Source organism: Taudactylus pleione, unplaced genomic scaffold, assembly GCF_031769625.1.
Source record: "Taudactylus pleione unplaced genomic scaffold, aTauple2 ptg000244l, whole genome shotgun sequence".
Classification (NCBI taxonomy): Eukaryota; Metazoa; Chordata; class Amphibia; order Anura; family Myobatrachidae; genus Taudactylus; species Taudactylus pleione.
The window spans coordinates 2,453,754-2,597,932 of record NW_028284646.1 but is presented as its reverse complement, the minus strand read 5'-3'; the positions used below and the strand labels follow the sequence as shown (position 1 = coordinate 2,597,932).

The window sequence follows — 144,179 nt, the reverse complement described above, 5'->3', positions numbered from 1 at the left end:
AAGTATAGTGGGGTGGGTTAGGGGAGGGAGGGTTAGGTTTAGGCACCATCGGGTGGGTAGGTTTAGGCTGCGGGGGGGATGGTTAGGATTAGGCTGCGGGTGGGGGTGTAGGTTTAGGCACCACTGGGGGAGTTAGGGTTAGGCACCAATGGGGGAGGTTAAGATTTAGGCACCAAGGGGAGAGGGTTTGGTTTAGGCACTAGCGGGGAGGGTTAGGCTGCGGGCAGGTGGGGTTAAGTTTAGGCACCACCAGGGGGGGTTATGGTAGGCACCAAGGGGGGAGGGTTAGATTTAGGCACCAAGGGGAGAGGTTTGGTTTAGGCCCTAGTGGCAAGGGTTAGGGTTAGGCTGCAGAGGGTGGGAGGTTTAGGGTTACGAAGCAGTAAGGGAGGGTTAGGGTTAGGTAGTAAAGGGGGCAGGGTTAGGATACTTAATAAGCCCCTGTTGGGATGCTGAGCATCGAGATAGCTCTGCCGGTCTTCTGACTGCTGGCATCCTGACTGTCGATCTCCTGTATGTATTTCTCTTATTACATGCTATGCGCATTACAAAGAGTGCCAAACACATCTGAACCTCTCATTTCTTGCCACATGCTGTACAAACAGTGCCAATGCATCCGTGTGCCTACCAAAGTCCCACACATTGGAAACATGGCTTGTGCTTCCTGTGTTGATCACCTCATGGTATCTTGTGGCTACACCTCGCGGAGCATCGCAGCTATATCAGCTTTGGTGAGTTCTCCCATAGAAAATTCCAAAGTTTCACAATGCTAATGTTAGACGTGAGTAGTAAGCTGTTTATAGGAGACACATAAAACTCCGGTAAGCAGCATTCCTCTGATATTTCTCCCTTTTCCTCCTTGATAACCTCTATTACTCACTGATATATTTGATACATTTTTATTTGACACATTTCATCTTGTACACAGTGGTCTCCTTGTGTTCTTATTAATATTTTCAAACTGCAGTAACCTATGATAAGCAACTGATGGGGCCAGTGGTGGATTGAGCCAGGAGGGGGTCCGTACGGGCTGCCTCCTGTCTCCGTGGTACCGTGATAGAGTCTACTGTGTCTGCATCAGTCTCTGGGATATGGTGCCCGCTATCCTATTACCAGTGATTTCTGTACTGCGCATGCCCAAATCTCCAGGAAAACTGTGGCTATGCTATTTTCTTGGTGATATTTGGAGGTCCATCGTGGGACTCCGGAGAGGTACAGTAAGTATACTAAAATGGTACAGGGTGTGCACCTATTATAGACATGCCACTGGATCAGGGCTGGACTGGCCATCGGGCACTTCTGGCAAATGCCAGAAGGGCCGATGGCCACAAGGGCTGGTTTGACGTAGCACAGGCTTACCCAGGAGAACAACCTTCCGGGCATCGCCATGCTCTGAAATGCGCGGCCGCGTCATGGCGTAATGAAGTCATGACGCAGTCGCGTCATGACATGGCCGGCGCCAAGCCCCTCCTGGGCAGCGTCCACCCGGGCATGTGGATGTTAGTGAGAAAGCAGGGCTGTCAGCCCGGCAGCCCTGCTTCCTCTGTTGCTATGTGCGGCCACGTCAGGGCCGGATCATAGGCATGCCCCCTGGCTGGCTCCCACCTCCCGGCAGCAGGACCCAAATGATGATCGTGGCTCTTAGGAAGCCCCGCCCCCTTTGATTAACTAATGCCGTGATTCGTGGGTGAGTAGGGGGCGGGGCCTTGTGCCGCGAAGTGCCCGCCCCTATAGAAAGCTGGTATCTGAGGTAAGTGTGCTTCCTAGAGAGCGGGCACACACTCCTTTCCTCTCAATTCTCTCTGTTCCTCACTCCCTCCACTTCTCTCTCTGTCCACTACTCCTGTCCCCCTCCCTTCCCACACCCTCTCTCCTCCTTTATCTCACTCTGAGGAGAATTCAATTAAGAGCAAATACATTCGCCTGGTCGAATCTGTGCGGCAGCTGCAGCACTTTACGGCAGTGGGATTTTGCTCAAAAGTGTTCGCTACCCCATAGGGTAACGAGCACTTTCGGGCATTGGGTTGACCGTGCGAAGAGCGCGAGAAGAGCTGCCGTTGCCGACGTTTAAACGCCATGGCAATGGCAATTCACACCCTTCGCCTGCAATTGAATTCCCTCTCTGTCTCTCTCTCACTTTCTCCTCCCTTTCTTATGGTCCGTACACACGTAGCTATCTACCAGCGATACGATATCGCTGGCAGATCGTTCTGCACCCTCCCTGGTATGCTGGATGATCAGTATTGATCATCCAGCACACCACCAACTTACCGACTACTATAGCGATCTACCATCATCGATCGCTGGTTCCTATAGTAACTTGCTCTAAATCAAGCAAGTTGACCGCCATGAACGCCCGATGAACGATATCGCTATCGTCCATATGTGGCCGCGCATCGCTGGTTGACGGTAAGTTGGTAGGGACCATTTAAAAGAACAATTTTAAAGATTACGGTAACGATATCGTTATCGTTCAAATCGTTCATTTAAATCGCAACTTGTGTACGCACCATTACCCTGTCTCCCTCCCTGACCCTTCCTCCCTCTCTCTCTTCCCCTCCCTGTCTCTCTCTCCCTCACCCCTTTCCCTCTCTTAGAGGTCTATTTGATGTTAATTATCGGGGTCTGAATGGACCCTGATAATTAACATTCTAAAGCTACGTGAGCGTCGGAGCAACTCATCATTGCTCCAGCCGGAGACAGCTGATCCGAAAATCAGCTGTCTCCCCAAAGTGTTTCACTGTTCCTTTCAGAGGAGACAAGTGCGCATATGTGACCTACGGGTCACGCATGCGCACAAGAGTGTATGGGGACAGCGGGCCATTCTGAGAGAGGAAGGTAAACAGGAGATATCTGTGAAATCTACTGCTTTACCTTCTTGATGAATGGCCCAAAAACCTAATTTCTACAATTGCAGGTGAAAATGTTCATTTTCCTCTGCTTTTGTAAAAATTAAGTGACGATGAATAGGCCGCTATGTATCTCACTCCCTATCCATCTCTCTCTATTTCCCTGTCCCTCCTTCTCTCTCTCTCTCCTCTCCCTCACACTCTCTGTCTCTCTCCTTTCCCCCATTCTTCTCCCTGGCAATTTTATTGATGGGGCCCCCACAAGTCTTAATCCGGCCCTTGGCCACGTCATTACTTAGTGACGCGGCCGGGTATAAGATGCACAGCGGGGTCGGGCCCGAGAGTAACCTGGGAGGAATGGCTGGACGACATTTTGACAGCTCCTGTGAGCTGCCAGTAGGATTGCCCGGCGACACCATGCTGAGGACATGGTGGAGTCACTGGAGTGTCACGTGCGGCTGCAGTGGTGTCATGACATGGCTGGCCAATGGATGAAAAGCATGTCAAGGGTGGACGAGAAGCTGACTGGATGGACTGAATGCCATCTTCGGACACCTCATGATCTGCTGACAGACGCCATCTGCAGATGCCACGATATTGCTGTGAGTGGCATAATGTGTTATAAGAAGCATTATTGTGTGTGTCATAATGTATAAGGGGAATTACTGTGTAGCAAAATGTATAAGGGGCACTACCACTGCGTGGCACAATTTATAAGGGGCGCTACTACTGTGTGGCATAAAGTGAATGGGCTCTGGGTGGCATAATGTGAATGGGCTCTACTGTGTGGTGTAGTGTGAATAAGGGACACTACTGTGTGACGTAACATGAAAAAGGGACACTACTGTGTGACGTAATGTGAATAAGGGACACTACCATGTGGTGTAATGTGACTAAGGGACACCACTTTGACATAACGTGACTATTGGGCACTACTGTGTGACGTAACGTGAAAAAGGGACCCTACTGTGTGACGTAAAGTGAAAAAGGTACACTACTGTGTGACTTAATATGAATAAGGGACACTACTGTGCGGTATAATGTAATGAAGGGGCACTACTGTGTGGAGTAATTTCTTTAGATTGTAGGCTCTCACGAGCAGCGCCCTCTTCCCTCATGAGCTTCTCCTTATACTTTCTTTTACTTCTTACTCCTCAAAAGAGCTCTAACAATTGATTGCTAACTCCCTGATGCTTATTTTGAGCACTATGATCGCTAATGCAGCATATACTTGTCCTGTATTGTACTGTAAGTCACTGGTTTCTTGTTCACTTATTTGTTTATGTACTTTGTAAGGCACTGCGGAACACTAACGGCACCATAGAAATAGAGGATAATAATAATATGACTAAGAGTCACTACTGTGTGGCATAATTTTAATTGGGCATACTACTATGTGGTTACGCACCTTCCCAGCAAGACCACACCTGGATTTTTTTGCGTGTGCCTTCGGCACACCCTCTCCCTGGTTCACCTGTGGACAGGCTTGCCTACCCTCTGGATTTGGCCGGGAGCCTCCTGATTTTCGGGTGCCACTCCTGGCCCCCCGGAAAGGCTGGCAAGCCTCCCGATATTCCCCCAACCCTCCCGACCACCCCCCAGAATCAACTAGAAATCCCCACAGCGCGGGGGCCGGTGACACGATTCACGCTGATTCGCGTCATCGTGGCCCCGCCCCCTGCTTCACAGTGCCGAAAATAACGACATTGTGAAGAGGGGGCGGGGCCACGATGATGCGATTGTGTGGCCCCGCCCCCAACGTGTCACATCTGGCCGGACACGCACCCGCTGTTAGCCGACAATCAGCTCCCTCCCGGAAGGAGGGGGCTGATAGTCGGCATGTATGCCTGTGGATTGCGGCACAAACGCTCTTTTGTAGTTACAGCTCTGCTTTGGTGTGCACAGATGTGTCTTCTGCGTTCAGCAACTCTGCCCTAAACAATTCCTACAGTGAACACTATCTAATCCTGTACAACTACTAAGCTAGGTATTGGTCATTTACTAAAATGCCTACCCTTTTCTCTGTGTGTGACCTACACCAGTAACGTCTGACTATGGCACATGTTTGAATCCCCTGCCGGACGAGCTCTGTTGTAGGTATTACATTTTTAAAATAGAGAATGATGTGTACTTGTATGTTGTTCTAATATTAATTATATTTGTAAGAGCATAGACTAAGAAGTGGGAGGGGCCAGGAATAGTAAGGGGAGGAATCTATGCCAGGAGCCAGATGCTGTCGCGAGGTGGGCCTGTTTGCTCTTTAAATGCCAGGGCCTATTTTTAGTCCCAGTGTGGCCGTGCACTGGATGGTACACACTCAACAGCATTTCTTCGTGTGTTTTGGATTGCCAATAAGATAAATACAAACTTGCGTTAATTTGGGGAAAAGAATCGAGTCAAACTGAATCGCTCATCTCTAAATTATGAGTGTATTGCGGACACATTTGCAGGATTATTTTCAAAATAAATCTCTTTATTTTTTCCATTTTCATATTCACCTCCACATAAGTTGTGGATAAAACAATGTTGATGTACACATGCGACCAGTTAAATTGTGGCTGATCACACCACAAACGAGCGCATGAATCGCTCCATACGATTCCCTGCGTCTGCATATGCCACACTACGCTATGGTGTGCACTACGATTGCACCATGCATTCCTATGGAGGCACGGTCGCATAGGCAGTGTGCATATCCGCTCGTGGGCGCGCATCTCGCGATGTTGCCGATGGCATCGGCAACAATATAGCTGGGTATATCTGTGGCAATAGCAAAAAGGAAAAAGAATTGTCAAATGTGGTGTACAAATTAAGAATACATTAAAACATAACCTTTAATATTTCCAATTTAATATTTAGAAGCATATATTAAAACCAGTAATGTCAAACAAAGGAGGGAATTCAATTCAACGCGATGTTGAATAGCGACGGGAGAGAGCTCCCGAAGCTATTCAATACACCGTGCTGTTTGGGCGGGCTAAGGACTTCTTCTCGAACCCCCCTGGGGATGTGAGGAGAAATCCGACCAAAGTGCCGGGCGCGCAACTGTTTTTCTGAATAGTGCAACAGTGCTAGCAGCCGCGCGCCCGGCACTTTGGTCAGAGAATGCCGGTTACAGCTCCTTAACACCCTTGTTAAGCCGCGATAACCGATATTCTCCGTCCACACAGCGCACTAAATTGAATAGCTCTTGGAGCTCGCTCCCGGCGCTATTCAATTCGCGTTGAAATTAATTACCCCGAAAGATAGAAGAACATGTGGAAAAAGTTCAGAAATGTGATTAATATTTACTGCGCACTATGGGGCATATCCAATTGGGCGCGAGGTTTAGCGAGGAAAAAAACCTCGCTCCCCTCGCGCCCAATTTTGGAATACCGTGGGTATGCACGCTCCCAATACCCATGGTATCGAATTTTAAAAAAAGTGGTCATGTGGGTTTCAGCTCTGAAAATCCCATGCCGCATAAAAAAATGTAAAAATAAATTCTTCACTTACCTGCCCGGGGGTCTCAGGTGGTCACTGCGACTCCCAATGGCCTCCCCTCCATCTTCTTACTGGAGAGTGGGCTGCTGGGAGTCCCGGGGGCTGCAGGGAGGCACAAGGGCTGCTGGGAGTTGTAGTTTTCCCAGTGCCCATTCCGGGGGGGTGGCGTACTCACACTGGACACACACACACTGGGGGTCACACACATTCACTCATACACACTCACACACACACACACACACACTGACATACTCTGCTGCAGGAGACCAGGTCCCGACGCTGGATGCAGAAGACAGCACTTCGGAAGGTGACTATTACTGACTAATTAAGCTAATTGGAAACTTCCAATTGCTTAATTAGTCATAAGAAGGGGTGCCGCTGGGGTCCCAGAGCATTTCCCAACCTTTTTTTCTAAAACTGTGGATCTTAGAAAAAATTGGTTGTGTTCTGGAGGTGCGCAAAAAAATACCTCCCAGCGCTCACAAAAAAAAAAAAAACCCGCTCCTAATTGAATAGCAAAAATCCAGCACCTGCAGGAAAACCCTGCGGGTGCGGGATTTTTGCTATTCTCTCCCCCAATTGAATATGCCCCTATATGTCAACTTGAATGTTTCATTAATAACATTTTGCTTAAAAGAAAATGGTATTGTCCTGTGTATTTATAATGTTGGTAATTATTTTCAAAATGGCGTCTCCCAGATATATGTTATTCCAAAATGGTTTATAACCTACTAGTATGTATTAGTAAACAACTCACTCTCACTCCAGGTAATAACTTATCAAGCCCTGTTAATTAGTGTGACTATAGTTCAATATCTTAATAATTAAGGGGCCTCTTCATTAATACTTAAATATCCTTGGAGGTAATTAGGTTTAGAACTCGCATGGAGTTCTACCCAATCACCAGAGGAATTCATCATTCCTCCTCCCCATAACTATCTATTCCGAAAAGCTGTCATTTTTGCGATGACAGCTTTTCGGGATATAGATACTTTTCCCTGCCAAATCCTACCTTACCGCAGCTGTAATCAGTGCTGCTCATGCGCCGTTCTGTCCAGGAAAGTGGCGCATGCGCAGCACTGATTACAGCTGTGGTAATTGAATATAATAAAATCTTATGTCCCCACCCTCCCTCCTACCTGGCCAGCTGTCAAGCGCTGCAACCGCGGACCCCGACCTCCCAGTCTGCAGCGGTTACAAGGGGAAAGGACGGCCAGGCAGAGGGGACTGTAGATTTATTTATTTTAAACTTTACTATGTTCTCCCACACCGCAATGCTGCTGCTTCTGCCGAGAAGTGTATCCCCTCCATTCCCTGGTGGCACTTATAAGTGCAGTTAATTGAAGAAGCACTTACAAGTGTCACTGGGGAACAGAGGGGAGGCGCTACCCGACAGCAGCAGCAGAATTGCGGTGGGGAGAACATGCAGCAGATGGAGCCTGAGAAGGGACCAGTGAGCGATGGAGGGAGCCGAAGGAGGACCTGCCCAGCTGAAAGAAGGGAAATATATCACGCTGTACGCCACCTGAGAATGGCGTACAGTAACACCATCAAATTACATTATTTTCAGAATTTGATGAATATCCTAATTTCTACATCCCCATACTAATGTGTGGAAATTAACGCAGACACACTTAACCAGGATATATCAGTGATATCTCCTGTGCTAAGTGTGTTAATGATAACTAAGAAATGGTAATTAAGGAAAAATGTCCTTAAAACCTATTATTTTAGTGTTGATGAATAGGCTCCTAAATCTTTTAAACAGCTCACAAAAACATTTCTGACATAGGAGTGTTTATAGGTGATTCTAATTGATCTCCAATATAATCACAGTAAGTGTACAATTTTTTAGTGGGGGATTGATAAATTGGGGGTCTGTTATCTCAATCTACTGATAAGTAATATCCTGTTCGACTGACAACCTGATTTCTCATATCTGTAGCAAATAAGAAGTATTAACTTACTTTCTAATGTAATCCATTTTACCTAGAACACAATGCCCTGTTCTTTCTTCTTTCAAACTGCAAACACATGAGAGCAGGATAGCCAATAAGATGCCGTTTTTGAGATCCAAACATAACCGAGTAAAACTGAACCACTCATCTCTACTATATGGAAGCAGATACAAAGCCATCGCAGAGTGAGTGACGGGACGTCAGCGTTTGGGGGTGATGATGGGGGAGTGGTCAGAAAAATACAGGCGTGCCTGTCCGATTGAACGCCGTTTCCTGGGCGTGCATAAATTAGCCACTGCGACGGCATACACAGCTTGAATACTCACTGTGTGCGACAAGACTTGCAATTTCTGAGACAGGTTAGAGCTGCTGTAGTTCTGTGTGGGAGTCAGATGTTACCGATGTATACACAGGACTGCGCAGTATTATGGATGTGAGAAAGCGGTAGTGGGCGTCTCTATGCTGGCTGAGCAGTTGCAGACATTAGCATAGTTTCGCAGCAGAACTGTGTATGTAATCACAGCGTTGAGCACAATAGCGATCCGGAATGAATCGAGCCCTAAGACCACTATGGACAATTTAAAAGGGCAGACTAGATGGGTCAAGTGGTTCTTATCTGATGTCAAATTCTATGTTTCAATGTTAAGGCCATACTATTGATTATACGTATATTATGTACAAGTTGAATACATTTTGTTACCTTATTAATTGAACCACTCTTGTATATACAGCAAGTGTATGCTGTAGCAAGCTATTGAGATGGGAGGATTCCAAACTATACAGGGTGGAGGTACATTTGTTCCAGTGGAAAGTCATGCTCACCAAACACATTTTAGTTTCATGCCTTATAGATGAAATTTGATTTTCATATTGCATTAATAATTAGCTTTTGCTACTTGAAGAAAAAAAGCTGCTTACATGATAAAGTCTGTAAAACTTTGTACATTAATTTAAATTTCCTTTTATTTCTCCTGAATTTGGTAGGATATGGATTTATAAGTAAAAAGGTAACTGTAGAGATGAATCCAAAATTCCCGGCACTGAAAAAATAAACACTTTGGCTGAGGCTTAAATGTACAGTATCTCTAGATTCACTATACGTTTGAGACATTTACAAACAATAATTCCTCCTCTTTGGCATATACAGTATAAGTATATACTGTATCAGGGATACAAGCACATGCTGTGTTTTCTTAATTTACTTTATATTTATATATACAGTTATCCTTATTTTATTTTCAAGCAGTGAAAATTGTTCCCCTCACACAGGTCAGAGGAATGTTTTACTTATATACGGTTTCACAGAAATTATGAATATTATTTCAAGAGCCCAGCCAGATGGAGGTGTTATTTTCTCTCTCTGACACAGCTCTCCTCTCAACAACCCTAGAAGCTTGGAGATTAAATTTCATACATGTTTTTTAATCGAGTATTATTGAGGAGATGAAGGATTCAGATCATGAGTGCAGTTAAGTGAGCTGGCACATAAGAGGCCAATCAAGGATTGTGTTCAGTAGTGTACAAACAGATGTCCAGTGATTGGAGGAGGGGTGTCCACATACGTGCACACGCAGTTCTGTTAACATCTAGTTTCTGTAATGTAGGCTGTTAAGAGAAAGAATGCAAAGCATTCTGGGGCGCACAAAAAGCATGTGACCTCGGAAGTCAGTGACCGCCAACGTCAAAGCCTGGACTTCTCAGGAAGAGAACAGTATTTCCTCTTACAGGGCACCATAGAGCAGCAGAGCCTGCAGCCGCATAGGATGAGAATGCAACAGGGAAAACTCACCTAACTATTGTCACATCCCATGTGACGACGCCAGATGTGGTTAATATTGAATTGTGCCATGCCATTTATCTGTGTTAAACTGTAACAATGTTGATTTATGTAATAAGAATCATGTAGGTGATAAGGAACAGATGTATATAATTGAACCTGAGAGAAATTGTGGTGATCTTTCATGTGTGCAATGTTTTAAAAGATGGGAGTAGTGCTTATATAGCTGCTGACACTCCCAGTCAGGGGACTCATGTCTCAGATCTTAGTCTAAGGAGTGATTCGTTTGCTGATAGTTCAGAGGATGGCTATCTACTATTCATATCCTCCACGGCTGTCGGGACACACAGAAGGTACCACTGGGGAGCTTCCTGATGCTGGTATTGTAACTCTGCATTCGCCCATAGACACACATTCAGTCATTTCTAGACAGCACTACAAAGTGATGAGAGCCTTGTCAAGTTAAAATGTCTGGCACATGAGGACAAAATGTTTTGGAAGCGAGGACATTTGTACAGGAAACTGTTTCCATAAACTCCCAGCAAGACAGGTTAGGAGGGTGGCGTCTATTTGTACCCCGACAGTTTAGAGCACAGTTGCATAGAGTTGCCCATGAGATACCCTTTTCCGGGCATTTAAGGATATAGAAAACTAAAGCCAGGTTAGCCCAAAACTGTTATTGGAGTCACATGGGGACTGATGTGTCTAAAGCTGGGTACACATTAGACTATATTTTGAACAATTTGCCCAATTCCGACAGATTGGAACGACAAATTGTCAAGTGTGTATGCACTATGCGAGTTCCTGCGGCATTGTCCATCACATCTTCGGGGCGGCCCTACATGATGCTCAATCTGAAGACGTGATTGACGATGTCAAGCATGTGGATGCGACAGGAGAACGCCATATTGTGTGGTAGTTCACCAAATTGTGTGGTGTGTACAGATTGCACGATATGTCATTCATCGCACCTGCTGTCGGCTGGGTACACAAGTCGTCTTTTCAGCCATTCTTGTCTCGTATGCAAAGAGTGGAGAAATCCGATAATATGCGGAAAGCACCATTAATACCTTTGACCATGATTGAAGAACCCTTTCAGTGAATTGCTATGAATGTTATTGGGCTTTTGGCAAGACCCAGCAGCTTGGGGAAAAAGGAAGACTTACATACTGATGGTAGTAGATTACGCTATTCGGCACACCGAAGCCATTGCACTAACCTCCACTAAGGCTGATGAAGTGGGTTTCCGGACTGTAGATGGACAGTAATTAGATAGACACCAGATGTTAGACAGTCAATAGTTAGACATGGACAAAAGTTTGACAGGGACAAAAGTCAGACACACTAAAGATTGACATATAAGAAGGTCGACAGGGTCAAAAGTTCAACATGAAAATGGTCGATACAAAATTGGTCGACATTTTATTTTTTTAGGGTTAGGGTTAGGCACTTACTGAAGGGTTAGGGATAGGCACTTACTCAGATGGTTAGGGTTAGGCACCAGGAGGGAAGGTTAGGGTTAGGCACCAAGGGGAGGGTTAGGGTGAAGTTTAGGGCTAATAAAACAAAACAAAAAAATTGTCGACAATTTTTGTGTCTACCATTTTCATGTCGAATGTTTTACCCTGTCGACCTTTTGTACCTGTTGACCTTTTTACATGTCGAACTTTAGTGTGTCTAGCTTTGTCCCTGTCGACCTTTTTGTCCATGTCTAACTATTGACTTTCTAACATCTGGTGTCTATCTAGACATTGTCTATCTAAATACTGTCTATCTCTTATACCACACCAGATAAAGTAGCAGGCGTTCTTTTAACCATACTGCATCCTGATTTTATATATACATATAATACTGTGCAAAAATTTAGGCAGGTGTGGAAAAAATGCTGCAAAGTAAGAATGCTTTCAAAATAGAAGTGTTAATAGTTTATTTTTATCAATTGACAAAATGCAAAATTAATGAACAGAAGAGAAATCGAAAATCAAATCAATATTTGGTGTGACCACCCTTTGCCTTCAAAACCGCATCAATTCTTCTAGGTACACTTGCACACAATTTTTAAAGGACTCTGCAGGGAAGTTGTTCCAAACATCGGAGTACTAACCACAGATCTTCTGTAGATGTAAGCTTGCTCAAATCATTCTGTCTCTTCATGTAATCCCAGAAAGACTCGATGATGTTGAGATCAGGGCTATGTGGGGCCATATCATCACTTCTAGGACCGCCACCATTCCTGCCATTCTCACTTTTTCTAGAAAAGTTATTCCATGTTTTTAGGATGGATTGGCTGGAAGCTTCACTGAAAAAAATAAATAAATATTTATGGAACACTTTTTTGATACATGGGAGAGCTACATTGACACTCTGGGCCTGATTCAGACTCGGTCGCAATCGCTGAGCGCTCGCAACAGAGTCGATGATGGCCCAGGGCGCATGCGCATGATGGAGCTGTCTCCGTCATGCGCATGCGCGAGACCCGGATAGCGACGGGCAATCCGTCACTCCGGCTCTCGCACCAAAGGGGGCGTGCTGTCGATGTTGAGTGACAGCACGCCCCCTTTGGTGGGCGGGCCGGTGGGTGGCTGCCCAGACGGAGGCGTTCCCATGAGAACGCTCACCGTCTGGGGGCGGCCCCACTGACAGTGGGAGAGCTTTCGGCTCTGTTTGAGCCGAAAGCTCTCTGGGGCTTGCGGCCACGAGACCCTACCACAAGGGTCTCGTCGCCAGCCCGATGGTCGCAATGGTCTTGACCATCGCGACCATCATCATGGCTGCTCTATATAGCTGTGGGTGGTCACCCACAGCTATGCGAGCGGCCAGGAGGCCGTCCTTAAAAAAAAAAAAAAAAAGACCGGCCCTGATTCAGAGCAAGCACTCTGTCAGAGCGACCGGTTTTGAATCAGGGCCTCTATCCCTGCTACTTAGGGAACAACGCTGGAAATGTTTCCAAGGTACATTGTGGTACGAAAAATGTATGTACTCCCAAGACACCCCAATAACTATTGCTGCTGATCCCGCTCTGGGTGGCTGTGATATGCAGGTCTGAGCATAATAATTTTGTGTATTTACTAATACATAGATGTTACTTATTTTATATTGTTATTTGTCTATATGCGATATTGACACTTTTTGTACTTTGTACATTACTGCTGCCATATATGTCAAACTTGTTTTTGATATATTGTGTATTCATGCTTAAATAAAGAATAACTTTGGTTAAAACAATAAAAAAGCCGAGGTTGAATAAGATCTATGCAAACCAAAACCCTCCCTTATCATTGCTACATATTCACTTCTTGATGAAGCACTAGCATTGTGTAAACTACAAGAAAGGGGTGAGATAGAGGGCGAGATAAGCAGCTGAACACAAGCTGTAGTAGTGTAGAGGAAGAAAGTCATGCATTGGGAAGAAGGAAGGGGAGTTGGTGCTGATGGGCAAATAAGAGAATTGAAGGTGGTTAAGAGGCATCAAGAGTTTGAATATTTGAACAATAATAGAGAAGTGAAGTAGAGTTTAACTGTGCTGTGTGTATTGTTATAAAATAGGATTACTATATAGTGAAGTAACTTGCGGTTGGAATTTTTCTAGTGGTGTTCAGCAATGCATGATCTCTTTTGCAGATAGTAAGTCTTTTTGGTGTTTGGTTGAGGTTATGGCTGCAGAAGACTATATATGTTGGCTGGAGCTGCTGTGTCTAGAGCAGATGGTGAAGGTGTTGTTATTGAAAAATGGGTTTGGAGAAGGAGGATTGAAGGAAGGTGGGTTGCTGGAAAAGAAGTTGTGCTCAGAGAATAAGAAGACTGATTTAGAGAAACTAGAGATGGAGCACAAACAGGGGAAGATGAGGTCAAGAGTGTCCATCACAGTGGGTGAAAGATGTAGGCCATCGTGTCCGATACTGATACCTTGGCATGCTACGCACAGTAGTGCACTAGTGATCATAATCAGTATGACTCCACAGTAACTTTAACAGCTTAGCTAGCACTCATCCTCTTCTCCACATTATGCATCCACATGGCATCTTCATTATGTCACTACTCACAGGGCCTCCTCACTATATCGCCACTATGTGTGTCCTTGCATTGTCTTAAAATATCTCATATCATTCCACCACTGATAGTGCCCTCATATTTGTCAAACTTTAATCGTTCTTCATTATGCCACCACTAATACCCCTTTTCCACCAAACAAATAACCAAGGTCGACATTTGGTGTAAAAGATTGCTACCAGGGTCGAACCCGGGAAGGACCTGGGTAACAGTATGGTGTGAACAGCATCACCCGGGTCATGATGATCTGGGTCATGCCTCAAACAAGTGGATCGGCTGGCTTCAGTAGTGCTTGGAGATGGCATCATCTCCAAGCATCCATTGTAATGCCGGAAAATCCATATCACGGAAGACCTGGGTCCAGAGTGAACGAGAAAAACTCTGCTCCGACACGTGCTCAGTCTGTGCTCGGTGTCCTTCGTTGGAGCCGGGTTTATGGTGGTAAAGGGGTATAACTGTGCTTCTTATGTTATCACTGGACTCCCACATGTCAGCCCTTCACTGTACCTGAAGCATTACACATGGCAATCATTCTCTGTGCCAAGTGCCACCAACCAGCAATGAGTCCCCCATGTGACAACATATAGCTACCAAGTTGTCGTCAAATAATAGTGTGGTTCTAATCCAATGCATTGACACTTTTTTCTTATTATTTAAGTGTATGTTTGTATCCATGCAAGCAAAGGTGTTAAATTTAATTACCAGACTCGGTGGTCCAGGACAACTCAGAAAAGGAAACCACCTTAGTGAGACCTTAAAGAACACAGCATCCCCATTTGATAAATGGAAACATTACTGTATTAAAGTATGTTTTGTACTTTGCAAGCTAGAATGCCTTCTGCTGAACTGTACTGCTCTCTGGTGGTATAGTTTGGTTGTGCAATGAGCCAAGGTAGTTACATTTTAATGAAATGAAACTGAAACAAATTGCTTGCATAAAAAGATTGTCACTATAATAATAATAATAATAATAATAATAATAATAATAATAATAATAATAATAATAATACAGGTTGAGTCTCCCATATCCAAATATTCCGAAATACGGAATATTCCGAAATACTGATTTTTTTGGGCTTGACTGACATAATGAAACATTTGATTTTTGATGGTTCACTGTACACAAACTTTGTTTAAGGCACAAAATTATTAAAAATATTGTATTAAATCACTTTCAGGCTGTGTGTATAAGGTGTAGATGAAACATAATGAATTTCATTCCTGAACACAAACTTTGTTTGAGCCACAAAATTATTGAAAATATTGTATAAAATGACCTGCAGGCTGTGTGTATAAGGTGTATATAGAACATAAATGCTTTCTGTGTTTTATATTTGGGTCCCATTTCCAAGATATCTCATTATGGTATGCAAATATTCCAAAATATGGAATATTCTGATAGCCAAAATAACCCTGGTCCCAAGAATTTTGGATATGGGAGACTCAACTAATAATAATTCATTATTATTATTATTATACACATGTGACATATATGTATGAACTCCTGTAAATATCATCTGTATACATCTGTGATCTCTGATCAAATCACTTTTCATTAGGAAATGTGCATGTTGTCAGGAATAATACACCCTATACTTGCTGACCCTCCGTGAATTTTAATGGAGACTCTCTGAAATGGTGTTGAACTCCCTGAGTAGTTTATCAATCTCCCTGAGGCCAGGTCAGGTAGGGACAACACAGGGACGATTAATGAAACACTAGGGAGAAGGTGCTTTCCAGCACACTGATGGCTATATGAGTAACAGTGTGCCTAAGGATGTGTGATGAATACAGGAGCTGTGTGACGAATTGCATGAAATGGTTCAATGGAGAAAGTTAGGCCGGGTACACATCAGGCAATATGTTGGACAATATATCGCTCTGATGTGGATCAGAACGATATTTTGTCCATATGGCTTAGTGTGTAACCTCAATTGTGTGTTCACGTGTGTCAACAGCGACTTTGTCCCATCTGATGTGCTGCTTGTCAGTTGAGACAACGTCACTGATGACCACATGGAGGTGAATGCAGGATGGAAGTATATATCGTGCGATCATACACTGGATTGTGCAGTGTGTACGATATATCATTTCATCGGACATTGAGTTGGCTAGGATACATATCGTTCTGATGTGTACAGTAGAGAGGCCTGAGGGGATAATTTAAGCTACTATAAAATAGTACAGTACAGAATATTTTTAATGAACAATCATACCTATGGTAAAATCAACCTTGCTAATGAGACACCTTTTTATAGTCCATTTGGGACTCAACCAGCTTATATTAATTTGCACTGACAAGGGGCAGGATTGCTTTCTAATTACTGATAGATTTCAGCTGGTGTCATGGCTTTCCATGCCTTTTTGCATTCCCTTTCTTCATGTATTCTTGGTAAGAACTATTTCCATGAGCAACATCAAGTACTCAACATTAGGTCCTTCATAATGAGGACTGCTGGACACCAAACTCCTAACTGAATTCAAACCTTCCACATGTTCTATGTTAGTATAAATTCTAGTAATATCTAGTGTAACCAGTATGGATGATTCAGGAAGAGGTCCTAGTTTATCCAAATTATTAATTAAATCTGAGGTATCTTTTAAATAGTATGCTGTATTTTGTACCACAGGTTGAAGCTAAAATTCAATAAATTGAGAGAGAGGCTGACATAGGGAACCACAGGACGAAATATTGGCCTACCTGGAGGTTTTACCAGGGTTTTATGAACCTTGGGCAAAGCGTATATAATGGGGACCCTTGGATGTGATTGGGTCAAGAAAAAAGAGGTGGGTTCATCAATCCATTCATTACATAGGCCTAAATGTATTACAGCATCAATTTCCTTTTTATAAGTGTAAGTGGGGTCATAGGTAAGAGCTTTATAGCAAAGTGTATCACACAATTGCCTTTTGATCTCAGACACATAATCCTTTTTGTTTAAAAGCACTATACCCCCTCCTTTATCTGAAGGTTTTATCATAATCTCAGAATTATCTATTAATGATGTATTGGCTGTGTTTTGCATTTTAGTAAGATTAGAGTATAATATTTTCTGTTGGTCCATAAGCGGTAAAACGTTTTGTTAACCAAACGTGTAAAGGTCTCGATGGAAGAGATCATGCAAAGGGGGTCAAAAATACTCTTAGGCTTAAATTTAGGAGTTTCAGTCATGGGTAGGGGATGTTTAACAAAGTAATCCTTTAGTTTTAATATTCGTTGAAAACAATAAAGTTCTACCTCAAAGTCAAAAGACTGTTGTCTGTATGTTCTCACAAAGGAAAGACCCTTAGAAAGAACAGACAATTCAGCTATAGAGGGTGTGTAGTTGGATAAATTAAAGATTAGGACTTCCCTCTCCCCCCTCATCCCTTGGTTTCTGCTGTTTATGATGTCTCCTCCCACCCCTTCTGCACAGCCTCTTCCCCGTTGACCCTTGATTTTGGACAGAGTGGTACTGTATATAAGACTCCACAAGAAATGTTTTCCAACGTTACAATGCTCTATTGTTGTATTTTCGTCAGGGTGCAAGTAACAAATGAACAGTGATACATGCCTAAATACATGTGAGACAATCCCAGCCACCGCCCACTGCCACCCTCGGCGCCAAACAACTGATGTCAGAAGGGGGCGCTGTGCAGAGACTCGGAGAGAACCACACCACGTGACAAATAACAAACCAATGGGAAAAATGTAGTGTCCATGACAACCACCAAACAACAATCAAAAAAGTTAAAACAGCACAAGCAACACAGGTAAATATCGAACTTGGACACAATGCTTAACGCACAAGTACTGATCTTGTGGGAGTCCACTCCCACACACATGTGAAAACCACAATGGCGAATGGGCATTTAGAAGACGAGAGGGATGCTTTGACCACCAATTTTCCAATTACACCTCTATTGTATTCAATTCCAAGAGCCACAAGAATAATCCGCACCCTCCAGGTAGACCAATCATCTCGGCCAGAGGCTCACTATCAAGCCACAGCAATTTATCTTGATAATTTTCTCCAACCTTGTGTTCAATTTCAAGCGTGCTACCTGAAAGACACTAATATGCAAACAGATTCCTGCTGGCTGCCTTATATGCACCATTGACGTGAAGGATTTATACAAGTGTATTCCCCATGACAAAGGCCTAAGTGCTGTCCGCAAATTGATTACTGATAACCCCCTATATAAGTGTCCGCAAATAGATTTATTTTTGAATCTTCTGAACATTAACTCGCAATTATTTTTTCTTCAATGGCAAATGTTATTGCAGTGACGGGGCTGTGCGATGGGGTCCTGTGTGGCCCCATCCTTTGCAAATTGTTTTATGTTCAGTGTCAAACAAGATTTATTTTTCAATAGTTCCTCTATTAGTGCCAATATTCTCATCTATACGCGCTATATAGATTACCTGCCATTGTTTTGGACAGACACTTTGTTATCCTTCTCCAAATTAATTGAAGATCACAATTCCTCCACATCTCCGGCTAAAACTCCCCTTTTCTGCTGATACACAGAAAGCTCACTATTTGGATGTCTGCATCGAAATCAATAATGGACAGATTATCACTTCATTATACACCAAACCAATGGACAGAAACAATTTGTTACTTGCGTCAAGTCACCATCCGTGCCCTCTGAAATATGGACTGCCTTACTCGCAGATGCTTCCAGTACGCAGGATCACTAGTGATCCATCTAAAGTAGAGGAAGCATTATTAAACATGGTTAACAAATTCTATATGCGTGGTTATGACTGACAACATCTGTTATCCACTAAAAACAATGTGCTGGGTCTTACTAGACATGTTCTACTAAAGGGACAACCCAAACTAAAATATCCTGACAAATTTATTTGGGTAAATGCTTACAACAACAAAAGTTCCAACATTAACAAGATATCCATATCCCATTGGCCCATCATCAATTCCGATCCTTCCCTTCCATCTTTGCAAAGCAAAAAAATGATGACAGCTTACCAAAGAGGTCATAACTTAAAATACTATTTAGTCAGGAATGATGTCACCTTACCTGGATCCCACAAGAGCAAAAGCAATTTTCTGGGCTCTCAACGCCCAGGTTGCTTTAAGTGCATCAGTTGTGCTACATGTTCTTATATGGTTATATGGTTCTTTCACCCGTACTCAGGGAAACGATAAAAAATCCGGCAACGTGTAACTTGTACTACCAAGTACGTGGTGTACCTTTATTAGCTGCCCATGTGGACGCCACTATATTGGGAAGGCGGAAAGAGCATTCAAAGAGCGCATAGCTGCCAATCGGTCCTCCATCAAACTAGCCTTGTCATCTGGATTCAGCGATCAACCAGTCGCCAGACATTTTTTTGAGGCCAAACATAATTTGGCGACCTTGAGCTATCGCATCATTGAACACATCCCAGCACCGTCTAGAGGGGGTGATGGATCACTTATGCTGTTGAAAGCCGAATGCAGGTGGATTTTTCGTCTTGACACTTTGGCCCCTATGGGCCTTAATGAGAATTTAGGATTGTCATGTTTCCTCTAATGTTTTCCTTTCATGTTTATTTGTTTGTCCTGTTTATTTGATTTGTGTTTTTTTTTTTTTTTGCTTTTTTGTCAATGCATTTATAGCTTTCGTTCCAAGAGCTATGTTATTTCTCCATTAACAGAGTGTGCTTTATATGTGTTCTCTTACTTTGCCATTTCCATTTGTTTGCTTTTGCATATGTTATGGTTTCATCGGTTGCCTAGGTGACGTGTGGGTGTGGCAATGCGAGTCCGGTGCCTGTTGCCCATTCGCCATTGCGGTTTTCACGTGTGTGGGAGTGGACTCCCACAAGATCAGTACTTGTACGTTAAGCATTGTGTTCAAGTTCGATATTTACTTGTGTTACTTGTGCTGTTCTAACTTTTTTGATTGTTGTTTGGTGGTTGTCATGGCCACTACAATTTTCCCTTTGGTTTGTTATTGGTCACATGGTGTGGTTCTCTCCGAGCCTCTGCACTGTGCCCCCTTCTGACATCGGTTGTTTAGCGCCGAGGGTGCACAATAATACATAAATAATGGGGTTTTGGTTCATGGATTGATCAATGCATTTAAGCCTGCAGCCCACATCATGGGACCCCATTTATCTGCAGGTCCTGCACTATCTGTCATACTTATGGAAACCTGGTAGCTGCTATCACAGAGTTTAAACTGAAAAAATGGGAGACAATCTCCATTTAGCACCCCAGCTTTTGCCCAGATAGCTATTTGGTGCAACATGCACTTTTTTCAAGGGCTATCCCTTGAAAAAGGTGCATGTTGCACTGAAACAGCTGTCTGGGCAAAGCTGGGGTGCTAAATGGAGATTGTCTCTGATGGATATGAACATGTGTCATGCTGCTAAGTATCACCGTATTTGACTTTCATATGCTTGACTAGTATTTTTTATTTTGTGAATGATTGAGAGGGAAAACCAGCACTCCATTTTACATTCAAAAGGGTTCATTTAATCAGAGTTTTTCTATGGAGGATGGTATGAAATGTATAGTGTGTGTGTGTGTGTGTGTGTGTGTGTGTGTGTGTGTGTGTGTGTGTGTATATATATATATATATACACACACATACACACACACACACATATTTAGAGTAATAGGTGTTGTGTCACATTGTCTTTGTTGAGCTGACAAAGGTCCGATGAGTGCCACAGTGTTTGCTGTTGTTATTGAATGCTTTCTGGAGGCAATGAGCCATTATTGTATTGGAGTAACAGAGTGCCGGCTAGCTGTGTATGTATATTTATGTGTGTGTGTATGTACATATATATAATATATATTATAAGGGCACCGTCGTGCCCTTATATTAAGGCTGAATCGAAAAAAATGGAAATCTCTATACAGAATTCAGGAGGGGGAGGGCATGGTGTTTAAGGGACTACATCTCAAAAGCTATTGGCAGTACTGGGCTGAAATTTGGCATGGGCGGGTAGAACTGTGGCTTGGTGCTGCATGCCAAATTTCAGGGCAAAAAAATTAGAATTTGGGAACAATCTAAAATTTCAACTGCCAGTTTTTTCTGACTGTTCTCTATGGGGTATTTTTGGGAAGGCATAATTCAGGGTGGGGGGGGGGTGAATTTAGACTTGGGGTTTGTTTTATTAGGTATTGTTCCAGGGTAGGGACTTTTGGGGTTCAGGTAATTGAATGTTAGTTTTTAAACTATTACCTCACAATTGCGCCATTATAGAGATAGGAAGATTCAATTCCTTGCACAGCCTCAATAGGAGCCTCCAGCAGGTGTACTCACTGTGGCTTTAATTAGGTGCACCAAGATGGCTGGCCAGTGCGGGTGGTAAACACGGGGGAAGAAAGCAGTTGTTAGCTGCGGCTGGGACCCAGGGGGGGGGGGGGGGTAGCGGGCATTAGCTGCAGCAGGGATGGTAGTGGGTGTTAGCCGCGGCAGCAGTGCAGGTGGCAGCACCCGGGGAAGTAGCAGCAGACAGATGCAAACTCGGATCTGAAAGATCCATGACACCTGCATCTGTGTATGAATAAACAAACACAGAAGCAGGGACGGGATCAGTGAGACCCGCCGTATGTGCTTCTGTGTTTAAAAAAAAAAAAAAAAAAGTGTAGAAAAAAAAAAAAAAATAGCGTGCCCCCCCCCCCCCAAAACAGCCAGCACCGGGCTTTGGAAAGCCAGTACTGGTTGTGCTAAATACAGGGGACAAACAACGCACAACCAGCACTAGGATTTTCAGAACCAGTCCTGGTTGCCAAAATATGGGGGACAAACGACATAGGGGGTCCCCCGTATTTAGCGCAACCAGCACTGGGCTCTGATCCAGTCATGGAAACACAGGGGGGGGAAATTGCGGTATACAATTGGGAAGCCAGCTGCCTTAATACCGGCAGCCGGCTTCCCGACTGTCATATCCCGGCGAGGAAGAAATGCCGGGCGTCTATGTCTAGACGCCTGTCATTTCCCTGACACTGGGAGACAGGCGCCCGGCATCCCGATCGAAGGGATGCCGGGCGCCGTGAGTGGACAGCCGTGGGGGGGGTTAGGTTTAGGGCACCCGGGGGGGGGACTTAGGGTTAGGCACCCCCCCGGGAGGGTTAGGCTAGGTGTAGGGAGGGTTAGGCACCCCCGGGGGGGACTTAGGGTTAGGCACCCCCCCAGGTGAAGATGCTGTGGAAGTCCTGGGGGAAGCGGCAGCCATGAAAAAGAGCTTAGAGGCTGCTGCCCCCCAGGTGAAGGTGCAGAAAAATAACATTTTAAAACAATCGGTGTCCTTGTTTTATCTTAATATTTTAATTACAGGGGTACTATAGGTACCAGCGGGCCCTTAGTCACCCGCTTGCTAGTACTTGTGGTTCTCCAAGTACCAGCATGCGGGGGAGGCCTGCCCGGACCAGTAGTTCAACTGCAAAGGACAATATTTATACCTAAATATGCAATACACTACACTATCAACCCGGCAACCACCGGCCAGGGGTGCCGGGGTTAGCCCCGGGCTATCAGCCTAGGCTTGGAGTGCCCTGGAGAGGGGGATTCCAATAAAGGGGTCCCCAGCTCCCCAGGGATCCCCGACCTGGGCTTGCGGTCAGGGGTGATGCTTCGGCATGGGAGGCCGGGTGAAAGGGCTCCCCTGGCTGTGGCATTACCCTAGAAAGGGTCCGGTGCTGGTTCTGGTAAATACAGGGGGACCCTATGCATTTTTTACCCTGTATTTCCAGAACCAGGGCTGGATCAGAGCCCAGTGCTGGTTGCGCTGAATACGGGGAACCCCTACGTCATTGTCCCCTGTATTTTGGCAACCAAGACTGGTTCTGAAAAGCCCGGTGCTGGTTGTGCCTCATATGGGGAAGTCCTACATCTTTTGCCCCCTGTATATAGCACAACCAGTATAGTACTGTGTCTCCAGAGCCCAGGGCTGGTTGTTCCTGGGGTGGGGGGCACGCAGTTTTTTTTTTTTATATATATACTTTTAATCATTTTTTTTAACAGATGCATGGTCGGATCTCACTAATCCGTCCATGCATCTGTGTCTTATTGATTTTTTTTCAGATGCAAGCCACACGGATCGCACTGATCCGTGCCTGCATCTCGAATTATTTATTTTACAGATGCCAGCATCACGGATCTCACTGATTCGTGTATGCAATTAGCTATCTTCAGATCTTGCACGATAGTTCCCAAGTCAAAATGTGCACCATATCGTGTCTTGGAGTGCCAGGGAGTGTTCAAGGAAAATCTTTCATGATATCGCATCGTGAGCATATTGTCACAATTGGTGCTCGAGGGTTACCTGTATCAGGTGATGAACTGGAAACACTGGAGGCCGGCTGGACTGGAACCATGGGGGACATGAATAGCTCTTTTAATAAAAGAAGTGGGTAGCAGTGAGAACTGCCTTGGGTGATGAGTGACTGGAACCTTGAGAGGTTGGAATGAGACCAGAAGGAACTTGGAGGGACCGGACTGGGACCGGCAGGTAGGCAGACTGAGCTGGTCGGGGTGCCAGTAGATGAGCTTGCAGATGGATGGTAGCGTGGAAGCTACTTGTTGTGGCTTGGGAAGCCGTTGGTAGACGTGGTAGCGTGGAAGCTACTTGGAGTGGCCTGGGAGCCGTGGGCGAGAGGTGGTAGCGTGGAAGCTACTTGGTGCGGCCTGGGAGCTGTGTGGAGAAGCTGGTAGCTGGGTAGCCACTTGGAGAAGCTGATAGCGTGGAAGCTACTTGGAGCGGCCTGGGAGCCGTAGGCGAGAAGTGGTAGCGTGGAAGCTACTTGGTGCGGCCTGGGAGCCGTGTGGAGAAGCGGGTAGCGTGGATAGTCACTTGGAGAAGCTGGTAGCGTGGAAGCTACTTGGAGCGGCCAGGGAGCCGTAGGCGAGAAGTGGTAGCGTGAAAGCTACTTTGTGCGGCCTGGGAGCCGTGTGGAGAAGCGGGTAGCGTGAATAGTCACTTGGAGCGGCCTGGGAGCCGTAGGCGAGAAGTGGTAGCGTGGAAGCTACTTTGTGTGGCCTGGGAGCCGTGTGGAGAAGCGGGTAACGTGAATAGTCACTTGGAGCGGCCTGGGAGCCGTAGGCGAGAAGTGGTAGCGTGGAAGCTACTTTGTGCGGCCTGGGAGCCGTGTGGAGAAGCGGGTAGCATGGATAGTCACTTGGAGCGGCCTGGGAGCCGTGTGGATAACTGAACGTAGCAGGCTTTACAGATAGCACTGGTCTAGGAACCAGCAGGAGCCTGGGACACACTGGAACTCAGGTACAGCTACTGCACAAGTTGTACACCATGGAACGTAACGAGATGTTAGAGGAGGATCTATATACCAAGAGTCTGGCAGCGATTGGTGAATGCAGACAGGTGGTCTGGCAGTGGCATTCAGAGTGGAGCAAGACACAGCATGCAAAAGGAGTATTCACCTCTGCAGCTCTGAGAATCAGGACCACACCTGTGATTCCAATTAAGACTAGCAATGCTCACAGACAGAGGGTGATTAATCAGTTTGGCTAGGAGAGCAGTCTGCACACACAGATATCACAGCCAGCATGACTCAGCCAGAGCAGATGTCCCAGGAGAATTGCAAACACAGATCCATGGAGCAGCTGACAGAGGTAAGTCTCAAGGCAAAAAGGTGACAACTAGACAGGATCGTGACACATATCATTCAGTGTTTAGGGGTCTTAAGAAGCAGTTCAGAGCTGAGACAGCACCAGTGAGCCTTTCTGTTCACTGCTGCTGCCCCTGTGCACTTCCCCGCACACCTGCAGTCTGCCCCCTCAGCCGTCTTTCCCTCTGCACTCCCATAACGGGAAGCAGTCGGGAAGCCGACGGTCAAAATTCCGACCACCGGCTTCCCGACTGTCTAATCCCGGCAAGGTACTAATGACAGGCGTCGAAATCCCAACGCCTGTCATTAGACCAATGCCGGGAGCCCGACACCCGGCATACTGATCGTGGGGGGAGGGGGTTAGGTTAGGGGCTCCTGGGGGGGGACTTAGGCTGCAGGTAAAGGGGGTTAGGTTTAGGCACTTAGAGGGGGGTTAGGGTTAGGCACTTGGGGGGGAGGTTAGGGTTAGGGACCCCTAAAGGAGGGCTAGGGGGGGAATTAGATTAGCAATACTTACCAAAAACAACTATCAGGATTTTCACCTCTACCGGTCTGCCGTTGTCGGGATTAGAATCATACTGATTCCCCCATAACACCTCCTGAGTGCTGTCCCCTCCTCCACCACCAGCACTAGTGTACCATTTTGTTGCCCTTCTCCCCTGCAGGTGGCCCGGTTTGCTGCTCCCGTCCCTGATGGTTAATAAATTATAAAAAAGCAATGAAATTCCACATGTCCCCATTAAGATCTGAAATTTCACAAAACTTATAGAATTTCTGCCAATCAAACTTAAAAAGCAATGAAATTCCGATCATTAAGGCTGATGCCTTAATGGACGTGTTCCTTGCGCAATACAGATATGATATGACATCACACCCTGTGATTAACTGCAGATTCAGCACTCTCACAGAGTGAGATTTCTGTCACTCACAAGATGGTGGAGTTGCTAATTCACAGAATTGTGTGCTCATTGGAATACACACATGCAGTCTATGCAACTGAGGTCTTAGCAGTTATAAGGCTCCCACATGCCACTCAGTGCCCACAATCTTCCTGTTGGATCATCACAACAATCTCACTGGGTTTCAACATCCTTCTCACTCCATAAATCCATCTTATTCAAAATACACATTCAGCCCCCTAATTGCTAAAACTATCCTACTCTGTCTATGCATGTACACTATGCCTCCATGCTGCTATATCTTCCCCAATCACTACTGCTGTGTAGTCTCCCAACTGTGCTAGTCAGTGTTCCCTCATGCGCACCAATCTGTCTTTCCCCATCCGCACCACCCTGCATCCATGCCACTCTGTATGATGAATTGTTTCCAGCATGTCGAGGGAGACAAGTAGGTAGCCCGTCAAACTAGACACATCATGCTGCTTGGTTGCCTGTTGGTCATTGTTTTCTACAGAACTGCTTAGTAGGTCCTAAAGCTGGGTAGACACTGGAGTGATGGGCATTCGTTCTGACATTCGGAACAAATGCCAGGGATTGCCCATACATACTGCAAGAAGTTAATGAACAATGGAACAATCACTGTTCTGTTCTTCATTAATTTACTACAGGTTGCGAGCAACATCAAACCTAGCGACTGCGAGGGCACGCAATCGCCAGTACACACTGAGTGATGTAGGCGATTTGTCGTTACATAACTTATAAGTAGCACTGGACGTGCACAAGAAACCACGCCCTTTAACGCGTAGTTTATATCTATTGATTGAAAATCCTGCACCAAAAAAAGCAAACAATCATTACGAGCCATAAAAATTTTTTCATACAATTAGTCATGGTACGTGAAATAAATATTTCAGTATTTGCCTGACATTCTATTGACACAAGTCATATTAATGCTTCTCTTCACTAGACAGCTGATGCTTCTCACTTTAGTGCTCTTATAGATCAGGCAAAAATACAAATCTACAGGCATTTGAATGACTGTAATATAGGGCTTACTAATATGTATCAATCAACCCACAGCAAGTCTGCCATGTTGTCACGTAACATGGCAACCTGCTGCATAAAAGTGAAAAAGGCAGTGACTCACAGCGCTAGTCATGGGTTTGATATCTGTGAGGCGGGGGGGTGGGGAGAGCTCTGAGCTAATAACCTTTGTTAAATTATAGATACATATTTGTTCTCCTAAATATAAAGATTTGTTGGTACATTATGAAATCAAGGCATTATGCTTGGATTACATTTGTTGACATTTCAATTATATGACATATTGTTTCCCATAAACAAATCATTGTAGGTGCCGCAGGCTGCTCCCCATTGGAGTTTGAGCCAGTTAGTTAGGTTTTTGTTCTACTTGTGCGGTAAACCAATATGCAACTGTGCAAACACTCCCACTGGGAGTTTGCCCAGACGCCAGTGAATTTGCCATTCTCCTGGATGGCCTAACTGAGCAGGATGATGGGTAAGTAAAGAAAGCTTTCACACTGCTGTGTGATGATGCAATTCACATCCTTATTGTTAGTAGTATGACAATAATGGGCATAACAGAATGATAGTAATTGCACCATACTGGCCAGACCACCCTGATTTAATAGACCTGCCCTTTGCACCTCATACAGGGAAAACGTAAAAAGAAAATGTGGGGGGCGTGGCGGACTGGCATCCTGGACAGTCGCACTCTGCAGGAGCTCCCGGTTACCGTGCCTTGAACGGCGGATTGCCTCCGTTTTCCGCCTTTTAGACTGACTGTCCCTCCCCCCCTGGAGTGCCCACACTCTCCCAGACATGTCTCCTGGACTCTGGAGAAGATTTGCGGGACCCGGCGATTTGTGGCCTACTAAGCCTCCAGAAGCTGCGGCCTCGATTTTGGAGCTCTTCCGGTGGGCGGCGTGACGTCATCACCTCGGCCACCGCTATACTCCTAAAACACCACTGCTCTTGTTACTGGCCTGCTGGAACCCTGACCTCTTCTTCCCAGAAGTACCTCTCTCCAGGTTAAACCTGATTTTGCCTTGGGATAGACGAGGGCCGCCATTTGGGGACACAGCCTGCTCTTCACAGTGTTCCTGGGTGCTGCTTATTGAGCCTCTATCACCACCTGAAAGTTGCTATATGGCTCTCATATCTCCTGTTTACTCCTGTGCTCAGGTCGGTAACTGATTGTCTGTTTTCCATCTACAGGTTCCTGTAAGGCTGTAACTTCTTCCATCTTCATACTGTTCCAGTGATATTTCTCTACCCTCACCCATTAGACCTCTGCAGTTCATAGCTGTCTGTTGAGACCACTGCAGTTCATGCCTATTTGATATAAGAATCCAGCACTTCTAAAGCCATTTGTTTTCCTACTATTGCCTGAGCCTCCGACCGCTGGGGATCACCATGCCTGTCGGATGGGGCAAACTTTCTACCCTTGCACCTATTAAATTTATTTCACAAAAGAAAACATGACACTGGGTCTGCCGGAAAGCTCTCGGTGGTGTCCACCTCCATGACTACCTCTCCACTTGGCCTTGCAACTAGTCTGGACCCTCCTACTGATGCCCCGCTCACAGTCCGTATGCTCCACCAGATGGATATCACCGATTTCCAAGCCTCCGTTAAACAACTTTCCGCTGAGGTAACAAATGTGGGTGACAGCACTAATAATTTGGAAATTTAAAATGCAAGAATTGGTGTCCTCCCACAACGACCTCCTCACTTCCCATAACTCTGTTCTGATAGAACAGCTGTTAAGAACAAACTCGCTGACTTGGAGGATAGATCCAGGAGAAATAACGTCAAGATCAGGGGTGTTCCGGAATCCGGGTCTAATGATGATCTCCAGGACTTTGCTCTGACCCTTTTCAAAAAATTATTACCTTCTGTGGAGGTCCGAGACATGTTGATTGATCGCATTCATCGCCTTCCTAAACCCCGCTCAGCCCCTGGAAGCTCCCCCCGAGTCGTCCTACTACGCCTCCATTTCTTTCATATTAAGAATATTCTTAGAGCTGCAAGGCTGGTGGAAGATACGGAGGTTCTAAACAATCTCCAGTTATTCCCGGACCTCTCTATCCACACTATAAACAAACGCAGAACTTTCCAACCCATCACTAAAGCTCTCTGCGATAATGATATTCAATACCACTTGGGTTTCCCAGTGAAGCTTTTGTTGCGGGACGATGGCTCTACATTTGTTATATCGTCCTTAGAAGCAGGTGCCAAGCTACTGTCAGAGTGGAATATTCCTGTCTCTTTTGCCATGTCCTCTCAAAATCACCTTCTTCAATCAGAATGGTCCCAGGTAGCATGAAGATATTCCGGATCCTTTTCTAAATTTTTTGACTGGCTGAGACGAGAGCATCTTCTTGAACTGGGTCACTGTGTTACTTTATTATAGTGACATTACTTGTTGACGTATAGGCCCTTTCTTTGGGGCATTCTTCTCATCTATGTTTCTATTTGGGTGCTTCGCTCCAAGATGCTACATACTGACCTTCTCAGCCGCAAGTATTTACAGTTTATGGACCCTTGTGTCCTTACAGTTCTAACCTATTGCACTACATAGATTATGTGGGTATGCTATTTTCTACTCTTCTTGCCCTATTTGTCACTATAAATGTGGTGTTTATGTCTCCATATAGGTTTTGGGGGATAATGCAAATTCTAACACTGTGATGTTTACATTTTTTCCTTTTTCTTGATTATGCTGGAATTCTTATTCAGTATTGAATGTTAGTATTATATTTCCCTGTTTTGCAATTTATATTCTATTATACAGGAGGTTTTATGTTTGGGTAATGGAACAGTCCACCCCCACATGTTAACCATTATGCCGTATTTTTTTCTCACGGCAACTACTGTGGCTCGATCTACTGAACTTTTTGGTTTCTCACGTTTTCTTTTTTTTCTTTCCAGGTTTATTGTTTTCCTTTCTTTTGTTTTTTGTAACAGGTATATCTATGATTTTTTTTTTTTTTGCACCGTTCTCTTTTACCCAATAGTTAAGGATTTCTCCCTAAATGTCAAGAGGCTTAATGCCCCACATAAGCGGCGGTTGGCTCTTTCAACTTTTCATCAACATAAAGCTAATATTGTGGCCCTACAGGAGACACATTTCTCCTCTTCGACGCCCCTATATTTAAAAATCATAGGTACCCTATCTGCTATACCGCTAATGGCCCCTCTAAATGTAATGGTGTTGCCATTTTGTTTCATGTGAATACTCTGTTTGTATTGCATAGGAAAATTGAGGATAAAAATGGCCGATTTCTTATTCTTACTGGTATTGTTGAGAAAGTCCCGGTTATCCTGGTCTCCCTATATGCTCCCAATTACCGTCAAGTCACTTTCCTCAGAGAAACCTTTGAAGAAATCTCTAAGGTCCGTCAAGCCGCACTTATATTGATGGGTGATTTTAATTTGGTTCTTGATCCAAAATTGGATCGATCCTCCCCACATGGTCACCCTTTTTCCCCTTGTGATGAAGACCCTTCACTTGCTTTTAAGAAATTACTGGCAGAGTTTGATTTTTATGACACCTGGCGCACCCTTTTCCTGGTTGAGAGAGATTACACCTTTTTCTCCTCAGTTCATAATAGCTATTCTAGAATAGATTTTATTTTTTTAGATCCTTCAGTCCACTAAAAAAAAATTAAAATTCTCCCTATCGTCTGGTCTGATCATGCCTCTATTCTATGGACATGGGATACTGACAACCATTTCCCCTCTACACGCCCTTGGCATTTTCCTGAGTATCACCTCCATGACCCTGAGATTCTAAAGGCCCTTACTCTCTCACATTATACACACAGACTAATTCCCCGTTGGATACTTCTATTTTTACTTATTGGTGTGCCTTAAAAGTGGTACTCCGCAGCACTTCCATTCAGAAAAGTGCTCAATTTAAAGCCTGTTTACGGAACATGCAGAGTGATTTAGAGTCTACAATACGATCTTTAGAAATTCAGAATCAAGCCCATCCAACCAGAACGTTACGTAAACAGCTCCAGGAGGTTGGACAGCAGCTTCAAAAACTGTTAATGCTTCATATGCACTCAGCCCTTACTCGCCTACGCCATAGGTTTTATACCGCTGGAAATAAGGCTTCCTGCCTTTTAGCTTGTAAACTTTGTGGTCGTCAAGCCCGTAATAGAATTAAATGTCTTCTTACTCCTTTGGGTTCAAAATGTCTTAATCCCCTTGACATTGCCAATTTGTTTTCAGAATACTATGCAAAATTATATAATTTATTTGAAGACCCTTCCACTCCCCAGCCCCATAGCTTCTATTATTTCCTCATTTTTAGACAGCTTGTCTCTTCCTTCCTTAGATGCAGATAGCCTGGCGTCCTTAAACGTGCCTTGGTCTCTGGAGGAGATACAGTTAGTGATCCAGCAACTCCCTAAGGTAAGGCCCCTTGCCCTGATGGCTTTATAAATTCCTTTTATTTTATTCTGCATTCAGAGAGGTTCTTTAAAATATATGCTAAGTTGATAGCTAATCATCTGAATCCATGGAATCGGTATGATATCCCAGCAGCCACATGGCTGGGAGTTCGAATCCCGGCAGCGGCAGCCCGACAAAACAGCAGAGCCCGGCAGCGGAAGCCCGACAGCGCTGGAAATCCTGATCGTCGTAAGGTAAGTATCTACTAATCTAACCCCCCTAACCCTCCTTAGGGGTGCCTAACCCTAACCCCCCTTCCCTGCTGCCTAAACCTAAGTTTAGGGGGAGCCCTAAACCTAACCCTCCCCCCGCGGCTGTCCGCTGGCGACGCCCGGCCTCGGAAAAATGACAGACGTCTATATTTAGATGCCTGTCATTTAACCCTCGCCGGGATAATGCAGTCGGGAAGCCGGCTGTCAGGCTTACGTCAGCCGGCTTCCCGATTGCATCCCGAATCCATTGCTCCCACAGTTAATAAATCCTGACCAGGTAGGCTTCGTTTGGGGACGCCAGGCTCCTAATAATACCCATAGAGCAGTGGCTCCCAAACTGTGCGCCGTGGCACCCTGGGATGCCTCGGGTCACTTGCAGGCGTGCCTCCGGTTGGTTTTCCAGCACCAAATCAAATTATTTGTGGTCAATGTAATGTAAATATGTCCACAAAAAGAAGCACACACCTGTCCACCACCACATAACTGAACCTAAGGATGACAGCTAAGCACAATTTACCGTATATACTCGAGTATAAGTTGACCCGAATATAAGCCGAGGTACCTACTTTTACCCCAAAAAACTGGGAAAACTTACTGACTCGAGTATAAGCCTAGTGTGGGAAATGGCAGCAGCTGGTAGTGCCCTCAGTAGTAATTCCCCCTGGTTGTGCCTCCAGTAGTAATCCCCCCTTTTAGTGCCCCCTGTAGTAATCCCCCACTGGTAGTGCCCCCTGTAGTAATCCCCCACTGGTAGTGCCCCCTGTAGTAATCCTCCGCTGGTAGTTCCCCCAGTGGTCATTCCCCCCGGTAGTGCCCCCTGTAGTAATCCCCCCCTGGTAGTGCCCCCTGTAGTAATCCCCCCCTTTTAGTGCCCCCTGTAGTAATCGCCCCCTGATAATGCCCCTTGGCAGTGCCCAATGTAGTAATCACCCCCTGGTAGTGCCCCCTGATAATGCCCCCTGTAGTCATCGACCCCTGTAGTCCCCCCCCCTAGTAGAGAGAGACGTGAAAAGAAAAAAAAAATAAACACTTACCTTAAACTCCCGCTCCTGGTCCCGCCGCTGTCCGCTCCTCCGGTCGCTTTGCATGGGAGAGACGTCGTCATGACGACGTGTCTCCCATCACCCACTGCGGGAGCCGGAAGATGGCTCCCGCAGTGGGAGCAGCAGCAGCCGCTGAGAGTCTGACAGACTCTCAGCGGCTGCTGATTACACCAAACACGCAGCTGCCGGCTTCGGCGGCTGTGTGTTTGGCAGTGTGTAGCGCTGACCGAACTCCGTCCGGTCAGCGCTACACTTGACTCGAGTATAAGCCGAGGGGGTACTTTTTCAGCATTTTTTGGCTGAAAAACTCGGCTTATACTCGAGTATATACGGTACTTAACTTCACTAAATTTGTTCAGAATTTCTCAATAACAAACTCTTGGATTAGGGGTGCCGTGAAAACAATGCTGGTAGTCTAGGGCGCCGTGATTCAAAAAAGTTTGGGAACCACTGCCGTAGGATTTTAGATTTAGTCGAATGGGTGTCATATAATAAATTACAATTTCTCCTCCTATCACTTGATGCTGAAAAAGCATTTGATAGACTCCATTGGGCCAATGGGCCTGATTCAGAGCCGTACGCTCTGACCAGAGCGCTCGCTCTGAATCAGGGCCCTCCTACCTGAAAATGGAGCGGCCTCTTGGACGCTCGCATAGCTGTGGGTGACCATCCACAGCTTATGCGAGCGTCCATGATGATGGTCGCGATGGTCAAGACCATCAGGCTTGCGACGAGACCCTGTTTTTAGTAATGGCTTCTTTCCTCCTCTTTCCCGATGTCTAACGGTACCAGGCAGGGGTGCCCCCTTTCTCCACTAATATTTGTATTAGCCATAGAACCCCTTGCTCAAAAGATTCGTTTATCCCCTGAAATTCCTGGACTCTCAGTATGTAACACTTCCCACAAATTGTGTCTTTTTGCAGATGATGTTTTATTATTTGTGACTGACCCGGAGACCTCGTTGATTCCCCTCCACAATATATTAAGCAGCTACAGTGCTGCTTCCTATTATAAATTGAATACTATTAAAACCGATACTCTGCCCATCAATATCCCCCCTTTAACTCTCCAATCTCTGAAAGGGTGTTTCCTTTTTATCTGGAAAGATTCTTCTTCATCTTACCTGGGAATTTCTATTCCCTCTTCTATTCATGTCCACAATGTTAATTTTGCCCCCCTTATTGATACAATTGACAACTCTAGCTACTGCCTGGATGAATCACGAGGTCTCTTGGTTGGGCAGTCTAGCGACATTTAAGATGTTACTTCCAAAACTACTGTACCTGTTTCGTGCTGTCCCATATGCAATACCCCGTAAATTGTTACATCAGATACGGCGGCTGATGCTATCTTATGTATGGAAGTGTAAAGCTCCCAGAATGGCTTCTAGCCGTATGATTCGCTCTAAATCACAAGGAGGCCTCACTCTCCCTGATTTGTCTAGATACCATGAAGCAGCCCTACTCTTCCAATTATGTGATTGGTTTATCCCCCCCTCGCTCTAAGCCTTGGGTGGATTTGGAACGTGCCTTTTCAGGGTTTCCCTCTGCCGGACCTTCTGTTACCCCAACAGCTACATCCATAACTTTTAACACTACCCAAGACTGCCCTCGATACCCTAAAAGTATGGGATCTTAGGGCCTGATTCAGAGCCGCTTGTAAGCGGCCGCTCGTTCGCTCCGAGCGATGTTCGCACATCTGCGCATGCATATGGGTCGTAATGCGCATGCGCCAACCAGTCATTGCGGTCGGAAATCGTGTGTTCGCAAAATAGCGAGTGACTGCTAATTTGAGTGACAGGATGAGGCGTTTGTGGGTGGTAACACGGGAAGTTGCTTAAAAACGGGGAGTGGAGATCCGAACGCAGGCGTGCCAAACGGTTAAAATGGACGTTTTAAGGGTGTGCATAATTAACAAAGCAGCGTCATCGGCCACGTCACTTGGTTGTCTCTTAGCCTGAACTGTTCGCATGATTGCGGTAGGAAAATCCAACCACAAGCACTGCGAGCAGTTCAGACGCCTTTCGATGTACTCGATTAATCTAATAAATAGCGGAGATGACGTATGATGCGAACGGCCAGGGGGCATTTGTACAAAATAGCTAGCGCATATTTCGTTTGACATAGAGGCGTCAACAGACCACAAAGAGCGAGCGCTCTATTTAAATATCCGGCCCCTTTTTCTGAACGAGCGAGCGCAAATAGCGTCCGGCTCTGAATCAGGCCCTTAATCTCCATCTCAATTTTGCTCTCCCCACCTGGACCATTTCTCTTCAAGCATTAGACAAATCATTACCCAACCTCCATATGTCTTACTGGATGTGTTTGGGTATTGAGTCCTTAGCAGACTTCTTTTTCCCCGTCCTCTATTTTACCATTTACTGACCTTTGTGTTAAATTTAAGTTAGGCCCATCAGCTTATTTCTATTATCTCCTTAAACATTGGGTGACCCAAATAAATACTGGTCCCACTACGTTTCAAACGCCACCAGATCAAATTTTAAATCAATTAACTAGATCCTCTTCCCGTGATGCCATATCTTTTCGGTATTTATTATTGTCTCCCATTGATCTGACGATCAAATCTTCCGTTCAACTCCAATGAGAAACAGATCTCCAATGTTCTTTCACCCTTAAACAATGGGAGTCTATTCATCTCTCTTCCTTCTCCAAATGTACTAACCATACTGAAATGCATATTAAACTCTTAAACAGACTGTATTTGACTCCTTCTAGATTACATAAAATATGGCCTACAGTTTCTAAATTCTGCTGGCGTCTTTGCCATTCTGATGGTACTATTTTTCATATTTTTTGGGAATGCCCTTTTTTCCGTCCTTTCTGGTTGGACGTATTTTACATTATAAAGGAAGTTCTAGGCCTTACACTACCCCTAGATCCTTCCCTAGCCCTTTTACACTAGTACCCTATCACTGTTCCCAAATCTGCTCATTGTGTCCTTGGTCATATTTTAATATCCGCTAGGGCTACTATAGCCCAACACTGGAAATACCCTTCCCCTCCTTCATTGGCCAAGGTCATAACAAAAACGCAATTCCATTTTTAAATGGAGAGAAGGGACACAGTTTACTCTATGGCTACATCTTCTCCTATTGTGAAGTGGTATCCATGGCATATATATGTCACATATGGTAAGGGCACACCCTCTGCATGACCTGCCCCACAGAGTCCGCCCTCCCCTTATAGTCTGAACGAAACTCCTTTGGGAGATTCAAATTCTTAATTTATTTATCTGTTATGTATTTACAGATGTAATATTTGTTCGATGTCTATGGATGTCCTGTTACCTTACCTATATTTGTTTTTCTATCCTACCCTCTATGTTCCCTTTTCTTTTTTTCTGTATCCTTATTGTTGCATATATTCAATAAAATGTATTGATGAAAAAAAAATAAAATGTGAAGGAGTGACCACATACCTATAACACCCTTCTGACTATGCTGACAGGGCATTATTAGAGGGCACAATTTAGTGGCTGTACTAACTGTGTAGTATAGGTCAAAGGACATTATACTGTGGCAGTGATGCTCTACTGGAATCAAGCTGGAACTGAGACAAAGATTAAGTAAATCTATGAAAAAGGAATCTATACTACAACATTAGAACATTATTTAAGCACTATGTGAATGAGGTATTAATGCTAAATTGGGAAATGTAATGGAACCTGGAAAAAAAAACAACACACACACACACACACACACACACACACACACACACACGCGCGCGCCAAAGAATACTTCATGTATCATGCCATCTATGATAAATGGTTTAGATTAAATGCAAGACAGTTATTCAATATTATGTTAAAAAAATATATATCTAGTGTTACCACTTTTTAATGGTCAGACTCCTGGACAGAGGAGGTAACAATCATTTATGTCTCAGATTTCAAGTCTGCACATGACCCTTTATATGCTATCTGCTCCATAAGCACCTTATATGGTATCAGATAGCCTACATTAAAAAACACAAATACAAGGCCAGTGTTTTTTTTTTTGTCTAGGGTGCATTGTGTGTGGATAGGTCCTAAGTCAGCAATTATGCATTATCTAGCCCGGGACAGACCAAGCTGTGGTTCTCCAGCTGTTGTGAAACTACAGAAACCAGCATGCCCTGCAACAGTTTTAGCATTCCCTAATAGCAAAACTGTAGCAGGGCACGCTGGGACATTCACAACAGCTGGAGAACCACAGATGTGTTGCCCCCGTCCAGGAGCAACACAGGTTGGCCACGCCTGCTCTAGTCAATACCTCCATTGTATTATATTTGCTAAAAGAGGTGGCTGCTAATGAACAAGAAATGAAAGCAATCACTTGTTGCTTCTGACTCCCAACAGTTTATTGATTTGGGGGGGTGGGTCCTTTAATTATATATACTAATTGAACAACCTGCCCTCAGCCCCTAATATTGTTTTTTGTACACCAAGGGACAGTGACTAACACACTAAATGATTGAGCCCACTTTGATATCATTATGTTGGGCGGAGGAAACACCTGTTTGCTCATGTACAAAAACAGAGGTTGGTGTCTTGTGTGGATCGCTATGCATTATAGGGGCTGGGTATGGGATGCCGCAGGTCAGAATACCAACAGCGGCATCCCAACAGTCAGAATCCTGACACCCTTAGGTAAGTAAGCTAACACTAACCCTAACCCTCCCCAGTGCCTAACCCTAATCTTCCCGTACCCTAAACCTAACCCTCCCCCCCTTAGTGCCTAACCCTAACCCCCGATACTTACTTTCGGGATGGGATTCCGGCACCCGTATTTCGCCTGCCGTGATGCTGACTATATCCAGCATTTTAGTTTGGCTATGGCTTAATGTTATGTAGGTTACTAGTAACCATTAATGGCTACCTTATTGCTGTATCTAGAATATAGAATGCTGCAAGCAGAGGCCACAAGAGAAAAAAAACTGGGACATGTAAGAAAATATGAGATATGGTAACAACTTACCCTTGTTATCTCTATTTCTACGAAGTACATAGAGTTCCACAGGATACCTTGGGGTATAGGTGATGACGTCAGACATCGGGCACCATAGAGTTAAGTTTTCAGCCTCCCAGGATGCACCAGGGTCCCCCTCCTATACCCCGTCCCCGAGCCAAGGCATCTCAGTTACGTACCAAGCCATAGGCCGGAGGAGGAGAAGGAAGAGAGAGAAAAAATATCTGGACACACACAAGAATCACATTTTCACCAGAGGGAGACGGAAAAACCGGTGACCAGAGCAAAGCCCATCTGCAGCACAGGTGCGACAGAGTGGGAGTCCTGTGGAACCCTATGGACTTCGTAGAAATAGAGATAACAAGGGTAAGTTCTTACCATATCTCATATTTTCTACTTCAGGGTCCATAGGGATGTCCCAAAGCAGTATCCTTCAGGATGCCCGAAGGAAGCATCCTGAGAGGCAAAGGTGTCAAACGCGTAATACCTCACAAAGGTATGGACAGAGGACCACGTGGCAGCCTTGCAGATCTGGACTGCAGAGGCACCCCGTCGAGCTGCCCACGAAGGACCCACAGACCTAGTGGAATGAGCCCTCACAGAGGATGGAACCGGCAGGCCCTCATGAAGATAAGTTTCTGAAATTGCAATACGGATCCAACCTGCCAAAATCTGCTTTGAAGCAGGCCAACCCTTTTTACGGAAGCCATAGATGACAAACAAGGCGTCAAACTTCCTAAACGAAGAAGTGTGGTCAACATAAATTCTCAATGCCCGCACAACGTCCAAAGTGGCCTCACCCACTGAAAGGTCAGGTGAGTTAAAAGCCGGCACAACGATTTCCTCATTGATATGAAGCCGTGAAACAACTTTGGGAAGGAAATCAGGACGAGTGCGCAGCACCGCCCTTTTCCCATGAAAAATCAAGAAAGGGGGTCTACAAGAGAGAGCCCCTAAATCAGAAACACGTCTGGCCTAAGCGATGGCCAGAAGGAAAACAAACAGTTTTAGCTGTTAGCCATTTAAGATCCACTGAGCCCAGTGGTTCAAACGGCGGTCCCTGGAGCGCCCTCAGGATCACAGCTAAATCCCAAGGCGTCACCGGTGGAACAAATGGCAAATGGCGGCTGAATTCGAAGAACACATTGCATAAAGGTGCGCACATCAGGGATTGTAGCAATCCTACGATGGAACCAGACAGGGTAGACACCTGCACCTTTAAAGAAGCAAGGCGAAGCCCATGGTCTAGTCCCGCCTGTAGGAAGGCTAGCACTCTAGACAGACGGAACTCCCGAGGTGCATAACCGCTCGGTCGACACCACTGGAAGAACGTATGCCACACACGATGGTATATTCTTGCAGAAGACGGTTTCCGAGCTCTGAGCATAGTTCGTACTACAGAGCTGGAAAACCCCCTGGACGTTAACATGGCCGTCTCAACAGCCACGCCGTCAAAGACAGCAGAGTCAGGTCCGGGTGAAGACAAGGACCCTGTGACAGAAGGTACGGTCGTAGCGGCAACCGCAGAGGAATGTCCACCGACAGACCCTGAAGGTCTGAGAACCAGTGCCGTCTGGGCCATGCGGTAGCTATCAACAGGAGCGTCCCTCCTTCCTGTTTGAATTTCCGGATTACCCGTGGAAGAAGGGAAAACGGAGGAGAGAGATAAGCAAACCGGAACTTCCACTGGACGGACAGAGCATCCACGAGAGACGCCTTTTCATCTCTTGTGCGAGACCCGTACATCAGCAACTTGTTGTTGTGCCGTGACGCCATGAGGTCGATCTCAGGAAGACCCCACCTGTCCACCCGAAGTTGAAAGACGTCCTGGTGCAGAGACCATTCCCCTGGATGAACGTCCTGGCAACTGAGAAAGTCGGCCTCCCAGTTGAGGACTCCCGGGATGAATACTGCTGATATGGCCGCGAGATTGCGCTCTGCCCAGATCAGGATGCGGGACACCTCTACGAGTGCCGCCCGACTTCGGGTTCCTCCTTGCCGATTTATGTAGGCCACGGCGGTGGCGTTGTCCGACTGGACCTGCACGGGATGACCCTGGAGAACCCGATGGGCCTGCTGGACAGCATTGAAAACGGCGCAGAGTTCCAAGATGTTTATCGGAAGCTCCTTTTCCACCTGAGTCCACCTGCCCTGGAACAAGTGTGGACCCGTGACCGCTCCCCAGCCCCGAAGACTGGCGTCCGTTGTCAATAGGACCCAGTTCGCCACCCAAAACGGATGACCCTTGTTGAGATTGGTCATCTGCAACCACCAGGCAAGGGACAGGCGAACCTCCGGAGTGAGCACCATCGTCTGGGATTTGAGACTCTGAGGCAGTGCATTCCATTTGGACAGGATTAATTGCTGCAGAGGTCTGGAGTGAAACAGGGCATATTCCAACATGTCGAATACGGACACCATGGAGCCCAGTAACCTCATTGCCGAGTGAAGAGACACCCGGCGACTCTGCAGACAACTGCGCACCCTCAACTGCAAGGCAGAGATCTTTTCCCCCGTCACAAAGATCGGCTGCTGACTGGAGTCCAACAAGGCTCCGAGGTGCAGAATCCTCTGAGACAGGATCAGGGTGGACTTTTGCCAGTTTATCAACCAGCCGTGCCGTTGCAGTACTGCAATCGTCAGATCCAAATGGCGTAGAAGGAGCTCCGGAGATCCTGCTACCAACAGTAGGTCGTCTAGGTACGGCAACATGCGGACTCCCTGCAGCCGCAGGGAAGCCGCCATGACCGCCATAACCTTGGTGAACACACGTGGTGCTGTCGCCAGGCCAAAAGGTAATGCCCGGAACTGGAAGTGATCGTTGCGGATTGCAAACCCGAGGAACTGTTGATGGAGCGAAAGAATAGGGACATGCAGGTAAGCGTCCTGTATGTCCAACGACACCATGTAATCCCCAGGTTCCAGCGCCAGAATGATGGACCGTAGGGTCTCAATCCGAAACCTCGGCACCCGCAAGGACTTGTTGAGTGCTTTGAGGTTGAGAATCGGACGGTACGACCCATTGGGTTTCTGCACCAAAAACAGATTGGAATAGAAACCCAGGCCCCTCTGGGAGAAAGGAACAGGCACTATAACTCCAGCCTGGAACATAGTGTGCAAAACCTTCCGCAGTTCCGTGGCTTTGTTCTGGTCTGATGGAAGACCCGTGGTGAAGAATCGGGACGAGGACCTGTGCCGGAAGGAGAGGGCATACCCGTGAGAAACCACCTCGTGAACCCAACTGTCTGTCATGGTTACCGACCAACACTGGGCGAACCGTAGCAGGCGGCCTCCCACTTTGGGATCCCCCAAAGGGAGGCCCGGACAGTCAGGCCGCAGGTTTCTCATCGGACTTAGGGGCCGGACGTCTGGTACTCCAGGCCTGCTTCCGGGGCTTGGCAGATTTCTTGGGGCCATCCTGTCGGAGAAAAGACTGAGCCTTTGGTCTACCCTGGGCCCTGTAAGGCCGAGGTACCTGAACTGGAAGGAACTGCAGCAGACGGGAGACATGCCGACTTGGCTGCCGCCAGCGTGGCTACAATTTTGCCCAGATCCGAACCAAATAGGACTTCTCCATTAAAAGGCAAGGCTTCCAAGCCCTTTTTGAAATCAGCGTCCGCCTTCCAAGATGCAACCATAAGGTGCGACGAGCCGCCACCACTGCCGAAGAAATCCGAGAAGTCAGGGTACTGATATCTAAAGCCGCTTCATTAACGTAAGTGGCCGAATCCCGGAGATTGCCTATCAACTCGGTCTGTTCAGCCGAACAGTCGGAATCGAAAGACGCCTCTAAACTATCTGCCCAGCGCTCCATAGCTCTGGCTACCCAACAAATGGCCATAGCCGGCCTGACTGCTCCCCCCCCCCGCGAGGGAATAAACGGACTTTAGGCAGATTTCCACTTTACGGTCCGTGGCATCCTTTAAGGAGGACATGGAGGGCATGGGCAACGTGGCACTACGGACCAGGCGTGTCACATGGGAATCCACCTGAGGCGGGGATTCCCACTTAGCAAAATAATTGTCCGCAAATGGATAAGCCACTGCTAAACGTCTTTGAGGCTGATACCGTTTGCCAGGATGGTTCCATGCCTCTAAGTGGTCCACCAATTGACCCAAAAGAGGAAACTCTGTGGCGTCACCCTTAACGTCCTTGAAAAAGGCATATTTGGATTTTGATACCGGAGGTTCATCATCCTCAATAACTAAAGCTGTGCGGACTACACGAGTAAGGCCAGGTATATAAACCATAGACTTGGCGTTCGACTCTTTAGTACGGAAAGGTTCTTGGTCAGAAAGATCCAGAATCTCCCCATCATCGGACGTCCCCTCGTCATCCTCATAAGGAGTACACAGAGACGCCACCGGCCGCTTATGAGGCCGCAACGCAGACTCCCCTTGTAAGACATCTGACAAATGCTGCACAGAACTTGTCAGAGAATTAACCCACGCAGGCTCCTGAGAGACCTGAGGAGGGGGAAATAGGGAGACTGTGGGGTACCATCAGTTGTCTCGGGAACCCCTGCATGGGTGATGACACCACTGACTGCTGGGACAATCCCATTTGAGGGAACGCAGGTTGCGGAGCTAACTGACCCACAAGGGTTGTAAGCGCTTTAGCGAAACAAGCCCAGGGCGGTTCCTGAACCGGAGCCGTGACAGTAATCGGCCGCCACAATAAAAAACACTGCCGACTTAGCCCCTCCGCGCTACCCTCCCCTCCGCTATAGGTACCTTACATGTAGTACACAGAAGCTGGAGAGGAAAATCATTCTCAGACATGATGGCAAGTATGTGACCCCTCTCACTGATACACGTTAGTATAGTGGGAGAACCGCCCTGCAATCACCGCACCGCAATGGCTTTAGCAGAAGAGCAGGGACAGTGAAAAGGCTGATAGTAGAAAGTGAAAGTACAGGCAGCAGACGCTAGCAGCAGTCACATACCATGCAAAGAAATTAATCCCTGCACTTTCAGTGCTGATCCTCAACTACGCAGACACAGAGCCTGGTAGAACACAGCGCTGCATACACAGACCTCTTCCAATGGAGAGGTATGCCAGGGGACCCAGACCACGATGCCACCGATCAGCAGCGTCCACCATGCTTCAGCAAAGATGGCCACCGAGGAGCAGAGAGGCCGGCCTGGGGGAGGAGCGCTGCCACAGGCCCAATCGGGAAGTACAGAGAGGCTGTGTGCAGCGGGGGAGGCTCTGGCTGTGTACAGAGAAGGCGCGCTCCCCTGGCATGCAATTAACCCCTGGGACGCCGCAGCGCTACCGCTCAGCTGCGGTCCGCTGTCCCAGGGGGGTAGTGGAAGCGCAGGTCTGTAGCCTGGCTCCACGCTGCAGCCAGTCCCCAGGGAGCCCCCTGCCTGGGGACTCCGGACCATGTTCCAGCGGGGACCCAACACGGGACCCCGCTGCTTACCTGCTGTCCCCCTTATATCCGGCCATGTTCCCAAGCATCTGGGGTCACCGCTAGCTGTGACCCCAGATGCCTACCAGCATCCCCGGATCAGTACCGGCGGGGGTGTAGGCAAGACAGCATGGACATCAAGAATGACTGTCCATGCTGTACTTCCAGATGTGCAGCCACAGCTGCCTTGTAGAAAACTTCACGGGCTAATCTTAGCCCCCCTCTAAACAGGTGCATCTGACTCCGAGCCGGGCACCAACGAAACTGAGATGCCTTGGCTCGGGGGCGGGGTATAGGAGGGGGACCCTAGTGCATCCTGGGAGGCTGAAAACTTAACTCTATGGTGCCCGATGTCATCACCTATACCCCAAGGTATCCTGTGGATACCCTATGGTCCCTGAAGTAGAAACTTTTTTTTTTTTAAAGTTACCTTACTGTAAAGTCACATTCTATTTTAGGGGCATATCCAATTAGCCACACGGTTATTCTTGCTTAATTTAACATGTCTATCATGCCCAACTTTCAGTTATCGCAGATAAGCGCGTTCACAATTCCCATAACATCCAATTATAAAGAGAACCTAATTTTGACTGTCAATAGCCATGTTAATTATGAAAAAAAAAAAAAAATGGGTAAATCAAACTAGTCTATTACTGGACAAAAGCTACATTTTTGGGGCCCCATAAAAAAATTTAAATTGTCAGTTTGAAACATTTTAACAGTAAGAAATGATAGAAAGCAGGTGTTTTTCAGCAAATAAATGCTCTGGTTAAATTGGGGGTACACCTGTAGGCGGATTTGAGCAGTTTAAAGTAGGGGTGAGCGGGTTTGGATTTCTGAAATCCGAACCCCCCCGATCCGAGGCAGGCTCGACTTTTCCCGCCTGACTCGGATCTGAAATCGAGGCAAAACGTCATCATCCCGCCTTCTGAGTCTCGTGGGTTTTGGAACCTATATAAGGTACCCGCGTCGGCGCCATTTTCTCACTCGGCTGTGGACAGTGAAGAGGGAGGGTGGGAGTTAGGGCTGGCTGGGCTGTGTAGTGCAGAGTAGTGTTGTGCTGTGCTGCTGTTGTCCACTACTTCAAAGTCCATAGGGGCTGGCTGTGTTGTGCTGTGCTGCTGTTGTTAATAGGGGCTGTGTCCACTACTTCAAAGTCCATAGGGGCTGGCTGGACTGTGTTGTGCAGTCAGTTCTCCATAGGGGCTGTGTCCACTCCAAAGTCCTGTGCAGTGTCCCAGTCCTAAAGGGGTGCTGTAGTGTTGTCCAGGGGGTGCTCTGTCCATCAGGGGTGCTCCCCCCAAGTGCTAAAAAAATTATATTTTTTGTGTTTGTGAATTGTGTGCGCAGTAGCCGCACGTGCATCAACAAAGTAGTGCCAAGCGTGCGCCTGTGTCATAAGTAAAGGGCCGGCTGGCTTGACCGTTAAAGGGTGCTGTAACCCCCAAAGTACACTCCAAACAAAATGAAAAAATATTTTCTGTGTTTGTGAATTGTGTGCACTGTGGCTGCACGTGCATCAACAAAGGAGCAGCGCCAAGCGTGCGCCTGTGTCCCATAAGTAAAGAGCCGGCTGGCTCATTTCTTAAAGGGTGGTGTAACCCACAAAGTGCACTATTCTCCAGCAAAAATAAAAAAATATTTTCTGTGTTTGTGTGCGCTTTAGCCGCACGTATATATCAATATAACATAAATGGAGGACCAAACTTTCTCCGATTAAAAATAAAATAGGGAAAGATAAAGAACCACTTCCTCCTAGTGCTGTTGCTGCTGCTGGGAGTTGTTCATCATCCCAGAGAGGAAGTAGGAACATCACTACTTTTACTAAACAATTGACCCTCCAACAGTCCCTAGCGATGAGGATGAAGTACGACAGCAGTCATCCTGTAACTGAGGCCTTGACTGCTATGTTGGTGTTAGACGTGCGTCCGGTATCCGCCATTAGTGCAGTGGGATTTAGACAATTGATGGAGGTAGTGTGTCCCCGGTTCCAAATCCCGTCTAGATTCCACCTGTATCCTCAAAGCAGCAGCGACAAGCGTGCGTCTGTCTGTTAAAGGGTGGTGTAACCCTCCAAGTGCGCTCCACAAACAATAAAAATATTCTTCTTTTTTTTTCTGTCTTTGTGAAATGTGTGGGCTGTAGCCGCACCTGCATCCTCAAAGCAGCAGCGACAAGCGTGCGTCTGTCTGTGAAAGGATTATATCGGTGACAGCATCCAAGTAGGCATGTCAGACAGTCCGTACCTGTACTGGCAGGAAAAAGAAGCAATTTGGAGGTCCCTGTACAAACTGGCTCTATTTTACCTGAGTTGCCCCCCCTCCAGTGTGTACTCCGAAACAGTGATTAGTGCAGCCGGGAACCTTGTCAGCGAAAGGCGTATCAGGTTGCTTCCACAAAATGTGGAGATGATGTTCATAAAATGAATTATCAACTCTTCCAGGGAGACCAGCCTCCAGAACGTACAGAGGGACCTGTGGTTGTGGATTCCAGCGGGGACGAATTAATACTCTGTGAGGATGAGGATGTACACAACACTGAAGAGGGTGAGGAATCAGTGGATGAGGAGGATGAGGACGACATCTTGCCTCCGTAGAGCCAGTTTGTGCAGGGACACATTAATTGCCAGCTTGTTTTGTGGGGGCCCAAACGAACCAATCATTTCAGCCACAGTCGTGTGGCAGACCCTGGCGCTGAAATGTTTGGTTTGTTAAAGTGTGCATGTCCTGTTTATAAAACATAAGGGTGGATGGGAGGGCCCAAGGACAATTCCATCTTGCACCTTTTTTTTTTCTTTGCATTATGTATAGTTTGGGGCCTAGTTTTTCAAACTGCCATCCTGTCTGCCACTGCAGTGCCACTCCTAGATAGACCACGTGTTTGTGCCGCCCACTCGTATCTCTTAGCATAGTCATCCAGCTACCTCGGTGCAACCTTTTGGACATAAAAACACTATTGTGAGGTGTGAGGTGTTCAGAATAGACTGGAAATGAGTGGAAATTAAGGTTATTGAGGTTAATAATAGCATAGGAGCAGAAAAACCCACAAATTCTGTGATTTTAGCTGTTTTTATGCTTTTTTTCAAAAAATACAGATCCAAAACACAAAACCCAGAACCCAAAACACAGAAGGGTGGTTTTGGCAAAACCAATCCAGATCCAAAACCAAAACACAAAAAGTGGCCGGTGCACACCCCTAGTTTAAAGCCACTTTTAAAAACACCTGTCCCATCTATACAACACTTTCATATACCTGCCCCACATCTTTTAACCCATTATTCCACTTTTGGCAGAATATCACCCAAAACATGACAGATTATTTAGACAAATTAAGCTAATTACAAACTCAATTGCCTAAATAATCATTTTATTTTTTTAGGACAGGTATCCCAGTAGTTGGGAACAAAGTCCTGACATTATTAGCTTAAAATAGAGATTTTCAAAATGAACTTTCTTCCCAGGTTTTTGTACCTCTTCCAGGCAGTACCACCAAGACTCCTACCCCACTCCTTACAGGAGGCACACAGGTTATCTGTAACTTTGTTGGGGATGGAAGGAAACCTAGATTTAAGCACCTTAATCTCTTCAGGAGAAAAACTGAGGGTGACCAGCAACTGCCTATGATATCTGCTTATTATAAGGCCTCAGTTTTGCGCAGGTTCATAGATTGGTCTAGAGGACCGGGAGAAAAACAGTGGGTAGAACTGGTATCAGCCCCTACAAACCTTAATCTGTACAGTTTGCCCTGATGCTTTAAGATTGTGGATTCTGCTCACCCAACAGCTGGCCTCACTTTAATATTGTGGAGAATACTGTGCCCTAAACTGGGAATCTCATTGGCAATATCCCCACTCACGTTCATTATTAATAATCCCTTCTTCAGGTAGGATAGCTTCTCTTTGGAGGAGGGTAGGAGTCACTAGGTTGGGGCATCTACTTACTAATGGGGTATTTAAATCCTTTTCTGACCTCTCTTCGTCTGCTGGTATTCCTGAACGAGATTACTGGTTTTACTGGCAGGTGCGCCACTTTGCTTCCTCCCATGGGGGAATTCCTGAAATGAACAGGGCCCTTGCACCATTTGAGCAGGTGCTCCCACTCCACAGATCCTAAGCACACCATTTTTGGCCTCTATCAAATCCCGTTGCATGGCAACTTCCCTGCTAACCCCCTTTTTGTAATGCGTGGGACAACGATCTATCATACCATGGAATACATATAAACTGGGAGAAAGCTTGTAAATTGATCTCTGCCTGTTTTACTAGGAGATACTCGAGACACCGTATAATCGCTTAACGGGGTGGTACACATGTCCAGTCACGTTACATAAGTTCTTCCCTTCTGTGATCCCCCTCCCCTCCCTTCCCCTTGTGTTGGTGCTGCGGCAAAAATAGCTGTTCTCTCATTCATATATAGTGAAGCTATCCCCAAATTATCCTTTTGAAGAAAATTTTTGCATTGACGTCTGAAATTCTGGGTTATCAGGTCCCAAGTGGGCCGACTTTTGGCTACACTCATATTCAAATAGTCCTATTTTCCAATATAAAAAGTCCCTCCTTAAACATTTAGCTAATGCAGCAATAGCAGTTATCCCAGTCCACTAGCGTTTGGTGGAAGTGCTCTCAATTTGGGAGTGGTGCCAACGATAGATTTTTTTTACATGAATATGGAAGCTATCTTTCACACATCTTAAGAGAAGCACTCTAATTTTGTTACTACTTGGTTTAGCAGGACAGTATTTAAGTCATCGCCTTCATATAAAGCCCTGGTTCCTTTGCATCAGACGTAGTTATTCTTTGCCTTATTTAGCTATGTCCTCCCAAATAGTCATGCCTCTTTATTCTTCCCCTCTACCTGTGTTTCCTCTAATTTTCCCTGAATTTTCTACCTCACCTTTACCTCTTTCCTTTGTCTCATCTCCTACCCTCTGTATATGTGGTTAGCTTTGCCTTTGTTTTCTTTGTTTTGTATGCATATGTTGGTACATGCAATTATATATTTTGCTTTTAATCTGTACATACTTGCTATAAAACATATCTATTACAATTTTATTTTGTTTATACAGTGCTGCATTGTTTCCATTTGTATATGTTCTAAACCCTTTTTCAATAATTAAAACTTGTAAAAAAAAAAAAAAAAACAAACCCAAACACGATTAACCCACTTTTGCTCCAGCTCTGGAACTGTAAGGAAACAGCCACTTTATATTCTATTGAAAATAAACATAGCTGAATTTGTGTGGTTAATTGAATACCAAAACCTTGTGCACGATTTACACCTTAATGCAGCTAATTGGATATGCCCGCTTAACATAACATTACACCTTTACATTCAAGACAGAAATTTAAAACTAATTAAATGTTTCCCTCAATACAACCAAACCAGTTTCCATTGAACTATTCTCATACGGAAGAGTCATTTTCATTGTAGGATACTTTTATATTCTCTAATGCTGTGCAGGGCAACTACTTGACTAAATATTTTGTACATCTAGGATTAACAGATTAGAACATTCAGATGAGCAGATTTTAAGAAACTACAATAACAATTTACAGGAAACTCATATGCAGACCCTCATTCTTGTAGCTTGACAGTTTATACAGTAAGTTTACTTACTATGTCTCTCACCCTAGCTTAACCAGTCACACCAGAATACTCAGGAAGCAGGACAGCCGCTAGCACACTGATCGTAACGTCACTTGCAATGTGCTTCACTGTGTAATTTCTAGACAGACACCACTCATCAGGAGTAAGCAATCCTCTGCAGAGAGCTGCTGCTGTCTAGACTATCTGGAGGAACTACAGAACTGTGGTAATTAATACCATAAATGAAGCTCCACAATTATGCAATATTTCCACTACACATAACATACTTTTATAAGAACTAAGTCCTGTTATTAATTCATATTGTATAAATGTATAGCAAAATCTGTGTACGAGGGGAGAAGAAAACTGTGGACACTGAGTAAAACACTGGGGTGATGGATCAGCCATCCGAACAACCAATCCAACGATTGGTAAGGTTTATGCACAAACAATCCTATGCATACACACATTTGAATATACCCACCCACTTGTGACATTCTGCACCTGAAAGATATCTAACAACTGATCAATCTATGAACGACACCATTTTACAGATTTATTGTATGTACACACAGACTGATGGTCGGGAAGATACATGGGTCAACAGCTTGATGAATGATATGTTGGCCAGTGTGTACCCAGCATAAATCCAGGGACGGACAAACCTGATTACATCAGGTAAGCAACACATTTACTGAGTGTCCCTTCACCGCCTCCCCTCACTCTAAAGTGAGCTAAAGGCAGGGTGGGGGGGGGTGGGAGATTTATGTGCTGCTCCATGCAGGGAGCACGGTGTCCTAAATGCCAGTATACTGTAATAGTCAGGCCAGCGCTACAGAAGTCCAACACCTAGGAGATCAGTGTTATGAACAGCATAAATATACAGTACTGTGCAAAAGTTCAAGGCTGGTGTGGAAAAAAATGCTCAAAGTAAGAATGCTTTAAAAAAAAAAGAAAAAAAAAAAAAAAGTGTTAAAAATAAAATCATCAATTAAAATAATGCAAAGTGAATGAACAGAAGAGAAATCTTAATGAATATTTTGTGTGACCACCCTTTGCCTTCAAAGCAGCATAAATTCTTCTAGGTACACTTACACATAGTTTTTGAAGGTACTCTGTTGTTCTAAACATCTTCGAGAACTAACCACAGGTCTTCTGTAGCTGTAGGCCTACTCAGATCCTTCTGTCTCTTTATGTAATCCCAGACAGACAGACTCGATGATGATGAGATTAGGGTTCTGTGAAGGCCATATCACTTCCAGGACTCCTCCTTTATGCTGAAGATAGTTCTTAATGATATTGGCTGTAAGTTTGGGGTAGTTGTCCTGCTGCAGAATAAATTTGTAGCCTGACAATTGTTTTGCATGGATAAGTACCTGCCTGTATTTCTCAGCATTGAGGATACCATTAAACCTGACCAAATTCCCAAACTCCATTTGCTGAAATGCAGTCTCAAACTTGCAAGGAACCTCCACCATGCTTCACTGTTGCCTGCAGACACTCATTATTGTACTGCTCTCTAGCCCTTCAGCTAACAAACTGCCTTTTGTTACAACCATTTTTCTCATCGACTCATTAGTCCAGTTTTCTGCACCCTAGTTCTTATATTTTCGTGCACAGTTGAGTTGCTTGGCCGTGTTTCCACGTCAAAGCTATGGCTTTTTGGCCGCAATTCTTCCATGAAGACCACTTCTGGCCAGACTTCTCCGAACAGTAGATGGGTGTACCTGGGTCCCACTGGTTTCTGCCAGTTCTGTGCTGATGGCACTGCTGGACATCTTCCAATTTCAAAGTGAAGAAAACATGATGTGTTTCATCTGATGCACAAAGTTTCCTTGGCCAACCACTGCGTCAACGGGTCCTCAATGTTGCCAGTTTCTATGTGCTTCTTCAAGAGAGCTTGAACAGCACATCTTGAAACCCCAGTCTGCTTTGAAATCTTTGCCTGGGAGAGACCTTGCTGATTCAGTATAAACTACCTTATGTCTTATTGCTGTGCTCAGGCTTGCCATGGTGTACAGCTTTGTAGTAGTTTGGCTGTTCCTCATCCAGTTTTAAGCCTCCCACACAGCAGTTTCTGTTTTAGTTGATGACTGTTTTAACCTACATATGAAAAGGATTACCACCACCACCTGTTTGGTATGATTGGTTAATGACTATAATCCTGCAAAATCCTTGACTTTTAACAAGTGTACCTAGAAGAATTGATGGCGTTTTGAAAGCAAAGGGTTTGCCACACTAAATATTGATTTTAGATTTCTCTTCTGTTCATTGTATTTTGTTTATTGGTATAAGTGTTTAAATAGTTTCACTTTATTTTTGATAGCATTCTTACTTTGCGGCATTTTTTCCCACACCTGCCTAAATCTTTTGCACAATATTGTATACATTTAAAACCAATAACTCAAAGCAGAAATTAAATAGGTCTCTGTAAGATGAAAACAAACTTATAGTGCAGTACAGGTTAAGTTGCCTATAAACTAAAAATGTTGAAGATTTATATATGTAGTTTATAGCAGAGGATCCCAAACTCCACCATTACAGTCCACGTTCTCAGGATATCCATGCATGAGCAGAGGTGACTTAATTAGTACCTCAATTTGATTTAACCATCTGGACTCAAGGATTGATATCCTCAAAACCTGGACTACGATGGCAGAGTATTAGAACCTCTGACTTATAGAATTGCATCATGCAGTTTCATGCTAAGGTTGATTAAAAGTCAAGAAAAACTAATCAAACACATACTTTAAACATATGTATTTAGATGGTTATTGACGCATACATGCTGTTACTTGACAGACCGAACAAGAGATGTGATACTTGAGTGGCATACCCCTGGTCATGGACTTCTCACTGGGGTGCATTACTGAAGGAAACTAACAACTTTTACAACACCCCGATAAATATAATTATAGCTCTTCTCAAGCAGTAATTTGCACTACCGTTCAACATGCAAAGCTTGTCATGACTTGCTACCAGAAATGTACACTTGCCACTTATCAAAATCTACCTTGTGCTTAATGGGACATAATCGGCACCCAAGCAGTGTCGGAACGCCGGTGGTCAGCATACAGTTTCCGGAACACCCAGCTCCAGAATCCCGACCGCTGACATCCCAATGTTAAGTATTAAGGTGAGGGTTAGGTTTAAGGTTAGGCACTAGGGGTGGGCTAGGCTGCAGGAAAGGTGGATTAGGGGGTGGATACTTACCTAATCCTGTCAGGATTCTGACTGTCAGGATGCCATTCCAACCAGTTTAAATAAGCACGAACACATTGAATTTCTATTGTTTATTTTCCCCAAAACAGCAGGTACCAGCTAGGCATTTTAAATATACAAGAATAAAACAGCTGTATTAACATTGAACTGGGCTTGTGAAGTCAGTCAGTAAAGAAATCCAATCACAAGAGTCAAAGCATCATCTATTAGAATAAAAGTGTGTAGATCCTGATTTAGATCTGTATACAAACTGCAATCTGAGTAATTTTCATTTGTTATTAAAAATAAGTCAGACTTCCCATTAACAGTCAAATAGGATCAATTCACATATACATTTGGTTATATATATTCTTATACAGACAGGAAGGTGCTGTATTACAAGCAATAATGAAATATTACAACACATCACATAAATTAGGCTAACCCTGTCATTTGTAGATAACACAGTCAAGATAAGATTTAAGGCCAGTGAGGTTTTCCAGTTGGACATGCTCTGGTCGGTATTTCCAGTGGATACTACGACAGAATTCCAACTTTACAAGTAGTGAAAACTGGAAATAAAACAATTAAAAAAAAGGGAAAAAAAAAAAAACAAAAACAAAAAACAAAACACACAAATCTAAGCATTTGGCCTAAAGCAGGCAGTGTACACCTGGCAAATGGTGGTTGTGGGAATCAAATGCAGGAATCATCTTCCCCTGGTCAACACGAGTCCACCATGGGCAAACTGCTTGCTTCAGCGCAGAGGTCTTCCAGCTGATCAATTGTTTATTTGGGGCACAGATTTAAGAAACAGATTTGTGCCAGAGCAGGAAGCTGGCAAATGCATTTCTTGTGCGTGCTCTAGTAATAGACCTCAAGTACATTATTTATTGATGCATTAGTTGCCAATACAATGGTTATTACAATCATTACTAACAAAAAAAAAAAAAAAAAAAAAAAAAAAAAAAAGTAAAAAAAAAAAAAGCTTAAAACATAACTACTGGTACCATACTGAGAACTGCACATAATGGTTTTCCCAGAGTATACATAAAAACGTAAGTTAATTTCACAGTAGCTTGATACAATGTTATCTGAATACATTGTTAATCATAAAAATATTTTACTATTTACATATACACTGTATAAATGTTAATAGTAAGCTACCATTGCATAAAAAGCATATTGGCCCATAATCTTGTGCCACATCACTGTTTGGTCATCTTTCCAACAAAAACCAGTTCAACTGACTCTACACTTTGGTGGCTACAGAGCTACAGTAGTCCTATAGAGACAGGTTTGATCACGCTCTGCTTTACTTTAGTAGTGGTAAAACCAAGCAGCTCTGGACAGTTAACCTGTTCATTAGCTATTTGGTTACATTTTACCATTAGGTCATAATTAATTTTGTCAGTGATCACACTATCTTGCTTGTAGTCTGGATGGTTTGAAACAAATTCCCTCATCCATCGAGCAACAGTCATCAGTTCTCCTACAAAATATAACAGATTATTTAAGAGACCGTACTCCATATGGTCAATGTGCCAATTTCTCCAATAAACCATAATACAGGAGGCATATAGTTTACTGTGTCTGAGAACATCATATTTCAGTAATTGCACTCAGTGGCATGACAATCTTAAGCTAGGAACACACTGGAGCGACATTGAAACTAATGCCCGTCAGTTATTGTGAGTCCACACTGGACGACTTTGTGATCGTTCATTAGTTGCATCGATCATTAACAATGCAATGGCCACTAGCAATATCGCTAGGTTTGATGTGCAGCACATCAAACCTGGCGACAGTCGCTAGCGACCACGGGAGCGTGTAATCGCCGGTACACACTGAGTGATGAAGGAGATTTGTTACGAAACTGCATATCATCCAGACATCGCGCTCCAGTGTGTACCTAGCTTTATATTCCATACAACACATACAAACCCCTTCAACAATGACTACAGAGGTTGTTTGATAAAACTCCCAATACTGGGAACAGATTTTTAAAAAGTAGTTTACTAAAACTGGATATAAAAGTTTTTATACAACACCCCTCTATCCACTACATCAGTTTTAATTAATCAGTGTATGGTCTAAAGATTAAAGGATTACAGCTATGCCTGTTAGCGTCTTGCATTTAGGTTGATCTGTTCTGCAAAAACCACCAGCATTGACAAGTAGATGTGAAATGAGGCATTTGGGATCTGTGATGGACAGCAGAGATTAGGTTAACGTGGCATGGACAAACTGCACAGGATTATTAAAATGGGTACACACTAGACTGTTTATACACATTGACGGGACTACATATCGGGCAGTCTGTACACACTACACGATCTGGTGGACAACCGCCCGATATATATTGTTTCCCTTCCGCATCCAGAGGCATTGAGTCAGCCGACGAATCTTCGGACTGGCTTGAACCGCAGGCAGATCTGAAGATGTAATGGACGCACGGGATGGTGCTCACACACTGGACGATTTGCCATTCCGATTCGCCTTGAAATGACAAATTAGCCAATATATAGTCTAGTTTGTACCCAGCTTTAGGCTGGTTAGAGCTTGGAATTCTAAGCAACATTGTAAGACTGATAACTAAAGTAACTACAGTTTGCTAGCGGTACCATGAAGTAGTACAAAAAGTGTCCATCAACTAGCACAGAGCACAAATGCAGAAAAACGTACCAGAAGCTCTTTTTTTGATTAATTTAAGGTAGTTTAAAATGGTGCAGCGAGTGTCCACATCTACTTCCATGTTTTCAAGATAAGAATTAAGTATTGGAAGTAAACCTGGAAAAGTACCTTCCTGTAGGAGAAGAAGAAAATAAAATTTACATTTTGAACAAACTACTTAATAGTTAAGGTGCGTACACACACGATTTTCTAAATGAAAGATTTTAGTAAACGATTGCCGTAAATTTTTTCAAGGGAAAAAAAAATTAATGAAAAATAGTTTACTAAAATCGTTCATTTACAAAATGTAATGAACGATTTTTTGGAACAAATGATTTTTGTAACTTTCCCTTAATGAAATAGTGAAGTTGTACAGTCAGAATGGACGATGAACAAACTACAAACGCGAACGCGCATGAACGATAATCGAACATGGTTTAAAAAAAATATATATTTTTTTTTTTTTAAGCCTAAACGATTGAACGATAATGACGTCGTTACAGTTAAAAAAAAACAAACAAACAAAAAAAAAAAAAACACGATTGTACGCACCTTAAAGGTGTGTACACACACACACACACAACGAAGTAATGAACGATTTTCGTTCAGTTTTTCCCTTGAAAAAGTGAACAAAGATAGTTTTACAAAGTAGGTGGTTTTACTTTACATAATAAACGATTTTCTGTGTGTTGAAGGAAAAATGTTGCAACTTCTATTGAAAATCATTCAGTTGGCCAGTCTGACTGAACTACAATAGACAAACGTGAACTCGCATGAACGATAATCGTTTTACACTGAACGATTTTTTGAACGATAAAGTCGTTATAGTTAAATCATTCAAAAATAAATCTGTGTGTGTACGCACCTATAGCGTTACATTTCTGTACATTTTTTACCTTCCCATTGATTATTGTATCAATGCTCATGAGGGTGTACTCCTCAGTTTCAGATTCTGTACCATTAAGAGCAGAACAGCCATCAACTGCAGCAATGCCAGCTGCAAAATAGAAGTTGTCAGCTGTCACCATCATGTTCTAATGTGTATGATACAGATGTAACATGCTGCAAATGACAAAAAGCAAGTTGCTCAGTTTGGGGACAAAGCGAAGGTTGGACACGTGTTGTGATAGTTAGCATTACTGTGTCACAGCACTGATGTCCTCAGTGTAACTCCCTAACACGGCCCTATCGTTGTGGAGTTTGTATGTTCGCATATTGGTAGGTTAATTGCAATCGGACACAAAAATATAATCCTAGTGTCTTTGTGAGCATGTAGTAGGGAATATAGATTGTAAGATCCACTAGGGCAGGGACCGATGAGGCCAAATATGCTATGTAAAGTTCTGCAGATGATGTGTGAGCTATATAGATAACTAAATAAATATAATTGCCTCTATTTGTCTAGGCCTCCCATGAGATGTTAACTTCCTGCAAATATTGCTCTTACTGTAATATATAATGGATAAGTGACCCAATGATTAGCATTAACGGGATATAACCCTTTCATATTGTAAAGGATTGCTTCTTTACAAAGCTTGTGGCAGTTGGATTGAAAAAAATAAATACAAAAACATTATATATAGACTTTTACCAGTTGGTGAAGGGGGTTCTAATCTTACACCTACAGATGTACCCTCACTCATCTTTGCTGCAGTCATGCCAAACAGCCCCTCTTAGAGTGCCTGGTCCTGAGAGACTCTGCTAGCGTCAGGCATCTTTTGAGCAGAAAATGTGTCCAAGTTGCAATTCGATGTGACTAGGGATGTGTACACATGTATAAAAAGTGTCATACATATCAGAATACGAAATGGCAAAAGCCGCAGCTTTTTTCCACTCCAAGTTCCGTTTTGCACACAGATATACAAATGTCAAATTAATCATCACCGTGTCTTGGTGCGTCCTAGTTGCATTGCATCGCAATTTATGTGCATTTTTGGGCAAAAAATAAATAAAAACTCTAGCCGAGCTATACGGGACCTGGGGGCTTACTCACGCCAGGGTATCGCGCTGCATGGCGTATAGAGGCTTGATAAGGACACATCTGTAGCAGCACCTTTTAAACATAACCCAACCTCTTTCATAGAGAATGCATACTTAAAACACTACAAACAGCTATAACAAACCAATAGATGGCAGTAGAGCCACAATTAGCACAAAATTATGAAAGAACCTACAAGTAGTACAGTGCATTCGGAAAGTATTCACAGCGCTTCACTTTTTCCACATTTTGTTATGTTACAGTACTGGTTCCCAAACTGTGCGCCGGGGTGCCTTGGGACACTTGCAGGGGTGCCTCAGGTTGGTGGTACAGCATCAAATCAAAATTATTTATGGTCAATGTAACGTAAATATGTGGACAAATAGAAGCACAAATCTGTCCACCACCACATAACTGAACCAAAGGATGGCAGGTAAGCACAATTTTCTTCACTTAACTTCATTTTATTCTGAATTTCTCAACAACAAACATTCTGCTTAAGGGTGCCGTGAAAACAATACTGATACAGGAGGGTGCCATGATTCAAAAAGTTTGGAAACTACTATGTTACAGCCTTAATCCAAAATGGAATAAATAAATTTTTGTCCTCAAAATTCTACACACAATACCCCATAATGACAACATGTAAACAGTTTGAGATTCTTGAAAATGTAATTAAAAAAAAAAAAAAAGAAATCACATGTACATAAGTATTCACAGCCTTTAACATGAAGCTCAACATTGAGCTCAGGTGCATTCTATTTCCACTGATCATTCTTGAAATGTTCCTACAGCTTAATTGGTATCCACCTGTGATAAATTCAGTTGATTGGACATGATTTTGAAAAACATACACCTGCTGTCTATATAAGGTCCCACACTTGACAGTGCATGTCAGCACAAACCAAGCATGTCCAAGGAATGGTCTGTAGACCTCTGGGACAGGATTGGTCTTCAGGCACAAATCTGGGGAAGGCTACAGAAAAATATCTGCTGCTTTGAAGGTCCCAATGAGCACAGTGGCCTCCATCATCTGTAAATGGAAGAAGTTCGGAACCACCAGGACTCTTCCTAGAGTTGCCCGGCCGTCTAAACTGAGCGATCGGGGGAGAAGGGCCCTAGTCAGGGAGGTGACCAAGAACCCGATGGTCACTCTGTCAGAGCTACAGCATTCCTCTGTGGAGAGAGGAGAACCTTCCAGAAGGACAACCATCTCTGCAGAATTCCACTAATCAGGCCTGTATGGTAGAGTGCCCATACGGAAGCCACTCTTAATAAAAAGCACATGGCAGCCCGCCTGGAGTTTGCCAAAATGCACCTGAAGGGCTCTCAGTCCATGAGAAACAAAATTCTCTGGTCTGATGAGAAAGATTGAACTCTTTGGCGTGAATGCCAGGCGTTATGTTTGGAGGAAACCAGGCACCGCTCACCACCAGGCCAATACAATCCCTACAGTGAAGCATGGTGGTGGCAGCATCATGCTGTGGGAATGTTTTTCAGCTGCAGGAACTGGGAGACTAGTCAGGATAGTGGGAAAGATGAATGCAGCAATGTACAGACATCCTGGATGAAAACCTGCTCCAGAGCGCTCTTGACCTCAGACTGGGGCGACTGTTCATCTTTCAGCAGGACAACGACCTTAAGCACACAGCCAAGATATCAAAGGAGTGGCTTCAGGACAACTCTGTGAATATCCTTGAGTGGCCTAGCCAGAGCCCAGACTTGAATCAGATTGAACATCTCTGGAGAGATCTGAAAATGGCTGTGCACCGAAGCTTCCCATCCAACCTGATGGAGCTTGAGAGGTGCTGCAAAGAGGAAAGATATATGTGCCAAGCTTGTGGCATCATATTCAAAAAGACTTGAGGCTGTACTTGCTGTCAAAGGTGCAGCAAGAAAGTATTGAGCAAAAGTTGTGAATAGTTATGTACATGTGATTTAAGTTTTTTTTTATTTTTATTAAATTTGCAAAAATCTCAAAAAAAAAAAAATCGTCATTATGGGGTATTTTGTGTAGAATTTTGAGGTGAAAAATGAATTTATTCCATTTTGGAATAAGGCTGTAACATAACAAAATGTGGGAAAAGTGAAGCGCTGTGAATACTTCCTGGATGCACTGTAGATAAGATAAATTGAACCATCAAAATATTCTAAAAATAATATACTAAATATTTACATATTAAGTAGATATGTAAAAATGAAAGGTTTCCAACAGTAGGACCATCCAATTAACAGAAGCATCCTGAAAGTAGTGTGTGGCTTATACAAGATTTCTATACATTCAACTAAAACTTTTGCTTTAAAAACTGTTAGGAGGTTTTAGTGCCGGCTGTCTTGCTGATTGGAAAACAAATGCAGTAAGAGGATGCTGTTTTTTTGCATACAGATGTAACAAGACTATTACATTAATAAAGCAGATACCTTTACAAATATCCTTTCTGAAGTAAAACAATCCCTGACGTACAGCATCTCTATTCTGGGCAACTTTCATGTTGTCATCGACCTGTAAAAAGTCAAAGTCAATGTAAACCATTCGAAATTTAAACACGTAGTTCTAAATAACTGGGTGTCCACAAAACAGCAATAGACCTTACATACTTTCTAATTCCAAGAGCTGCAGGTTTGTGTTGTGAATATTCAGCACAAGACCAACCTAGTTTACAATCGTCAACACCCAAATAACACTGATAAAAAGTTTAAAAATCGGCTATAAAAACTTTAGACAACTAAATATTTTGCAGTGTTCTCCCCAGGCAGTTTTCTGCGGACGCATCGCCCGGCAAACAGCCTGCCGCCCGGCACTTTTACCCACCGACCCCCGCTGTGGAACGCTGGACTCTGAAGTGACTGGAGGCTAAAGCAGCTTCCGATCACTTCAGAGGCCAGCGTTCCCAATGATGCACTGCGCGGGTGACATCATGACGTCACCCGCGACGTGAGGAGCCTGCCCCAGCGCCTGCTGGATCTAGTTAGATCCAGTCAGCGCGAGGCAGCGACCAGCAAGTAAAGACAAGTGCTGGGGCCGGGACCAGCCTGGGGGCACTGCATAAAGGAGCCAGCCTGGGGGAACTGCATAAAGGGGCCAATCTGCGGGCACTACTTCAGCCAGGGGGCACTGCATAAGGGCAAAGCTTAACTACAGGGGGCAATGCATAAAGGGGAAAGCTACAGGGGCACTGTATAAAGGGCACAAATACAGGGGGCACTGCATAATGGGCACTTTTGACTGAGAGCCAGTGGGGGGAACAGCCTGAGACATGTCGGGCTGGATTGGTCTGGGAGATGCCCCTTTTCCCGGCGAGCACACAATTGTGAAGGCCCCCACCCGGCTACGTTTGGATCCCACCCGGCTGGAAAAAATTTCTGGGGAGAACACCGCTTTTGGTTCACTTTGAGGTGTGTCTGTGGGTGTCTATATACCATATTGTACATTGCACTATTATCTTTAACATTTTACTTTGTCATACAATCAGAAAGAAAAAACAAAAAACCCACACAACATTAGAAAGAGTACAAAATGTGGTTAGTTATGTGATCTACCATCAGCGTGTCTTGGCGAGAGCAAGCGAAAGTGGAGAAGTAGAACCAAGGACAAAAATAGTGACAACTAGATAGAATCAACTTATTACAAAATAAGAAAACACACACACACACACACACACACACACACACACGAAAGAAGACCAACTCATGAATAGCTGGTTTGCCATTGGAGATAGCCACCACATCAACTCATGTAATAATTCTGGTATCATGACATCTAGAAATGAGCTTTTTTTGTCATCTAACATTTACCTTTGACAAAGGAATGAGAAAATCCAGCTTGTAAGAAAGAATTACTCTAGTCAATAACACAACAAACACTACATAGGCAGAGTTTTCAAAGTCTGTTAATTGGACCTAAAAAAAAAAAAAAAAAAAAAAAAGTATACGTGATTATTAGTAGACGTTATATTTACAAAATGCAGTAACATTTTTAATCCCAATTTTAATGTGCAGGAATACATGATTACTGGGCACACAAACTGACAGGTTATGCATGCAAAACAAGGATACAATGTGTCACCCTGCAAACTGCCAAGACGCCTTCCTATTTATATCTTGGCAATAACTTGCTTATTGTAGTGCACTGATCTCGTTTCAGAATAGGACACAAACAGATAAAAAAATAAATAAATAATAAAGATACAAACCTCCATAGGTCGAAATTCTACTCTCCACCCTATATCAGAATTGGGTGGAGGAGGCTTAAACCTCATGGTTTGCCAATTTGTTGATTGAATATTCTGTTCAAGAAAAAAAAAGTAGGACGAACACTTAAGAGGGTTACTTAACAGTAAAATACCAGTATGAATAGTTCAGTTTATACATTTCTGGATTTACCAATTATAGGAGGAGAAAAAAAAAAAAAAAAAATACCCCACAACCTACAAACATGTGCATCATCCACTTGGAACCGATATGCAATGCTGGCGGACTAAATACAGATGCTGGAGGCCCGAACAGTCTGGATCCCGACTGGGGCTGTTAAGTATCCTAACCCGCCCCCACCCCCTAACCCTCCCTTAGTGGTGCCTAACGTCCCTCGGTGGTGCCCAACCCCCCCTACACCTAACCCTCTGGTGAATGGGGGGGGGGGGCGGGTTTTTTTTAAACCCCCCCAGTGGCGCCTAATCCCAAGTGCCCCCTTGGGGTAACTAAAACTTCATTTTACATAATTAAGTACATTTTATTGACTATTTAAACAATATGCCAAGTATTAGCTGTGTAAGCAACATAGAGCTTTTAGCCTATATTTTACCATAAATTAAATGTAAGAGCTTTCAATCACAAGCCAAAAAGGTACCCAGAGCTGCAGGAACCAAACCGGAGTGAACACCATTTTCTAATGCAATAGACCACTAGCCATAATACATACCTCAAAATGGTCAGATTCATTGGCATCATCCAAATGTATTTTCTCTTCAAACAATGTCAAAGGATCTCTGATAAAGAGATGTGCAATGTGCTGAGCCAAGAGATGGTCAATTCCTGTGTCCAGGGATCAAGCAGAACAATCTCAAGTATGATCAGTAGTAACAGGAGCACAGCAGAAATCAGGTGAAAAACTGCACTATTATAACCTCACATACACACTTTAAAATTATGTCTTTATAAACTTGCAACACCATTAAAAGGAAGAAAAAAAAATAAGTTTAACTGGTAAGGTCCTTCAATACACGTTTGAGCCGCTCTGCATAAAAACACTAAAAAACAAAACTGGCGTCATGAGTTTGCATTTTAAAACCAAATAATTTTATGCAGTAAAAGCCACAAAAACACTACTCAGCTTTAAATCCAAAATGTAAGAAAGTCACAAACCCCGATTACGCTACACCTCTGTTACAAGAATTATACCTCATCACCATAAATGAGTAACGTTAGTTATGCTTGCTGTGACATCAATGGCCTTAATTTGTTGCACATGCACATCAGACATTGCATAAGCAAGCATTTCTGAAAGAGCCAGAGTAAGTAATACAAAAAGAGTAGATCTATGAGCAAAGAAAGTGCTGAAAAGCAAAGCAACTCAGAATGTGCATTGGCAATAAAAATACCTTGAAACAGTTCTCTTAAAAACATACAACTGTTCCATATGTTGCGAAGACCATATTTAAACATTTGAGCAGCTTACCCTCTCCTGTTAGCTGGTTATAGATCGCTTTGTCTATAGTCAAATCAAGGTCATTGTACTTTTCCCCACACGTAGATAGATAACTATCTATAGAATCATACCGAGACTTAGTGATTCGGTACTTTTCATTCTTCAGAGGCTACAGAGCAGAACAAAAATATGTAAGTTCTATTTTAAATTGCTAAAATGCAGATTTAAAAGAATAAAAAGTGTAATGAACAGTATGTGCATTTAATCAGAAAGTACCTCCAGGCCTCTTTCTTCTTTAGTTCGATCATCTACAGAGGCAGAAATTACTCCCCATCGGCAATCAATGTCAGACACATATCCCCTGTAAAAAGGGGCAGCAGCACTCAAAGCCATCTAAAAAAGGGGAGGAAAAAGTATTGAGACAGTTTATCAAGGCAAGAAATCAGCAGGATGAAAAACAAAAAAAACCCCCCAAAACACAAAAATACTTCACGCAATCAGAAAATACGAGAGTACAATACATAAACATACCATATGGTTAAATTAGAGCCTACTTACAAATACTGACAGATTTGATGAATAATCCCCCATAAACCAGTAATACGGACAGTAGATGACCCCAGGTAAAGGATTAAATCGGAACGACAAATCATGCAGTATGTATGCACCCATGGTCACATGAGACGACGCCAGGTTTGATGTGCTGCACATCAAACTTTACTATATCGCATGAGGCACCATGCATATTCATGAAGGACGGAACGAGTGATCGTTCAGTCATTTATTAATTGTTGAAGTGTGTACCGGCAATCACGTGCTGTCCAGGGTAAAGGCAAATCACCATGAACATTTCCACGATTGCCGGTCGTCTTAGTGTGTACTCTGGTTAAGAGGATATTTAGCTCATTCAGTTTCGAGACATGTGATAGAAGAACATGGAGGAGAAATGAGTTGCCTCACAATGTTAGGCTTAGAATCCATCTTACAAACTGCAAGAGGTGTTTGGTTTAAGAGTCCTCATGACATGAATTCAGTAAGTCTCTCTCAAAAGTACAGAAATGTGTTGAGCACTATCCAGTGTATGTTATTGCTTCTATCTGCAGACCATGGGTGGTCTTTTACATCAAAGAAATACCGGCTTTTGAATAACCACCTACTGATCATACAAGAGACAGTTCAATTGACTGGCTCTGGGTATTTCCAGTACTATGCTTAAACACTGCAATGGACTGCAATGGTGGTTCTGCCAAATTAACTAGCTGCACACTGACAAAGAAAATATAGCTCTTTTGGTAGGCACAAACAATGTGTGCAGAAGCTTTCAGACTCCTGCTAGCGAGACGCTGCTGGTAATTTTCATATGCTCCTACACAACAAAGAGCCTGAACACAGCTGGTAATCTTGCAGAGCAACATACTCCTGCGAGCCCAGGACAGTCAGGAATCGTGTATCAAAAATACTGTGATCATATATCCAGACCCCAGAGTCAGGAAGTCGCCGGCAATACTGACAATTACATTGAGCGACTTATCTCTGCGAGTCTGGGACCCTAAGGTATAGTGCATGATAATTAATACAAGGCTGTAGAATTACCCCCATAATTGTGGACCACACGGGTCTGGAACAAAGCAGACAATTTACTGCATATAGACACACAAGATAAACTATTAGTCTGCCATTTGTCATATGAATTTATGAACGCAACTGACTCTTATTAGACTGAATTACACAAATTCAATATTTCACATAAAAAATTAATGGTATGAAAATTTGAAACAAGTTTTTCAGTATATTTGGAGAGATGCATATGCAGTCTTTTTGGGATGCTTTGCACTACTATCCTTACGTAACTGGTTTGATGATACAGACCTATGATTATGTGCTACTGTAGCTCTGACAATAATTCCTTATCTATATATGCCCTTTCTAGTTTACTATATTCTTAGCTTAAAATTGCAGGACTTCCATTTTTAGAAAAATGCTCAAAGAATTTCACAAGCTTCATTTTAAGACTGGCTCTCTGTATTGAAAACATGACTGGCATATCTGGAAATCTTGCTTCTAGGTGGTTAATAACAGTTTACTTACCATAGATATTTTTGTCTTAAAAGCTGTAGTATCAGAACAATTTATTTGAAGGTCTGACCATTCACCAGCAAGATGTAGATGGAAACTTAAAATAAGTAGGTGTGCGTTTCAATTCCATAATGCATAGCTTCATAGCTTTGAGTCTATTTCTGTGTAAACTAACAACTTGCCTTCGCCAAACTTTAGACTATTTAGACAAATAAGGCAGCACATCTGAAAGCATCATAAAGTGAAGCTACAAATCTTTATGTTCTCATATTTGCTTAAACCTTCAGCTGTGATGTTATGTCATTCATTTTTTAAACAGCACCCAGATATGGCTTCCATTTGCTGGCTACACAGAAGGCCCCCCAGGAACAAACTCGTGGCCTGTGAAACGCAGAGACTGGACGCAGGTGATCCGCTTTTCACTGGCAACTTCTGTAACTGTCCTTCCTTTTATAAAGTGGGATAAATCTCCTCTTCCCTCCAATCAGATGCTGCCCGACATTGTGACGCACCTGCAAGTTGTGCTGTCTCTATATGAAAGGTCAGTGCAGCGGGACTTTTGGCCGGATAACAGTGTCGCAGGGGACCGTCCAACTAATAAAGGATTGGGAGAACACTTGCCATAGTAGTGGTTTATAGTAAATTAGCAAACATACCTATGCAAACTGATTGGTATGTGTTTGTGAAAGGCTAAGTTTGATAGATGCAGAATTAAATTTGTCCAGCACTTTACTTTCATACATCTTATTTATATCCAATTCAAACCATGAGAAGAAAAAAAAAAAAAAAAAAAAAAAAAAAGAAAAACCCCACATCTTACCACAATTGGACATATTGTAGCTAGCTGGTCATAGAGATACCTGGCTTCTGAAATGCTGCAAGCCTGGAAAGTTACCTAATGCAGGAAATACAGGTAAATCAGAAAAGAAACCACTTGTGTAAAAGAAAAATACCACGTTCAGTGATTAACTACAAAGCACAGTTCACCTTTTCCCTAACAAGGTGAATATTCTTGCACAGCTGGAAAGCCAGTAGTATGTGTCAAGCGACTTACCACTCACAAGAAAAGTCAAAGTGTTGAGGGGACAAAACCACATGACACCCTATTACCAGGCAAACAACGGTTTTCATTTGGAAATTAATTCTGGATTACATTGTAAACCTTACTCAAATATTTTCTATAAAACACACCACACAATGCAGTGTTCTTTTGTGATTAACATAAATCTGAAATGACCCCCGACTGGTACAGTGATGAATTCCGCAGCCTCGTGGATATTGAAGTCCTGAGTAACTACATACCTGAAGGCAGCAGTTGCCCATGCCAAATCCCATGGCATCCATGTAAATATGGTCAGGCTTCAATGCCTTGGCTTCATTACCACTATCATTCACAATTCTTTCAATAAAAGGAGAGGGGGTATTTTGATCTTTAAAAACTGCATAAAAAAAAAAAAAATATGTTTTCATTAAGCAGCAAGTTACAGCACATATTGGCACCTACCATTATACAGTAGAAAGATACTCACTCGGAACATTAATAGCAACTTTTTCACCTCGTCTGTGTCGAATATTTCTGGTCAAAGTGCTGCATAACAATGCAAGATTTTAGAATTGAATACACAAAATATAAATCACAGTATGGATCTTCTCTTACAGGAGAAGTCAAGAAGCTTGCAGTCAAACTTGAATTAATAAAATAATATTTCTTAGAAGTCCACCTTCAGAAAAGCAAATCGTATTTTTACGGCCCTCAAAAAGAATACACATCATATACAGACACACAAGAAAACGTTAGTCGTTATATATGGGCAATGAAAACGAAAAAGCCTGCCTAGAAAATATACGAGGTTGCATCAATAAGTAAGGTAACAAGACTTCTCGCATGTGTAATGTTCTCCATTTCATTTTAACTTCCAGCAAGGCCAGAGCAGGTAGACCACTGCTTCCCCTGAGGGCCATTAGACTGCATCTACCAGTCATACTGTCCCAACATCAGTTGTAAGACAGCGGGGCTGGCGGAAACATGTTCAAACAAAGATGTGCGTAGTGTGATCAGAATTTTGCATCTCAAGGACACATCAGCAGCTGAAATTCATTGTCACGCTGGGTACTGAAGCAACTCACAGAACTTCACAAAACCAATAGGATGCACTTGACGCGGAGTGCAGTTACTGAATCGTATTACAGGCGATGAAATGTAGGTGCATCATGTGACGCCGGAGACAAACATGCATCATCCCCACCTTCAAAAGAAATTGAAATCACCAGCAGCAAAAAAGTCAGGGCGACGGTGAGGAAATAAACAAGAAGCATGTCCTTGTGATTCCAAAACACTAAGGGAGATACTGTGAATACTGTCCACTATTGGTGACACATTGCTCCACTTGGAGGACAATTCGTTGAAAACTACCTGGGTTGTTGCAATCAGGCATCGTATTGCTGCATGATAACGCCAGGTAACACTCAGTCAATGGCAAGCACAAGTTGTTACGGTGCTACCATTGGAAGGTACTGGACCATCCTCTCTACAGCCCTGGCTTGGCACAGTGTGATTTCTAGGTCTTTGGACCATTGAAATAGCAAGTGTGTGGAAGACTATCTGCAACAGATGGTGATGTTCAGCTCACTCATGAGCTCCGCCTTCTGGCTCCCACAGTAGGTGAAGGGAGAGAAGTCACGACGTCTGCCATAGTGCCGAGCAGGCCGGGAAGACGGGGGAGCAGGGATTCAGGTAAGTAATAACAAAAGTCCAGGAACGATGATGTTCGTCCATGTAAGATGACGTTTAGCCTCTTTCTGAGTTCCGTTTTTTTGGAGGGAAAAATCCGAACGCAACGTGCAAACTCGAACCTATCCGAGCCTGCACATCCCTAACTTGAATATGTACAAGTTGAATAAATTTACACGAGAGATATTGTTACCTTATTTATTGAACCACCCTCACAGTTCTGTAAAGGTGGCCTTCCTCTTTAAACCAATGTAATATTTGCTTGAAAATAACCAAAGTTTCACAACAATATTAAATACAATATACATAGGTTTTCTAACTGTTGCCTGAACGCACCTAAACCGTGGATGTTTGTTAATTGCTTCATCAGGAAAAAAGAGGGACTTTGAGGCTCCCTGCTCCACTGGAGTTGGTGGAAACTCTGGCAATGTGAATCCAAGACATCCCAGTCTATAAAAACACAAAAATGCTAGAAGGATAAGTAACACCTTATGTAATATGGAGGTCCTACATAACTGCTGTAGTATAGGAATACAAGTGTATAGTTTTCACAGTTTTCTCCACTTAAAGAATGTCTGTTTTAGGGGGTTCTCAAAGCACCCCCACAGCTCAGGTTTTACAGAGTACACTTTACTCCGCCAAGCCCACAGTGCTCAGATAATGGGTCCCTTATAGATTCCTATCTGTCAGCACCTCACAGCACATACAAGTACTAATGCCTCACAGCATTTGCTACATACATATAATTGTGGTCTTTTAAAAAATAAAAAATTAAATAAAATGAAAGAAATTGAGACAGAGGTTACATACACTGCTCCAATACTACACTGCCTTACAGCGAGTTTTTGAACTAATAACCCTATAGCTTCAGGTGCATACCATTTGCCAAGGCATGTATTACTATTATTGGCCGTTTTACCTTTATTGCCTGAGGTACATTCCAGCAGACCGGTGCCACCTTTATCCCATAAGGTGTTCAACCTGCATTACGTCTAATTACCAGCTGGGTAGGTGTCCTCCACTCATGAATTGGGGTGATTTGCCTCACAGTGTTAATTACTCAGGTGAAGGTATGCTATGACCCAAGCTCTCTGGTATCCCCGTGGACCAGGGGTGGGCAATAAGTGCCCCCCCCAGCTGCTGCTGAACTACACATCCCAGCATTCCCTGCTCCAGTATTAGCATGGCCAAATATTGAAAATGTGGCAGTGCATGCTGGGATGTGTAGTTCTACAACAGCTAGGGGGCAGCTTATTGCCTACTCCTGCTGTAGACAGAAGCTGGTTGTTCGTTACAGTACTAGTCTGTAGCATTGGGTCCTTGGTTAAGCGGAACAGTTTGGTTTACTTTTAGAGAGTTTAACATGTACAGCCTCAAGGTTGTGTGACTAAACTATGGTCTGAGCAGTTTTGAGTTACCTAAATGCTCACACTGTCCTCTACTTAGGTCAGCCAATCCAGTTACTGTCCGACCCTTCTGCTCTCGGGCATTTAGTCTGCACCGTCAGTTTGCTGTGGCACAGACTATCCCCCACCTAATGCTATGGGTCCTCCCCATGTTGGGGTTTATCACCATCTCTCCTGTATGTTGTTGAGATGTTGTGGTTTTTGTGAGGGTAGTTCTGTAAACTTACATATGCCCTTTACGCTCTCCCTCCTAGAGAGGCAATATATGGGGAAACACTACATAAAGTAATCACTACCTGACCTAATTGAGTGGACAGGTCCTGCTACAATAAGAGGACTCTGGGGTCTCTTCCGGTAAAGGTCTTGCGCCTCAGCCCCTGCTTCTGACGGTTCTCAGCTAGCTAAGCGGATTGGCCACTCGGGTGACCCCAGCTTCTCCTTGCAAGACGTGATACAGGGTCCTATTGCCAGCTGTCAGTAGGTTCCCCATTGCCTTGTTTTTACTTTGGGGCCAGGGCCCAAGCCTCACCTGAAGCTCACTGAACCAGCTTAATGAGGCGACTCATAAAATCTAGGTTTTTCCCGGAGACCAGCAGAGATCCGCCGAAGCTAGGGCTCAAAATGAATGCAAGTGAAATGGCTCTTAATACCAGAAACTAACCACACTGTTAGAAGGACAGGAGAAAGCCGGTGTTCCTTCTCGCCCTCTTCTGCCGGACGGGTATTCTCATATTACAGCAGGACTTGGTAATCCTCTGCACCAGTCTTGATTGATCTGAAATTGGGAAGCCACCAAAGGAAAACAATCTGGAAATTGTGGTGGCACCTCTGCTGCAGAATGAGCCACATTACTCGGTCCTTTCTCGCTTTGCTGTACGCGCAGATTTCCATAGGTCAGATTAATTTTTTGTTCATCCGGCTTTCTCTTGGATGCTTCCTGGGAGGAGTTCCTCTGTGGAACGCTGCTACCAGGCCTCTGTGTGGACTCCTTCGCCTGTAGACACTAGTCTTAGCGACGGGTACTCCTCACAGCACAGGTGCGTTCCCTCCCTTAGGGGGACAGCATTGGAACGCCCAAATGGTTCTAGTATCCCCCATGGACTCAGAGAAAAGTATTTTACAGGAGAAAACAAAACCCTAATTTTCTAGGAGAAACATGGGTCCAGTGCACAGACACTGTACAGAATTAGAAAAAAACCTTGAGAATACACCCTGACAAAGTACAGATAGTCTAAAAGAATGAACTAGTGAAGGCATAACGAGAAGTTTTAGAATGAATGTATAAATGTTGTAGAGAGTACATAAGATACTAACATATATAGGGAAAAAAGTAATTTCCCTGTCAGTGTGGGACACTGCGTAGTGTGTAGAGGGTGCCGATAAGAGTTGGCACAAACTAAATTTGTTTGAAGCTCAACTCTCCACATCCCGTCAGCCAGGTTACTTTGTGTGCCTTTGGAGTCAGCACCATCATTGTTTAGCTGCTGGAGCAAGAGTTTTTCTTTATTTTCAACCTATGTGGCTGTTGCGTTTGTTCATGTATATGGAGGAGCTCTTAATAGAACATCGGCTACGGCGATCTCCGGGCCCCTGGTGTGAAGGTGTCTAGGTCCTTGTGGTTTTTGGGGCCAGGCACAGAAGAAGTGGTTTGATTTATCGCCGGACCCGTGGCCGGCGGTTCAAATCCCGGCAGACCGACAAGGATGAAAATCCTGATCGTCCCCAAGTATTCACCAACCTAATTCTACCCCTAACCCTCCCTTAGGGGTGCCTAACCCTAACCTTCCCCCCCAGTGCCTAACCCTAACCTCCCCTTCCCCGCCACCTATACCCAAGTCCCCCAGGGGGGTACCTAACCCCAAAAACTCCCCCCCACGCGCAGCTATCCGCGCTCGGCATCCCTTCGATCGGGAAGCCGGGCGCCAGTCTCCCGGCGTTGGTAAAATGACAGGCGTCTGGATTTAGACACCTGTCATTTAACCCTAGCCGGAATGAAGCAGTCGGGAAGCCGGCTGTCCCGCCGGCTTCCCGACTGCATACCGACACAGCCAGATGTAAATGTGAAGGACAATTTCTTTTGACCACATAGGCAACTTTGGGCCGTGCTAGCGGTTGCCTCGGCTAACAAAGCAGCAGAGGATATTTATATCAGATTACAGTCCACATCTTCACAATCCATTCTAATTAAGGTGGTGGATCATCTCATGAATGTTCTGGCTTAGATGGGTGATGCACTCACAAATGCAGCCCTTGCAAGAGTTGGAAAATTGGTGTGTACAGATGTGTCCTCCGACACCTAAGATTTATACACCATACAGTGTAACTGAAGCTCTGAGGAGTAGTGGACTAGGTTTAATTTGAGTCTTAGTCATAACACTGCAGCGAAAGCTACACACAGTGTAGTAGTGATGTTAGGTTGCCTACAACAAAGCATGATGGAACTAGAGTTGAGAAAAAGCCATAGCCGCTCGCATTGGAGTCCTTAACAGATTCAGACTTCGTTGCACACAAATGTGTGAAGATAAATTGAGTTTGGAAGAAATGTGGACACCCGGCATGCCGAGGTGTTTTATTTGACGCAACTGAAGAGACAATATAAAAGGCTTTTGCAGATGCTGCCCTTTTTAGATTACAACTGGAATCCATCTTGACAGATTATGGCTGGGATAAGAGCCTTCCATCCAGGGAAAGCTTCCAAAGACAAAAAGTCTATTAGTTTTAGTCCTTTCAGGTCTCCAGGAAACAGAGGCCCTTTCAGAACTTTTTCAGGCGGTACCAGCTGTGATCACTAGGGTGGCAGATGAGCTGGATGATGCAGGTACATAGGGCCCAAGGCTGCTGACAAGAAGTCAACATGATTGGTTCCTTCCCCACAAGGACCGATATGATTCAAAATTCGTATCTTTTGACAATTCTGAATCTAAACTATCTTAGGTGACAAATGCAGGCACTCACGTTCCAAGTGGAGTCTCTTTAATCTATTACTGCAATTTAAAGGGACACATTTCTGTAAAAAAGATTCTTCCATATCCCAATTTGGGGTGGAAACTACAGCCTTGTCCCATTTGCGGTGATGGGAAACAATTTACAGTGCGTTCTACCTTTTGGTTTGGCCACGGCTCCCAGGGTTTTTGCCACCAGTGATGTTGGCTCAGACAGTTATAGAGTAAGACTGTCATTCCATAAATGTACCATCTGCCATTCTTTGTGCTCCCCTAGTGATAATACAACTTGAAGGATCACAGCTGGATAAATCACAAATTCCATTTGGTTGATTCACATGTGCTCATTCCTGGGTCTTATGTTCAACACCAGAGCCTTTTGTGTATTCCTGGTGGAGAAATTGTGTATTCCTTCTCCATGCATGGGCATTGCAGGCTCAGAACGGATCACAGACTAGCAACTCACTACTTCTCGTTGTCTCCATCTCCCAATCAATTCCCCCTTGGGTGGCTGAAGCAGCGTCATCACAGAAACATTAACCACGAATGCCAGTTCCTCTGGTTGGGGAGTGGTTGGGCATTTGCTTTTAGAGCCTTTGGCCTAAAGCTGAAGCACATCTTCCAATAAATGTCCTCGAGTACTGGGGTGTTCTACAAACTTATCTCGTATCTCTGGGCAAACCCTCTCCAGTTTTAAATAGACATTGTCACAGCAATGGCATACATAAATAACCGTTTAACAATAGCAGAGATGACCAAGATCTTTTGCTGGGCAGAGAATTGTTCCAGGTATATTGTCTGTCTTCATCTCCGGTGTGAAAAACTGGGAAGCAGATTACCTCAGAAAACATGCTGTTTATGCCAGGGAACGGTCTCTGTATCCTTACATGTTCTCCCAGTTAGTGGAGGGGTGAGAAATGTCAGAGGTAGACCTAATTGCATCTCAGCTCAATCACAGGGTTGGGGTGTACCAAGGGCACAGCTAGGAGGGCAGACGAGGCCACAGCCCCATTACGGGCAACCATTTCCTACTCTGAAGAACCAGCTGCTGCTCCGTCCTTGCATGAGGTCCCAAGTGTCTGCTCCTTCCTATCCTCAACTTTGTCTATGTATTCTAGACTATTCTTCTACTCCTTCCTATGCCTGCCCAAGACACCACCCCTTCCTCTCCTGCAGCCAGTCTCTATACTTCCTTATCTGTCACAGAGCAGAACAGCACAATCTGGAGCTCCATAGGGATAAGACAAGACAGACCCACCTTCTGGACAGATAACGGCCAGTGGAAGTATGAAAAGGTTTTAATGTTATCTAGGTGTTGGTATATTTATGCAAGAAGGATGGGTGTATTTATTTTATTCCGGTGGGGGGGGGGGGGGGGGGGGGGGGGGGGGGAAGGTACTGCGGTGTATTCACATTATCCGCATTCATTAGCGGTCACTGCAATGCTGATGAGTGAGGCAGTGTAGTACAGGCAGCAATACATTAAGTTTTCAGACAGTTATGTCTGCATGCTCCATTGAAAAAGTAAAAAACCCTAGAACCACAAAATAAATATAGCATACACTGGACTAAAATTTAATTTTCCCCTCTCCATACAGCCCATGGTTAGCAGCGTCCCCCAAATGGATTTAATGGTATAAAGTCTTATTACCTTGGAAAAGAGGTTATAGTGCAAATTGAATGATTTTCTGCAAGTAATGATGAAGCTTCCTGGCGTCGTTTCCTCATATTGTCTTCCACAGTGTTAAACTCTGCCATTGTTCCACCATAGGGTTGCCCAGGTGTACCTTCAATCATATAACTGCCATATTCTGGTCTCCAAAGTGTTGGGTGGCTTGATATAGGGAAAAAAAAAAAAAAAAAAAAGTTAACAAGATATTTAATCTGTTACTTGCAGAACTATAGAAGACATCTATCGACATTACAGATCACTGCAAAGCCGCCCTAAAACTAGAGCAGCCAGACATTGAATATTCTAAAAATAATTTGCATCGAACCAATAAAAGGTCAATTCACTTAGCTTTAGGCTATATGCTTGGATAAAAATGGACAATGAATTACAGATAGCCCATTTCTACAATACAGTATGGACAAATTAGAGCAAATTCACAGCTTGGTCATTTCAATTAATGTTTAGTGTTGCATGCCTTTCTGTAAATGAAATAGCCAAGTGGTACAAAATCGTATTGATGGATAACAAATGCAACTCTGTTTCCCCCCCCCCAAATAAAAACAATTTAATTGCAACATTGGGGAGCCATTAATTACCATGAAGTAAAAAACAATTGAATCACCCCTTCTATATGCAGCCAATTGTTCTTATTTTTTTATTAGTTTTTTTAACACCAGGATAATATACTTTTACAATACAGGTTGAGTCTTCCATATCTCAAATGCTTGGGACCAGAAGTATTTTGGAAATTTCACTGGAAGCTTTGAAAAATCCTTAATGAGTGCTGTGTGTGTTATTAGATAACATTGCTATTTACGTTTTTATTAATGAAGGAACCTAGGTGGTTGAGATATTTTGAACATTAGTGCCAGACATGTATGGTTTGAGACAGAGATTAATTTATATTTATACTAGCTGCAGTACCTGGCTCCACTCAGGTGGGTACTTAACTAGGGTGATGCCTTTCCCTAGGCAGTCTGCTCCCTTACCCAGAGGGCTGCACTCTGGTGATTGGTCACATGGACACCAGCTCCATTGTACTGTGGCACACCCCCTACATAGGAACCAGCTCTAGGTACTTTCACCGAGCCAGCCCCTCTGTTCTCTTCAGCGAATGCCCTCCGGTATTCTCATCACTGAGGACGGTGACGCAGCCTCCCCAGATGACAGGGACCTCCACTGATCACCTCACATAACAGGTCCCTGAACACCAGCGTGTCTTGTAATGGGTCTCTTTCAGGTGGCAGCTGCCCCCTTTACTGCAGGCTCTGGACTCCTCTCACGACTCACAGCAAAGCTAGTCTTCGGACCATAGGGTTGAAGATAATTTAGGACTTGCTGAGAGCAGTGCCCCACCCACAGCCCCCTGACAATCGATCGGGATGATCCTTCGCCTAAAACCTACCTGGGAAAATTAGCCAAAACCGCATTACAACCGGTTCAGTGGTTCCAAAATGTATAGCAATCAGACAAACCGATGTTCTCATAGATACATATATAATATATCTATCCCTCTCTCTTTCAGTAGCCCAGGAGATGTGTTTTTATGTTGGGAAAAGATGCTGTGCATTGTGAATCCTACAGCCAGCATTGCAGTCTGATGTTCCTTAGCCAATGAACTGGAACTACAGACAGTCAGCAACAGCCATGTAAATGAATTGCTAAGCGAACCAGTGGAGCAGATGCTCATGTATACTAATAGAGTGAATAGGAAGGTATTTAAATATAAGAAAAACAAAAAGCAGGACAGATTCATAAAATAATTGAAACAAACATACTTGGGGTTTATTTTTTCACCTCTGTCTTGCAGGGTATCAAGTATTTCTTCTCCTTTAAGCACTAAACGCACTTTTTGATTTTCATGATCGAAGGCCATTAATATGTACTCCACCTAATTATAGGGAGAGAATAATTGTCAATTTAAAAAAAAAAAAAAATTAAATCTGTAAGATGAGAGAATATTTACATGCACAAATTTCAACTCCATGGACCAGCAGCTCACTGTACCTACAAATACATACATATTATGGAACAGTAACAGAACATATTTCAATTCAGAGTTATAGGCAAATTATAATAAACAACTTGCTACCAACAAAATAGGATCTAGCCTAGCACTAATTGGAGGCGTGCAGGCAAATCTGAGTAGAGGTGGGTACACACCTTACAGATCTGCAGATTATGGTCGTTCATACACACTCGACAGCAATCATCTGCTTGTACCCTAGGGTCCCGGCAGCTGGGGGGGGCGGGATCCCTTCCTCGCGGCTACCGCTGTATGAACGGGGGGTCTGCAGACCGCCCATACACACCTGCCGATGGACAGATATGTCTGCAGACATATCTGTCCATCGGCTGTGCAGCACGACCAATGCATATGTCGGTGAACGGTGACGTTCCCAGACATATCGCGGGTACACACTGGCCGACGGGCAGTAGATATATTGGCCGATCAATCGATCGCCCAATGTATCGGTCAGTGTGTACCCAGCATAATGTGCGCATCCAGACATAGCTTAGAGTGGGACAATTCAAGTCTAGTGAACAGCTTGGTATTTAATATACAGGGGGGCAATGAACAGACCCCCAGCTGGTTTAGAACTACACATCCCAGCATTCCCTGCCAGTTTTGATATTTGGCCATGCTATAACTGTAGCAATGCATGCTGGGATGTGTAGTTCAATAGTGCCCTACCCCTGATTTAATATCAGTGTTGTAGCAAACATGCATTTGGCTACTTATGATGCATATATGAAAAGCATTTCAGAACTCAACACTGCTCACGTGTGATGGGTATCTACTTTAACCACAAGTAAAGCTGGACATGGTTGGGTGTGGGGGGGGGGGGGGGGGAGAAACAGGCCACAAGCATTAAAAGTAAATCTTTGCAATAACAGACTTCATTTAAGGAATGGCTTTAAATGACCTTTCAAACACCACAACGCAAACAAGCTTCCTTTAACCTTCATCTTACCTTTTTTTTTTTTTTTTTAATTTAAACTAATTTATTTGCTTAAGCATGAAATTACAAATAAAGAGTACATTGTAAACAAATGGTCTATCACATAGTATAAATACAGAACGAACATGAATATCTGCATTATGTTCTTCGTTCTGTATTTATATAGCTGCTGCAGATATCTGCAGTAGCTAAAACAGTTGTAAGAGAATATAGGTTGGATCCAAAACTAAAAAAAAGATATAAACCACAGCCCTCTGCACCACTGCCAAATAGAAAAATGCCTCCGACAATCTGAGGTACGAGTTGTGAGAAAGTAAATCAGGGAGTTTTGAGCACATAGAGGTCTCATACCAAAGCATACCAGACATTTCCATAATGGCTCACTAAAAGGAGTGATTCAATGATTCAGAATTGTGTGAGAAGTCGGCAGTACTTTAGATGGGTTTATCCGCTTTGCGTGGCTAAACCCAGTACTGTAGGGGGCACTCACATGGCACAGAGAACGGAGCAACAACTGAATTTGCTCAGTCGGACACCTTAGCCCAGTAAAACTATTGAATCGCCCCGAGTGAGTGAAAGTATCAATATAGCTTTACTACGTCTCAAAGAAACGTTCAGTGAATTTCTCTTTTTGCAGGGAGGCCTTCAACCAATCCATTCAACAGACCTGAAAGCTTTTCTAAAAATAGCGAGAATGGTACAGGATACAGCAGATAGAACTAATAATTTCCCTGTACAACCCATGTAAGTTTACCTTCAGATATGATGCCAAAAACTGCCCACTAAGTGCCTAAAATTGACATATCACAGGACATGCCCAAAGACAATGTACCAAGTCCACTTTTAAAGATCCACATATAGGATAGGAGTGATCCTCCACCAACCCTATCAAATATCTGCAATGGGGGAAAAAAAAAATAAAAAAAAAAATACACCCTGTGAAATATATTAAAGAAAAGTTCTACCTAGAATGCCAGATAATGTCCATAATAATGTGTTTGGGGGTCAGAGCCAAAAAGTGATCCCTCCATTCGGTGTGAAGGAAAGTAGGGCACAGATATTGCTTTGTGGGAAGGGTTCTCAGTCAATAACATTCAATCTAATGGATTGTTACGATCAGCGGGGACAGCTTCCTAGGGGAAACAGTCGGGAAGCTGATGGACGGAATCCCGACCGCCGGCTTCCCGACTGTATAATCGCGACAACTGTTAAATGACAGGCATTGAAATCCCGACGCCTGTCATTTTCCCTAAGCCGGGAGCCCGTCACCCAGCTTACCGGTCGAAGGTAAGCCGGGTGAGGAAAGTTACGGGGGGTGGGAGGTAGGGTTAGGTTCCCGGGGTGGGGGGGGGGGGGGGGTCTTAGGCACCCCTAAGGGAGGGTTAGGGTTAAGGGGGGGAAATTAGGTTAGTTTATACATACCGGACGACGAACAGGATTTCCTCCTCTGCTGGGATGCCGCTGTCAGGATTACAATCATACTGAACCCCTTCCTAGATACAAAAGCAGCATAATGCTGAGCCAGTAGTTAAGGGAAAAGGTCGCACCACAGTATGTTCTCAGCAGCTTGTGAGAACAGCAAAGGTTCCCTGTTGAGTTTTCAAATTGCCTAATAGTGGTAAGGCCCATTGTAGACTACTGAGAGAAAGGGTGACCTGCTTCCCCATGCTGGAAGCTTGGGTTGCGTGTAAAGGGAAGGAAAAGGGATACACAAGCATTTAATTTGCATTTATAGCAGAGAATGTGCCATGTTTAGAGAATAGACAACGGCTTGAGCCGTTACAGGCATGCACTGTCATGTAGATTGAAAAACAAGGTCAAATTAACTCCTGCAAGGAAGGCAGTCTCTAGTGATGTGGTTGTGTACATACAGTATAATGGCCATGTAGTCAATCTCAAATAATAAAGATGGGCAGCATGACTAAGCTGAACATTAGGTAAATACCACAATTCGATCTGCTTTACTGTAATTTCAAGAGGCCCTAATTCAAGCCTTCTTACCATTCCAAAGGAATGTGCGAACCATCTTTTCTCTCTAGAGCAGAGGTTCCCAAACGCATTCCTCAAGGCATCCTAACAGTTCAGTTTTGGAGATATCCATGTTTGAGCACAGGTGGTTAAATCAAATTGACTGAGGTACTAATTAAGTCACCTGTGGTAAAGCATGGATAACCTTAAAACCTGGACTGTTAGGGTGCCTTGAGGACCGCATTTTGGAACCTCTGCTCTAGAGTGTCAAGTCGGGATAGCATGATGTGGAGGGTTTGAAGGTGGTAAAGTATTCTGGGAAAGAATCATTTTAATCATAAATAAAATAAATTATAAGTTTTCACCACCTCTCAGTGTCTCTCTTAATACTATGCAGAATAAAGATCAGATTATATGCATATAAATTACTAAAGGTTCACTTTACCCTTTTAAAGTTTCAGCCATGCTTTAGTGAAGGGTATGGTCTTCAATGTATTTTCCTGGCTCAGGAACTAAATAAGACTGTCAAAATATTTTTTTTTTCCTTTCAATCATTTACATAAGGATAAAGTATTACATTGAGACTGTTTAAACAGACTTCTCAACCCATCCTCAGTTTTATTTACAAACCATCAGATTAAAGGTTTAAACACATTTTGTAAGCATAGAAAAGTTTCCAAAACCTAGTCCTCATGACCCATTCGCAGTCTACAAATAAGGGATAATTCTCCTTCAACACAGGTGGCTTAATTACATCAATCATTGAGTTGGATTCCATGAGCAACAGAGTGGGGTCACCATGTGTGTCTGTACACATCACTGCTTAATATGGTACCCCAACATTACAGATTTTACTGTGCACCTCTATGGGTTGCAGGGACAAATGGGTAATGTTGGTTACGAGGAGCTGATGAAACGGTCAGAACATTGACACTTCATGGTTAATTGAATACACTTTGAGTCTACTAAAAACTACTCTTTAATTCACTATTATAGAAGAAAATGTGAGGCCATCTGTCAGATATTAGAAATGTGGATGAAATGATTACACAACAAAACATTGATACTAGACACACCAATATATCAACAAGTGAATGCCTGAAAGAGTCCATTATTTTGGATGGCCAAGTCAAAGTCTAGATTTCAACCCCACAGAGATGTGGTGGGATTCAATTCTCACCATGGGGTTAAGTGCCAGGCATGATGCAGTTACTACACCTGGTAACAAACTAGCCCCAAGGCACTAGCTAAATTCACTAGTCGCAGGTTTATAGCATGAGCAATTAAATGGCTCCGGGCACAACCCAGGATCTACATCTCCACGATGAAAAATGAATTACCCCCCAAAAGCTATGTATAACTGACAATAGGAATAAGGGTCACTTCCAGTGTATGGGGGTGGTGAAGCCATCTTGTAGACATGTTTAATTTTGTGCACCCCACATTTTTAACTCCTCATATGTTGATCAAAATTCCAAAACAAAAATGTACTGTGATAATAAACCCTGGTTTAAGACATTCTAAAATACAAAATCAAACTAACATACTGGGGACTAAACACCTTGGAATCTCCAAAATACTTCCAGATTAGAAAAACTGTCCTTTGAATAACTACAATGTTTTATAAATAAAGTGTATCACGTAGCTTCCATGCTCTCCTGCATATTACAATGAACATTGGCCACTGTCTGAATCCTAGATTAACTCTAAAAACAACATTCCAGTAGGCTTCACATACTATGCAAACAAATTGGTCCAGTACTGTGAGAAATTATGCCTAAAACTTTGTTTTGTAACGCACTGTGGAATCACAAACTTTTTAGTTAAGCAGACTCTTCAATGCTCCTGAATACTATGTACAGCTTTATGGAATAAGTCAGGAACATCTTACCTTACTACATTCATAAAGGATAATGACGCAAAATCTGTTTTATAGTCACCGTCTACTATATGCAACACCAAGAGCCAGTGTTCTGTTTATTATAAAAACAGAAAAAATGCAGCTATAATCTTGACCAAACAATAATATCATCACCACATACTGCAAATTACTGGCCATCACATTTTGCCCCAAGTGTGTAAATTCAACATACTGTTCAGGTATCTCAATTGCAGAAATATTATGGTAGACACACCACAGTGTTTTTAGGTTGGGGGGCCTAGATATTTCATTTTGGCACCCCTAAACTGCTGAAAAGGTCACCCTGCTGAATGTCAAGGGTAGGAGGAGTAACCAGCCACACCACCTACCTGATGACAGATCAGTAAGCCTGAGGGGCTTTTGCCGATTTGGGCTCTGTATGCGAACATCACTGCTCTCTCCCTGCCTCCTCATTCACAGGCACGAAAAACTACCATAAAACTCCAGGAACACATACAGTCAAAAAAAAAAAAAAAAAGTGTGTCCCTGTACAGACAATTTATCTATCCAGCAGTAGGCTCAGGAACTTATTGCTACAGTGCACTGAACCTCACTCTAGAACTACAAAGACCAACATGCAACGCGAGTTCGCCCTGCAAATGTCTCGCAGGACCCTAGTTGCACCTAATAGGCTTGAGTTCAGTGTATGCACTCTGCCATTCCCTGTACTATATATACACACACACACACTGTAGGTATAAATAAAAAAACACCACACACACGAACACATGTACAGTGACTACAATGTCAGTCTTCACCCAAATACAGACATAGGGACTTCCCAATCCCTCCAATCTAGCAATTAATGCAACAACTAATAATTCAAAAACTTTAGCACAATAGGTGTAGTGTACATTGCATTCATGTCACACATGGGAATCATCATCAGACACACACACTATAATATATATCTCATGAAAAAGTCCTGCACTCACATCTCGAGTGTGACAACTTCGGGGGGCTTACCAAGATCAATGATCCTTAATATCATATCAGTGTATCCAAAGTCTATGGAAGGAAGCACTCACCACTTACTGTAGGTTTAAACAACCAATATTTAAAAAAAAAAAAAAAAAAAAAAAAAAAAATGCATATTAATACTTTGTTGATGCTTATATTTGGTGGATTACAAATGATGCCACTTGTAGCAAAGTATTACACACACACAAACACACGAGGAAGATCTGCTCTTACTACACCTTATAATGACCAAAAAACCATCAGCAAGAAGTTCTAATACTATAGAAGGTGTCAACAGTATGTATTCACAATACATACTATTGGCAAATATGGTAAAAAAAAAATAAACAAATAGGAAAACTCAGTTTCTGTAAGCTTTACACTAAAATAAGTCAGACATGTTACATACATGTGTTTGTGTATCCAACATTGTACCCAGTCAATTGTAGACATTAAACGACCTCATTGCTTCTGTTCATTACGGGGGGATTCAGCAAACACATGCCCAGCAGGAACTGCTTCCTGGCTCCGAAGAGGCTGCTGATCTCCTCCACAGGTCAGAGAAGCATGTGATGATTTCCACCTACCAGAGCTCAACACAAGCATCTCTGACCATTTGTGGCGTCTCGTGGGACTCTCAGCTTCCAGTAATGCACTGAACTTGTGCACTCAGTGTGCCCCTGGCGCATAGCTCAAAAGGCTGGGGGGGGGACGCAAAGGCGTCCCCGTTGCCCCCCCCGCTCCAGCGTCTATGTAGACACAAAGCATTTGCAACAACTTAGCAAAAGGTACATGCAACCTGAATAAATATATGTCTTCAACATATGATAGTTACCTATATCATTTATACTTCTTAAAATAAAGTAAAAATCAGTATCAAGGTCATTCACTACACATTAAGCTGTGAGCAGCCAAAGTACATCTCATTTTATATACTTTGCTCTCCCTGATGCCACCACCATTCCGGACTCTCACACATAAACTTGAACTCTTACGCAAGCAGGTCCAATCGTTCCATTCTGCTTTCAATACAGGTTGGCAGCTATAGATTGTGCCAAACTAAAAAAAGGACATTACAGAAGTTCACTCACTTAAAGACTTGGGATACAGATATACGATAACGATCTTTCAGATTACAATTTATATCATAGCAAGTTCGTGACAGTTCTTTTTAGTGCAGGATACAAGCTACAAATCTCAAAAGTACACCGCTTATAGAAAGTGCCTCAATAAATAGTCTACTCAACCCTCTTGTATAAAGGCTAAATTAGATAACCTTTCAACTACAAATCAACTTGCCATAAATAAAAAAAAAAAAAAAGAAAGTGGTCAGTTTGGCAAACCTTCATAATAAAGATCTGGTTAGAAAAATGCCCCAAGCCAAATGTGTGAGTGTGTGTAATACGGAAGGGTCAGCTACATGAACATATAGGAGTTAGTGTTCCCGCTAGTCTGTTTTAGCAGGGCGCTGTGCCCTGCCAGATTTTAAAAGGGAAAAATGTGTGCCGCCCCACTAAAAACAGCCTGCCCTGAGCCTTCCCCACCCATGGGCTGCAGTGCCCTGCAGATGGAAAAAATTGCAGTGAATGTTCACCCCCGTGCGCATGGCATCTGTTCACCGTGAGGGGAGAGCTTGGGGGAAGTCCAGCACCTCCGTAAGTATTGGACACGCCCCAAAGTGTGACAAATTGGAGGCGTGTCACAAGGTCATACCCCCTCCACGGCAGACCATGCCCCCTTTTCCGTAGGGCACGCTGTAGGCTCCCCCAGCGCTCCCTGCCCAGCCTGCAGTCTTGTGGGAACGCTAAGTACAGAGAGATTGCAGAAGTGAGCAGTTTGGCTACTGGTACAAAAGCAACAGGAAAAAATAAAGTGAGTGCTCTCCCCAGAAAATGTTGCCAGCTGGGTGGCATCAAGTAGCTGCCTTATAAAACAATTTTATATTTAAGGATAAATACAAAATCAGAGACACCAACTTAGGGCTGTATTGAATTAGCCGCGATAAGTCAGTTTCTGTGGAAAAGTATCGCCGGTGACATAATTTCGCAATGCGAAAAGTTTCCTCCGTATTCAATTCCAAAGACTTTTCGCTGGTGTGAAAACTCAACGCAATGGGACCTGCGATAAATTTTCGCCTATGAATAGGTGTCGAAAAAAAGTACATATTTGGGGTGCAAAGCTGCGGGAACTCCCTGCACCCTTGTGACAGTACCCAAAAGGTAAACTACGTTTAAGGAAAAAAAAAAAAAGTCCTTCGGTCACCCCAAAAAAGTCCTTTCGTTTTGGGGCAAAAAAGCACAAAGTTTGGGGGACAAACTTAAAAACTAGCGAAATAGACTCCAGGGGGTTCCCCAAGTATACCCCAGGTGTTTTTAAGTTTGCAGGTGCTAGCGGCAAATGGATTTTTTTACAATTTTTAAAACTTCACTTTAGCAACTCAAATATGCTAGCACTCATTTTTGGGTACCCCAATTTTCAGGGACTACTTATTTTCTTCATAAAAATCTGCTAAATGCTATTCTTCACCACTTCTGCAAAGGCGCTGTATAGCAGCTATTGAGCCCATTTAAGTACCCCAAATACCTTCAGCAGGCCTATTCGAGGGTAACTAGTGAACCCCAATGTCAGTGCATCTTTTTGGGGGGTGTCAGGATAATTTCCCCAAATATGACAGCACTTTTCGCATATTACAGTTTCGCCGGGTCCTGTTTTCGACGATTACTAATTGAATAAGGGGATAAGTGGGGAGGCACGCAATACTTTGTCGCATTAAAAAACCAGCGATGTCAGCGAAAAAGTACACCATGCGAAAAGTACAGGACTTTTCGCGGAAAATTGAATATGCCCATAGTTGTAGAATATTCTTAATCAAGTTTTGGTATACACACATCTTTTATTTTGCTGTATTTTAATCTCACGAGCGTCAGTAATTTTAAATGAATAGGATGTTGCATTTAAAAAGTATCAGTTTTAAGCGCACAAAGGACTTTCCACTTGTGTATATCAGGGCTAGAAAAAGTACTCGTCTCCAAGTAGAAATCAACAGCAGCAATACAACATAAAGGGGAAGCTGGAGAGAAAATGTAATAGACGCAGGCTGGTGTAATGCAGATCAGGGGGCACAAAGCTAATGTGTAACCTGCTGCAATCCAAAAACCATGTTGCTTGCAAATGGTTACAAAATCTTGGCACTTAACTCCAGGTATGGATTAGTCAGTCATAGTCTGTACTGGAATAGCTGTGCACAAAATGGTGGGAAGAAAGGAATAAGTAACAATAATAAGGTTACAGCCAAAAACTACAATCCCTGTTTTTTCTTAGGATAGTAAGAGGCTTCCCTAGCCATGGGTACAGCTTTTACAAGAGAGCTGCGGTAGTGTATACACAAGTTTTTGAATTTCCTTAAAGAAAACTTCCACGGGTACCGGAAGTCCACGATATGAGATCACAAAGACCGTCTCGCGGGATACTTAGCATCTGGGACACCTTTTAAAACACAGCGACTCACTTCTGGTCCACGATCTCACAGAACCGGAAGTACCCGGCTTAAGTACTATAAATACATAGTATCCACACACTACAATCAGGCCTTGAAGAGACACTGTCTCGAAACAGGTTGGTTGTGCAATAACTTACACCACTGGGACCAGATAGACCCCCTTTTTTTTTTTCTCAAACACAGTCTTTCTATCCGTACTAGAGGAAGCCTGTGGTACTGGGTAAAGCTAAGGTTTTTACATCATCCCAGAAACTGTAAAGAGATATAGATATATATCTATATTATACATACACATTTGTTGTGCAAAAAAGAAAATATATCTCCCTAAACCTATTGGATACTTTTTACTGTATACCTGGCGTATGAAGATTTTTCGGCCAAACTTCTAACCGGCAGAAAGTAACCTTTATGGGAGTCCAGTCCCACATCACACAGTGAGTACTGGTACACTGTAGGCATTTTTTTTTATTATTAGGAACGTTTAAGACACCTTTATACATCTACAGCTATTGATGAATGTATGTTTGGGGGTATACACCATCCTCTGGCAACATTGTATCTGTGATCAAAGTTTAAAGATATCGCTAAATGTTGGAAAAGTGTTACTACATTGTGAGTTTTGGATCGCACTATATGATTCATTTACTAAAAAGATAGATATATGCATCTACAGCTAGTTTCCCCAAGTTTGGGTACGCCCGACTTCTATGCTATTCCAGAATGGACACCTGATTCTTGATGTTATTCAACAGAATCAAGCCAATATTAATTTAAATTATCAATTTTTTTCACGGTACCTTCACAACCATAAGTCTGATGACAGGAGAAAAACAGATCCAGATACAAGAAAGGACATCATTTTAACAATCAGGGACATATTTCTCTTTTTTCATTATTGTATTAAATTTTCTTTTGATCTGGGGTACATGAACCCACCTTCTAGTCACTGACACCATCCCACTCTACACCGGTGAGGAGCGCTGAGTGTTCACACCTTTATCCTTCCTACATATTTTGCTGAGGGATGCGGACATTCCAATCAGTGATTGTACAGAAGAAAAAAAAAAATTGTGTCGGGAACCCCTCGCTTTAAAAAAAAATTGGGGTCCTACTCCACTGTTTCTGGGTTCCATTACATATTATGTATTATGAGTAGGGGTGTGCACCGGCCACTTTTCGTGTTTTGGTTTTGGATCTGGATCTTTCTTCGTGTTTTGGATCTGGATTGGTTTTGCCAAAACCACCCTTCCGTGTTTTGGGTTCTGGGTTTTGTGTTTTGGATCTGTATTTTTTTGAAAAAAAGCATAAAAACAGCTAAAATCACAGAATTTGTAGGTTTTTCTGCTCCTATGCTATTATTAACCTCAATAACCTTAATTTCCACTCATTTCCAGTCTATTCTGAATACCTCACAATAGTGTTTTTATGTCCAAAAGGTTGCACCGAGGTAGCTGGATGACTATGCCAAGCGACACGAGTGGGCGGCACAAACACGTGACCCATCTAGGCGTGAAACTGCAGTGGCAGACAGGATGGCATTGAAAAACTAGGCCCCAAACTGTACATAATGCAAAGAAAAAAAAGAGGTGCAAGATGGAATTGTCCTTGGGCCCTCCCACCCACCCTTATGTTGTATAAACAGGACATGCACACTTTAACAAACCAATCATTTCAGCGCCAGGGTCTGCCACACAACTGTGGCTGAAATGATTGGTTCGTTTGGGCCCCCACAAAACAAGCTGGCAATTTATCTGTCCCTGCACAAACTGGCTCTACGGAGGCAAGATGTCATCCTCATCCACCGATTCCTCACCCTCTTCAGTGTGTACATCCTCATCCTCACAGAGTATTAATTAGTCTCTGCTGGAACCACAGGTCCCTCTGTACGTTCTGGAGGCTGGTCTCCCTGGAAGAGTTGATAATTCATTTTATGATCATCATCTTCTCCACATTTTGTGGAAGCAACCTCCTACGCCTTTCGCTGACAAGGTTCCCGGCTGCACTAAACACTCTTTCGGAGTACACACTGGAGGGGGGGCAACTCAGGTAAAATAGAGCCAGTTTGTACAGGGACCTCCAAATTGCTTCTTTTTCCTGCCAGTACAGGTACGGACTGTCTGACATGCCTACTTGGATGCTGTCACCGATGTAATCCTTTAACAGACAGACGCACGCTTGTCGCTGCTGCTTTGAGGATGCAAGTGCGGCTACAGCCCACACAATTCACAAAGACAGAAAAAAGAAGAATATTTTTATTGTTTGTGTAGAACACTTTGAGGGTGTCACCACCCTTTAACAGACAGACGCACGCTTGTCGCTGCTGCTTTGAGGATGCAGGTGGAATCTAGACGGGATTTGGAACCGAGGACACACTACCTCCATCAATTGTCTAAATCCCACTGCACTAATGTCGGACCGGACGCACGTCTAACACCAACATAGCAGTCAAGGCCTCAGTTACACGTTTTGCTTCAGGATGACTGCTGTCGTACTTCATCCTCATCGCTAGGGACTGTTGGAGGGTCAATTGTTTAGTAAAAGTAGTGATGTTCCTACTTCCTCTCTGGGATGATGAACAACTCCCAGCAGCAGCAACAGCACTAGGAGGAAGTGGTTCTTGATCTTTCCCTATTTTATTTTTATCGGAGAAAGTTTGGTCCTCCATTTATGTTATATTGATATATATACGTGCGGCTAAAGCGCACACAAACACAGAAAATATTTTTTTATTTTTGCTGGAGAGTAGTGCACTTTGTGGGTTACACCACCCTTTAAGAAATGAGCCAGCCGGCTCTTTACTTATGGGACACAGGCGCACGTTGATGCATGTGCAGCCACAGTGCACACAAGTCACAAACACAGAAAATATATATTTTTTTGGACTGGAGTGTACTTTGGGGGTTACAGCACCCTTTAACGGTCAAGCCAGCCGGCCCTTTACTTATGACACAGGCGCACGCTTGGCACTACTTTGTTGATGCACGTGCGGCTACTGCGCACACAATTCACAAACACAGAAAATATATTATTTTTTTAGCACTTGGGGGGAGCACCCCTGATGGACAGAGCACCCCCTGGACAACACTACAGCACCCCTTTAGGACTGGGACACTGCACAGGACTTTGGAGTGGACACAGCCCCTATGGAGAACTGACTGCACAACACAGTCCAGCCAGCCCCTATGGACTTTGAAGTAGTGGACACAGCCCCTATTAACAACAGCAGCACAGCACAACACAGCCAGCCCCTATGGACTTTGAAGTAGTGGACAACAGCAGCACTACACTACACAGCCCTAACTCCCACCCTCCCTCTTCACTGTCCACAGCCGAGTGAGAAAATGGCGCAGACGCGGGTACCTTATATAGGATCCAAAACCCGCGAGACTCGGAAGGCGGGATGATGACGTTTTGCCTCGATTTCAGATCCGAGTCAGGCGGGAAAAGTCGAGCCTGATTCGGATCGGACTCGGATCGGGGGGGCTCGGATTTCAGAAATCCGAACCCGCTCACCCCTAATTATGAGGGGTGAGGGCAGGCAGCAGTTGGGACAGTGCTGGGGGCAGGTAGCAGTTGGGGTAGAGCTTGGGGATAAAGCAGAGCTTGACAAATCCCAGGGGCCAGGACGCCATGGCTACCAGATTTTGCAGTGAGGGAGGAAGCAGATCCTCATCAGCTCCCGTGGAGATTTGTGCCTATAGTATTGCGGCATTCATTTTATGCAGAAGTGCATGCGCTGAGTGTCGTCTGAGGTGACTCCTGTGTCTACGTCAGTCCCGGCCTGCGCCGACGACTCCTCCTCTCCATTCCGGCCCGCTCTGACCCCTGCTGTCTGTCTCAGTCAATGGTGATCCTCCTGTATGTCCCAGCTGTCTACGGTGTCCTATCTCTAGCTGCATAGAGCTCCCCGGTAATAGGGTCTATGCATGGGCAAAGTTTGCGGAGCAGCTTCAGAGGGATAGTGGTGTGACCACGAGGGGAGGGGGGGGGGGGGCTCTATTGTACTTTCTGGCACCATTGTTTTATATGAAATGTGGTACATTACTACTGGACGGTGGGGGTTGGAGCAGAGGAGCTGTGCAGAGCAGTGAGAGGGCCTCCATCTTAGTATATACATTCAACTGCGACCATTTTGTGGACTAGTATAGAGTGTATAACAGTTGAATAATACAGAGCTGTGCTACTCAATCACTCCTGAAATTTTTGTTTTTGGAGGCGGGGGGGGGGGGGGGGTTGGGGAGACAGTGATCTGGCTCCTACAGTTTCATCCTGGCTCCTAGATTTTAGAAATACTTGTCAAGCCCTGGGGTAAGGGCAGGGAGAAGCTGGGGTAAAGGGGGTAAGGGTGAATAGCAGCTGGGGCAGTACTAGGGCAAGATTAGGGGCAGGCAGTGCTGGGGGGTAGGGAGCAGGCAAGGGTAGATGACAGCTGGGGTAGTACTGAAGGACAAGGAGGTGGATAGGAGAAGGTAGTGCTGGGGATAGGAAGGAGGTAAGGGTAGATTGAAGAGAAGCTTAAAAGTAGTAGTAGCCCTCCCCCACCCATATTATTACGATTACTGCTGTTATACATTAGATGCAATTGCTACACTGTTATTACATGTAAATACAATTTTTTTTTTTATTAAGACTTTGGAGTCTTGAGGCAGATATCTATCTGGAATACAAGCCCTGGGCACTATTTAATTTTTTGTACATTTAATAAAGGCACCAGGTGGCATGAACTCTAATTACTTTGGTGCTATCCATCCTGGCTTTACACTCCCTCCTGCCACTCTTCACTTAGCAACTGCAGCGCCAGCAGCAAGTTATCATCTGCCCCACCACAACACCTGTCATATGTGCCAGGGCCTGCCTAGCTCCCTTCCTGGTGCCAGGTCCCTACCTCCTGCCAAGTGCAGGGGACATCCTGCTGCCTGTCCCTGTATTTCCAGGTGCTGCAGCATCTAAGGAAAGATACTGCGGCTGAACTTGGGCCGGCTGGCTCCACCTCCACTTGTTATAGTCCTCCCTGGCCCGGCCAAGGAGACATCAATCATTAGATTTGGAGCCAGGGAATTGGCCACAGCATAGTGAAATTGAAGTGTCCTTATCCAGACTGACTTGTGCTAGTGTAAAATAAAACATGGGAGAAATGTTAGTGGCTTAAAGCACAGGACAGAGATGGGTGAGGAGTACTAAACTAAATGTGCCCATACACGGTGCGATGCACCATGTAGGGCGACTGCCGATCTGTCGGCAGATGGACCGTGAAGTCACAGCTGGCAATCGTGCGGTTCCCGCTGACCGCACGATATGCTGGCTCCCCCCTCCTCCATCTGAATGAGATCATACATCACATCCCAGATCAGATGAGCCTGCGGGAGGATCTGGGGATGCTATACACGATCCCACGGGAGCGCGCAGTACGATATGGTGTCCTCATACTGCACGATATAGCACCTATATCGTGATGATCCGTCAGATCGGCACATATATCGTGCAGTGTATGGCCAGCTTTATGCTGGTACAGCAGGGAAGAGTATTAGCAGCATTGTTACTGGCGAAAACTACAAAACATAATTTCTGTCATGTAATTTAGTTACCCTACTGTCACTTTACAGTAGTGATTCTCAACCTCACCCATCTGGTTTTAACAAATCATTTTGAGGACCTCTGTCTGGAAGCAGGTGGGATAATTACAGCATTACAGTTAATTGCAAACTCAGCAAAAGATTAACTCACCTCTGCATGATTAAAGAAATACACAACACATGGCCTGTTGGTGGTACTTGAGTACTGGAGTCGAGAACCAAGGATGGAAATCAAATATTGTTTCATCAGAACCATTGGTTTGGTTCCGATTGCTAAACCTGCCATGGTGAGGACCCAATGTTAACTCACAACCATAAGTTTTCATGCTTGTTTGATAGGCTCCTTGGCATAAGCCTGTATGCACAATTTGTGGCTGCATGTAGTGCATTGTTATTGCCTCATTGCAATAGTTTCAACTGACCATTAGAACTAGCTTCATATACAGGTTGAGTCTCCCATATCCAAATATTCCGAAAAATGGAATATTCCGAAATAGAGTTTTTTGGCATGACAGATAATTAAACCTTTGATTTTTGATGGTTCAATGTACACAAACTTTGTCTAAGGCACAACTTATTAAAAATATTGTATAAAATTACCTTCAGGCTGTGTGTATAAGGTGTATATGAAACAAATGAATTTCATTTCTGTGCACAACCTTTGTTTGAACAACAAAATTATTGAATATAGTGTATAAAATTACCTGCAGGGTGTGTTTATATAACACAAATGCATGCTGTGTGCATATTTGGGTCCCATTCCCAAGATATTTCATTATGGTATGCAATTATTCCAAAACACGGAATATTCCGTTATCCAAAATACTCCTGGTCACAAGCATTTTGGATATGGGAGACTCAACCTGTACTTAGAATTAACAGGCTTACACCGGTCAGCCATAACATTAAAACCACTTTAACGAGATAATCAATGTAATTCACTTTACCTGTCAATGGCAACTGTCAGAGTGGGATATATTAGGCAGCAAGTGAACACTCCGTTCTTGAAGCTGATGTATGGCAGCAGTAAAAATGGACAAGCTTAAGGATATGAGAGCTTTGACAAGAGCCAAATTGTGATGACTAGATGACTGGGTCAGAGGATCTAAAAAAAATGGTGGTTTTGTGGGATGTTTCCAATATGCAGCGTATATTATCTACCAGAAATGGTGCAAGGAAGGACAACCGGTGAACAGGCAACACCATCATAGGTGTGGGGAGCGAAGGCTAACACATCTGGTCTTAACCCACATAAGCGCTATTCTCGCACAAAAGCAGTGTTCTCCCCAGGCAGTTTTTTGCGGGTGCACCACCCGGCACTTTGGGAGCCTGCAAGTGGGGACAGTATCTGGGAGCTACACACTTTGCAGCTTTTTCATAATCAGACACTGGGCCTCTGATAAGAGAAATAGAGATAGATATATATATATATATATATATATATATATCTATCTATCTCAAGTTTAAATCATAATAAGGTCAGGGTTTAAAACATTTTATTATTGTGAAGGCCCCCCCACCTGGCTACTTCTTGATGCCACCCGGCTGGAAAACTTTTCTGCGGAGAACACTGAAACGGCTGAAAAAGTTAACGCTGGCAATTAGAGAGAGATATCAACACAGTGCATCGCAGATTGCTGCGTAGCCACAGACAAACAAAGTGCCCATGCTGAAGCCTGTAACTCAATGACAATGTGCACATAAATCACTCAATAACTGATAGCTCACACAAAAGCTGGGTGCACATTAGCCGATGTGTACCCAGCGACGGAACCCAGCATACAGCAAGTGCACACTTGCCGATGCCAGGTCTAATGGGAAGGGTGGGACCAGTCATACTGCATTCTGCAGCATGACATAGCTAGCGACATCGGCCCTCAACATTGGACTATTTCCATCCAAAGAGTATAGAAAAATATTATGCAATTATAATTAACTTTTGATGCCGCCATCGCCACCCACTAGACTGCAATTACAACTCCACTGCACCATCACCCACTACAATGCAATAAATACCAGTTACCACATGTGGCTCTCACATTACACTACTTTCTAATTAACCCATCCTGCGGTCATAACTTTCATGCACTCTTACTATCCAATGACCTATAATGTTATTTGAACCCGAAATCATGTACTGCACAGAATTACCATGAGTATCAAACTGTAGTCTACAACAAAGACGGGAATTCAATGCAGTGCGCTGTTGATTGCGCCGGGAATGAAGTTCCAGAGCTATTCAATTCGGCGCGCTGTTTAGTTCAACTAATGATTTCTTCTCACACCCTCCTGAGGGTGTGTGGAGAAATGTGACTAAATTGCTGGCCCCAAGGCAGTTTTCCAGCTTAGTGTGGTGCCAACAGCTCGCAGCAGGCACTTTAGTTGGAGAATTCCGGTTGTTGCGACTCAACACCCAGGTCAATTTGCGAAGACCGGCATTCTCCAACTTAATGTCTGACTGTCAGACTAAACAGCGCGCTATACTGAAAAGCTCTGGGAGCTCCCTCCCAGCACCATCAACAGTGCACTGAATTGAATTCCCCTCCCAAATGGTTCTTCAACCATGCACAGGTGAGTTAAATTTGCTGGGTGAGCAATTGTCCAATCTACTTCCACAGACAGAAATTATCAAAACATGACCTGTTGGAAAAACTTGAGGTTGAGAACTATATGGTCAAGATATAATGCATACAAAATATACATTTGTTATTTATGAATGTGTCAGACTGTGGTAGAATAGTGGAGTCCTAATCAAAGGTTTGGTGTACCATGGTTATTAGAGGAACAAAAATACCTAGATAAGACAAACATTAAAAGCAAGGACTTGAACACAGGTATAACTCACTTTATTTAAGCAACTAACATCCCAACATGGTCATACATAAAATACTGGCGTGACCTGATTTCCATTTCGATGGCTACAATAGTTGTGATTGCAATGCACAACCCACGGGCACTCATCAGATCGGACATACAAACTATGCGATCCACACGATATATTGTTCCAATCCAGGAGAACTCAGTGTGAACCCAGCTTTAAACAATGCCATTGTGAATAAAGGTCATACATGGTGGCCTAACACCCTTTTTAGTGACTTTGTATTGTCATTTTCATTGTTTTTTACCCACCATTGGCATGGCATCCAGCTAGAGTTCAAGACAGCACTAATGGATTATGAGTACATAAATAACTTACCTACTGGCTACTCAAAATTATATTCCTTGACCGCTGTGCTACATTTTATAAAGTTGATAATGAAGCTTTAGAAGATAATAGTGTTACTTAGATGATACTATACTGGTTTAAAAGTCATTTCACTTGAGAACACAAGTTTAGACTGATAATACATTCTATGAGAATATTTCTGGAGTATTCATTCAGTGTTCTCATTGGATTCACCTTACATATGAAAGATTACAGAACCAATGCATCATTAACACTGAAATGTATCAAGGGACAAAATATTTTGGGACAGTTTACCAGGGAGACTATACTGCTGTCTAGTCAATAGGAATCCTCAATTCAGGTAAGCTGTTATTCAGTCATGGGAATAATTAGCTCCATATTAAACCACAATTCAAAAGAATTCCAGAAAAGTAAACTAAATAATTCCAAAATCTGACACGTAGGTCACGGTTGAAACGTTAGACGCCCCCTTGCCGGGCGTCTATACTAATAGGCAACCGATGGAGCAAATCAATTATTTCTCCTTTCAGACACCCATTAGTAGTTATCACGGCTACAAGCACCGGTTTAGCCGCACGCTGCAGCTAAACCAGTCTAAAGTAGATGTTGTTGGGACCCGCCCGCCCCCCCCCCCCCCCCCCCAAAAAAAAAACACAGGCTTTGGATACATTGCTTCTCGGGACGCAGGAGGCTGCAAGAAGAAATGTGTCTCCCCGGTTTAGCAGTGTCCGAACGGAGCAACAATTGAATTGTTCCGCCTGGCACCTATTTACATAAAAGCCCACCAGGGGACATCTGACAATTTAATCACCCCCGTAAACTTCAAATATTAACAGCATGTGCTCTATGCACTTAGGGCCTGATTCAGGGATGGACAGAAAACCGATATTTCTGCAGATTGAGCGATTGTTTTCCATTACACATGCATGTAAGCTGCATTTGGTACATGCAACAATTGAATTGTTAATACACACACACACACACAAAGCATTAACTCGCAAAATGAGTGTAAGGTAGTCAGCATTTGGGGGGGTAACATGGGGTGGTTACAAAGATGCAGGTACGTTGGAGCATTTAAACACTTTTCTGGGCGTCCTTAAAGCTTGCAGCAAGAGAGCCCTCTATGTGTCTGGAGACACGCTATTTCTGTGACACCTTAAACTTCTTCAGAAGGCTGATGGCCACCTGATCTGCATTCAATGTTTCCAGTTTTGTGAGTGAGGGATGGTGATTCTTTCAGTGGCAGTCTATGCACTGGATGGCAAATGTGTCATTAGCATATTTCTGCAATTGCGATCTGTGAGACCGCAGCTGTGATGGCATTTGCATCCATATCTGAATCAGGCCCTTAGGGGCCTATTCGTTATCGTAGGCCGTATGGCCTCCGATGATGGATTGAACTCGCTGCAGGGGATACTTAAGTATCCAACTCGCAGCAGGGGGAAACGTGACACCGGAGCTATTCATCATTGCTCCAGTGAAGGGACAACTGCTCCGAAAAACAGTTGTCCCTGTGAAAAGTATCGCAGCTACTTCTGTAGCTGCGTTACTTACCTGCTCCCTGTCGACCCAGCTACGCATGCGTGACCTCAGGACACGCATGCGTAAAGCTGCCGTTAGGGAGTGAGGAGGCAGCAGAGGGTTCCGCTCAGATCCCTCTTCACATCCCCGGAACTCCTTCCCATAGGAAGGAGCGGTTATCCAAGAACAAGCGGCATCTGAAGATGGAGCTTGTTCTCAGCAGCAAACTCTTAAAACTTCCAGTTGCTGCTGAATACGAGGGGGGGTCCTATCGGACCATTAACGATGAATAGCCCGGTAACCTAAATATACGGAAACAAGAGCTTCCGCATGGTTACCGGGCCATTTATCGTATGACGACTAGGCCCATTAGTTATTATAATTAGCAGATGCTAATCCTCAAAACACACCACCACATGGGCCAGAGACAACACAACTAAATGTATCTACAGACCACTTAAAAATACTTTGGAACTTGAACCTGCTGCCACTGCCTTATACTGTATACTAGCAGAAGTACTCTGACAGGCAACATGACACAGCGAGCTTACACCACACCTTTGTACACAGCAATCCCATCACGGGGCATATTAGGACAAGGCTGGTGAGCCCCATGCCATGAAACTTCTGCACAAGTTGTATATAACGATGCTGCCCTGTGATGTGCCCTGCAGAGCCGTCGGTCAGCGCTAAATGAAGGCTCTCGCGTGTCTCCCCGGGGCTATCAGAGCCAGGTAACTGGCAGTCAGGGCACAACGTCCCTCCCATACACATACAGCAGAGGCGGGGAGGCCGTGTACCGGAGAAGGGGTGTTCCCCACCATCAGAGCCCACTATCTGAGAGCTCTAGCAGGAGAGAGCGGTGCTAGTGGAGCATGGAGCCGGCCAGAAGCCGCCACCAGCCTGTGAAGCAGAGCCGGGAGCTAGTGACATCTAGCTCCATAATCCGTCAGAGGTAAAGGGGGGATCGGCCCCGCAGCTGTCGGTGTGTACGAGCGGATCTCACCTCATCGCCCCACTTCAGCACGTCCTTCTGGCGGTCTTTCACCTTGTTATAGATGTGCAGGAACTGCAGGATGCCGTGCTGCCGGACGTGGTCCGCGTACTTCTTCGTCTCTTCCCAGCTGAGGGGTGAGCCATGAGACAGTAGACCCATTTCCGCGGCTTCGGTCCCGGCAGAGCTGTGGACGCAGCTGGCGGCCTCCGGTGCAGCGGGATTGCGACTCTAGCAGAGGCGCGAGGCAGTGCCGGTCTATTTCTATCACGCGACGCCTCCCCTCCGCCAGCAGTATGTTATGAGGCGGCGAGTGGCTCACGTGACCCGCACTGTCACTGTCACATGCCCCGCCCACAATCGTAAGCGCAGCAGCCGCACACTCTATCACGGGGGCGGGACACTGTCTCCCCCCCGTGACTCGGCATTTTTTACTCCTGATAGGGCTTGCGGTAACATCTTAGTTAACTCTGGTGCTGCCGGTTGTATCTTCTTCCCGTGCTATGACATCATTTTTAGTAATCTGAGGTGATGGCATTAGCTGCTGGGGCTAATATCAGGAACGCTTTGCATTCTCGATATTGATACATTTGGCAGCATCGCATCCCCGATAGAAACCTATGGGGGAGGGGGCTGCCGGCGGCAATGGAGGGATCGCAGCAGATACCTGCTGCGGTCCCTACTTCAGACATCCGGGGGATACTTAGTATTTGAGGTAAACCCCCGAAAACAGGTGTTTTCGGGGAATTTACCTCAAATTCACTTTGATAAATGAGCCCCTTATACTCTATTGCTACGGTCCTGCAGACAGCAGAGATTGCTTGTTCTGTCCCGCTAGGCGTGCATTTCTAACCATGGCTCACCTGGTATTTGCATGGGTTACTATATCCGTGGTTCAGGTCTCCTCTTGTCTAGGTGTTCTGCGGTGCTTCCACCCAAGCCTTAGATATTAGTCATCAAATTATCGGGCTGACTTGGGAGAACCCCAAATTTTTGTTAAAAGTGTGTGAAAAGGGCTAAGGTGTTACCAGCTCCAATATGGATAACATACAGAGAAGGTGTATCAGAACAACAGACAGTGCCAGATTAATGTCCACATGGGCCTGGAGCTGAAATTTATGAAGGGCCTATAGCGTGCCGCTGCAGGGGGTGTGACAGTCGCTGCAGTGGTGTAACTAGTGATGTGGGTGTATGACCTGTGCGGTGTGGGTGTGGTCTGCACAGGGGTGGTGCCTGTGTCATGGGTGTGGCTATAGTGGAGCAATTACAAGAAAAAGTTGCTTTCTGTGTGAAATGGTATGAACTCTGGGCCTGATTCAGAGCTGGACGCTCTGACCAGAGCGCTCGCTCTGAATCAGGGCCCTCCTACCTAAACTTGGAGCGGCCTCTTGGACGCTCGCATAGCTGTGGGTTACCACCCACAGCTTATGCGAGTGTCCATGATGATGGTCGCGATGGTAGTCTTAAGTAGTCTTACACCCACCACGTGAACGCAGCACGAGCCGGAAGCGGGACCGAACACCCGTCCAGCCGGCGCATATGATGACGTCATCGAAAGAGGCATCATCAAAGTGAGACCCATCACCATGGAAACTTAACAGCGCTAAACAAATAGAAATCACCAGCACATTAGTATGTCTGTATGCAATACATACAGACAATAAACAACATACACAAAGTTTACACAATACTATCATGATATCTACTTATAGACACATATTAACATATAATCGAATCCACTATATAGAACAAATAGGAAAAAAAACAACACATTATAATCATAATATAGCTCACCTACTACATTCAAAGTTAACAGCCATGAATATTGAACATGGTCAACATTTGAAAAAAGAGAGAAATAACACATATGTATAATCAGGATCTTCAAACAAAATTACATAGACCCAATTGGTCATTCAGCCCCTTGGGAACAAGGGTACCTAGACGATGTATCCACCGGGTCTCACATTGAAGTAATTTTAAAGATCTATCCCCCCCTCGAACCAACGGGGCTACCTGATCAATCAATCAATCACTACTGCCACTCAACAAATCTGCTCTAATAGCTGACCTGTGGACTGCCATACGTTCCTATGTTTAAGGAACGTATGGCAGTCCACAGGTTAGCTATTAGAGCAGCTTTGTTGAGTGGCAGTAGTGATCAATCTGTGGCTCGTCACTTCTGTCTGGCTCATCATCCGCTAACCTCATTGAAGTATCGTATGATTGATCAGGTAGCCCCGTTGGCTATATGTTAATATGTGTCTATAAGTAGATATCATGATAGTATTGTGTAAACTTCGTGTATGTTGTTTATTGTCTGTATGTATTGCATACAGACATACTAATGTGCTGGTGATTTCTATTTGTTTAGCGCTGTTAAGTTTCCATGGTGATGGGTCTCACTTTGATGATGCCTCTTTCGATGACGTCATCATATGCGCCGGCTGGACGGGTGTTCGGTCCCGCTTCCGGCTCGTGCTGCGTTCACGTGGTGGGTGTAAGACTACTTAAGGTAGGAGCATTGTTATATATGGTTATAAGTCTGACGAAAGTGCTGAATAAAATAGCACTGAAACGTTGCTGATTGACACATGCCGTGATTTAGTGTGTTTCTTACAAGTCGTCTGGAGTGCAGCATCTTTGTATGTATCTATATATATATATATATATATATATATTAGGGGTGAGCGGGTTCGGATTTCTGAAATCTGAACCCCCCCGATCCGGGTCAGGCTCGACTTTTCCCGCCTGACTCGGATCTGAAATCGAGGCAAAACGTCATCATCCCGCCTTCCGGGTCTCGCGGGTTTTGGATTCTATATAAGGTACCCGCGTCAGCGCCATTTCCTCACTCGGCTGTGGACAGTGAAGAGGGAGGGTGGGAGTTAGGGTTGGCTGGGCTGTGTAGTGTAGTGTTGTGCTGTCCTGTGCTGTGCTGCTGTTGTCCATAGGGGCTGTGTCCACTCCTCCAAAGTCCATAGGGGCTGGCTGGACTGTGTTGTGCAGTCAGTTGTCCATAGGTGCTTTGTCCACTCCAAAGTCCTGTGCAGTATCCCAGTCCTAAAGGGGTGCTGTAGTGTTGTCCAGGGGGTGCTCTGTCCATCAGGGGTGCTCCCCCCAAGTGCAGAAAAAATTAATATTTTTTCTGTGTTTGTGAATTGTGTGCGCAGCAGCCGCACTTGCATCAACAAAGTAGTGCCAAGCGTGCGCCTGTGTCATAAGTAAAGGGCCGGCTGGCATGACCGTTAAAGGGTGCTGTAACCCCCAAAGGGCACTCCAAACAAAATAAAAAAATATATTTGTTTGTGTTTGTGAATTGTGTGCACAGTAGCAGCACGTGCGTCAACAAAGTAGTGCCAAGCGTACGCCTGTGTCATAAGTAAAGGGCCAGCTGGCTTAACCGTTAAAGAGTGCTGTAACCCCCTAAGTGCACTCCAAACAAAATAAAAAATATTTTCTGTGTTTGTGAATTGTGTGCACTGTGGCTGCACGTGCATCAACAAAGGAGCAGCGCCAAGCGTGCGCCTGTGTCCCATAAGTCAAGGGCCGGCTGGCTTGTCCGTTAAAGGGTGCTGTAACCCCCAAAGGGCACTCCAAACAAAATGAAAAAATATTTTCTGTGTTTGTGAATTGTGTGCACTGTGGCTGCACGTGCATCAACAAAGGAGCAGCGCCAAGTGTGCGCCTGTGTCCCATTAGTAAAGGGCCGGCTGTCTTGTCCGTTAAAGGGTGCTGTAACCCCCAAAGGGCACTCCAAACACAATGAAAAAATATTTTCTGTGTTTGTGAATTGTGTGCACTGTGGCTGCACATGCATCAACAAAGGAGCAGCGCCAAGCGTGCGCCTGTGTCCCATTAGTAAAGGGCTGGCTGGCTTGTCCATTAAAGGGTTCTGTAACCCCCAAAGGGCACTCCAAACAAAATAAAAAAATATTTTCTGTGTTTGTGAATTGTGTGCACTGTGGCTGCACGTGCATCAACAAAGGAGCAGCGCCTAGCGTGCGCCTGTGTCTCATAAGTAAAGGGCCGGCTGACTCATTTCTTAAAGGGTGGTGTAACCTACAAAGTGCACTAGTGTCCAACAAAAATAAAAAATTATTTTCTGTGTTTGTGTGCGCTTTAGCCGCACGTATATATCAATATAACATATATGGAGGACCAAACTTTCTCCGATAAAAATAAAATAGGGAAAGATCAAGAACCACTTCCTCCTAGTGCTGTTGCTGCTGCTGGGAGTTGTTCATCATCCCAGAGAGGAAGTAGGAACACCACTACTTTTACTAAACAATTGACCCTCCAACAGTCCTTAGCGAGGAGGATGAAGTACGTCAGTAGTCATCCTGAAGCAAAACGTATAACTGAGGCCTTGACTGCTATGTTGGTGTTAGATGTGCATCCGGTATCCGCCATTAGTGCAGTGGGATTTAGACAATTGATGGAGGTATTGTGTCCCCGGTTCCAAATCCCGTCTAGATTCCACCTGCATCCTCAAAGCAGCAGCGACAAGTGTGCGTCTGTCTGTTAAAGGGTGGTGTAACCCTCAAAGTGTGCGCCACAAACAATTTAAAAAAATCTTTTTTTTTCTGTCTTTGTGAATTGTGTGGGCTGTAGCTGCACCTGCATCCTCAAAGCAGCAGCGACAAGCGTGCGTCTGTCTGTTAAAGGGTGGTGTAACCCTCAAAGTGCGCTCCACAAACAATAAAAAAATTCTTCTTTTTTTTTCTGTCTTTGTGAATTGTGCGGGCTGTAGCCGCACCTGCATCCTCAAAGCAGCAGCGACAAGCGTGCATCTGTCTGTTAAAGGGTGGTGTAACCCTCGAAGTGCGCTCCACAAACAATAAAAAAATTCTTTTTTTTTCTGTCTTTGTGAATTGTGTGGGCTGTAGCTGCACCTGCATCCTCAAAGTAGCAGCGACAAGTGTGCATCTTTCTGTTAAAGGGTGGTGTAACACCCAAAATCCGCTCCGACCAAAATAAAATAATCTTTTTTTGTGTGTTTGTGTGTGAAATGTATGCGCAGTAGCCGCACCTGCATCCCCAAAGCAGCAGCGACAAGCGTGCGTCTGTCTGTTAAAGGGTGGTGTAACCCTCAAAGTGCGCTCCACAAACAATAAAAAAATTCTTTTTTTTTTTCTGTCTTTGTGAATTGTGTGGGCTGTAGCCGCACCTGCATCCTCAAAGCAGCAGAGACAAGCGTGTATCTGTCTGTTAAAGGGTGGTGTAACCCTCAAAGAGCGCTCCACAAAAAATAAAAAATTCTTTTTTTTCTGTCTTTGTGAATTGTGTGGGCTGTAGCCGCACCTGCATCCTCAAAGCAGCAGGGACAAGCGTGCGTCTGTCTGTTAAAGGATTACATCAGTGACAGTATCCAAGTAGGCATGTCAAACAGTCCGTACATGTACTGGCAGGAAAAAGAGGCAATTTGGAGGCCCCTGTACAAACTGGCTCTATTTTACTTGAGTTGCCCCCCCTCCAGTGTGTACTCCGAAAGAGTGTTTAGTGCAGCCGGGAACCTTGTCAGCAAAAGGCGTAGGAGGTTGCTTCCAGAAAATGTGGAGAAGATGATGTTCATAAAAATGAATTATCAACTCTTCCAGGGAGACCAGCCTCCAGAACGTACAGAGGGACCTGTGGTGGTGGATTCCAGCGGGGACGATTTAATAGTCTGTGAGGATGAGGATGTACACAACACTGAAGAGGGTGAGGAATCGGTGGATGAGGAGGATGAGGACGACATCTTGCCTCCGTAGAGCCCGTTTGTGAAGGGACAGATTAATTGCCAGCTTGTTTTGTGGGGTCCCAAACGAACCAATCATTTCAGCCACAGTCGTGTGGCAGACCCTGGTGCTGAAATGATTGGTTTGTTAAAGTGTGCATGTCCTGTTTATACAACATAAGGGTGGGAGGGCTCAAGGACAATTCCATCTTGCACCTCTTTTTTTTCTTTGCATTATGTACTGTTTGGGGCCTAGTTTTTCAAACTACCATCCTGTCTGCCACTGCAGTGCCACTCCTAGATGGGCCACGTGTTTGTGCCGCCCACTCGTGTCGCTTAGCATAGCCTTTTGGACATAAAAACATTATTGTGAGGTGTTCAGAATAGACTGGAAATGAGTGGAAATTAAGGTTATTGAGGTTAATAATAGCATAGGAGCAGAAAAACCAACACATTCTGTGATTTTAGCTGTTTTTATTATTTTTAAAAAAAAAATACAGATCCAGAACCCAAAACACGGAAGGGTGGTTTTGGCAAAACCAATCCAGATCCAAAACATGAAGAAAGATCCAGATCCAAAACCAAAACACAAAACACGAAAAGTGGCCGGTGCACACCCCTAATATATATGTACACACATACATATTTACATACATGTATGTTATATACACATAATATATAGATAGAGACAGATATGAGATAGATAGATATGAGATAGATAGATAGAGATATACAAACACAGACATTACACCCACCTCTGGTTATATATACTTTCATGAGTTTTCTGACTGCTAGTGTCTGGCTGCAGTGTCCCAGCTCATTTGCCATGGAGGGGTAAGGGGTCAATGGGCGGGGCTTTATAAGACACAGGAGCAGGAAGAGCTTGGGCATCCCAGAGTATACAGCATAAGGAGGCAGGGCTTAACGCGATTCATGGGCTGAGCTTAGTGCACCTCAGAATAGACTGCCAGCCAGCCTGGGGGCGGAGTTTCAGATTATCCAGGGGCAGAGCTACGAGCAGGCCCGATCTTATGCGAGGCTTCAGGGTGGAATCGGAACGCTGAGGTGGTGACAGGTAAAAACTTTTTTTTTTCCTGTCAGCGCAGCCTGTACTGCAGTAGGTCTTGTGGGCCTATTTTCATGGGGTGGCCTGGAGCTGCAGCTCCACCCGCCCCATTGTTAATCCGGCCCTGACAACGGAATATATGCTTTATTATACTGGATTACTTTAGCATGTAAATCCTATGAAATAAAAGGCATTTAGGGAATATAATGCATATATTACACATAAAAGCAAGAACAGTAACTACAATATTCAGCATTAAACTATTATATTTTGCATCCACTGGACAATTGCATACAGTCCAAAACCAAATTTAGGCCCTCATTCAGAGCCGTACGCTCTGAGCAGAGCGCACGCTCTGAATGAGGGCCGGGCTCCATTTTCATGGAGCGTCCTCCTGGACGCTCGTATAGCTGTGGGTCACCACCCACAGGCTATACGAGCGTGCATTTTGATGGCCGCGATGGTCGAGACCATCGCGACCATCGAAATTGCGAGCCGGAGCCTGCGGTTGAGGTTTTCAACCGCAAGCTCCGGAGTGATTTTGGCTCTATCAGAGCCAAAATCACTCCCACTGACATCACTAGTGATGTCAGTGGGCCGGCTTCTGACGGGAGGCGTTCCCATGGGAACGCCCCCGTCAGGGAGGCACGCCCCCGGCACGCCCACCAAAGGGGGCGTGCAGTCAATCAACATTGACAGCATGCCCCCTTTGATCGGACACAACGAGCGAAGGACTTTCCTTCGCTCGTCGCGTCTAGCGCATGCGCACGACGGAGCTCCCTCCGTCGTGCGCATGCTCAGTGCATAACATCGACCCACTTGCGAGCGGACAGCCGCTCGCGAGTGGGTCTGAATCAGGCCCTTAGATTCTAAATTATACAAGCTAGTTACTGTTTGTTGGTTTTAATAAGAGTTTAACCTAACATCCACACTATAATACTTGTTTAGCTAATTGGATAGGTAATACCCCTCAATATTTTAAATGATGAATAAAAAATACTTTAAAGCTTCAAAGTTATGAACCAATTACAGGTAACAGTCTAAATAGCTGATGAAAGGAGAATGATGGGGGGTGATTTTGCTCCTTTATTCCGGATGGGTGGTACTTAAATTGATAGTCTTGAGCCAATCTAATGTCACTTCTCCGTGGGCTGAGTTCCCTTATATTTAGCTCCAAAATCTAGTTTAGTTAGTTAAGCAGCAGAATATTTGATCTTTAACAAAATGCTTTGCTACTAAAGATTAAATGCTGAAGCTACTAGAGATAGTCAATATCATTGGAATGATGAATGTGGGTTTTGTCTCTAGTCTATCCTTGCTCTCTCTGATCCTAGCTGTAGAAGAACACTATCTCAGCATCAGACCTCATAGGATTAGGGATACATTATGTCCCTTGAGGATATATGATGTTTGCAGTCCCTGGATTAGATTATGTTATAGCCACTCAATTTAATTGACTCTTTTGTTGGTAATTGTTACTTCAAGTTATTGCTGCATTGAATATTACTACATCTCCGTTAGTGATGCTCCCAGATAGTTCAACAGATGTTTGTTTGATGTCTGCTTATAAAAGCTAGTGCACTTATACGTAAGTCTCTGGTGTCTGAGGGATAGGGTCACTTCTGATTTGCTCTGTATAAATTTGTATGAATAGTATAATCTGCGCGGCAATACTAAGGTGTTGCAGAATGGGGTTATTCTATCTTTTATTTACTTTGTGTCAGAATTCAAGACTGCTGCAGCTATGAATGTATTTTGCACTTTAAGTGACCTGGAGCTCCGATTTATAATATGATGTTGCTCTCTCCCTCACAGATACCTCTGAAAGGCACTTCCTCAGTCTCCTCCCCCGACCTCAGTGCCGCCTATGGGGTCAGAATTAGGCTCTGACAGTCCTCCTCTTACTGGTACTGGCTCCTGCACTGAGCCGCTCCCTGTACCTGACGCGGTGGCCAAATAGCAGCAGCACCGCCACACAGACCGGTCACACAGACTAGTCTCTCTTCATCAGATGCCTGACACTCCTCTCTAATGGTGCGTACACACTCGGTGATAAAGTGGACGACTGAACGATAACGATATCGTTATCGTTCAGTCGTCCACTTTATCGTCCATTTTTAACCCCAAAAAGATGAACGATGAACGATAACTCAGTCGCCAGGAGTAAAATCTTAGTCGCCATGGCGACCTGTTAACTGGGATTTGTCGAGCCCTGATATAATGGACACTCCCACATTAACCCCCTCACTGCCACATAAGTCCCAGCACATGGGGCTACTGTAAATCTGTAAAAGGCTGACAGCTGCTGTCAGTTACATGTATAGTGCTCCTATTAGTAATTAATACTACATTAACAGTAAAAATAAATGTTTACATAAATTATTTACAGCACTAAATCCACTTATTTTACATACAACAAAGGTAAACACCATTAAAAGGATGTTACACAATGGTAGCAACAGAAATCCTTAACTGAAGCATGACATGATCGTTTTTTCTATTGTAACTATGTTACCGTGTTAGAAATTATTATGCTGTTTTTGTTAGGTAGCACCAGGACAGTCTGCAATACTTTACAAAAGGGAACACACATGGAAATAAAACACGTGGTTGGGTACTAACAAACAGGCACATAGGCAAAGGTTGAAGTCGTCATATGACCCCTTTAATGCTTACTTGCCACTCCCTGCCTAGTGATGGCCATCACAGGTCAATGGAGCAAGGTGTCATGATTGTGTCATCGCGGCCCTGCCCTGCTACACAAGACTGAGATTACCAGCATTGTGCAGCAAGAGGAGGGGCCATGATGACATGATTCAGTGCGAATCGCATCATTGGCTAACCCCTGGACCATCCTCTTATATTGTATAAGTGTAATAAAGATGAGACAAGACCCTTTACTCTTAAGATTTAAGACAAATGAGGTTTACCCTTCATATGTCCTCAGATCTTGACTATCCTGACAAAATTGTTGAGATGTATGTCCTTCAAATATAGAAGGACATTTATCAAACTCTGGAGATAGATACACTGGAGAGAGATAAAATACTGACCAATAGGCTTCTGTCATTTTACAGGCTGTGTTTAAAAAATGGCAGAAGCTGATGGTTAGTACTTTATCTCTCTCCACGGTTTGATATATATCGCCCACATAGTACTAAGGTATGATAACAGAAACAAGTTGCTTGTGTAATGTTGTAGACCACTCAGATTGAGTCATATAACACCAATAGACATGACCTGTATAGTGTGGACAGGTAGATGGAATAGGTAAGAACAATAGACATTATTATAGTTCAGCAAAACAAACTAACACTCACAAATGTCTGTTTTTACAGGAGGACACCGCAGCTGCTGGACAACGTGACAATGCAGCACATTGTCCACAAGCGCTGCCTACTTCTCTGCATCCCGTTCATATTTCTGTGGAGTGCAGCTAGGTTCTTGTTGCTACCACTGTCTTATAGCACCTGAGATTAGGGCAAACATCTGCCAATATGCCAACCCCTTGGACAAGATGGAGGTATTGAATGCCTGGAAAAAATTGGAAAAAGCTTTAAACCTTTGAACGACCTCCTTATACGTAGGTTATCTCTTCCATTTCTCCTAGCACTGAGAGATATATATATATATATATATATATATATATACACACACAGTACGCCTGTGTGATACTAAACAAAGACAATGACTTCATAGCTGATACCTTTTATTTTCTGAGCGGTAATAAAAAGAGCAAATACATCTAAGTTACATAACTGTAAGTAGAAACAGAAGGGTTGGGACCAGCACTAGAAAAAAAACAAATCTAAGTTGGCCAATCCCAAAAAGTGGTTGGCACTACATACTCAATATGAAAAATATTACAGTAGAGTATATTATATTATTATGTGTAAAAGACCAACTTAATAAGATGTGACAACAGCAGAAGTGCATTTCCAACTATCTTTCACCCAAGGCAGGGCCTCTTCACTCTCTCATCTATCACCCTCTACTATATGTATGGTGATCAGACAGCAGAAGTGAAAGGGTATTCACCTGCCTGGATTCTGTCAACCTACTAAAGGTTTAAATGGTACGTTCCTTGCAGTGAGTCAAATCTCTATTAACCCAAATCTGTGTCAATTGTTCTTGATGTGTATTCTCTACAACACATTTATTAAGGGTAAAAAATATTGACCCTTTTGCTCACTAAGCAAGGTGAAGCTCCGCCGTGAGCAATTAGTACATACCTAATAAATGTGGTTACTACAATGCACTATGCATTACCAGTTTTTGAGACTAAAATATATCTCTACTGCTGATTAATTTCATGCAATATATTTTTTTTAAGCAGGACTGTGTTCTATCCACTGAGTGAAAAAAACTGTTTTTTTTGTTTTTTTGCTACATGAATAACAATTGTCTCTCTGCCAGCTCTTGAGCTGCTGCATTGCAACATATTGATACTTAGGGGTAAATTTACTAAAGTGAGAGTTTTTAGAAGTGAGTTTTAGAAGAGATGTTGCCCATAGCAACCAATCAGATTCTACTTAACATTTAACTAGCACCTTCTAGAAGATAATAGCTACAATCTGATTGGTAGCTATGTGCAACATCTCTTCTAAAACTCACTTCTAAAAACTCTCACTTTAGTAAATTTACCCCTAATTGTCTCTCTGCTAGCAACTACACTGCAAAATGTTGCAACATATTGGTACTTAATGGATACAATGATATCTCCTATAACAGTATATACAGTCAGGTGCATAAATATTGGGAAATTGACAGAATTTTCATATTTTGGCATCTATTCACCACCACAATGGCTTTGAAATGAAGCAAACAAGATATGCTTTAACTGCAGACTTTCAGATTTAATTTGAGGGTAATTACATCCAAATCAGGTGAACGGTGTAGGAATTACAACGTAAAAAGTAATGGGACTATCAACTCAAAAGCTATTTCATGGACAGGTGTGGGCTATGCCCTCGTTATTTCATTATCAATTAAGCAGGTAAAAGGACTCGGTGTTGATTCTAGGTGTGACATTTGCATTTGGAATCAGTTGCTGTCGACTCTCACTATGAGATCCAAAGAGCTGTCACTATCAGTGAAGCAAGCCATCATTAGGCTGAAAAATCAAAACAAACCCATCAGAGAGATAGCAAAAACATTAGGTGTGGCCAAATCAAGTGTTTGGAACATTCTTAAAAAGAAAGAATGCATCAGAAGACCTGGAAGACCATGGAAAACAACTGTGGTGGATGACAGAAGAATTATTTCCCTGGTGAAGAAAAACCCCTTCACAACAGTTGGCCAAATCAAGAACACTCTCCAGGAGGTAGGTGTATATGTGTCAAAGTCAACAATCAAGAGAAGACTTCACAAGAGTGAATATAGAGGGTTCACCACAAGATGTAAACCATTGGTGAGCCTCAAAAACAGGAAGACCAGATTAGAGTTTGCCAAACAACATCTAAAAAAGCCATTACAGTTCTGGAACAACATCCTATGGACAGATGAGACAAAGATCAACTTGTACCAGAGTGATGGGAAGAGAAGAGTATGGAGAAGGAAAGGAACTGCTCATGATCCAAAACATACCACCTCATCAGTGAAGCATGGTGGTGGTAGTGTCATGGTGTGGGCATGTATGGCTGCCAATGGAACTGGTTCCCTTGTATTTATTGATGATGTGACTGCTGACAAAAGCAGCAGAATTAATTCTGAAGTGTTTTGGGCAATATTATATGCTCATATTCAGTCAAATGCTTCAGAACTCATTGGACGGCGCTTCACAGTGCAGATGGACAATGACCCGAAGCATTCTGCAAAAGCAACCAAAGAGTTTTTTAAGGCTAAAAAGTGGAATGTTATGCAATGGCCAAGTCAATCCCCTGACCTGAATCCGATTGAGCATGCATTGATGAAGACAAAACTGAAGGGAAAATGCCCCAAGAACGAGCAGGAACTGTAGACATTTGCAGTAGAGGCCTGGCAGAGCATCACCAGGGATGAAAACCAGCGTCTGGTGATGTCTATGCGTTCCAGACTTTAGGCTGTAATTGCCTGCAAAGGATTTGCAACAAAGTATTAAAAAGTGAAAGTCAGATTTAGGATTGTTTAGTTTGTCCCATTACTTTTGGCCCCTTAAAAAGTGGGAGGCACATATAAAAACCATTGTAATTCCTACATCGTTCACTTGATTTGGATGTAATTACCCTGAAATTAAACCTGAAAGTCTGCAATTAAAGCACATCTTGTTTGTTTCATTTCAAAGCCATTGTGGTGGTGAATAGAGGCCAAAATATGAAAATTCTGTCAATGTCCCAATATTTATGCACCTGACTGTATGCAGGATAAACCATCTGACAAAATACTCCTTCAAGTATACTAGAATCTATGTAGATATGTTTATCTGATATTTTTTCAAAATTAGAAGGAAGGTTTCTTTGATATATTTTTTTCAATAACAAGGGATCTTTTTTGAATGATCAATAATAGATAAATATAATGTGTTGAATCTAACCACTTAAAATAATCGCCTTTTGCCTGTATTAACAAAAATTGACAGTGAACTATATTGATTTCTATGTTTGTTTGTAATTATTGGCTGTATTTAAATATTATTGGAGGTTGAAAAATAACCTCTTCCCGTTTATATTCTAAAATCTTCTAAAATAAAAGTTAAGTTTTAATTTATTCATACTACTTTAAGAGTGCCTCCAACAAAGAGTCTTCTTTTCTCTTCCTTCTCCTAAGTTACATAACTGGTAAGAAAGTTTGTCAATAATCCTCTTCCAAATTAAATGTGCAGATAAAATCTATAAAATTTACCGCTATTTTGATATATGGCAATAAGCACATTGCAGTGAGAGAATGGATTTGCTGCAATAAAATTATCTAGCTTCTCCTTATATTTCACAAAAATAGTATTTGTCATAGATTTCAACAATGTGTTTTAAGAACCCAATCCAGAGCGTGCTGGTCTCCATGGGGGATCCATTAAAGACTTAGGGCCCCATTTATCAACAATACATCAAAAAAACATAAAAACACTTTGGCACACGCTAAAGGGGTTATGTCATGCTTTCAATATTTAACAAACAGCGGCAATCTAAGATTACTGCTGTTGTCACTGCATCACTCTCGCCATCTTTATATGGCATGAGCGATGCGGTCCCCATTACCAGCAATGGAGACCCAGCAGCAGCCTTTCATGCTTTACTGAAGCATCCATGCACTGCCACGTCCCCACCAGGTGATGCGCACAGAAACCAGTCGCTGGCAGCAATAGGCTGCCAGCAACAGAAGTGAAGACGCTGCTGAGGAGGGAGATCGTTGCTGGATGGGTAAGTAATAATGAATACCAGTGGCATATTCATTAGTATCACTGTGCTACTAAACAAAATATGCCACTGGTAATAAGTTCCACAGACAGATTTAAGATAAATACACACGGTCAGATTTGTCAGATGAACGATTGAACAATTTGAACTACGAACGATTTTTGCCTGTATTAAAATTAATGGAATCGTCCAAATCTGACTGCAAACACATCAGATCGTTCATCGTTCAACTGACAAACATGTCACATATGTCAGATTTTCCTTCAGATGTGAACGATTGAACGATTTTTTTAAATCGTTATCGTTCAGATCTGAAGAAAAATCTGACCGCGTGTATGCACCATTACTCAAGCTTCTAAAAGAGACAAGTTTTGGTGTTGCCCATAGCAACCAAGCAGATACTATCATTTTCTAGAATGCAATAGAGAAATCATAGACAGTATCTGATTGGTTGCTATATGTGTAACACCACCTCTTGTCTGCTTTAGAAGCTTTAGTAAATCAGATTCATAATTACAATATCATTGCCCATATCATATACTGTCACAGCTAGCAACTTTGGATATACAGTAATCTTTTAAACCTATTGTATTTCAAATTGGGGCTACGTACAGTATAATGGTCTCAGTTGCCTTTCCATTGAGCCCTTTCTGATTGCATGGAGGAAACATTGTCTTCTTACAAAATGATCTACCTGCTTTTCAGTGACCCGGAGTGTGGCAGGAGACACCTCCGAGCGAGAGGAGATCTGTGACGCGGTCCTGCACACAGATATCAGTGCTGAGCCAGAGCAGGTGACACGGAAACACGTCAGTGTGGAAGATCTTATTAAAAATAAGATCCTAACGAGTGTCCCGACCTGCGTCATCATCACAGAACAGCAGTGATCGCACTGATTTCATGATCCTCACTATATTGGTGATGTAAGTATTAGGAGCATGTTACATGCCATACAGCGGGACAAAGCAGGTCAACTAACAGGGTTTCGATTTTAAATATAGTAGAACATTGGATACTAAGCAGACCAATAAAACTTCAAATATGATTGGTTTATTAGTTTTTTACCCTCAGAGTTGGGTTCTCAGAATGCAGTGAAACACCATATAGTAGAGAGTGCAAACTACAATACGCAAGTTATCAAATGAAGATTTAAGGGAATATAGAATTGGAACAGTGCCACAGCCATCTAATCATGTTGGTCTGTACTCAGGACGGACACTCAGGATGACCCTGCGGCTTGGCCCAAGCACACTGTGGCAGGGTAATTTCTGCAATTTGGTCACAGATGTGGATGTCCAAATTGGACATTTATGGCTGTTCAGAGGGCTCTTCAGTGTAATGATTAGATGACAGCACATACAGGCTAACCGCAATTATCTAGCAATGGAAATTAAATATCCATGTGACTGAATAGCACTCTGCACGCTGTTGTTTAATAGTTCCCTGCAGCAGCAGCACCTAGTGGGTTACTATGCAGCGGCATCAGAGTAATGAAAATAGTTCTGTATCCTTTACCCATGCTAAGAGGAAGTCTTTCTATAGGTGCAGTGCCAGCTTAGGGTCCTAGAAAACGTACTAGTATGAACCACCTTTCCACCACATTTTTAAAAAAATAAAAAAATAAAAATGGGCATCGGTAACCTGGGCCCCTCAAAAAGTCAGACTGGCTGACTGGTGTATTGGTGGGATCCATTGTCAGACCATATTAGAGGTGCCCACTCTTACCACCTGTTCCCACGGGATGCAATCGGGAAACCGGCTGACATGATCCCAACAGCCAGCTTCCCGACTGCTTTAGCCCGGCATGGGTTAAATGACAGGCGTCTATATGTAGACTCCTGTCATTTTCCCGACGCCGGGAGACAGGCGCCCGGCATTCCGATCGAAGGGATGCCGGGCGCCGCGAGCGCACAGCCTCGGGGGGGAGGGTTAGGTTTAGCGCACCTGGGGGGGACTTCGGGTTAGGCACCCCTTTGGGAGGGTTAGGGTTAGGCTAGGGGGAAGGAGGGTCAGGGTTAGGCACCCCCCTGGGGGTCAGGTTTAGGCAGCGGGGAAGGGGGGGCTTAGGGTTAGGCACTTACAGGGGGGATTAGGGTTAGGCACTTGGTGGGAGGTTGGGTTAGGCACCCCTAAGAAGGGTTAGGGGGGTTAGGTTAGGTTAGTGATTACTTACCTTAGGATGATCTGGATTTCCAGGGCTGTCGGGCTGCTGCATGGCCGGCGGTATTTCATACCGATTCCGTTCCCGAACATACAATTATCATCGCTGATGGCACAATCAGTCAGCGTTGCCGATTGTAGCTGTGACTGCAGAAAATGGGATGCCTCTAAACACTGTCCTCAAATACATGATCTGGCAGCGAATCCCACCAAAACCCCAGCGAGCCAGTCCAATTCTGCTCCTGAGCGTCCATTAGGACCTAGATGAGAGCTTATGTTGCCTAACGGATGAATCAGCAATATGTGTATAATTATATAACTTGTAACTAGTGCCTGTGACTTTAGAACCAATGATTAGCTTATTAGGTATAATGCTAAATATTTGGTCATAAGCATGTAAGGAAGTCATAAGATTTATGTATTGCAGAACTGGATTCGCTATGCAACTGATTATGAATAAAGAACAACTACAGTATGACAGCAATGCTAATCATCAATTTATTATCAATTAGAAAAAATACATAGCTAAAGTGGTGCCCCCTCAACTTTGCACGCAATAACAACAAGGTGGGACCAGACCCTGCCCACCTATAGCCATTCCCCCTAGTAATGAGGAATTAAATTTGTCAAAGGTGAAGCAAAAACAAACATTTTAAAGCATCCAAGCATTCATCTACTACATTAAATCTCATATTTACATCAAACTAAAGCAAAGATTCCGTCATTTTTCTAGATTTAGAAATACTCGTAAATCAGAACACAAACCGGTGGACGTCAACAGCTTCATCCTGTCAACAAAGTACATCTTCCAAGGCATACTTGCCGACATTTTAATTCTCCTCTACGGGAGTAGCCTGCAGCTGGCCATTTACAACGATTTACCCACGTCCCCTCCTCACAGACCCACAATTCCCGGTAATTATCTCCCCATCCTGCCCACTTCATTAGGAAGTGGATGGGATGTGGGAGATCCACCGACTTCTCCAGGGGTGCAGGGGACTACCCGAAAATCTGCAACTTCTGGGAGAGTACGTATGTTCCAGCTACAAAACGTCGCTAAAAGCCAATTCACAATAATTAGATGGAACTGCACCCCTTGCACCTATGGTAGTTATGCCCATGCGCCACGCTTTGTCGGTATGCATGATGGAAAATGCAAAGGACAGCTCTCTCGGTAAGAGCTATCCTATGCGAGTGACTGACTTCTGGTTTTATATGCCAGAAGTCCCTCTGGTGTCCTTCTGTGCATGCACCAATGTGATCCCTCCCAGGGGGGACGTTGCGAATAGAAGCTCATAGGCTTCTATTGGGCGATGCCATCTGAAGAATGCCCCAAAGTGCCATCTGAAGAATGCCCCAAAATCAAAGCCCCAGAATATATTGCATTTCAAGGCTTGATGCATATGAGAAATGTGGTCAGTCCCCCAAAAACGGCATTTTCAAGGATTTGACCGCATTTCTTGCTTTGCTGCATCCCGCCTCCATTCATTTTTACTACTAATGTTTGGTAACAATCAGAAAGTGCTGCCGAGTTTACTGACGCTATGTAAATAAATGCTAATAATAATAAATGCATACAAACTATAAAACAAAGCAGCATTTCTGAACATAGAGGCTGATTCAGAAGTGGATGCTAAAGGCACAGCTGCTGCATCTGTGTACTTATAATTATGTAATTATGCAAAAGTCGCAAGAGGAGTCTTAAATAAAAATATGGCCACTGCCGGCTTCTGTGATCCCATGGCTGCATCTGAAGATGCATCACTAGATCAACTGCGTGAACATTGGACATCTGTGTAACCATTAGGTTACTGAGGATGTCCGGTGAAATTACACTGCTGGAGCCAGTGAAGCTGCATCCAAGGACTTCGGCACGTGCAGAAACAGGGCCAACACCCCCATGTTTTCTGAAAAGCTGCCCGTAGCCACCCCAAACACCGGCAGAATGTCAATCATGCTGTGGTTTTTGGGGCACTGCGAGCGACATTGCAGGACCAGATCTGCACATAGTGTGGCTCCTGCGTAAGCGCAGATCTGCAACATCGGCAGATTGTGTGAAAATCAATTTAGCATCCAGCTCCATAATTATATATTACAGCAGCAATACTATGTAGGAGGTTTTTGAGTCATTTTTCTTAACTATCTTCTTGCAAATCATAATGTCCTTTACAGTACCTCTCTGGAGGACAACCAAATATGACCAACACTGGATGACAGCTCTCCGCATGTCAAGTGAAGAGTGGGAAGAAGGTGGGGAAGGATTTCACAGTGAAAACAGAGCTCAAAGGGGCTTTCAAAGACTTCTCTGCTCACTACATAATATGACTGTGGTTGCCATGGTATACATATAGCACAGGAAAATCTGAGGAATTGTCAATCATTAGTACTAGTCTGTAGAAACAAACCAATGACAAATGGTAAATATCAAGATTCTTCTTATAGCCTCGAACACTGATTTATTTGGAAAACACACCTCATTTTATTATGGGACTTCCGCTGTATTGAAATTCAGTAACCTTCCCATATGGCCATCATACAGAAGGTATAGATAATAGGTGCTCCTACATTCATTTCTGATGTATAAGTAGACTTTGTTTAAAGGGCCTGATTCAGAAATGTATGCAAACCCGTTGGTTAACATCCATCTAGGATGGCGGGTGGACTGCGCATGCACAAGACCCATACTGCGCATGTACAGAACAGGTCCTTCAAGATCGCTCGCAGTGTCCCCAAAGTTGTATCATAACTGACATGCTGCGGTTGTTTAGGGGTGGTGAAAGGGAGCATTTTGTAGGCATGCTGGGGCCAGGGTCTGCGTCTTCCAAAGCAGATGAAGCATGGCCTCGGCTGAGCAGTTACATTGCCCATTCTGAGTATGTTGCAATGACTGCGGCCATGGCAACTGATGGTAATCTGATACTGCGTCTTCGGATGCAGCACTCGGATCTGTGATGCTCGCTGTAGGCATCTTTTGTCATCAGATGCCTCCTGCTGCATTAGCATATGTAAGCATCGCTGCTGGGTCCAAAGACACAGCAGAAATGCTAACAGCATCAATCTCTGAATCAGGTCCATAGACCTAGGCTGCACCATAAGTAGCATGTAAGCTAGTAGTTTGTAATGTGCGTTTTCTCCTTCATCCACCAGGGGACACTGGAGATCTAGGCACTGGGGTATAGACGGGTAGATGAGAGGAGCTGGCACTTTAAATCTTTAAGTGTGAATGACTCCTGCCCCTCTATCCCCCAGAAGCCCCAGCTTTTAGAAAGGGGGGAAAGAATTACCGCGCACACTCTTGATGTATTGTGTGCGTTTAGTGCGTATATGTTTAGCACTGTCTCTATGAGAATAATCAATGATATAGATATATAGAGAGGAGGATCTACAGAGAAGAGGAAAAGGTGGTGCTTAAAATATTTTACTATGCCGTCATAAATAAATAAACTGATTGAAGCAAATCAAAGAATCTAAATGGTCATCAGTATCCCCTACTGCATCATAAAAACACAATATAAACAATTTAAATAATGTAGGCAATGGATACAGTTAGTGGCCACTATTCATTGGTTGGTCCTGTTCACGATTGGACCAACGTTGTCAGGTGACTAAATGTCTTTTTGTCCTTCGTTAATTCAAAGTATCCGTAATATCAAACAATGGTAGTGCTGATATTATTGCAAAGTCTGTTGGTCTGTACTAGTTGCAGCAGCGTCCCGCTGATAGTGATATGCAGTTAGTCCATGTGATGATCAGTGTGGTGCAGGTACAAATATCATGCTGGTAGGTATGAGTGGACCTGCACAGTACTTGATCAGGAGCTCCGGACTGTGTTACCTCTCCGGACTAACAGGCACTCGAGTCGGTCTTGTTGGGAGATGTCCCCGAAGCCAGGTGGTCACGGGGGTGCTTAGCTCCAGCCCACTCTTAGAATTTTTAGGGCCATATGTGTTTATATAGATATAGGACCTCATTCAGAGTCGGTCGAAGCAGCCGCACAGTCGTACCCCACCGATGTTCGCTATACTGCGCATGCGTAAAGTTCGCAATGCACGTGCTCAAACTAGCCGCTACGATCTGAAATTTCTCTCTCCTTGATCACAGCCAGGTCGGTAGTTTGAGTGACAGAATGAGGCATTTGTGGGTGGTAACAGGGGAAGGTGCTTGATAACGGGGGAGTGGAGCTCCGAATGCAGGTGTGCCTAATTATGCAAACGGCGTTTTATGGGAGTGCATACGGTTTATGGGAGTGCATAATTAACAAAGTAGCGTCATGGCACATGTGACATGGGAGGTTTTTACACTGACATGATCGTAGAGCTTAAGAGAGGGTATGGTCAACCTTAGGACCTCATTCAGAGTCGGTCGAATGCGTACAAGAAGGGGGCGTATTTTTTTAAATTCTGGCCGCTTCCTCCCCTTGGTCGGCCAGCTACCGATCCGAACTTAGGTACACAACTTGCGAGGGAATCATTTGCATATCCGGCCCCTTTTCCCGTACGACCGTGCGGCCGCTCCGACCGACTCTGAATGAGGTCCATAGTCCCTTAGACTAGGGGGTATATTTACTAAAGTGTGAGTTTGTAGAAATGGAGATGTTGCCCATAGCAACCAATCACATTCTTTAACTAGCACCTTCTAGAAGATAATAGCTAGAGTCTGAAAGGTTGCTATGGGCAACATCTCCGATTCTAAAAACTCTCACTTTGGTGAATATACCCCTAAGAGTCTTGTTTCTCCTCCTATATGAGGAATTCTAGTTTTGCCTGTTATCATTCTGTGAGTCATAGACTGCAGTTTCTTGGTACAACCACAAATGTCTCCACTTACAACTCTGCTAATTCTTTTACACAGGGCATGGCTTTTACTGATGCAACTCCAGTCTAAGGACCACGCTTTAGAGTGTAAGGTCTCAGGATGACCTACGGAAACTATTGATGCTCTACCTGCATGACGATATTGGCAATGTTGAACAAGGGTCAATAAGAGTGTACATAAAGACCAGGTGTCCCTGGTCGCTCACAGGTAAGAGTTTGCTCTACTTTTCTAGGCAGGCACTCTGTCACGGCCAGGGTTTCTCAGCATGGTGGTCGGCGGGTATTACCTGTGAGGTCACTATGGCGGGGTGTGTCTGGCGGTGGCGCTGGTGTTTGGCGAGGGGCATTGGCTGCGCATGGTTCTGTGTGGGCACATTGTCACTCAGGGTTGGTGAGGCCATCTTGCCTTCTGACCATGTGATTTAAATGCCCAATCCTGGTGAGTCATGTGCTCCTTCCAGCCGAAATAAATTACACCATAGGCGAACAAGAACTCCTGGCAGTGAAGTTGACACTAAAAGAATGGAGATACCTCCTGGAAGGGGCAAAGTTCCCCTTCACCGTGTTTACTGACTATAGGAATCTCCTTTTCCTCAAAAATCTTCAATGTGTGAGTCCTCGCCTGGCTCGATGGGCAATATTTTTTGCCAGGTTTCAGTTCACCTTGATGTTCCGGTCTGGGGCACTCAATCAAAAGGCAGATGCTCTATCCAGATCTCTCCTCTGTGATGACAAACTGAAGAATCAACACAATACCCCTGTTTTGGAGTCAAGAGTGTTCGCCACCTGACAGGTACAGCCTCCTACTACGAAATCTTTCGTGGCCCTGGGGTTAAGGAAGCAGCTCTGGCACCCGGATGACCTTGGAGTTTTTAAAGAGAAACTACTGGTGGCCATCCATGAAAGCAGACATGTTAGAATTCATTTCTTCATGCTCCTCCTGTGCCCAGCATAAATCTTCCCGACAGGCCCCGGGTGGTGAATTGTTGCCATTACCCACTCCATCACGTCCATGGACACATCTCTTCATGGACTTCATCACAGATCTGCCAAACTCTCAAGGGTTTACCAATATCTGGGTCATAGTAGACCGATCCTCAAAGATGGTCCATTTCATACCCCTAAAGAAGCTGCCTACTGCTCCTGACCTGGCTCACCTGTTCGTTCAACACGTATTCCGTCTCCATGGTCTTCCTGTTGAGATAGTCTCTGACCGTGGTGTTCAATTTACTGCAAAGTTTTGGAGGGCCTTATGTTCTGTACTGTAGGTGAAATTAAATTTTTCCACGGCATACCACCCACAACGCAATGGCTCCACTGAAAGGGTTAATCAAGACCTTGAGACCTTCCTGAGGATTTTCATGACATCGTCTCAAGATAATTGGGCCGCATTGCTACCATGGGCCGAGTTCGCACATAATGCCTCCTACCACTCTTCAACAAACCAAACTCCATTCCAGATCATTTACGATCTTCATCCCCGGGTTCCTGAATTCCAAAGCCTGCCTGTCTTTGATGTCCCAGCCGTAGAAGACATGGTGCGGGATTTTGCTGCCATCTGGACTCAAGTGCATGCTGACTATATGAAGGCATCCTCCTGTTACAAAACCCAGGCCAATAAAAAGCATAGGAAGGTACCACACATGCAAGTTGGAGACCAAGTCTGGTTGTCCACCCGGAACCTACGTCTCAGAGTACCATCTATGAAATTTGCCCCACGCTTCATCGGGCCCTTCACCGTAATAGAGGTCATAAACCCCGTGGCTTATCGCCTTCAGTTACCCTTATATCTAAAAATTCCCAATTCCTTTCATGTGTCCTTACTCAAACCCCTGCCTGCTTCTCCCCAAGTCCGGACTGAAAGAGGAGTTGAGATTGAGGTCTCCCAGGTCCTGGATTCCCGTCTTTCCAGAGGCCATTTGCAATACCTGCTGGATTGGAATGGTTACGGTCCGGAGGAGCGCTGTTGGACCGATGTCCGAGATGTCCATGCTACTGCACTCATCAGGAAATTCCATTCCGCCCATCCGGAGAAGCCTGGTGAGTGTCCTGAGGCCACCCAAAAAGGGGGAGTACTGTCATGGCCAGGGTTTATCGGCATGGTGGTCGGCGGGTATTACCTGTGAGGTCACTATGGCGGGGGGTGTCTGGTGGTGTCTCTGGTGTTTGGCGAGGGGCATTGGCTGTGCGTGGTTCTGTGCGGGCACATTGTCACTCAGGGTTGGTGAGGCCTGGTGGTGTTTCCGTTCCGTTTGGCATGGGCGCCGCAATCTTGCCTTCTGACCATGTGATTTAACTGCCCAATCCTGGTGACTCATGTGCTCCTTCCAGCCAGTCATAGCGTGGCACGGGGTATTTAGGAAGGTCCAGAGCCTTCCTTCATTGCCAGTGCAACGTGTATCCTAGCCTAGCTGAGAGGGAGTTCTCTGAGCTCACCTTTGGTTACCTGTGTAAACGCTACCTGGCAGCCTGCTTGTCAGCTCCAGAAAAACCTGCTGGACTACCCTGCATCATCCACTACCTTTTGTCCTGCCTGAGTGCCTGAGCCTGCTGACACCCTGCACCTTGTCTTCATTTCACTCCCAGCTGGACTCATCACCTCTGCCTGTGTTTTTTCCATTTCACTCCCAGCTGGACTCATCACCTCTGCCTGTGTTTTTTCAGCTCACCAACCTGCATATTGGACTTTTCTCACCTGCCACCATCTGGACATTCTCCCATTACCCTCACTACAGTTTACAAGTGCACTTTAGTGCTAAACCTGTACTTTTGCTTTTGCCAATCCCATGTCTGCCAAATCACACATTAAAGAATCTACCTTTTTATTTCAATCCGCTTCTGTGTCAGCTCCTGTCACCATCCCGGGTCCACAACTAAACCAGAACATTACACACTCTTGTCTCAGAGCCATTTAGAAGAGTGACAGGCGCATTGCATGCATCTCATATCAGTTAGGCTCTACACACTACAAGCCTTCCTATCTTCAATCACATTGGTCTGACCTAGTGTACATAAACTACTACATTTGTTAGTTTTTTTTTGTCTCCTGCTGACTGTCTATCCTTCTAGGTCAGATAGACCTGGTCTGCCAGTCCTGTATTGCGTGGATATCTAATTAAGGGGTTATATCAACATTGTCTTCTGAGGTACAGAAGTGACTATGGTTTTAACTTAACAGTCTTCACTCCTTGCTAAAGGAATACGCCTTGTCTGACATACTGTAGGTATTTATCAGTGTTCAGCACCACCATTGCTAGGGTTGAGGGTCGCTTATCCAGTCGACCCTACAGATCAATATGCTGAAACTCCGTACAATCTTCAACGCTCTTCTGGAATTAACCTCTTGTCTTGATGGTCGGCCTCTTTTAGTACAGTCGGACAATGGTGCTGCAGTCATGTACTTCTACCTCCTAGACGGGATGCTCAGCTGTATGGCCCTGCGAAAGGCGAGTCGCATTCTACGGAGAGAGTTCCATGTGATGGCGATCTCGATGGCACTTTTCCAAGAGTGTAATACTGGGAGGCCGTCTTGACCTTCTTCCCAGAAGCCTGGGCTCTTCACCTGTTGGTTTCCCTAAAGCTAGTCAGATGGTGGAGCAGACCAATCATGGATCTCATAGCCTCCTGGCAGTATCATCCGATTTCTCGGTACTGCTTCAGGACTCGGGATCAGAGTGCAGAGGCGGTAGACGCTCTGACTGTTTCTTGGAGGTACAATATTATGCTTCCTCCTGTTTTCCTTTCTTCTGTGAGTCCTCTGGTATTTCTAGTGAGCGGTGGCCATGGTCATCCTGGTGGCTCTGAACTGGCCCTGTTGAAACTGGTTCTTAGCTTTACTACTGCTCCTTGTCGTGGATCCCTAGCTACTACCTCTTCGCCGGACCTCCTGTTTTAGGTATTTTGTTTACCCAGTCTTACAGCGGGTACATTTATTAGCATGGTTGTTGAGTACTCTCTCTTTAGTCATAGCAGGCTTCATGACTCTGTGGTTCCCACCGTGCTCTAGACTCGCACGCCATTCCGTCAGCTCATCGTCATTGCATCTGGTAGTCTTATGTGACCTGGTGTGCTGAGCAGGGTTTTTTCCCTGCATTGCTTCAATTTTGTCCTGTCTCCTTCTCTTCTTCTTTGGGGCATGGACGCTGGGTTACGCCTCAATTCTCTCAAGGTTCAGGTCTCAGCATTGTCAATCTTTTTCAGCGCCACCTAGCCTTATTCCATCAAATTTTGACTTTTCTTCAGGGCAGTTATCCGAATACAGCCTTTGTTTGTCCTGCCTATATTTCTGTTGGTTCTGATGTTCTACCAGTCTTCTCTGTGCGAGCCTTTCTAGGATGTGGAACCGAAACTCCTCTCTCAACAGTTGGTCCTCCTATTGGTTTTGGTTTCGCCCAGGCGCATTGGAAGTTCTCTCTTGTCGCCCTCCTTATCTCTTTTTTTCATGATGTCGGTGCAGAACTCCGTGCATTGCCATCTTCCTGCCTATGGTGATTTCAGCCTTCCACATCACCCAACAGATTGTGTTCTGGTGTGGTCGGATGGCTCTCTGTTGTCCCTTTCCTTGGAGGTGGTGCGGATTCTTCAAATTTATGGCCAGTACAGCAGCATTGTGAACGTCAGTTTCCTGGTTGTCTTTTGATTGCTGCTTCCATGATTGGCCTGCTTCTATATAGAAGGCGTGCCAGATGGCTCTGTTTGGCCATCCGACAGGCGCATGTTGTTAGGTTCCTGGCTTCCACTGTTTTCTTCTGTTCATGCGCATTCCACTTGTGCGGCGGTGTTTCTTTGGCTGCCTGTCGTGGCGCCTCAGAAACTCACTTTTGCTGTGCGGCCACTTGGTCCACGGGCCACGCCTTTGTTGCTTCTCTTGTTTTTATACCTTCGCGGCCTCAGAACCTACTTTTGGTTGCAGGGTTTTTGGTTGGCAGGTTACTCAGGGCTTTCCCACCCGAGTGAGGATAACTTTGGGACATTCTCAGTGTCTAGATCTCCAGAGTCCTCTGGTGGATGAAGGAGAAAATAGGATTTTCATACTTACCAGTAAAATCCCTTTCTCTGATTCCACAGGGGACACTGGTTGTCCTCCCAGCTCTGCTTTACCTGCTATTGTGTTCTGTTTTACATTCGTTGTATGCACTATGTTGTTCTGTGTGTTTTCTATATTGCTTCTCGGTCTTTTGGCTAAGATCAGTGTAGTATCTGTTCTTATCAGTTTTATATCTGATACGCCCCTATTTGGGGGACATGTTTTTTCTCGGCTTTTGCTGTGCTCCCCTTCCCCCATTGTGCTGTACTCACATCTTATATCTCTCCAGCCCCAGTCCAGAATTCTCTCCTCACAGCACAACACCCCAGGCTCTCTCCTCACTACACAGCACTCATCACAGCACAGCACCTCTCATCCAGCACAAATCTCCCAGCACAGCATGTCAGCACACCTCACCCAGCATCTCTCTCCCAGCAGTCCCACAACTAGCACCCCTCGCCCAAAACAGCATGTCAGCACCCCATACCCAGCACCCATCCCCCAGCACAGCATGTTAGCATTCCTCTCCAAGCACAGCATGTCAGCACCCTTCTCCCAGCATGCCATGTCACCCCTTACCCAGCACAGCATGTCAGCACCCCATACCCAGCACCCATCCAACAGCACAGCATGTTAGCACCCCTCTCCCAGCACAGCATGTCAGCATTCCTCTCCAAGCACAGCATGTCAGCACCCATCTCCCAGCATGCCATGTCACCCCTCACCCAGCACAGCATGTCAGCACCCCATATCCTGCACCCATCTCCCAAAACAGCATGTCAGCACCCCTCTCCCAGCACAGCATGTCAGCACCCAGCACTCTTCTACCAGCACAGCATGCATACCTCCAAACTTTTCAAGAAGGGGAAGAGGGACATGTGCACACGCCACAGGCACGTTCGGAAATGGGTTAGGTAACCTATCAACAGCCCCCAGCCTCATCCAGCCCCAGCAGAGTGTATATGGATGGCGCGCCATCCATTCACCGCTGCTCAGCTATGCACAGCAGCGGTGTGAGAGTGTCCTCCCCAACTTCCCTCTGCCCATGGGACATTGTGGCCTGCAGAATGGACAGTGCCTGTAAAACGGGACTGTCCTGCTGAAATCAGGACAGTTGGGAGGTATGCAGCATGTCAGCACCCCTCAGTAGTAGCCCCTCCTATACAGTGCCCCCAGTAGTAATCCCCCTATGCTGCATTGCCCCCAGTAGTAGTCCTCCGTATACATAGCCCCCAGTAGTAGCCCCCCTATACAGTGCCTCCAGTAGTAATCCCCCCTATGCTGCATTGCCCCCAGTAGTAGTCCCCCCTATACAGTGCCCCCAGTAATAGTAATAGTACCCAGTAGTAGTCCCCCTATACAGTGCCCCCAGTAATAGTACCCAGTAGTAGTCCCCCCTATACAGTGCCCCCAGTAATAGTACCCAGTAGTAGCCCCCCTTATACATTGCCCCCAGTAGTAGTCCCTCCCTATACATTGCCCCCAGTAGTAGCCCCCTATACAGTGCCCCAGTAGTAGTCCCCTATACAGTGTCCCCAGTTGTAGACCCCCCTATACAGTGCCCCCAGTAGTGGCCACCCCTCCTAAATTGCCCCCAGTAGTGGCCACCCCTATACAGTGCTCCCAATAGTGGCCACCCCCATAAATTGCCCCCAGTAGTGGCCACCCCAATACAGTAGCGGGTACCCCCCCATAAAGTGCCCCCAGTAGCGGACACCCCCTATTTCAGTGCCCCCCCGTGCCAGGCTTACACACAAACACACACACATAGAACAAAAAAAAAATTAAACTTACCTGGTCCCCGCTCCTGATGCGACCGCCGCTGTAGGAGTCCTGGCCCGCTGTTCTCCTGCATGGAAGAGATGTCATGACGTATGACGTCTCTCCCATCACATGCTGCGGGGGGAGCCGAAACACGGAGCTCATGAGTGAACTCCAGCCGGCTCCCTCCGTGGACGACACAGCAGCTAATGAGTCAGGCAGACTCTCATTAGCTGGCTGCTATTACAAACACACAGCCGCTGCTGTCTGTTTGTAAACTGTGTAGGGCAGACCATTTTCACTGCGGTCTGCCCTACACTTGTGGTGCCCGGGGGACTTGTCCACCCCTTGGCTACTGGTGGCACTGCCGGGCAGCGCCCCCCCTATGGTCGGCGCCCCTGGTGAGTGCCATCCTGGCCAATGGGTAGATACGCCCCTGCCCCTGAAGTTCTTTAAATCAGCGTTGCTGCAACAAGAGCTGTACAGCATAGACAGTCAGTACTGACGTCTATGCTGTCGCTCCTCCGCCCCGCCGGACCAGAACGCCAGTACTGATCTGGGGATGCTGGTGGGTGTCTGGGGTCACAGCTAGCGGTGACCCCGGATTACCCGGACTGTTGCCGGATTCAAGGGGGTCAGGTAAGCGGCGGGGTCCCGCGGAGAGTACCTGCCGATACACAGTCCTAGGTCCTCAGGTAGGGGGCTCCCTGGGGACAGGCTGCGTGTGGAGTCAGGTATTAACCTGCGCTTCCACTAGACCACATGGGACAGCAGGCTGCAGCTGAGCTGTAAAAGCTCCAGCGTCCCAGGGGTTAATTGCATGCCAGGGGAACGTGCCTTCCCTGTCTCACAGCCAGTGCCTCCCCCGCTGCACAGTGCCTCTCCATAGCAGTCTGGCGGGCTGTGTCCGTGCTCCTCCCCCGGGCCCGCCTCCCCTCAGCGGCCATTTTCTGAATGTGCAAATGCTGCTGGACGCTAGATACAAGTTGCATCTTGGTGCAGGTCCCCCCGCATACCTCTCCTCCGATAAGGTCAGAGTATGCAGCACTGTTTGCTGCCAGGCTCTGTGTCTGTGTAGTTGATCATACCGCTGGTAGTGCAGGGATTCATTTCTGCATTATATGTGACTTATTGCTAGTGCTGTCTGCCTGTACTTTCAGTGACTGTCAGACATTTTACTATCCCTGTTCTTCCTCTGCTAAAGCCCTTGCGGTGCAGTGTTGCAGGGTGTTTATTACCTCACAGTGAAAGTATTTTCTGTGAGGGGAGTCACATACACTCCGATTACACTCATCATGTCTGAGAGTGAACGTGACTTTCCTCTTCTGCTAATGTGTACCACATGTAATGTACCATTAGCGGAGGGTGATGGAAACTCTGAGGGGTTATGTAGGGCGTGTTATCTTATATCACGCCTGATTTCTGTCACTGTGCCTCTGCAGGAACTGCCCTGGGCTTGTTTTGCTAAGGCACTTACAACCCTTGTGGGACAGCTGGCGATGCCCCCTGCGGTCCCCCAGATGGGTTTATCGCAGCAGTCGGTAGTTTCATCACCCATGTAGGGGTTCCCCATGAAGTTGATGGTACCCCAGTGTCTCCCGCTTTCACCTCCCCAGGTCTCACAAGAGCCTGCGTGGATGAATTCATTGTCCAATACGGTACAGCACCTGCCGGGTGTTTTACAGGGGGAGTCCTCATTACGGCCTCCTAAGCGGCCTTTAGTGTCTCAGACAGTTCAGTTTGATGAGGATGAAGTCTCGTCTGATGATGGTGAGATTTATTACTTTTCGGACCAAGAGCCCCTTCATACTAAGGAGGCGGAGTCAAAGTCTAAAGTATATACCTGGCAGTCCATGCGGCTTTGGTTATTGAGGATGAGATTTCCCTAGTGGCCAAATCCAAATATGCCTTCTCTAAGGATATTACGGGTGATGCCACTGTATTTCCTCTATCTGGTCAGTTGGTGGATCATTTAGAGGAGGCGTGGAAAAATCCGGGTTAACGGTTCCAGCCTCAAAAACGCTTGGCCTTTGCATACCCTTTTGCGGATAATTACTTTTCTAAGTGGGAAATCCCTCCTCAGGTGGATTCTCATGTCACATGCCTAGTGAGGAGTGCTACATTGCCCATGCCCTCCATGTCCTCCTTAAAGGATGCTATGGATCGCAAGGTGGAAATATGCCTAAAATCCATTTATTCCCTTGCTGGACGGGTGTCCAGACTGGCTATGGCCATGTGCTGGGTGGCCAGAGCCATGGAGCACTGGGCTGATAGCTTGGAGGTGTCTCTGGACCCTGACTCTTCTGCTGAGCAGGCGGAGTTAGTGGGCAATCTCAGAGACTCACGTACATTAGTGAAGCAGCCTTGGATATAGGTCTCCTCACTTTCAGAATCTCCTAGGCAGCAGTGGCTGCTCGCCGCACCTTTTGGTTGCACTCTTGGAAAGCGGATGCAGATTCCAAAAAGGGATTGGAATGCTTGCCTTTTAATGGACAGGTCCTATTTGGCCCTGATCTGGACAAAATTGTGGCCACTCTGGCAGCAGCTAAGTCTGCGTGTCTGCCATCGGCTACAGTCCCATCAGGGTCTGATACTTCGTCCTTTCGGCCCTATAGGGCCCAGGGTAAGTCCAAAGTACAGTCCTTTCCGAGACAGTCAGGGGCCAAGAAATCTGCCAAGCCAAAGAAACAGGCTTGGAGTACAAAACGTCCTGCCCCCAAGTCGGACAATAAGCCTTCTGCCAGACGGGACAGGCCTCCCTTTTGGGGATCCCAGAGTGGGAGGCCATCTGCTTCGGTTCGCCAAGTGCTGGTACCTGACTACCAAGGACACTTGGGTACACAAGGTGGTCTCTTGGGGGTATGCCCTCTCCTTCCGGCGCAGGCCCCCGGCAGGTTTTTCACCACAGGTCTTCCATCAGATCAGAACAAAGCCCTGGAACTACAGAAAGTGTTGCACTCTATGCTCCAGGCTGGAGTTATAGTGCATGTTCCATTCTCCCAGTGGGGCATGGGTTTCTGTTCCAATCTTTTTTTGGTGCAGAAACCCAGTGGGTCTTACCGACCCATCCTCAAACTCAAATCCCTCAACAAGTCCTTGAGGGTTCCTCGGTTCAGGATGCAGACGCTGCGTTCCATTATTCTGGTGATGGAGCCTGGGGATTTCATAGTGTCATTGGACATTCAGGATGCCTACCTGCTTGTCCCCATTATCTTAACACACCAGCAATTCCTCAGGTTTGCAGTTCTCGACCAACATTTTCAGTTCCAGGCACTGCCCTTTGGTCTGGCAAAAGTGCCTCGAGTCTTTACCAAAGTTATGGTGATAATGACAGCCCACCTGCGGATGCAGGGGGTCTGCTTGTTGCCTTATCTAGATTACTTTCTGTTGTTAGCAGGATCTCCAGAGGTACTCCAGCTCCATCTACAACTGACAACCTCTGTGTTGCAGAACTACGGCTGGTTAATAAACTGGAAGAAATCCACCCTGGTTCCCTCACAGAGGATGCTCCATCTCAGGGTCCTGTTGGACTCTCAACAACAGAGGATTTTTGTGACGGAGGAAAAGATCTCTGCATTACAGGCCAGGGTATGCAGTTGCGTACCCTGGCCTGTACGCAACTGCGTACCCAGGCCTGTAATGTAGAGATCTTTTCCTCCGTCACGCAGTTGTGTTCATCCCGGGAGTCCTCAATTGGGAAGCAGACTTTCTCAGCCGTCAAGACGTGCATCCAGAAGAAATGGTCTCTTCACCAGGAGGTGTTTCAACTCCTGGTGGACAAGTGGGGCCTTCCAGAGATAGACCTCATGGCCTCCCGACACAACAACAAGCTGCCTGTGTACAGGTCAAAAACAAGAGACACAGAGGCTCTTCTGGTGGACGCTCTGTCGGTCCGATGGACCTTCCGTTTTGCGTACCCTTCCCTCCGTTCTCCCTTCTACCTTGAGTGGTTCGAAAATTCAAACAAGAAGGCGGCACACTCCTGTCGATAGCTCCGGCATGGCCTAGACTTTACTGGTACTCAGATCTTCGGATTCTCTCCGTAGACACTCCGATGCTGTTGCCTCTACGTCCGGACCTGTTGTCACAGGGTCCTTGTCATTACCTGGACCTGAGTCATCTGTCTTTGACAGCGTGGATGTTGAGACATCCCTCTTAAGGTCCAGTGGTTTTTCTAGCTCTGTAGTTAACACCATGCTCAGAGCTTGGAAGCCTGCATCTGCAAGAATTTACCATCGAGTATGGCATACTTTCTTTGAATGGTGTCGTCCTAGAGGCTATGATCCTCAGGTGTTCTGGATATCCAGGGTGTTGGCTTTCCTACAGGTGGGCTTAGATCACGGTCTTCACCTTGCTTCTCTGAAGGTGCAGGTTTCTGCCCATCAGTGTGGTTTCAGCATAGGATTGCTAATCTTCCTGATGTCGCACCTTTCTGCAAGGTGTACTTCGTATTCAGCCTCCCTTTGTTCCACCAGTGGCTCCTTGGGATCTGGCTGTGGTCCTGAGGGCTCTCCAAGGACCACCATTTGAACCACTTGGCTCAGTGGATTTGAAATGGCTTACAGCTAAGACTGTATTTCTTCTGGCCTATATATCGGCCAGAAGGGTCTCAGAATTGGGTGCTCTCTCATGTCGGCCTCCCTTTCTCATTTTTCAAACTTTGCACTTGCCCTAGTTTCCTCCTTAAGGTGGTATCAAGTTTCCACATTAACGAGGAAATCATAGTGCCGGCCTTTAATTCTCCAGATCTCTCGGTTGGTGAGGCCACCTTGGATGTGGTACAGGCTCTAAGGATTTATGTTGACCATACCAATTCCATTAGGAAGTCCTCTATGGCTTCCGGAAGAAGGGTTGGCCTGCCACTAAGCAAACTTTGGCAGTATGGATTCGCATAGCAATTTCTGAGGCTTATATTCATGAAGGCCTTCCTGTTCCATCCTCTGTTAGGGCTCATTCCACTAGGTCTGTTGGTCCTTTGTGGGCAGCTCGATATGGTGCCTCTGCTGTTCAGCTGTGCAAGGCTGCCATGTGGTCTTCTGTCCATACTTTTGTGAGGTATTATGCATTTGACACCTTCGCCTCTCAGGATGCTTCCTTCGGGTGGCGGATTCTTTCAGCACAGGAGCATCCCCACCCTTAAAGGATACTGCTTTGGGACATCCCCAAGGTATCCTGTGGATACCCTATGAACCCTGAAGTAGAAAATATGAGATATGGTAAGAACTTACCCTTGTTATCTCTATTTCTACGAAGTCCATAGAGTTCCACAGGACTCCCGCCCTGTCGCTCCTGTACTGCAGATGGGCTTTGCTCTGGTCACCGTTTTTTTAATCTCCTTCTGGTGAGAATCTAATTCTTGTGTGTTCAAGAACTTTCTTCTCTCTCTTTTTTCTCCTCCTCCGGCCTATGGCTTGGTACGTAACTGATTTGCCTCGGCTCGGGAGTGGGGTATAGGAGGGGGACCCAGTGCATCCTGGGAGGCTGAAAACTTTAACTCTGAGGTGCCCGATGACTGCCGCCATTGCCTATACCCCAAGGTATCCTGTGGAACCCTATGGACTTCGTAGATATAGAGATAACAAGGGTAAGTTCTTACCATGTCTCATATTTTTACAAAACTCACCCTGCCAGGATGACAGATGAAGTGGAAGATGAGAATGCAGCTTCGTTCACAGTCCACCCCTGCAGTTGTCAGGGCATGCGCAGCAGCCTTCCAGCTGCCATTTTATTTGCTGCCTGCTGCCCACTCTCTGCTTCTGCTAACACTGCCAGGTGCCCTCCCGCTGCATGATGAGCTCCAATCGCATCAGCCAGAGCAGCGCCGCCATCGACCAAGTGCCTCAACACCCTTGGAATGCCCTTAGGCATTTGCCTAGTTTACCTATGCCTAGGGCCAACTCTGACCTAGATGCAATGCTACGGTTTGCATCATCATGCACTACCCATTTCACTAGGAAGTGGGTACAATATGGAAGGGTCCCCTACTATTTCTATTCTCTGTTGGAAAGGAACACGTGGAACCTGCTGTTAAACTGTATGCTAAATCGTACTTACACCATGTCACCCCATACCACTCACATTCTGTTGATAGGACTAAGGCCCTGATTCAGAGCCGGACGCTCTGACAGAGCGCTCGCTCTGAATCAGGGACGTCCCTGCTCCTTTTTGGAGCGGCCTCCTGGCCGCTCGTCTAGCTGTGGGTGACCACCCACAGCTATAGCGAGCGGCCAAAATGATGGTCGCGATGGTCAAGACCATCGCGACCATCGGTCTTGCGACGAGACCCTTGCAGTAGGGTCTCGCTGCCGCAAGCCCTGGAGTGCTTTTGGCTCTATCAGAGCCAAAAGCACTCCCGCTGACATCACTAGTGATGTCAGTGGGGCCAGCCCCAGACGGTAGGCATTCCCATGGGAACGCCTCCGTCTGGGCAGCCACGCCCCTGGCACACCCACCAAAGGGGGCATGCTGTCAATCACCATCAACAGCACGCCCCCTTTGGTGCGAGACCCATCGTCGTTATTTGGGTCTCGCGCATGCGCACGACGGTGCAGCCTCCGTCGTGTGCATGCACACTTGGGCAACATTGACCCGCTTGCGAGCGCTCAGCGCTCGCGAGCGGGTCTGAATCAGGCTCTAATTGTCCTTCATCTCCATGCCTATGACCATAGCATTTTAATTACAGCTTTCACCTATGTATCACCTATTAACACATAGTGGGCTTCATTCAAAGGCGGCCGTATGGTCTATGACCGCACGGCCGCCTCGATGTTTGTCCAGTGTGCATGCGCACGAGGGAGCCGGCTCCTTCGTGCTCATGCGTGAGACCCGCTATGACCGACAGTGCCGGTCGTAGCGGGTCTCTTTCCAAAGGGGGCGAGCTGTCGATGTTGATTGACAGCTCACCCCATTTGGAAGGCGGGCCGGGGGGGTGGCAGCCCAAACGGAGGCGTTCCCATGGGAACGCCTGCCATTTGGGGGAGGCCCCACCGACATCACTAGTGATGTCAGTGGAGAGCTTCCGGCTCTGACAGAGCCAGAAGCTCTCCGGGGCTTACGACAAGTGAGACCCTACCCTAGGGTCTTGTCGTAAGCCCCGATGGTCGCGATGGTCTATGACCATCGCGGCCATCACCCTAGCGGTCGTTAGAGCTGTGGGTGTAAAACCACAGCCTAACGACCGAAACAGAGGCGGCCGGTCAGGATGCAAGCGGCCGCCCAGTTTCTGAGCGACCGCTTGCATCCTCCGACCGCCTCTGAATGAGGGCCAGTATGTGTTAATAAGAATAAAGCAAAAACTAACACTTTAGTCTTTTACTGGTGTGCTTCCCTGGGCTGGCTGGCCTTCGGCAGCTTTTTTGGGGTTCTGCACCCCAGAATCTGACCAAGTGATAGGGACCTCCAGTATCGGAGAAGCCGTGACGAGGCCTGGAGGCTTAGCCATATTTTTGCAGATATATGCAACTGAGATCTCTGAACTATCTACCACCATGTAGTTTTTCAAATCTTATTGCTGATTTAATTATGAGTGCAGGGGGATTCATTTTTGTTGTTTCTTGTATTTATATTCTCTGTTGGAAAGGAACACATGGAACCTGCTGTTAAACTGTATGCTAAATCGTACTTACGCCATGTCACCCCATGCCACTCATATTCTGTTGATAGTACTAAATGTCCTTCATCTCCATGCCTATGACCACTCCCTGAGAGCTCATCTATTCAAAAATTTAAATGAAGGAGTCTTGTAAAATAAAGTTTCATTTACCAGACCAATCCAACATTGTGCAGAGTCATGGTTCACCTAGGCATCTGTTTCACATACATTTACCATTCATTTAATTCTAGTATTTGTAACTTCCACATGTATCGCCCTATCCTTTATCTATACAAGACTTGTTTCACAGTAATTTATGTTTAAAGCAACGAGACATAAGGGAGCATATTCAATTGGGTGCAGGATTTTGGCTGCAATGCTAAATTTAGAATTTTCGCTGGTATGTGCGCTCCCATGTTATTCAATTAAAAAAAAGGTAGCAAACTTTTTGTGGGCATAATTCAGCAAAAAAAGATACAGCCATAAAACAGTGGGCACTCACTGATGTGTTCCGGCATCTCCTGTGCCCGGCTGCCGCATGCTGCCGACTGGGACACACACACCTGACAGCTCACCCACACACTGACTGATGGCATCTCTCACACAGCGGGTCACACATATTGACGGGGTCACAACATACCTACCTACTTTGGAAATGTCCTCTCTGGGGTAAGACCGGAGAGCAGATGCAGGTGGGCAGTAATGGGGTGGAGCTGGATTTGCATCATTAGGCCCCACCCCTTATGACAAAATGCTGTAAATCACACATATTTGAATAGGGGCGTGGCCAGGGATGTATCTACCCTTGGCCAGAATGACCATTGCAAGGGTCGCCGGCCAAGGGAGGTACCACCCATGGCCAGGGGGTAGAATCACATAGTAGGACACTCAGACATTTCCCACTGGACCGGCTGATGTCCTGAATGCTCCAGTCCTACCACCTCAGTGACAGCTCCATGGGCCGGCCAATAGCAGCTCCACCCACTCTTCCTCTCAGCTGGCCTGAGTGACGGTAGTGACAGCCAATCAGCCACATCCAAATCCAGCCCACTCACTTTTTGATGACTGACGGCAGTGCAAGCCAATCAGTAGTTGGCACCACTGACAGAGGCTCTGTCAGCAGTGCCAGCAGATCATTGGTTTGTGCCGCTGTCAGTCATCACTGGGTCCCCCAGTTTAACAGGTAGTGATGACCACCTCCTAGTATTACCATCAGTATAAGGAGCAGATTCACTGACCTCCACCTTCAGTTCACCGCCCCCCAGCAGGTGGTAACGGTGGGGCAGCCAACGCACATTCTGCAAGCAGCTTAGAGAACTGCTTCCCCCCCTTGGCCCCTGGGATGTTGAATGGCTGTTGGAACAGGGCAGGAGTCTGTGGGCTGTACCTGTGACAGGAAAGCACTGCCCCACCCTCTGCCAGCAGGTGCCGACCCATCCTGGGCTCCATGCATGGCAGACAGGGGAGGAAATGGCAGCCATGGGCAGGAGGATGAGACCCGGGGGTGCTGTGCGCTCTGCGTATGTATGTCCCCCACTCCACTCATTGAACCTGCATCTGCAGAGCATCACACCATAGGGGGACTGCACCTGATATGAGATTTGCAGAGCATCACATCATAGGGGGGCTGCACCTGATATGGGGTCTGCAGAGCATATGCATGTGTATATACTGTGTGATGTTACATGTATTGTATAAGGGGTACTACTGTATAGCAGAATGTGTATAAGAGGTACTACTGTGTGGCATAATGTGATTAAGAGGACTACTGACTGGTGTAATGTGAATAACTGACACTACTGTGTGGTGTAATGTGAACAAGGGTCACTACTATGTGACGTAATTTGAAATGGCACTGTGTGGCCATGCCCCTTTCCCATGATGCCACACCCCTTTTTTTTGTGGGGGCGCCAGTCGATTACTTTGCCAGGGGAGCAGAGCCGTAACTAGACTTTTTGGTGCCCTGTAGTAGAGAGAGCATTGGTGCCCCACCCGCCATTTTTTGAAAAGGGACATAAGATAGTGCACCTGAAAATGGGCCATGGCCTCATGGGGAAGGGCCAGGGAAGAGATAGGGGGGACCAGGAGATGCTGGGGATAAAAAAAGAGAATGCTACAAGTAAGAATGATAATAAACAGGAAAATTGACAGACCCAAAAAGCGCCCCCTGCCCTGTGTCATGGCACTGGTCGCACCACTCTAGTTACGGCCCTGCAGGAGAGCTTGGACCCCTAGATACACCTCTAAGAGGGACGATATGACATGATTATCATAGTCGCATCATTAAGCCTTGCTCCCCCTGGATGGACCGCCGATTCCTGCTAAATTGATCCCCATTCTGCCCACTTCACTAGGAAGTGGGTAGGATGCGGGAGAAGTGCCTAATCTTCCAGAGGTTCGGGGGCTACCTGAAAAATCGGGAGCTCCCTGCAGTTTCCGGGAGAGTAGGCAAGTTTGGGTCATACACCAGCAGCACTTCTCATACAGACGCAAGCATGGCACTGGAAAGACGGAGGAAGACTTCCAACATGTCGGGGAAGCAGAGGAGGAGGACAGCACTGCCAGAAGGTATGTGATTATGAACTAATTAAGCTAAGTGGAAACTTCCAATTTCTTAATTAGTCATTAGTGGGGCTATCCAAAGAGTTCAGAAGCAAGTCCAGACATTTTATCCTATATAATGTTTTTAGGAAAAATTCTATTTGCTCTGAAGGTTTTCAAAAACAAAAGTGAGCATCCTGCCCCCCCCCCCCCAAAAAATCTCTCATCCAACTGAATATCCAAAATCTCACACCTGCCTGAAAAACTCAGAGGTGCAAGATTTCTGCTAAATGTATATGCCCCAAGGACTGCCTTTATTCTAACTGATATTTTTCTTTTTTTATTAAATAGTGATCCAATAAATGAAGTAATTCACTTGAAGCGCCACCACGATAATGCAGTTTTGGAATCATAATCAGATTTATAATTTCACCATCTTGTCACACTACTCAGCCTACCCATTCCAGTGCTTAGATTAGACACAGAATAAATGTATAAAGACCAGCGCTGTGTAAATTGTTCAAAATATGATGGACAGTTTAAAGTAAATAAATGTAAATAGTGCGCATAAAATTAACATTCAGTATCCAGATCTGTAGTAATAAGCATGTATGTATAAAACACATTTAAAATTCAAAACTCTGCACAGAATGAATAGTGCAATGAAACTCCCAAAATGACTCCAACTGGAGAAAGGACCTCCCTCCTATGTGTCCAAGGATAATATTAGCAGCAAAGAGATTTACCAGTCAGTGGTCATACAGTGTGTTCTCAAGATTTCCTCTAGCATCCACTGTGCTGTATCAAAGGTAAATGAGAAAGGTCCTTTGATACAGCACAGTGGATGCTAGAGGAAAACCTTGAGAACACACTGTCATTGCACTATTCATTCTGTGCAGAGTTTTGAATTTTACATGTGTTTTATACATACATGCTTATTACTACAGATCTGGATACTGAATGTTAATTTTATGTGCACTATTTACTGATTACATTTTTATATTTATTTACTTTAAACTAGGGGTGAGCGGGTTCGGATTTCTGAAATCCGAACCCCCCCGAGCCCCCCCGATCCGAGTCCGATCCGAGTCAGGCTCGACTTTTCCCGCCTGACTCGGATCTGAAATCGAGGCAAAACGTCATCATCCCGCCTTCCGAGTCTCGCGGGTTTTGGATCCTATATAAGGTACCCGCGTCGGCGCCATTTTCTCACTCGGCTGTGGACAGTGAAGAGGGAGGGTGGGAGTTAGGGCTGTGTAGTGTAGTGTAGTGTAGTGCTGCTGTTGTCCACTACTTCAAAGTCCATAGGGGCTGGCTGTGTTGTGCTGTGCTGCTGTTGTTAATAGGGGCTGTGTCCACTACTTCAAAGCCCCTGGCTGGACTGTGTTGTGCAGTCAGTTCTCCATAGGGGCTGTGTCCACTCCAAAGTCCTGTGCAGTGTCCCAGTCCTAAAGGAGTGCTGTAGTGTTGTCCAGGGGGTGCTCTGTCCATCAGGGGTGCTCCCCCCAAGTGCTAAAAAAATTATATATTTTCTGTGTTAGTGAATTGTGTGCGCAGTAGCCGCACGTGCATCAACAAAGTAGTGCCAAGCGTGCGCCTGTGTCATAAGTAAAGGGCCGGCTGGCTTGACCGTTAAAGGGTGCTGTAACCCCCGAAAGTACACTCCAGTCCAAACCAAAAAAAAATTATTTTCTGTGTTTGTGAATTGTGTGCGCAGTAGCCGCACGTGCATCAACAAAGTAGTGCCAAGCGTGCGCCTGTGTCATAAGTAAAGGGCCGGCTGGCTTGACCGTTAAGGGTGCTGTAACCCCCGAGAGTACACTCCAGTCCAAACCAAAAAAAAAATTATTTTCTGTGTTTGTGAATTGTGTGCGCAGTAGCCGCACGTGCATCAACAAAGTAGTGCCAAGCGTGCGCCTGTGTCATAAGTAAAGGGCCGGCTGGCTTGACAATTAAAGGGTGCTGTAACCCCCAAAGTACACTCCAGTCCAAACCAAAAAAAAAATTATTTTCTGTGTTTGTGAATTGTGTGCGCAGTAGCCGCACGTGCATCAACAAAGTAGTGCCAAGAGTGCGCCTGTGTCATAAGGGCCGGCTGGCTTGACCGTTAAAGGGTGCTGTAACCCCCAAAGTACACTCCAGTCCAAACCAAAAAAAAAATTATTTTCTGTGTTTAGCCGCACGTATATATCAAATCGATATAACATAAATGGAGGACCAAACTTTCTCCGATAAAAATAAAATAGAGAAAGATCAAGAACCACTTCCTCCTAGTGCTGAAGCTGCTGCCACTAGTCATGACATAGACGATAACATGCCATCAACGTCGTCTGCCAAGGCCGATGCCCAATGTCATAGTAGAGGGCACATACAATCCCAAATGGCAAAGTTCAGGAAAATGACCTTGAAAAAGACATTTAAATCAGCTGAAGAGAAACGTAAACTTGCCAATATGCCATTTACGACACGGAGTGGCAAGGAACGGCTAAGGTCGATCCCTAGTATGTTCATGACTAGTGGTTCAGCTTCACATGACGATGGAAGCCCTCCTCCCACTAAAAAAATCAAAAGAGTTAAGCTGGCAAAAGCACAGCGAAGAACTGTGCTTTCTAAGAAGATATCACAAATCCCCAAGGAGAGTCCAAGTGTGGTGGTGGTTGCGATGCCTGACCTTCCCAGCACTGGACGGGAAGAGGTGGCTCTTTCCACCATTTGCACGCCCCCTGCAAGTGCTGAAAGGAGCACCCACAGTCCACTTGCTGATATGCAAATTGAAGATGTCACTGTTGAAGTACAACAGGATGAGGATACTGGTGTAGCTGGCGCTGAGGAGGAAGTTGGCGAGGAGGATTCTGATAGTGATGTGGTTTGTTTAAATCAGGCTCCGGGGGAGACAGTTGTTGTCCGTGGGATGAAAAAGCCCATCACGGTCATGCCTGGGCAGAAGACCAAACATTCCACCTCTTTGGTCTGGCAATATTTCTATCCAAATCCGGACAACAACTGTCTTGCCATATGTACCATATGTAAAGGTGAAATAAGTAGGGGTAGGGACGTCAACCACCTAGGAACATCCTCCCTTATACGGCACCTGCAGCGCGTTCATAAAAAGTTACTGTCAAGTTCAGAAACTTTGGCTAAGACCGTAAGCAGTCCAGGGACACCTAAATCCCGTTGTCCTGTTGTATCCAAGCGCCTGCAAACCACACCGTCAACTCCCTCCTCGTCAATTTCCTCCTTAGTCAGGATCGGAAGTAGTCCTGCAGGCCATGTCACTGGCATGACTGACTCTCCTATCCGGGATTCCTCTGGAGGATCCTGCATTGCTACGCCTACTGCTGCCGCTGCTGCTGTTGCTGCTGCTGGGAGTCGTTCATCATCCCAGAGAGGAAGTAGGAACACCATTACTTTTACTAAACAATTGACCCTCCAACAGTCCTTAGCGAGGAGGATGAAGTACGACAGCAGTCATCCTGAAGCAAAACGTATAACTGAGGCCTTGACTGCTATGTTGGTGTTAGACGTGCGTCCGGTATCCGCCATTAGTGCAGTGGGATTTAGACAATTGATGGAGGTAGTGTGTCCCCGGTTCCAAATCCCGTCTAGATTCCACTTCACTAGGCAGGCGATACCGAGACTGTACAGAAACGTCAGAAAAAGTGTCCTCAGTGTCCTGAAAAATGCCGTTGTACACAATGTCCACTTAACCACGGACATGTGGACAAGTGGAACAGGGCAGACTAAGGACTATATGACTGTGACAGCCCACTGGGTAGATGTATCACCTTACGCAGCAACAGCAGCAGCGTCACCAGTAGCAGCATCTCAGAAACGCCAGCTCGTTACAAGGCAGGCTACGCTGTGTATCACCGGTTTCAGTAAGAGGCACACCGTCGACAACCTCTTAGAGAAACTGAGGGAAATCATCGCCCAGTGGCTTACCCCACTTAGACTCTCCTGGGGATTTGTGATATCTGACAACGCCACCAATATTGTGCGGGCATTACATCTGGGCAAATTCCAGCACGTCCCATGTTTTGCTCACACAATAAACTTGGTGGTGCAGAATTTTCTGAAAAGCGACAGGGGCGTGCAGGAGACGCTTTGGGTGGCCCGAAAAATTTCTGGCCACTTTCGCCATTCAGCGACTGCGTGCCGAAGACTGGAGCGCCAGCAAACACTCTTGAACCTGCCCCGCCATCACCTGAAGCAAGAGGTTGTGACGCGGTGGAACTCAACCCTCTATATGCTTCAGAGGATGGAGGAGCAGCAAAAGGCCATACAAGCCTATACATCCACCTATGACATAGGCAAAGGAGGGGGTATGCACCTGACTCAAGCGCAGTGGAGAATGATTTCCGTGTTGTGCAAGGTTCTCCAGCCCTTCGAACTTGCCACACGTGAAGTCAGTTCAGACACAGCCAGCTTGAGTCAGGTCATTCCCCTCATCAGGCTTTTGCAGAAGCAGCTGGAGAAAGTGAAGGAGGAGCTAAGACGGAGCGATTCCGCTCGGCATGTGGGACTTGTGGATGAAGCCCTTCATTCGCTTTGCCAGGATTCCAGGGTGGTCAATCTGTTGAAATCAGACCACTACATTTTGGCCACCGTGCTTGATCCTAGGTTTAAAGCCTATGTGGTGTCTCTCTTTCCGGCTGACACAAGCCTGCAGAGGTGCAAAGACCTGCTGGTGAACACACTGTCAGCTGAAGCGGAACGTGACACGTCAACGGCTCCTTCTTCATTTTCTCCCGCAACTGGGGCTGCCAGGAAAAAACTTAGGTATCCTAAGCAACCCGCTGGCGGTGATGCAGGGCAGGCAGGACCAAGTTTGGACATCTGGTCCGGACTGAAGGACCTGGCAACAATTTCTGACATGTCTACTGTCACTGCATATGATACTGTCACCATTGACAGAATGGTGGAGGATTACATCGGTGACAGCATCCAAGTAGGCATGTCAGACAGTCCATACCTGTACTGGCAGGAAAAAGAGGCAATTTGGAGGCCCCTGTACAAGCTGGCTCTATTTTACCTGAGTTGCCCCCCCTCCAGTGTGTACTCCGAAAGAGTGTTTAGTGCAGCCGGGAACCTTGTCAGCGAAAGGTGTAGGAGGTTGCTTCCACAGAATGTGGAGAAGATGATGTTCATCAAAATGAATTATCAGCTCTTCCAGGGAGACCAGCCTCCAGAAGGTACAGAGGGACCTGTGGTGGTGGATTCAAGTGGGGACGAGTTAATACTTTGTGAGGATGAGGATGTACACACTGAAGAGGGTGAGGAATCGGTGGATGAGGAGGATGAGGATGACATCTTGCCTCCGTAGAGCCAGTTTGTGCAGGGACACATTAATTGCCAGCTTGTTTTGTGGGGGCCCAAACGAACCAATCATTTCAGCCACAGTTGTGTGGCAGACCCTGGCGCTGAAATGATTGATTTGTTAAAGTGTGCATGTCCTGTTTATACAACATAAGGGTGGGTGGGAGGGCCCAAGGACAATTCCATCTTGCACTTCTTTTTTTTCTTTGCATTATGTACAGTTTGGGGCCTAGTTTTTCTAACTGCCATCCTGTCTGCCACTGCAGTGTCACTCCTAGATGGGTCACGTGTTTGTGCCGCCCACTCGTGTCGCTTAGCATAGTCATCCAGCTACCTCGGTGCAACCTTTTGGACATGAAAACACTATTGTGAGGTGTGAGGTGTTCAGAATAGACTGGAAATGAGTGGAAATTAAGGTTATTGAGGTTAATAATAGCATAGGAGCAGAGAAACCAACAAATTCTGTGATTTTAGCTGTTTTTATGCTTTTTTAAAAAAAAATACAGATCCAAAACACAAAACCCAGAACCCAAAACACGGAAGGGTGGTTTTGGCAAAACCAATCCAGATCCAAAACACGAAGAAAGATCCAGATCCAAAACCAAAACACAAAACACGAAAAGTGGCCGGTGCACACCCCTACTTTAAACTGTCCATCATATTTTAAACAATTTACACAGTGCTGGTATTTATACATTTATTCTGTGACTATACCAAGAGACTGACTATCCCTTTTTCCAGCAGCTTGATTAACAGCGCGTCATTACCATTCTATTATTGCTTAGATTAGACACACCAGACAGCTAAACATTTTTTTCTGCAAGTACTAATGAACCTTTAAAGTGTGGCCCGTTTCCGCTCTAGAGCTTGTAACCTATAGACAAAACAGCCTAGTGCTGTAATAACCCAAAGCCTCCTTCCTACATCAATATCTCAGCAAATTATTAACCTCCCTTATCTCTCACTTCCTTCAGGCTTCAGTTGCAGACATTGTAAAATTTCAGAAAAAAAAAACAAATTGAGGCCCTTCAATCTACCTGTTGTAGATTTTTTGCTACTCAATACTGATATGTACTAAGACTGCCAGATCCTCCCCAGCCAACAGTTTATCTTTTGGATCCACTATTTGCCTAAGACAGTAACCTGTTACAAAAACTATGGGCCTTATTCAGAGATGGACGCGATGGCGATTACAGACACAGATCGAGCAATTGTTTGCCATGATGCATGCATATAAGTCGCACTGCGCATGTGCAGCAAATGCATTCCAACTACGGATGCACCGAGGAATCCATTGCACAGTGAGTGACAGGCTGTTGGCGTTTGGGGTGGTGCGGGCGTGCCTGTCTGAACATCGTTTCATGGATGTGCATAAATTAGCCCTCGCGATCTCCTATGCAGCATGGGAGCGCTCTGCATATCAGGAGAGCTGCTGCGTCTACGGCTGGTTAGACGTGCTGCAGGGGCAAGATGGCCACTCGATGTGCATTGAAGTTACTGATATTTATGCAGGTCAGCAATGTACACATATGAGAAGGCACCGGTGGGTGTCTTTATTCTCGGGTAAGCTTTGAAATCATTAGCATATTTTCGCAGCTGTGTTGCATATGAAATTACTGCTGCAATCGCAGTAGCGTCCATCTCTGAATCAGGCCCTATGGACTATGGGGGTGATTCAGCTTTGGACAGCATTGCAAAGCTACACGCAGGCAGCTTTTCAATTCCGTCCTTGCTAATATGCAAATGCAGCAGGAGTTGTATGACACCCCCTGCTTCATTTTTAATCCCAGCACTGCGACTGAGGTCACAGGCTGAATCACCATGGTGACCATTGGTCACGATGGTGTATGGCACCGGGCCACGGCCAGCTGAGTAAGCTGAGGCTTACTAGTGGCTAGTGAGGCTTACTGCCGGCTAGCGAGGCCAGTAAACTGCATCTGTCAGAGCCGAAACTAGACTTTTTGGTGCCCTGTGCCAGGAAGAGCATACCACTCCCCCCCTATTTTTCAAATAGGTACATAAAATGCACACCCAGAAAAGGGCCATGGCTTCATGGGGAAGGGCCAGGATAGAGATAGAGAATGCCAGGAGATGCTGGGGATAAAAGAAGAGGAAGCTACAAGTGAGAAGGATAATAAGCAGAAAATTACAGGCCCGAACAGCGCCCCCTGCCCTGCGGTGCCCTGGTTACGGCCCTGGTGTCTATAGACGCAGTACCTAGCCTTGCCACTCCCGGTAAATGGGGCTGACGCCCCCGTTTCCGGGAACACCTGCTATCCCCACCCCCGCACTGCCCCTTAAATGTTTATGCCTGTCAATCAGGCAAAGGCATATAAGGGTCTGCATGTGATCATACAGGACCTGCTCTGCACATTTGCATAATTGGGAATCTGCGTCCAGCATTGCACATACGGGCAATGCTGAATCAGGCCTTGTATTCAGAATTGAGAGCAAATATAATTACAAAATGTGGCTGGAGGAAAAAAGTCACATACACGAAGTGCAACCAACTCTGTATAGGTACAGAAGGAAATTTTCTAATATAAAAAATATAAAAATTGTAGTACACAATGCATTCACATTACAGTAATGGGCCAGAGAGTGCAGATAATAAATAACCAATTTGATTGGTGCATACGTGAGGTAAATCTAACAACGCAATTGTAACATTTTTTTTTACAAGCACTAATAAATATATGGTCAGCTTTCCCCATCAAAAACTGAGTAGTATTCATTACAATGCAATCTTGCTTTTAAATCAGAGTTGCAGCACTTTTACTTCATTTGCATTAATGGGTGTGACTTAGAGGCATTTGAAGAATCATCATCATCAGCTCCAACTTGCACCACGGTTTGCGTATTTATAAGTCATGTCTCTTTAAACAGCATATATGTATCTTTTTGCCAGTCATCTTTGCTCACACTGCATCACGAGATTGGTTGAACACGCGTTCAACCCTTCTCGTGACCAGGGTTGAAATGCTTATTTTAACCTGGCTCTTTCACACTTTAACCCTGGTTGCTGAGCGTTCACGTGCAATAACACGGGTTATTGCTGCAAGTGTGAAAGGGGTATTAGATTGCATCACAAGTGCCACAGCCTGCTGCATCCTTCCATATAGTTTACTGTCCCCAGGAAAAATATTTAGCGCCTTTAAAGCGGTTCATATGGCAGATATGTGCATTTTATAATAGTAGTGAAAAAATGATAGCATTTTTTTGTTCAAATAAATGCTCTAGTTGAAATTGGGGTGCATAACAATGCATGTAAGTTGATGCTTTAGTCATTTGAAGCCACTTTAAACATTAAAAAGTCCTTTAACTCCCAATTCCAATGTTTAAAACACATCCCATCCATACAGCACCCCAATATACCTGCCCCACATTGTTTAACCCATTACTCTGCACTTCTGCAGAATTTCACCCCAATCATGACATGTAGTTATTAGGGGTGAGCGGGTTCGGATTTCTGAAACCCGAACCCCCCCGAGCCCCCCCGATCCGAGGCCGATCCGAGTCAGGCTCAACTTTTCCTGCCTGACTCGGATCTGAAATCGAGGCAAAACGTCATCATCCCGCCTTCTGGGTCTCGCGGGTTTTGGATCCTATATAAGGTATCCGCGTCAGCGCCATTTTCTCCCTCGGCTGTGGACAGTGAAGAGGGAGGTTGGGAGTTAGGGCTGGCTGGGCTGTGTAGTGTAGTGTAGTGCAGTGTAGTGTTGTGCTGTGCTGTGCTGTGCTGCTGTTGTCCATAGGGGCTGTGTCCACTCCTTCAAAGTCCATAGGGGCTGGCTGGACTGTGTTGTGCAGTCAGTTGTCCATAGGTGCTGTGCCCACTCCAAAGTCCTGTGCAGTGTCCCATAAAGGCTGTGTTGTGCAGTGTCCCATAAAGGCTGTAGTCCTAAAGGGGTGCTGTAGTGTTGTCCAGGGGGTGCTCTGTCCATCAGGGGTGCTCCCCCCAACTGCAAAAAAAATAAAAAAAATTTCTGTGTTTGTGAATTGTGTGCACTGTGGCTGCACGTGCATCAACAAAGTAGTGCCAAGCGTGCGCCTGTGTCATAAGTAAAGGGCCGGCTGGCTTGACCATTAAAGGGTGCTGTAACCCCCAAAGGGCACTCCAAACAAAATAAAAATATATATTTTTTTGTGTTTGTGAATTGTGTGCGCAGTAGCCGCACGTGCATCAACAAAGGAGCAGCGCCAAGCGTGCGCCTGTGTCCCATAAATAAAGGGCCGGCTGGATTGACTGCTAAAGGGTGCTGTAACCCCCAAAGAGCACTCCAAACAAAATAAAAAAATTTTTTCCAAACAAAATAAAAAATTTTGTGAATTGTGTACACTGTGGCTGCACGTGCATCAACAAAGGAGCAGCGCCAAGCGTGCGCCTGTGTCCCATAAGTAAAAGGCCGGCTGGCTTGTACATTAAAGGGTGCTGTAACCCCAAAGGGCATTCCAAACAAAATAAAAAAATATATTTTTTTGTGTTTGTGAATTGTGTGCGCAGTAGCCGCACGTGCATCAACAAAGTAGTGCCAAGTGTGCGCCTGTGTCCCATAAATAAAGGGCCGGCTGGATTGACCGCTAAAGGGTGCTGTAACCCCCAAAGGGCACTCCAAACAAACTAATTTTTTTTCCTGTGTTTGTGAATTGTGTGCACTGTGGCTGCACGTGCATCAACAAAGGAGCAGCGCCAAGCGTGCGCCTGTGTCCCATAAGTAAAAGGCCGGCTGGCTTGTCCGTTAAAGGGTGCTGTAACCCCCAAAGGGCACTCCAAACAAAATATTTTTTTTTTTTTGTGTTTGTGAATTGTGTGCGCAGTAGCCGCACGTGCATCAACAAAGTAGTGCCAAGCATGCGCCTGTGTCCCATAAATAAAGGGCCAGCTGAATTGACCGCTAAAGGGTGCTGTAACCCCCAAAGGGCACTCCAAACAAAATAATTTTTTTTTTCTGTGTTTGTGAATTGTGTGCACTGTGGCTGCACGTGCATCAACAAAGGAGCAGCGCCAAGCGTGTTCCTGTATCCCATAAGTAAAAGGCCGGCTTGCTTGTCCGTTAAAGGGTGCTGTAACCCCCAAAGGGCACTCCAAACAAAATAAAAAAATATTTTCTGTGTTTGTGAATAGTGTGGGCTGTAGCTGCACGTGCATCAACAAAGGAGCAGCGCCAAGCGTGCGCCTGTGTCCCATAAGTAAAGGGCCGGCTGGCTCATTTCTTAAAGGGTGGTGTAACCCACAAAGTGCACTAGTCTCAACAAAAATAAAAAATTATTTTCTGTGTTTGTGTGCGCCTTAGCCGCACGTATATATCAATATAACATAAATGGAGGACCAAACTTTCTCCGATAAAAATAAAATAGGGAAAGATCAAGAACCACTTCCTCCTAGTGCTGAAGCTGCTGCCACTAGTCATGACATAGACGATAACATGCCATCAACGTCATCTGCCAAGGCCGATGCCCAATGCCATAGTAGAGGGCACATACAATTCCAAATGGCAAAGTTCAGGAAAATGACCTTGAAAAAACATTTAAATCATCTGAAGAGAAACGTAAACTTGCCAATATGCCATTTACGACACGGAGTGTCGTAAATGGCATGACTAGTGGTTCAGCTTCACATGACAATGGAAGCCCTCCTCCGACTAAAAAAATCAA

General features: G+C 45.0%; 1 protein-coding gene and 1 pseudogene across 4 annotated transcripts; one reads left to right on the top strand and one right to left on the bottom strand.

Moving 5' to 3' along the window:
- Positions 1–51,568: 51,568 nt before the first annotated feature.
- GCLC (glutamate-cysteine ligase catalytic subunit) lies at positions 51,569–95,481 on the bottom strand. Of its 4 annotated transcripts, none has more exons than XM_088479674.1 (16): positions 95,212–95,481; positions 74,392–74,504; positions 72,593–72,775; positions 66,930–67,043; positions 65,392–65,450; positions 65,165–65,301; positions 64,683–64,757; positions 62,063–62,179; positions 61,817–61,955; positions 61,061–61,173; positions 60,336–60,428; positions 59,938–60,042; positions 58,564–58,645; positions 55,061–55,161; positions 54,177–54,297; positions 51,569–52,983 (listed from the first exon to the last, which is right to left on the bottom strand). In XM_088479674.1, the coding sequence occupies exons 1-16, from the start codon at positions 95,359–95,361 to the stop codon at positions 52,766–52,768; spliced, it is 1,920 nt and encodes a 639-aa protein (XP_088335800.1). In that variant the 5' UTR covers positions 95,362–95,481; the 3' UTR covers positions 51,569–52,765. The 4 variants fall into 4 exon arrangements, with proteins under 4 accessions (XP_088335800.1, XP_088335801.1, XP_088335802.1 ...); XM_088479675.1 differs by having other exon boundaries at positions 95,254–95,481; XM_088479676.1 differs by lacking the exon at positions 95,212–95,481 and having other exon boundaries at positions 74,411–74,494.
- A 25,969-nt stretch (positions 95,482–121,450) lies between these two features.
- Positions 121,451–121,566, top strand: LOC148516634 (U2 spliceosomal RNA; annotated as a pseudogene).
- Positions 121,567–144,179: the final 22,613 nt, after the last annotated feature.

Coding starts and splice junctions, on each gene's coding strand:
- GCLC (XM_088479674.1), bottom strand. CDS start 95,361: ATGGGTCTACTGTCTCATGGCTCACCCCTCAGCTGGGAAGAGACGAAG. Junction 72,776..74,391: donor GGTGAAAAAATAAACCCCAA/GTATGTTTGTTT, acceptor CCCTATATCAAG/CCACCCAACACTTTGGAGAC. Junction 55,162..58,563: donor CAGAAAGGATATTTGTAAAG/GTATCTGCTTTA, acceptor TCTATTTTGCAG/CTGGCATTGCTGCAGTTGAT.